The sequence below is a fragment of the Tetrao urogallus genome, assembly GCF_951394365.1.
Source record: "Tetrao urogallus genome assembly, chromosome: 5".
NCBI classification, from domain to species: domain Eukaryota; kingdom Metazoa; phylum Chordata; class Aves; order Galliformes; family Phasianidae; genus Tetrao; species Tetrao urogallus.
In genome coordinates this window covers 50,568,655-50,683,965 of record NC_136818.1, presented here as the reverse complement: position 1 = coordinate 50,683,965, position 115,311 = coordinate 50,568,655, and the positions used below count along the sequence as shown (strand labels likewise).

General features: G+C 37.9%; 2 protein-coding genes across 2 annotated transcripts; one reads left to right on the top strand and one right to left on the bottom strand.

The window, feature by feature from the left end:
* Positions 1-4,964: 4,964 nt before the first annotated feature.
* Positions 4,965-97,471, top strand: BLNK (B cell linker; the record flags this gene model as incomplete). The annotated part of the gene is made up of 25 exons (XM_079536363.1): positions 4,965-5,060; positions 9,643-9,705; positions 34,640-34,686; positions 71,748-71,813; positions 75,794-75,850; positions 77,971-78,020; positions 78,508-78,548; positions 79,161-79,317; positions 80,488-80,651; positions 81,085-81,163; positions 81,906-81,989; positions 83,343-83,368; positions 83,920-83,948; positions 84,237-84,332; positions 85,095-85,137; positions 86,109-86,136; positions 86,444-86,516; positions 86,883-86,913; positions 88,296-88,338; positions 88,882-88,960; positions 89,406-89,437; positions 91,741-91,820; positions 94,988-95,071; positions 96,031-96,186; positions 97,352-97,471. Exons 1-25 carry the CDS (start codon positions 4,986-4,988, stop codon positions 97,469-97,471), a joined length of 1,803 nt encoding a protein of 600 aa, XP_079392489.1. The 5' UTR covers positions 4,965-4,985.
* Positions 97,472-103,761: 6,290 nt separating this feature from the next.
* On the bottom strand, positions 103,762-108,378 carry ZNF518A (zinc finger protein 518A; the record flags this gene model as incomplete). The annotated part of the gene is made up of 1 exon (XM_079535920.1): positions 103,762-108,378. One exon carries the CDS (start codon positions 108,376-108,378, stop codon positions 103,762-103,764), a length of 4,617 nt encoding a protein of 1,538 aa, XP_079392046.1.
* Between the last annotated feature and the right edge of the window lie 6,933 nt (positions 108,379-115,311).

The window sequence follows — 115,311 nt, the reverse complement described above, 5'->3', positions numbered from 1 at the left end:
GAAGAGTTTCACAACCAAACACTATGGCATCAATAGCAGCCTTCAGAAAAAATCAAGGGAATTTCTAGTGAACAATGTCACTTTTGTAGCAGGTTGTTTTTGTTTTTTTATTGAGCTAGTTAAAAACATGAATTTCCAAAAAGATTATAAACAAACAAACAAATAAAAAACCTAGGTGTAATATTCTGGTTACAAATAAATATTTACAGGAATAGGTGCAATTTGTCTGGAATAATGGCTGAATCTGTTGCTAAATTCAAAGAGAGGGTCAAACCAACAATCATGGTTTTAGAAGTATAAGCAATAATACAAAGTGCAACTGTCCTTAAGACAATGATTTTATGTTGTATATCCACATGAGCTACAAAGGAAGCAAACAAAAGAAAAATAAGCATTTGGCAATAATTATTATTCAGATGAAATGACAGGGAATACATACTAGGAACAGGTTGAAAAGGAAGTGAAATTTTAAAAATAATAAAATAAATTTAGAAGGTGTTTTTGTAGCAAACAGCATACAGCAGAAGTATTTTAAAGGTAGCAGGTTTCAAATCATTGCACAACCACAGCCTCCTTGATATTGAAGTGGCGTTAATCAGTCTTAGGAAAGTCTGGGGGATATGGCTTTCTTGGATGTCATCAAGCTTCAAGATAGGCTGCACCACTGTATCTGGAAACCTCTTCTAAACATGGTATTTCAAGCAGGATCCCACAGGAATTTGTTCCATCTTTAAACTGTATTTAGTATTTTGTCAATTACATGGACGTTTTAGTAATGAGGACACTTCTAAACTATGCTGAGACAGAAGCAGTTACAACATGATTAAGAACAGTATACTGGGAGCAGTAAATCCACCCTAATTTTCAATTGAGATGGAGCCAAACTGAAAAAATGCTGAGAATCAAAAGGCTGAACAAGTTTATAAACTAAATACTACTTAGGAAGAAATGTTGAAGAAATTGGGTTTGTTTCCTCAAGAAAGAGAGGAGGTCCAAGTACAGACCCATCTGATTCTTGGACAGAAAGTATTCCTACTGATGGGCTTTTTTCTTAAAGTTTCTAATCTAGCACAGAATATAAATACTTCTTCCTTCTCTGCCACCTAAAAATGTGATGAATCTGGTCCTGCCTTATGACCTCACAACTAGAAAAAAGGAGATTATCCAACTGATTTCTAAGACTGAGTCAATAAGCCCTAATTATAACACTTGATTCTGCCTCTCAGCTGAAGCCCTGCATGAATCTCCTAAGGTCTCTTCCAGACCCTGTGATTTCTGTTGATTCTATTATTTTATCAGACAAAACTGATTAGCAACATTTTATCAAACTTCTAGGCAGATAGCTGTCAGTAAACCTTTATATTCCAGCTGTGAACTTGCTCAGTCTATGATTCTTTTTTATTTTACGAATATATTCCTCCCACCCACCACAAATACCAAGCCTGTCCATCACATTAATAACAACAAAAAACATATGGGAGCATTTAAGGGAGAAGATCAGGCATGAGAAACTGCTTCTTCAACTTATTTGGAATCAACTCCAACATGTTCCTGACAGAAGAAAAATACAGAGTGTATTGTAAGTCATATTCTTTCCATTATTCTTGTATAAAATGTGTATAAAATATATCAGTTATAATGCTTTCTATTTTACATGAATTACTTTGCCACTGAGCTAAGACTTTTCTCAAGTATATATTTCTGAGAGTAGTTTTCCAGTAAAATAAGTTGCGTGCAGAAGCTACAAGCTGTTTCCAAAGCAGATATTCACTTTGAAAGTTCTAAACTAAATTTAATATGTTTAATGTTTATGTTCTTGAAAATACATAACTGTATTTAGCAAGAAGCGCTGGTGATATGATCTAAGAAACAGTTCCTATACTGCTTATTAACAATTTCTATAAAACTGCAAATTGAGAACTCATTTTATGAAACTCCAAGGAGCTGTAGCCTATAAAAACATGCCTCTTCTGTGGCTAGCACATTCCATACGAAAGGAAAAAGAAAGCTTTCAGCTTACAAAAAAATGTATACTGTAACATTGTATGAATTCTTCCTTTTTGTAGGAGTTATATATGAGAATGATTTCCTGTTGAATGGTCAAATTATGTGGTGTCTAAAATGTGTTCATTAACTAAGATTCCTCTAAAATGTTATGCTTCCCAAGGGATAGCAAGATAAAGATCTGAATCAGATGTCATTTTCACTGTGGGCTCCAGAAAAAGATAAAATTTCTTAATGTAGAAAAATCAAAGTATTGACAGAAAGTTTTAGTGTCTCCAATTAGATACAAGCAGACTATGCTCTGCACACATAACTAAACTCTTTTTTATGTCAGCTAGTGTCCATGCCATATCAAAGGAGTACTCAGCATTGAGTAAGTTTGCTCTGCCCATGGTTGGTCTTGGTTCTCAATCAAGTTTCTACAGTTTGCTTGGAAGCTGTGTGTAGGGCCCTGGCAATTTTGAAAGAAACACCATGGCCATCCTTTAGCTGGTGAAATCTGAAAGCTAAAATATCCCCATCACAGCCTTCACAGACAGTATGTGTTCATATGCATACATTTACTTAGATGGCTATGAAAATTGGTTTGCTGCATAAGGTAACATGAGAGCACTAAAGAAAATGAGTAAAAAGATATAGAGTCCTCCAAATTCTTGAAATAATCCCCTTGGAGCTAATGGAAAGTAAGTGGAAGCAAGTGATAACATTCTCCATCTCCATTGTATACACTTGAGGAAAGAAAACTACTGATCAAACTAACGCTAAGTGTCATCATCAGAGATTAGCTACAGATTCTCAGATGAGCATCTCCTTATCCCTGCTTCTTTTAAGTTTGTATTGTTGACATTGTTTTTAATTCAACTGAAACACAAATGGCAAAATATTTCTGACAAACTGTAGTCTTAGTGTTCCATCCAGTTCTGCTGCAGCTCCTATGGGAGCCCAAAGCTGTACATGACTCTCCCAAATAGACGTCCCTCTCACCCAGAGAGAGGAGAACTGCAGAAATACTGGCCTCAGGCGAGTACTATCCCGAAAGCCCAGAATATGTAGTCCTGGCAGTATCAATAAAAGCAATGGCAGGAGAATTAGCCAAATGTCACTGTTTCAGGGATCCGAGCAATAAGCAAGAAGCAGGATGGGAGAAGAGCTGGATGTGGCAGGGTGAGTGAGCTGACAGGACAGGGCTTCAGCTCACACTGCAGACTGGGATATAGCATATGAACACAGCATTGGATGATCACAGGAGGTAATTAACATCTACTCACATGCCACGACTTCTGAAAATGCTACTGGCATACTGGGCCATAATAAAGATAAGAGCAGGTACTGTTAGCAGCATGAATTGAATTGCAACATCCTCTTTACTCTCAAAATCCATGTTTAGCCTGCCTCTAATATATTCTCAACTAGAACTGCATACACTTACTCAGTAACCAAACTGTAATGTGGAAATAACAGCATTGCTGCACTTCACTTTATTCATGTTTTGTACCTGATACCATCTTATTTTGTAGTTTCTTCCAAACAATAATTAAACTTTTAATTCACAAGACTCCCACCCAGCTGCCCCCCCCCCCCCTCCACTGAACATGAAGGTCCTTCTACTGACACAGTCACCCCTGCACTGAAATTCAGCAGACAAAATCTCTGAAGGGGAGATTTTCTCTTTCTCCTGGGCCTGCACACAGTGGAAGAAAGCATCACTATCTCCCATCCGCCAGGGCAATGTCACCACCTTGGAAGAACTCACAAGCAAAACACTATAAAATTCAATTTAACTTTTCTTACAGTGTGCACACTTAGGCACTTATATTTTCTATTCTCTGGAAGCAAAATTTAAGATGCAATGGTGATCTATCTTAATTCTGCATTTCTGAAATTCCAGCTGCTGAGTTTTTGCCAAATTCAATGTTCTGCAAAGGAACAAGACAGAAAAGTGTTTAGAGCATTCAGTGGTAACTAATGACCCACTGAAATCCATTTTAACCTTTGAACACGTGCCCAAAATCCATTTTGCAGAGGGAAATAAAACAGTAATAATAACTGGAAAGAAGAAAATAATATTCCTTGGTGTCCAGTCTTTTATGAAAACTTTATTATTTCTCCTCTTGAGGTGACTCATATCTGCTGAGAAAAATCATCTGAGTTTGTTTCAGCAGCTGCATCTTTGCAATTGTATTGCCCAACCTATAAAGCAATGTCTCTCAAATTTTCCCATCGTTCCCATTTTAGATTATGAACCCTGCCCCTCCTCTTTGAGAGCTGCTTGTGCTGCTGCTCTGCAACTGGAAGTGCAGCTGGTGTCAGAGGTAAGGAGGCAGAGGATTGTTGCCAGTTGGGCAGGAATTCAGCTCCTGTAGGTGGCTGGGCTGGGACAGTTTCAGACCACTATTGCATATTGATACAAATTAATGGTGCCCAGGCTCGAGACAAAGAATCAAATTACATAATGTAGCAGCATGGATGTAAACTTTGAGTAACTAAGATCTATTTTTTCCCATGTAAACAATGCAGCACAATATGTCAAAATACACAAGTAAGCCTAATGCAATCTGAAGGCACATTCAGGCTATTGTACTAAGGAGTCCAAGGTAGGCAAGGCATAGCTATCATTAATACTTTCTGCAACAGATACGAAAAACCGTTTCCACATTTAGATCTACAAACATGCAGATGACTCAGAAGTATTTTACATGCTGAATCTCAGCAGAATTTGCTTACCCAATTTCAGTAATAACTGATATTTGCATATGTTGATACTATGCAACAAAGCTTTCTTATACTGAGAAGTCACTCTTTTTTTTTAGGAAGTTGATACTTCCTAAACTGCTCTTTAAAGGCGTTCACTTTAAGCGAGCAAACAGGAAAAAAAAAAATACAGAAAGGACTTCCTCTTAGGATTTCTACAGCAGCTCAGAGACCAGTGAAGCAACTCAGTGTTATTCACACAGATCAAGTCTCCCTCTCTGGATAGCAACATGGCCACAAAACTGCCATCTCAAGAGGAATGTGAGAGCTGGACAGCTTTTCAAGTCGCAGACCTCCTAAGACAGGTACAGAATGTCAATGTAACACTTTAGACAGTTCAGTCTATATTCAGCTAGCAGAAAGTCTTAACAGATACTGTGTACAGACGTCTTACCATAAAAGTAAACTTGTCAGCAATTGCCACCCATGAGAACATACTGCGATTTTCTTGGTGTTCTCCTTTTTTTAATAGAAACCAAATTTGTGGCAGAAGTTGCTAATTACGATCTCCTACATGGCCAGTCATAATAATATGCTTGATCACAGCAATATCTCTCAGGGTACAAGAGGTATTTCATGCCCTCGATTATACATATACATTATATATATATGTATATATATATATAAATTTGCAATTGTATTGCCCAACCTATAAAGCAATGTCTCTCAAATTTTCCCATCGTTCCCATTTTAGATTATATATATATATATTATATTATATATATATTATATATATATTATATATATATGAGAATAAATATCCATTTTAGCGAATATGAGCATAGATCTTAGATTTCAATTTTGCTTTAAAATTTGCAGCCTGTGAGTAAGAGTCCAACTCTTTGACTTTTCTTCTCAGTGCATACATACCCACTGTAGCTGCTAGATGTTTCCTTAAGGTAGTTTGACCTTTTTTTCAGTCTTTCCTTTGTCTGCTTGGAACTTTTCTACCTATACAGTGTCCGTTCCAATGTGTGCAAAACAACCTGAGTTGCACTAAGTATTTCAAGATTGTCTCTTTCTATTTAATACTATGACTCAGCTTTTAGATTTCTACATATAATTGTACAATCAGTCCACTCACTGCATTTTGATAAATTTTTTTTTTTTTTTTTTTTTTAAGAAAATTTCTCTATATAGCTGGAGTTTATCCTACTTCTAACTGCAAAAGTACCAATCTTTGCAATGCTTGCTTCATTCAGTTAGGATGTAACATTACTAGGCTCTCATCCTTCTCAATTGAAGGAGCATGCAACATCTTAACATCTTTTGAGAGGAAAACTGTGCGTTATCAGGTTTCTATACTTGGTTCCACTTGTAACCACAACAGAAAATTGGCCAAAGTTTAAAACATTCATGTATTTATTTACCTTTCCTTGTTTGCCTTGGGCATAAATACATACTTTTATGCATTTAAAAACTTAAAAAATAAAAAGTTGCCTGATGCTGACAGACCACAAGTGGGTCGCAGTCTGAGAAAGCTGACTTGTTAGGAGGAATTAATTCATACCATACGATAGTGTGACAACTAAACTCTTGAGCTTATTACTGCAAACAGTTAGTTGGAGAATTAGCTCAAGGCTTTGTAGCTTAAAGGAAATCAGACTAATTAATAGATGATACAGTGATTCTAATTACCAAGACAGAAAATTAATAACAATTGTTTTATAGCTCAGAGCCTTACAAGGAAATATCAGCATGCACAGTATAACTGCTGACTTGCTAGGTGGAAGACTTAAAACCTCTCTCTTCTACCCTTGTAAAAAGCTATTAATGCTTATATTCACATCACAAATTAAGGCAGACAAGTGATCCTATCACTGCAGCATAGCCAACAGCAGGTTCTTGGCTGTTCTGTGTAGCAAGGACCAGTGCTAGGAGCCTCCAGTACCTGTCCTGAAGAGAAGCAGTACCACTGCCCCCACAGCCAGTGCCACAGGGCTGCCAGAGACTTCCCCAGAGACCAGCTATACGTGCACATGAGCCCTAAAATCTTGCTGCTCAGATTGCAGGACCAAACATTCAGAATTGAAAAATACCATAAATGGGATTACCTCTACAACCTGAGCTTGCTCCATTTTATGTATTCTTGATAACCTGCAACTGCTTCTATGTGTGCTATCTTTTCCATTGAGGAAAAAATCTGCTTCTTTCAGTGCAGAAAAACCTGTATGTTTTGTGCACTACCCTGGGCTGTAATTCATGTGTAAAGCGTGCAAGGCCAGGGCTTGCTGAAAAAGAGGGAACAAAGTCATGGTAACGTGAAGTTACCTTGAAATATCAGATTCTGCCAGGACTCCAGCACAGTATTTTTACCTGAATCCATGCATGTCACTTGTGGAGGGAATGAAACACATTTCCTGAGTGTTTGAGTTGAAATTTCAGGCTCTAATTTGCAGCAGTGGTGAGAGCTGAACTGCAACAGTGGGAGCTCTGCTCAGAAGCTAAAAATTCCAAGTTATTGAATACATACATATATACCTTACATCCTGCCTAGCTTTAATTAGGTGTCCTAAACCAATGGATTCTATGAGGGCTGCTCCAAAATTAATGCCTCCTATTTCATTTGGTTCACCCATAACAGATGCTAGCAGGTGTTGGTGGTATAGCAGCACATTTTGACCTTTCCTTCCAATATTCTATTACATTTTATTGCTGTAGGACAGATGGCAGCAGAGGGACTGTCTGACAAAATGGCATCAGACGTGGAAGAGTGTCTGAAGCAAATTCCTCCATGTAGAAAAAATATCACTCATTGACACTCATTGACCATTATGAACGTTTATGGAGACCAAACAGTGGATGTGAGAACAGTGAGGCTGTGGGCTGTGCATTTCAGCAGTGCATAGCAATAGTGGACCTCCTTTTTTGTGTAAATTTTTATGAATGTGTCACTCAGGTTCATCACTGGTGAAAATGCAGAGTTTATGGTGATGGATATGGCGATTGTCTTGCATCTACTCTGTATCTGCAACTACACAGATATTCGATGTTATGCACAGACTATTTGGTGACCATTTGCTATGTGGCCTAATCCTTCTCCTCTGTACTGACGAATTACTTTAGAAAATCGACATAAGTATTTCTATGAGTATAACCTATTTTCATTAATGTTCTCTGTTAGTGTCCGAGTTGGCCATTACTGCCACGAAATTTAATTATAATATAGGAAACAGTCACCAAGAACTAATACATATGTGACAATTATGACAGTTTTTCCCCATGATTTATAATCCACAATGAACAGATTTCCAGTTTAAATACCATGTTTACCCAATTACAACAAACAAGTGTTTAAAACATTACAGGCCAAATCCTCCAAAAACCTGGATACTGTCTTTGAGCTTCTCCAAAAAATTGCAGGGTAGCCAACACCTGTTTTCCTTTTGATCATCATGATCAGATATTTAACAGCTTTCTGGAACTCAGTTGTTCAAATCAGGTTGGATACTAGAAAAAACACTTTCTCAGAGTGGCTATGCATGACAAGAGAGTAGGCTGCTCAGAGAGATGGTGGAATCACTGTCTCTGGAGGTGTTCAAGAACTGTGGAGATATGGTACAGAGGGACATGGCTAGTGGGCTTGGTGGTGATGGATTGGTAGTTAAACTGTCTGATCTTAGTGGTCCTTTCCAACCTTAATCTCTCTATTAAAAAAATCAGAACTAATTAAAGAATGTATAGAATTTGTCTTGAAATTCATCATTAATGGAACTAAAATACAGATTGAATTATTTGACTAAGCATTGCAAACACAAACTCATTTCAAGAATGGCACTTCCTTAACAAAAAAATTTTTACCCACTTTCCACATACACCTGCCATTTCTTTGCAAAACCAACCTAAAACACAACATAGCAACAAGTGAAAATTTTAAGACATTTCAGTGAAGTATAATCAATCTGTCCAATTTATTTATTTTTCCCAAATTACTATTTAGGCATTGTCATAAAGAAATACTACTATTGACTATCCCTGTTTCATCTGTATTATAAACAACATCAGTTTTCCTTGGGGGGTAGGGGAAGAAAAAATGACCACATTACAGAAGAAAGATCCTGTTTCTGAGCCTAAATTTTTTCCTGGCAGTGCTCATCTGTCATGGGAACTGCAAGACACATCTTGCCCAGTCTCATTCTCCTGGTGCATACACAGTTGGTTTACAGGCATGTAACAGGAGAGCTCCCTTTCTTGAACAGCCTCAGTTTCCAGCAGTCAGGGTATAACCATTTCCTGAAATTACAATTACTTTTGTGCTAAATCATAACCAATCTTTTTCACCTGTGTCTAATTTTGGCCTTTTCTCATTCTACAGCAATTAAATCTCTATTGTTTATTTTTGTTGGGCTCTTTGTTCTATTTGTTACATTTTCTGCTCCTTAATTTCGTCTCCTCTTGTACATTCATTATTTCATCAGTCCTTATCCCTTCTTTGCAAAGACAGAGAGAATAGAATGGTCAGGTTTGGAAGGGACCTCAAGGATCATGAATTTCCAACCCCTCTGTCACATGCAGGGCCACCAACCTCCACATTTAATACAAGACCAGGCTGTCCAGGGTCCCATCCAACCCGGCCTTGAACACCTTCAGGGACAGGGCATCCACAAGCAATCTGGGCAGCCTGTTCCAGCACCTCACCACTCTCTCTGTAAAGAATTTCCCCCTGACATCCAACCTAAATCTTCCCTCCCTAATAATACAATGCCTTATCTCTTCTTATGTGAAAGTCACTACCTATTCCTAAGCATTGCTATTATTCTTCCCAGTATTCTTAATTATCCATACTAAATATTTCTACAGCCATAAGTATTTGAGCATGGAAATATTAATCAGCTTCTTCATAAATTTCAAGTTCCACACTCAATTCTACTTTTTCTTACACCTCAGTTTGGAATGCCTGAATCTGCTGTGCTCGTAGAAAAACTGGGTATGGATGGATCTCATTTTTTGGTAAGCAAACCTTTTACAAGAGGTACCAGTCAAATGAATTTCATGTAAGTCTTGTATTCCTTACAGTGTCAGGAATTACTGACATTTTCATTCTACATATGCACTTCTTTGTCAATTGCTCTAGCTTCCCATTTTGGTGTGTTGATTTACTTCCCTGACTGAAGCACTGTAAATCCCAGCCACCCCTTCCTTCCCTTCAGACAGAGCACAGATATGTAGCACATTTTCTCTCTGTATTTACCCATGTTCTACTGTAGCCAGGAATGTCTCTTATGAAATATAACTTCCACGATTGCTGGGTTTTGTTGTTTGGTTATTTCTTGGTATTTTTAAGAAAAATATATTTTAAAGCCATTGCTTATGTACAAGCTTTTCCTAAAACCTGCATGATTACTAGTACACAATTCCACAAATTTTGCATGAAAAGTATAGAGAATTCTGGGAATATCTGAAAAATTCTGACAGCCTCTTCTGTTGTTCTCTGTTATCGTGTGGGGTTCTCTCTTTGTTTATTTTTGTATGATTGTGGTTTTATTGATTTCAACTAATACATAGAGAGAGGAATAGAGCAAATCCTTGACCTTGGGCAATTCCTTTGCACTAACTGGATTTGTGTAGCTTTCGAAGTAAAATAACCTTAAGACATATTTTAAGGAAAAAATAATTGTTACAATAATAAGAGAAATAATTGTTACTTGGCACTTTGTTTCTTAACAAAGCTGTTTGCTGGAAGCACCAGAAGGTTTTAAATTGCTTTTGTTAACAGAGGATCCTGTCCTGTAAATCCTGTCCTGACCACAGATACTCAGGTACATGCAGGTATACTTTAATACTTCATGGCCACAGTGTAAAATAGAGTTTTCTAACAATTCATGCTAGGCTGACAAAGCTGTCCAATATAGGCTGAATTGTGTGCCTTTCACATGTTATAAATCAAACTACGAAAGATGCCGTAGTCACAGAAATTCTATTGCTGGAGAAGGACTGAGGTTAAAACTGAATGGATTGTCTCTTCTTACCTGCTCCAAGAAGCAACGTGCAGCAGCAGTGAAAAAGGATGTGAGAAGTATTTTCAGACATTAGTGGTAAACTAATAAAGCACAAGTGAAAAAAGCAAGAGGAACCATAGGTGGTCTGTGGTGATGATGAGTGAAAGAGAACTTTTTAAAAAGCAATATGACTAAAATGAAAGTATTTTCTAGTATGCTTTTCTAACCGTGTATTCTCTAACACATTTTTAAGCACTATTTTGCATTGCAGAAACCGTATCAATGTGTGTGATACAATGAGAACATCCGTTTTCAAAGGCATTGTGCAAAAAATGAGACAGGACGCACCTGTAGTAACACTCCTACAGCTTTCATATTCTTTCATTGAATTATTCAGTAGCTTTGTCAACATGATAAATCTGTAATAAGTTAAGCTTGAAATAATTAAATACAACAATACTAAAAAAAAGATTCAAGAACCTATGTTTTGGTATTAATTATAGCAATATATGAGTAATTGCAAGGTGTAGTTCACCCATGCACAAGCTAATATGTAAATTAACTGTTAAATAATTTTTAAAATGTCCCACTTTCATTTCAAGCTCCTAGCATAATTTACAGAAAATTAAAATATTCCAGGAATGAGAAGTTCCTCCTCTATTGCATGGTGTCTGATTTAGAATGTACCCCCTTGGCAAATTGCCTTTGATAACTTCCTCTGTGATGGAAAAAGCTATTAATATTTAAGATTTGAGAGATCTGGTTAAGGAGCTGTTCCTAAGAAAAGGAACATTCCTTTAGACCAAAAGCAACAATCTAATTGTATCCAGCCCCTGCTTTTGTGCTAAAATAATCTTGGATGTGCCATTCTAGAGACATCACAGCATTAACTGTGGCAATTGGCAAGATACTCCAGTCCATCCCTCCAAGGCATGGACACTGGGTCTTACTAACATATAAATGAGCGTCTGGAGTAGAGCTTCCCAAGAATTCACACTCCGCTTTGTTAACATTAGAATGATGTTCCTAACACTTTCAGAGAAATGAAAGAGGTTTGTTAGTGGGGGCAGATGCTGCCCACATGTTCTTTCATTATGATCACAGTTCAGTTTCTCTCTGACCTGGCTTAAATTGTGCTTGTGTTATAATCCAAGTACACATAATTCCGATATTCTCTGACAAAACATGGAATACCACGACCAGATTGGTATGGTACATACTATAATTACATATATTAAAAATCTGTGTTTCTACTCTGTACCACTTAAAATGTGATTCCTCAACTTTATCTACTGGTTTGTCAACAGAAGGATGGAAATCCAAAATACTGAAGTCCTGCATATGTTATTTTATCCATATTTTCTTTTACCTTTGGCAAGTGCCTTAGGTTTTGCATCTCACTTTATCATTCAGTTCCAAGTGCCATATAATTTACTTCACTACACTCCACAGAGTCTTAATAGATGTCCAATATTACCTTTGGACACTGAGTTTAAAGTCAGTGGCGGAGACTAGATAGAAATGTACACACACAAAAAAGAAGAAAAAACTTCAACAAGCCTGATACCGTCTGCAGGAGGCAGGAGTTACAGGTTTACCTACACAAACTCATAATTTATAATAAACAAATACAAGCTTGCCACTGTATATGTGCATAGAAACTCTGTGAAGATAGGTGGATCTCTTATAATGCACGTACAACACTGCTGCATCTATATAACTTCAGATGGATGTTTAGATGTAGCCTGGTTTTATTATAAGCTCTATTAGATATTACTGAAAATTCCTTCTGGACTAGCAGATGAAGAAAGAAACTCTGTAGTACTTCCCATGTGAGCTGAGTGACCTTTTTCCCACTTTAGAGACGGACAATTTTCTGCTTTACCTTTGCATGGTCTGAGAAAGACCTTCTGCCTCGTTTTCTGCTGCAGAAAGCAAATTAGAGAGCCTTGCACAGGCTGGAGACAGTTTGACAGGAGCCAATCAAATGCCTACCAGCAGCTCTTCACAAGCCTTAGACAAGTCCTTATTCCCTCACCTGCCCTCCTGCTATGGCACCAATAATTGAAGCCTGTGCAGATGAAGTTTTTGCACTCATGAGGGATGCTCAAATCAAAGCTGCAATGCTCCCCTCCAGTGAAAGCCCCTTGGTAGCCGTTGTTGAAACCACCAGCACATCAGATGTGCCTGTTTCCTGTGTGGTTTCAGCATGGACATCTATCATTTAAAATTTTGTCCAAAGAAAGGATATTATCAAAAGTTTAAGAAATGCTGCAGGAAGTAATTACCATAGAATCAGAATGGTTTGTGTTGGAAAGGACCTTCAAGATCATCTCATTCCAAGCCCCCTGCTATATCCAGGGACACTTCCCTCTAGACCAGGTAGCTCAAAGCCCCATCCAGCCTGGCCTTGCACGCTTCTGAAGAGGGACCATTCACAGTCTCACTGGGCAACCTGTTTGTGTCTTGCCACCCTTTTAAGTTTACCATACAACCGTATAACTAACATAAAATCTCTGAGGGGGGAGGGTTCTTGCACAACACATACTTCATGTCAAATACAAATAGCAGTTCATTCAATGGTGAATTAAATGGGTTTATCAACACTAATGTCTTTTTGAAGTTGAAGGCATTCAAAGCCAAGACATGCAGGCACTGTAGCTACACAGAATTTAGCAAGTTGGCCACAATACCTTAAATCCATTTTTTCTGGTTTCAGAACGGAAATAACCTACACTCATATGATCAAGGTTGTGGGGAGGGAGTGTTTTGGAGTATTCCTTTGAGTGGTTAAAACAATTGCTCCATAGCAATATTACATTCTGTTTTATAAACATATTGGGTATCAGGAAGATCTTCTACATGAAAAAAACTGCACATGCTTTATAAAAATTTAGAAGTAGTAACTCATCCTTTTCTCATCTGTAAAATCTAAAAATGCGGAACAATAGTATACTAGCTCTGAAGCATACTGTACAGTTTCATTTTCCTTTTTTATCTACAGGACTCTGCTTGTGATGGCTATTCAATATGCAAGTCACATCTGAATGATGCTAATCTTGTCCCAAAGTGCAAATCAGCATTTAGCCACAGCTGCATTGCACAGAGCATATTATATTCTCTCTTGCTTTTTTAATATCTGAATTTGCTACACTGTACTCTGATTTTCTTTTCTAAGAGTAGGTTTGTTTCAAGTTTTTTAATTCAGGTCTGAATTTCCAGTGACAGACTGAGAAGGATATAAAAAACAGTGAATTTTGAGTTGGACTTCAGGACACAAACAGGTCAGTTTTATTACATTGATTGCATACAGAAATCTGCTAGGAATTCTCATAGAATCAATCTGACCATTTTTCTAAACAATTTCCATGTATTTCTCCTCTATTTTTTTTCAAAATTCAGATCACATGATTGGAACAAGTACCTTGGAGGAAACCAGTCCTATTTCCATCACCAATACACTAGCAGTTTTATTGAGTAATACTTGAAGAAGGAAACTTGCATTTTCCTGTGGGAGATTTCTGCCTCTCTGCCAGTGCAAAACACTGCCAGATCTTGCCAGGTTCAGCTCACTGAGGCTGTACTTTGACATTCATTTATGTCAGATATTACTGAGAAAAGGCAAGGATTGTCTCACTCGGATGCTCTCCCATCCCCACAGTGCAGCAGCAGCAGACAGGAAAGGGCAGGTCTGCAGCTCCTCCGTTGGTGCATGAACCCTGCATGTCCCTTAAGACCTGAACTAATCCAGATACATCTAAGAGGGCGTTTCCCAGTACTGGGAGTGGTATTTCAGCAGCATAAGGTGGGGGCAACTGAAAGCTGAGGTTTGGTTTATTAGCTGTCAGGAAAGGTGCAAGTTGCATCCAGTTTTGTTCAACTGGATCTGACACACAGTCCTGTATACTCAGTTTTAGAAATAAAGGTTGGACCACAAATATCCTGAGGAAAACAGTGTCTTCTCAGGTCCTACTGTAAACAAGAAACTTGCTAATTTATTACTAAGGCTGCTGCAAAAGACCAAGAAACACTTTATGTGTTTTCCCCACGTGTCAGTCAAGAATAGAAAGTCTCCTGTGGGTGAGGTCCAGAGAAACATGATGACAGAAGTTGCAGCTACTGGTCAGAAGTGCTCTCATGACAGCTAAATGCTGCAATTCTATTGCCAGCATAACATAATATAATGGTAAACTGCTCATCTCAGAAAGCCAGAAAAAGCTTTCACATAGTCACACAAAACTTCAGTACTGATATTTTGGGGGTCCCAATTTTTGTGCATGCGCACACACAAAAGTAGAAGCAATCTTAGCAATCTTGTCCTGCCTCAGCAAGTGTACAAGCTTCCCCCTGACAAAAGTCAGCAATCGTTCTTAATACGGAAGTGATAGTACAAAAATGAGTATTTCCAGCTGCAAAACATACATAGGCCATACAATTGCGTTAAATTCCTTGTCACTGTGCACAATTTCTAGCCTGCTAACGTTTATTTCTCCTATTCACATTCACTTACGTTTGACACTGTTTTCTTCTCCTTCCCCCAACACATTTTGCTAGGGTGAGTTCCTATATCCTCCGCTTATCACAGACTTCTTTTGGATGCTTTCTACCCATCCAATGTTTTCCTTCCTGTCAGCTTCAAGTCAGCCTCTTCCTTTCATTTTCTCCACACTTCCTGTTTATGAAAGGACATTGCTCTTGGCTGACGGATTTGCAGTCCTCAGAGCTTTCCTCATTGCCATCCCCCTAGCTGTAGAGGTTCCCCATCAGATGCAGTGAGCCAGCTTGAATATGAAAAGTATACTTTCAGAAGCAACTTCATTTCAATTATTCCTGCAGGCTCTAGACTCATGGAGACAATGAAGAGCCTAGAAGCTGGTCAGAGCCAGGCACCTTCAGAGCTTGAACTCTTCTGCACTAAGACAAGCAATCTTGGCATCTCTCCCTATATCAAGTGCCTTGTAGATTTGGAAAACACTTAAAGCTGTTTGAAATTAAAGTTTCTCAGGGTAGATGGAAACGGAAAATAGTTTCTCCTCCAGGGAGATGGATGGAAAGCATTAAAACTGAGGGCAAAGAGCGTAACAGAGAGCAGAGGAGCATTGTCTTTGCCCCTCAGCCATTCTTGCAGACAGCTGCAGTGGGGCTACCTATAAGAGCAGGATGCATAGCAGCAGCTTTCTGGGTCACTCTGAGCATCCTCTACTCCAAGCAAGGGGAGAGGTATGGGGTCAGCTTTTAGCTGCTTCTAACCAAATAGGAAACTGTCTAAAAGCAGAGTCACAAGTTCTTACATCATTTCAAGCTGAGGAAAATAATAGGAGCAAAGCACAGACAGGGGCTAAATGTAAAAATAAAATAAATAAATAAATAAATAAATAGAGACTAAGAGTGACCTTAAAGAGATCTTAAGATAAGGGCCAAAAAGGGAGATATTTTACAGTCCATCACTTCTGCTGCCTATCAGTCATCCCATTAGGTAATAATGTACAAGGACAATATTTATTCATATTCCTTCATGTCAAAAAAGACATAAGAACACACAAGTTCATTTAAGTTAATAAGAATACGAGCTATCAATTCTTTAATTTCAGAGTACACTAAGGGAGCGTTAGTAAAGAAAACAAGTGAATAAAACTGTCTAATGCCATGACCTATCAATGCAATCCTGTAGTAAAAATCCTGAGTCAGTGTGAACATATTCAATTCAGGGCAGGCTCCCTACAGAACCTCTGTCCTTTGACAGAACCATATTTCTATTCATATTCCAAATGCTGCTGCCAAAAGTGATTTGAGCATAAATTTGTTTGTTTTATGCAATGGCTGCAAATGATGAGAAGTGCTTCTCTGCTTTCTAGTTTTTATGCTCTGGCACACAACAACCCAATCAAATTCTAAATGTCAGATTATTCATAATTATATTAAATATGGATTAAAGGAATATCTTTTGATATAGAACTCTTTGTTCTTAAGGTTAACTGATAATTTTAAACATTATTAAAAATATCCTTCAAGTCTTGCAGACCTTTCAAATTCAAGGAACATAAAGAATGTGAGAAGTTATGGAAATTTTAAGCTATTGTGTCACAATGTTTCCAATACTGACTTCATAAGCTCTGAACTAGACAACTGAAAAACTCCAAACAGTCTCAATATTTCCAGTTTTGAACTTCCCATTTCTAGTTTATTCAAATATCCCAGTTATACAAATGCACCTCTTCAGACAATAGAACATCTTAGGAAATTGCCTTTAGAGATCATTCGTGATTTGAAGAACCTTCATTTTGGGTGTTTTTGTGCTGCTTCCTTCCTGCAAATTGGGAGGGTTTGTTTTTGTTTGTTTTTACAATCCTTGCATGTTGGAACTTAATACTAATGCCTGAAATCATTAGCCATTTTTAAAAATCTGTCCAGAAACTATAATCACTCATCTTGTCAAATACCAGCTGCTAATCATTTCAGTACTTCTGCTTTCTATTAGCAGTTCCCTGTAGAGGGCTATAAATTCCTAATTCTCTTCTCTCTATTTTATGCTTGAAGAAACAGATGAATGTGGGAAACAGACACTAAAATGACAGGTTCCATTTTTCTTTACTTCTGTTCGAGACTCTGATCTTGCAAAACATACATCAGTTGGCAGAGGCACATTGCAAGTTACAGAAAGATTATTAAACGAATTAATTATAGGTTTCAGTGAGTAAGTCCCACAAGAGGTCAGCAAAGTCACTTAAGCAGAGAAGACAGCAGATCTCAATACTTTTCTTATTGACAGCATTTAAACCTTTATACAGACTTGTCATTACCTACTGATAGATGAGCCCTTAGCACTACTCAACTACTGAACAATTTTATATAGTTTCATGTCCGCTTGACTGAATGTCACTCAGGTCACACAGCAGCTGGAAAGTATTGGCTGACTGCAGCTTGCTAGAATGCTAGAGGAAGTAGAATTTTGTTTCTCTAACAAGGAACTAAGGTGAAACAGTTGGTAAGAATTTCCCAAAGATACAGATTTAGATAAGGCCAAGGTTATAAAATGGTTACTCCACATTTCTTGCCAAGAGTGGAAGAAAAAGCTCAACAACTGAAGTTTTGCAGGAGAACTTGGCATTTAAAAGGTAAAAAGATGGGTTTTACAAAAGAGTGAGAGACCTGAACTAATTGAAGGGAAGAGTATCCATCAACTTGCAGTAGCGTTTCCTTCAGTAAATAGTGCTTCCTATCAACCCCAAATGACAGAAAGATTACAGATTTTCAGAAAATTCTCTTTTGCTCATATCTACAGCAATTTTATCAACACTGCCTATGCCAGCTCTATGAAAGGGTGTTATATCAAAAACTGTAGGAGAAAGAGCACTGAAGAAAAAGCTGAAAATAAACCCATGGGTCACTGAGGTATCTGCAGAAAGGGAAAGCTTTAGACCAGATGATTTTACTGTTCTTACATCTATATTAAAGATATATGTGAGATTTCATACAGTTAGAGAAACTGCAAGGAACTTGTGTTCATTTCTGGGTCCACTTTCTTTTTCAAAGATTTTTTATTAGACATCATAATAAACTGGAAAAATTAAACTTTCAACTGGACAGTTTCCCTAGAAAGAACTTTAAGAATAAAAAATGCTGAGTATTTAGTAATCCTGTAATGGAAGAGCCGCAGAGAGAACAGTGGATCTCACAGAGGCGGCTAAACTTGTAACCCTAGTTTCTTGGCATCATGAAAATGAAAAGAAATTGAGCAGCAATCAAAGTAGAAGCGACATCAACCCAGCTGAACCAGGAGTTCATTAGGTATTACTGGGATTGTGGGTCTGTAGTACTCAGCCTGGAAGATATTTCTGGAGGTTTCTGCAGCTAGGACTAATCCTAACCGAGTTTTTTTTTTTTTTTTTTTTTTTTTCTTTTTTTTTACTCCTTTGAGGAAGCATTAATACGGTTTAAAATAATAATAATAATGTTGTGAAGGAGTTTTTCTAAGACTGGGCCACTCTTATGGCTCTTTTCTGGTTTGAAAAGCCCTATATATATGATTCAACCAGAAACCAAGATATCCCGAAGAAGCAGAGAGAATGGGAATCCTTGGGATCAGAGTAGGAAGACTCTGAAGATGTAAATTATTAATTTCCATTGGGTTCAGAAAGAGGACTTTTCTGCATGCATCACATATAGCAATCAGTATAGAAAGATTTCTATGCTACACTATTTAGTTTACACAGAAGCTTTAACATGAGTTGCTGTTCCAAACAGGGCAGATGCAAAGGCCCCAAACACTGCCGTGCAACTTGGGCTGGTAAGTGATACTAGCCCCAAAACAACAAAGTTTTTCCAGGGAGTTACATTGAGCTCATATTCCTATGGAATCAAAGGAGAAAAAATTGGAGTCTCAGCTGCAGAAATATGTCAATGAAGAAATAATAATAATAATAAAAGACACAAATTTAATTTCCCAGAAGAGCAAAGAAATGCATTTTTGTTGAAGCACCATCCAAACCTGTCTGGATGCTATCTACTGCTACAAAGTTACAAACTCAACATAAGCACAGTTGTTACCAACAAGATATCCAGAGGATGTGATAGAAGGATAGTTACACCAGCATCATTCTGCAGGTAGTTTTCACACAGATATGCTCATAGCCTAGGAGGAGGATGTAACCCACAATAATCTGAACATATTTCACTAATGCCATCTGAAATTTTATGGCTCTTTTAAAAGGGCATAACACAGCTAAAATGAAATCCATACAGTCTTCAGTGCAAGTTTAGAAACAAGAAAAATAAAGACCAATTTGCAAAGCTTTGTAAAAGTTCTCATTTGTAAAATGGAACTACCCCATTTTCTTGTGCATTATGCCCTTTGCTCTGAATAAGAATGATGCTAGGAAAAAGAGAGAAAATACAGTAACTGATAATTTTCAATGTAATGCTGTCTTTATTTAAAATCATCAGGAAGAAATGGCTTGCATAGCCTGTCAGTTACTGACATACTATTCCAAGCAACAAAAGCTTGCAACCATTCCTAGGATGGTTCATTGGACACTTAAGATATTAATCTCTCTTCCCATATCTAAGAACTCGCAGAATTTTCCCACTTTATAAAAAGCATACAAATACAATTGCAGAGATCTCTTTCACTAGTGACTATTCCCAGTGTCAACTCAGGGTCAAATCACAGACTTCAATAGTAGGGAATCTGGCTCTAAGTTCTGGCTGCACTGCTGAAAAGCCTCATCACACACTGGTGCTCAGGAAGAGCTGTGCTGGAAATAAATTAGAACTCCCTGAGTACCCACAGATCTGGTACTTAGAAGAATTCCAGTTGTTTTATGCATTTTAGGCATCCAGAATACTGAAGAGTAAAATCTTTGCAAAATTCACATTACTGTGGCAAATGCATAATTTCTGACAAGGTAGGGTATCTTGATTTCCTGTAGGTACTACTGAATTCAGTATTTCAATTTGCATTCAAAGAAACTTTTAAAATTGGCACAGAAATTCTCACCATTTAGGGAGATACTGTTAGTAACCATGAGGCATACTGCAGAACACTCATTTTGTTTCTGTGCTTTCCTTTTAACTTTCTTCCCAGTTCCTGTGTGACTAGGCTTTTTGGCTTAACATTTTGCCCCTTGCTACTTGGATACAATCTACATTTTTTAAAACATGTCATTGCCTGCTTCCCTTGTGACATTGTTATTGAAATGCATAAGATTAATTGCTATTAAAAGTACTAACAGCCTTCATATGCCCTGAGTTTGTCATAGCATGGCTCTGAATAATGCATATACTCTTGATTTTGCATTAAATTTACTTAAAAGTCTTGATGTACTAAAACATCCACTGTGTTTAACCACTTGAATATGATTGTATTTTTTGAAACTAATAAAAAACAGATAGTAGTTTACAAGTGTGTATTTGATATTCTTAGCTGACAAACTCTGCTACCCTTTCAGTGCTATGCAAGGAATAGTGCTTGCCCCAAGCCCCTAGTCTCCTACGAAGAAGGAAAAAGCAACACTTCATTTAAGCATTACTTTTTCTGGCTAGCATATAAAAAGCAGATTAGAGAACATCTGTATGTACCAGCACTATGTTGCAAGAGAGCGAGGCTCTTCACTGCTCTTAAAAAATAAAAAATAAAATAAATCAAAAACCTAGCTGCTTATTTCAGCCTGGGTGGTACACAGAGTATCTGAAAAATATTTGTGGAAACATAACACTGAATTCCAAGGAGGCAACAGGAAGAAAAGTAAATAAAGATCTGTTAGCATAAAGGTATAACTCAAAAACCATCAGTTATAAATGGTCACAACACATGCATTTCCTAAATGAAAGCCCTCTGCCAACAAACTTTCAATCTTTGTTAAACCTGTGCCACGCATTATTTATGGTGTTATCACTCCTTTTTCCCTGTCCAGTTAGGTGTTCTTAAACATTATAGCATGGAGTTACATTTTCTGTTCGGTCTTCAAGTACATTCATGATCATACTCTGAAGATGTTCAGAAATGCAAGGAATTGGAAACCTCAATCAGGTCATTGAAGGCCCTTGTTAATAGCACAGATAAAATGGATATAGACTGGCATTTACAGACAATAGCTGTATTTTCACAAATCAGTACAGAATATAGTTCTGAGGGTAAGAATTTCTCGAACATGGTTTTGTATCTGTTGAGTTTTTTATATAACACTTTAATTTTTTTTTTTTAGTAGAAAAATAATACTGCTGTTCAGCTTTAGGTGGAAGGGTCACCACTGTTGATTTTAATACTTTATAAGGAGTCATTTGTAAATGGATTTTGATTAAGCCTACCTGCCTGAAGTTTAAAACAAGTTTGTTCCCCTCAACAATACTGAGAAAAAAAAGCGAATGTAAAATACAGATGTAACAACAGTCATTCTGTGATCGGTTTATTTTCCTATTAAAAAAAAAAAAAACAACAGCTTTTCAACAGCATCATCACTAGTATTTATAGATACCAAATTTAATGTGAAAAGTCATGCTGATCGTTGGTGTTTGTAATATTTATTGAAGCATGAAGAAAACTCATGTAATCAAGATCAACCATTTTTATCCAATTAGGTGGTATTTTGTTTTTTTGTTTTTGTTTTTTTTTTTTTCCTTGTGTACCTTGGATTCACATTGCTACAAGACTTAATAGCAAGTCTTTTAATACTACACTGTATTATTTTCTAACATCTAATAACTAATACATAATACATAATCACTGTCCATTAGTGCCTCTGGAGATCATTCAGTACACGACATGATTTTTTTGTGCTAGAGCCCAATGTTCATACAATTTCTAGTTTGCTGTTGCATGTTGACAATAGCATATGACAGTGACTCTGCACTATAAGTTGTTCTAAAATTCCAATTAAAATTTTTAAGTGGAGCACAAGTAAAAATTCTCTCTAAGTTAAATTTCAATATTAGTCAGCAGTAGAGGGGTGAGAAAGGGATAGCAGTGTCAACCAGTGACAACTTTTTCCTACAAAGCAGTCGCTCACATATAGAATACCCCTGGGAGACTAATTTAAGATGTGCTTATAACCAGTCTATTTTGTCCCAGCATAAAAACCACCACTTGTTTTCAAATACTGTCATAATGACAGAATTATAGAATGGGTTACAAATATGTGCATCTTACTCCTGGAATGAGTTTATTTTTGAAGCCATGTGAATCTTAGAAACTGCTCAGATGTGAAAATGCATTTGCATGCACAGCTTTGACCTCTACTCTTGTTCTTTGTCCATTAATGCGTCTCAGCTGGTTTGTCTTTTAACATTCCAAAACTTGCAGTAGTTTTCAAAACTCAACTTTTCACAAAGAAAACATGCTTCTTTTCCTTTCTACTCCCACATCCAATTCTGCACAAAATTGACTTAAACATATACTGCTTCAAAAGGTCAGATGGTAATCTGACTAAAATTTAAATGTTGGGTCACTGCCCTGTAAAGAATATATTTTTATATATTTTACATAAGTATCCCATTTCTTTCACTGCAAAAACCACAGTTCCTAATCACTGTAACTTGGCCAGTTAGTCAATAGAATAATTGTTTTAAATGGGTAGAAATAAGTTGTTGGATTACTTTTGTCTCTAAAGGACATTCATTAGAACAGTAGTTTCAGTATTTGGCATCATTTTTATAACTTGTTAAATCATTCTGTCCACGAATAGGTCACTTCAAGAAAGAAACAAAAGTATGTTTTCTATTCATTCCCAAACAGCATCTAATGTCATATAATCAGTGCGGAACAGAGTAGAATCACATATTTCAAATACTTATTAACTTTGAAAACTACAGGCATAGATATGACCCTCATTGTCTGACATGAAGTGTCAAAGAGAAAAGATTGGTATTCACATCTTTGAAGATTCACAGTGTTGTGAGGGAGAAGGAAGAGGCATATTCTGGGCAGCCCAGGATTTCAATAAGTAAATAAAGTTTGTGTATTAAGATCAAGCAGCAGTGTGGAAGTAGAGAAGACACAGATAGTATGTTTATTCTGTCAAGAAAAATCTATACACAAACATATGTGGAACTTTGTTTATCCTAACATGTCCTGAACCCAAAACCAGATCTCATTTTTTTTTCTTCTGAAATGCAATAGTTTAACACATACCAAATAGGTATACTTATCCATTTGCCTGTGATGTAGGATGTTAAATTTCCGCATAACAACAAAAGAAATGAGAAACTTTCAAAGTACTTTCTCCCTTGCTTCTAACTGGCATTATTTGTCCAGTTCATAATATCAAAAAAAAAAAAAAAAAAAAAAAAATCAAACTCTCAAATTCAGTTACTCTTCACCTTTGTAGCTGTCCCCACAGCAATTCATCATCCAGAAGTATCATTAGCATCAGACATGGTACACTGACATAAGACACTGTTTATTGCATTGGACCAGAAAAGATTTTAATTAAACCACTGAAGTACACTAACACATCTAATGACATTACAGAAAGTCAGCAGGGATGCAACATGTAGGGGAGTGTTATATTTACAAGCTGTCTTTCAGATTTCCACACTAGGAAAAAATAAAGGTGACACTTGCATCAAAGTCCTTAACCCCCTTGTAGCCAAGTACTTCAAGAAAGTTTCCATAGCTCAGTGGTAAGCATGGGTTAATACTGCATTATTCAGCTTTAGCTTTGCCCTTTCAAGAGATGGCCATAGCAGGCTCCAACAGATGACAGCCATAATTCACTAAAAAGCACTCAGCACATCATCACAGATCAGGAAAGGGGTTGCTGCTCCACAATAGACATGTCTTCCAACAAGCACACTCCCCTTAGAAGTCCATATCTACATTTCCCATGCTGTCATCCAATACAGAGAAGATTCACACTTTGACTGAAGACACCTATACACATCTTTTTCCAGTGGCAGAAATAGCTTTTTCAGTTTGAACCAGTACCACACAACACAAGAAGTATTGCCAGCTGGTCTGTTCAAAATTGTCATGAAGGCTGAGTAATTTTAGCAGCCTAGGCCTGGTATGTAAATCTTACATACTATCAGTGGATCCTCATTATGAAAATTACAGTGTAATACTGCTGTTCACCTACATTATCACAATTGTATATGGTGTTCCTTCTCAAACTTGCAATGAGGTTCCACAACCTTAAAGTCTATCTTTTTACAAAGTTTTTCTACCTACTGCTGATACACAGCAGTCATGATCTTGCTAACAGACACAGTAATTATGCACTATTTGTAAAGCTCCCTACAGTGACTGAGGCAACAAGACTGGAGAAAGTGAGCTGTTATTTTTCAAGATACCTATACATATACAACATTTTTATGAGTGTATGAATTGAAGACTATTTATACCACATATCTATGATCACTGTGATTATTAAAATGAAGCTAAACAGCTAAACACTTCATTCAGAATGTAAGATACCATCAAAGGAGATACAGCAAATCTATCCTACTACCTAGGGATGCATGCTCAAAGCTAAAAAGCTCACTAGATTTGCAAGTGAACACATGAAATTATTAGCTCAATTCAAAGAAGAGGGCACCAGCCAAGGGAGTATTTTCAGCTGCCAGATACATACAAAGTCACTGTTCAGTTTCCAATTGAGAAAGAGCATTTATTTTTAACGTTAAGATTAGCTACTTCTGGTTCTCTGGATCAAACTTACTGTGCTTACAACTATGCATATGGTCTTTCAAGGCTATTCTCATGCAAATGTTTTGCTTTCATGCTTGCTGTTGCAGTTTTAAGATTGCTGACTGCCTCTACTGCATTTACTCTGAGTGGTGAGATGAGTCCCACGTTTTCTGTAGAGTCTTTTCAGGCTCAGCTATTTCCCAGCACTTCTTGCAATAATTATTACTTGTGTCCAGATGTAGGAAAGCAGAAGGAAGCTGCTCTTGCAGACAGTGTCAGCTGGGAGCACTTCTGCTCAGTTCCCAGGCCCTTGGCCAGGAGGGGCAAACTGAAAGATCAAAGCTCCCCCCACTTTCTGGATTCTCCAGGATTGATCTTATTGCCTCTAACTGGCCAAGAGAGCTGTGCAGTCTCCACAATCAGTTATTTGTCCCATACAGCAGCCTTTAAGTAGGATTATGACTTAACTTTCCCTAGTAACTAGGGTCCTTGCCAATCTCACTTATCAGTGACCTGAGAATTGATTTCTGCTGTGCTATTTCCTGTTGTCATTTTCAGTCTCCCTCATGAGAGCATGATGGAAGCTCTTAATCCCAGAGAGAGATCTCGTTTCATAGTGCAGTGCACAGAGCACTTTCCACTGAGCTTCTGCAATCTTTTCAGAATAGCACATTTCCTTTTTTTAAGATGAATATTGAGATACTGAAAAGTGTCACCACCACACCCAGTTCAACTCATCTTCCTTCATTTCCTCAGTAAGCAAAATTAGATTAATTGAAGCAACAGCTCTGCAATTGGTTACAGAGCAATGCTTCCTGTTCCACCTTTCCTATGTTTCCCCACACCCAAGAGGACAACTTTTCCTGTAGGATTAGTTTTCAGCCACATTACTTCCCCAATTCAGTTTATCACACAACTGCTGGTGACAGCATGGGGGAAATAGAGGAAGCAGCATCCAGAACTTCTCCAAGAGGTTCATAGTGACTGAGAACACAGCTTCAGTGCCTGATTTCAAAGAAACCAAGATAGCTGAAGGTACTGTGCCAGTAGTCACAGTATTGGTCTTCCCAATGACAGTTTCTTATTTCCCTTCTCACCTCTTTCCAGCCAGATGCTTTCAGGCCAATTCCTTTGTTTAACTTGCAGCTGACTAAAGACCCAAAATGGTCAGAAAAACACCAGAGTCAGCACAGGGTGGAAGATGTACCACTGAGCCAGAAGTTGAGACAGAAGGAAAGAAGCAGGACTGGGCCTTCTGGTAGCCACAATCAATGGGATGTACTGCTGTCTCTTGTGGCTTCCCCTCCCAGCAGCAGCTTGCTGATGTCAGGAATGAAGCATCAAAAGGACTGCATATCAGACATGTTTTGGGATATGAAACAATTAAGAGACTTGTGCAGGTTATCTAGGGGAGAGTGACTGCTGGAGATGAGGAGTCTCCTGGAAAAACTGCCATCGTCTCAGCTGCAGACTGGCAGACCAGTAATGGGAGAAGAGCTTGCTAACTTCAGGAAATACCAGGTAGAAAAGCAGATCATTTAAACAGGAAAAGATAGGCTAAAAAGAAATAGCACAAGGCAGGCCAGATTTCACAACAGTGCAAAAGGGCAACATGTAACACAAGTCATATTTATATGCAGATATTGGAAAGGAGCTCAGCAGCCACAGGCAGCAACTGGCCTCGTATGTTGCCTGATCTTGATGAAAGGAAGATTATTAAGAGAAGTTAACAGCTCCCTGCAAGATGCAATTTTTTCCCTACATTCTTAATCATTGATGAAATTGAGTCCTGCAAAACAGTTTATTTTAATTGATATAGTATCTTCAGAGTTAAATGATTTTGCTAGAAGTCTGGCTCATCTGAATTCTCTGAATATACATATATAAAAATCAGATTTCCTAATCTTACAGTCCACATTAGCACCAGACTCTGCAGGCTTTTTCTGAGCCTGAAATTCTTGAAGTGATAGCAGTATTCTCCATTTGTGGGATTTCGTTTCTCTTTTCAAACACTAAAACCTCACTTAATTTTCTTAAGCATTTAGCAGTGCATGACTGTAAAAATATGAGAACTGGTTTTACTTTCTGTGTTCCGGTAAGTATCCTTTCAATAAAGGCTTACAAATAAAGAACTCAGCCTACAGAGCATCACTGTTAGGCAGTATAATTTTTTAATTTTTGTTGAAGAACTTCAGAAACTCATCTCTCCGTCAAGTCAGCCTAAGACTAATCAGAACTTCTATGTTTTTGGAAAAATAACATGAACTTTCCTATGTCACACACTAAAAAGATTTACATTGCAGATGAGGTGTTACTGTCACAGTCCATGGCAGTTCTCTGCAGGCAGCTCTCAGGGAGGACACTATTCATTCAGCATGCAAGATTTGATATGACAGGTTTAAAAAGTTTTGGATAGCCAAATGTGAGTTGCAGGTTCTGAGTGCAGAATGGGCTGAAAATGCTAGATCATAGCTAAATAAAAAAATCACAGAAACAGCCACCCGCAGTGTGTAAAAGAATAAAGGATCCACTAGTTTTATCTTCACTGGGGATTCTTCAGCACAAAAACAAACCAAATATGTATGCTTCAGGTACTCTTGCGGAGCATATTTCCCTCAAAATAATATAAACCATAAGGATTCACTGAGGTACTACCACAGGAAACTCTCTCTTGAAGGAAAAACATATTTATGATATCTCAGCAGTCAAATAAATGGGGCAAGGTAGGCAGTGCAGCCTTGGAGTTCTGGCAAAACAATACATATTATACATATATGTATTACATATTAAATGCATAAGTTTAATATGCATTGAATATTACTCAGACCATCCATGGGGGGAAGCAGGAGAGGGAACTTGATTTTCACTAAAAAAAGTTAAAATAGCACTGCTACGAAAGAGATCCCCAATGGTGCTAAAGTAATACTGTTAGTTTATCCTAAAAACATCAAGTACTCTCCTGTTCCTTCCAGCATGATAGAAAACCAGACCTCAATGTCTTACAATGCTTTTAGCACAACCCTTAAAGAGTGGTAGAACAATAGTGGCAGCAGTTCCTAATGGCTGACAAATCCACAGAGCCTATCCCCATCAGTCCTATTTACACCAAGGTTTTCCTGAGCATATACCCTACCAGTACAACTTTATTTGAACTCTGAGAGGTTTTCTTCAAGCCAAATACAGAGGCAGCTACCATGAAATCATAGAAGTAGCACATGTATCAACTCTGGTATCATTTGCGTGACTTATGATTTTAATGCTGGAGAACCACCAGCACACAAGCAGCAAGGAAACCTCTACACTCCCAGTGAGTGCAGACTAAGCCTCCACACATTGCAGGCAGCCTCATTTTATTGCAACCTCTTCCACATGCAGACTTGAAAGGTCAGAAGCACATCAGCACTGTTAAGTGCCTGTACAGGATTAGCTGCTGGGATAGATAAGCACATCACCCAGCTCTGGCTGGCATGACTTAACTAACCTTGTCCTTACTGAGCAGCTCTCTTACTAACAGGACTGCTGATCATCAAAGCATATCAAGAAACATGGGAAAGACAAGTCGCGCTGCCTGGCATCTCACAGCTACAAGTCCTTTTTTATGAAAGTGGGACAAAGCCAAAAGCATTACCAGGGTGGCATTGCACAGTCTACGAAGAGGGACAAAAGAATAATAATGGAATAACTTACATTAGAAGGGACCTCCTCACACCTCCAGAGCACAACTGGTGTTCTATCTCCCAAGCACTTTGGTGGTGCTCCACAGGGCTCATTCCATTATATCAACATCTGTTTTGCACTAGGGATCCTGCAGTTGCACAAGTGGTTTTGCAGAGGCATAGGATTTGGGGCTTATGAGGGCAACCTGGTCTAGTATTAAATGTGGAGGTTGGTGGCCCTGCATGTGGCCACTGCAGGGTCCCTTCCAACCCTGGCTATTCTGTGATCATCTCTGCTTTATGTTCAAGCAGTAGGCTCACCTCTCCTAAATCACAGCAGCTGTTTCTTACACCACATCTGTGACTTCAGTTTCATTGCAGAATATCAACATTAGTTGTCAACAAACATGATTCATTTTGTTTTGAAAGTAAAAGAGGCAAAATGATGTAGGCAGCCTGTCATGATTCACTTGAAACTGCACAGATCTGTTTCATTGGAATTATGCTGTTATGTATACATACACATACACTCTCACCCCCACCTCTACACCCCCACCCACCTCTCAGGTATTTACGAAAATTATGGATTGAAAATAACATAAAATACAGATTTACAGCAAAAAACACTGAACAGTTCTTGCCATAAGCTGTCAACCCTGGAAAAATAAATTATTATTTCTCACTTATTTCCGCCCTCTTCTAAATATGCTTCCACTGAAAAACGTTTCCTTTCCTTCAGATTTGTGCTTGACTTCACTGAGCATACTCCTGATATCTTGTTTTAGACAGACTTGAATAGCAAATGCTCAATTTAAATTGCATCCCTTAGTCCTAGAGATGGCATCTGAAGCACAGATTTAAAGTATTTAATATTTCATTTTTGCATCATTTTGTTCTTTTTTTTTTTTAATGTTTATTAGTCCTTTATCTATTGTACATACAATAGCAAAGGAGGCAAAAATAAATTAAAGCTCCATTGGGATGGGAACCATACAGAGTTTTACCAAGAAATGCACAAAATACAAATGCTGTTTGAGTAATATGTATGACAAATAAGGTTATCAGCTATGGTTCAGAAAAAAAAAGAAAAAAATCACTTAAGCACATACTTCAGCATATGAACATTTTTATCTTCAGTGGGAATGACAGAAGCAAGTGCCCACGTGCTCTCTTGATTCAGACCCCTTGCATCTTGCCTGAACTCATGTGAGACTTGACATTTCACCATGACATCCTGATTCTCCTCCCAGAAAAGCCTATGCCTCTAACACCACAGCTCTGAGGACTGACTTCTGTTCATAAGTAGTCTAAAATTGGGAACTGCCAAACAGTGTCCATCAGTGACCCTGCTAAGGTTCTTTAACTCTCCTCCTCAGCTTTTTGGATGGGAATATTAATCCTAACATCCCTTCCAACCCTCTTCTCTTAATAAAACCATTTACCAGGATGACAACACTTCTCTTTTAGTTATATTTCACTTAAAACAACGAGACAACAGGTATCACCTATAAGTAGGCCAAAGAAGTGCCTACTGAAATTGCAGTTCCTTACAAAAGTCTCAACTTGTTAGGATGCTACACAAACTGGTGTGTTTATAAAGTCACTTTGCACACAAAGTGCTTCTGCTACCACTAGATGTCAGCTTTACATACTTTAAAATGGACAAATACATTTGGAATAGTAATTCTACAATTGTCTACTATTGTCACAGTAGAAACATTTCATTACACAGCATTCTCTCTGGATGGAGCTTTAATTTTCAGTATTCCACCTCTTATGTGCTACCCTCCCTTCTGCTCTTTTCCCTGTGTTTCATGGTTTAATTTAAGGAGTGTATATATATATATATATATATATATATATATATATATATATATATATATGTTGAATATATATGTTTTTACATTATACATTTGTCCCATGATTTACTCAGTTTGAGGAACCCTGACAGATTCTGCCAGAACTCTCTGGTAGAATTCTATAGCTTTAGATTGTGTTTCTAGAGGACAGGACTGAGGTCTTATGCTATAAAACGTCTCTACTAAGAAAAGCTGCATCTCCTCTGGTCACTTACAGATCATCTTTTATGCCAGTTAATAGGGGATATCATTAGCATTCCTTATTGCAGTTCTATGGCTGTTCAGATTTTTACTTTCATTGACTGCCTGAATGTGGATCACTTACATTTTACTCCAAATTTGAGCAGCTACAATTTCTCACTTCTGAGAGACAGTGACCAAATCCCTCCTAATCCTGGCTTCTGTCAGGTCTTCATTATACCAAACGGTAGTATAAACAAGCTTTGACATAAAGAAGTTCTTCATATTGAACATAGAGCCTTTATAAAATACTGTGCTTTTATTTTTACTGTAACAGCATGAAATTGAATTACAGCAAATAAATCTGGGCCTGTATTCTTCCCACCCCAAAAATGAAGAAAATTAGAAGGAATTCACATTTATTATATCATATTCAAATATGATATACACACAGTGAAGCCACCTCATTTTATGCCAAGGTTCTCTGGAAGGATCAATGCCCAGAACTAGCAATGTTACAGAATGTAACTCAGCCCTTTTGGAATTTAATGACAAGTCTGGCACCTTCCATACAGCTTTATTGCACAGATATTGGCAGCTCATTTGTCCACATAGATGGGGATTTTTTTTGTTCATTTCACAAAGCCAATAGAATCCCCTTCATCCTAATTCATATAAGAAATGACCTTTTCGGAGTCCTACTAACCTATAGGGTTTTCCTGGATTGTTTAAGGCATTATTTGCAAATGCATCCATATTCATCTTACACGGGCACATATCTACAAGGAGGGGCTGAGAAGTAAGGAAGGGAAAAGAAATGCATGTCAGTGAAGTTCAAAAATATAGTGGAAACGACTGTATCACACAGACAACTTCATCAACAACCTTCCAAAAGCCTTTCTGAAGCAATGCCTCTATTTAAAATACCCCTTGCACGATCTCATTTAAGAACTGTGAAAGCACGAAAAAAAAAAAAAAAAAATCACCAAGGAAATAGTCAAGTCTTCATCAAGTTCTACGACCCAACAGCCGCTTTCATGCTTTACAGAAGCCTTCCTCAGAGAACAGAAGGTTTTTCTACTTCCAACAACTAGAGGGAGCACGCGCTCCTTAGGTTGTGCGCTGCTTGGGCAGGCAAGGCTCCCAAATGATGTTCGGTTTTATTATGCACAAGTCTACTTAAAATTTTCCAAACAAAAAAAAAGCATTGAACCTTCTTACAGCTCCGCAGCTCTGGATTGTGTGGAAGTTTTCATTCTCTTCTTTGACTCAAAGCTTCTGCTTGCTGCGCACCGACACTGGCAAATAGTTGCAGCAGCACAGGCTTACATCCAAGACATGCCTCTACAAGTAGAGGAGAGGCACACCTGAAACATCCGCATCACGGCAGCATTTCTCCTCTTCCACGATATTATCTAGTGAACAAAGCTGGCTGGCTTGATTTGCAAGCTAAGAGTTTTGGTTACTCCTATCTACTGAGATAACTAAGTGACCTGCTATGCAAGTTGATGTCAGATGAAAGAGAGCCAATAGAAAATGGGAAATCAGTACTTCATTTGAAAAGAACTACTTTTATATGCTTTCTAAATTGCTCTCTAACATGAATTTAAAAAGAAAACACAATGAGGAACTAAAGGAGTTAAGTACCACAAATCAAGTCCCTCCAGGAAAGAAACTACTTCAACTCCTTCTGTATCATATATATCCATTTGCAGCATATTTCATCCATATTAATATTAATCACTGGCAACGCGTATTATAAGCAACTACAACAGGAGCAGTGAACAGTTAAAACCTTGAAGTATTAGTCATTTCCTACAGGCTATCATGTAGTTTCCATGAATATTGATTACACAAGATATTTTTGTACTAAGGTCAGAATTTTGTTGGGAAAAAAAGTAAATTTTCTGAAATAAATAAATAGATGATCCTACTAAATAAGAAAAGACAGCTTTCAGTTAGGCCCAGAGATGCCAATTTCCTCAGACTTGAGAGGAATTAGTAGTTTAATCCTCTTACCATAGCATGTCTTTAGTGGGGAGAAGAGGAAAGAACCAAGCTAAAACCTTCTGTAGAAAATACCACTGTAAGAAAGTTCAGGTCTACAGTTTCATCAGCTAACATGCTCAACTGATATTTAAACATTCTTCATCTGGACACGAAGATAACCTGTGCCTATGCAGGAAGCAACACCTACAGCAGAACACCACCTAAAAATTCTCTGGATTTTAAAGAATAACAGCCTGGAATAATAGCAAGCAATAGTGCTGAAATCGCCAAGCACTAATGGCTTTTTATATATACATATATAAAAATATATTTAAAATATTTAAAATATTTTATATATATAAAAAATTATATATATATATAATTTTTTTTTTTCCTCAAAGAAAAGAACAAAAATTCAGTCTCTACCATAAAAAGGATAGTTTCCTCCTCTTATTTACAAGATGAAATAATAGGTGTGGAAATGGCCTTACAATTGCTGGTCATTGATCTGTGGAGGCAATTTTGTGATTCATTATCAGCTGACGAAGTCTGAATGAGCCCAGATGGGCCTGTATGACAATCAGTCTGCTTGATATAGCTTGACATTTCCTCAGGAATTCGGTGATTTCTAGACCTGCTAGATCATCTGCTAATTATCATATATTCTTCATGTAGATATGCAGCTGCTTTTTGTTATAATTACAAGCTAAGTATTAAAAGCAAGAGGTTCTCTAGAGTCTGAAATGCTGTATTTTTCACAACAAATATATTAAAGAACTTTTTTTCCCCATTCAAGAGTTTCTTGAATTCAAGTAAAGGCTGAGAAGATGCATTTTTATTAAAATCCTGCATGTTTCCCACTTCATATGCCCTGTGCAAACTCATCTATCATGCTGATGAGAAGATGAGAGAACAGGAATAAGAGTTCAGAATGGAACTGATAATTCAGGATTATTCAGAAAAAAAGAGAGAGCTGGATTAACAAATTACCATGAATTCAGGATCACTGAAGTTGATCAGTTTTCAGGGCCTCCCATTCTCTCTAGCTGTGCCTAGGAAGTTCCAGGAAACAAAATAAAATATAATCTCTATTTCCTCTTTCTGTCACAAAAAGAGAAGGAGGTTTACAATTCCACATACTAAATGGTCATATTTTCCATTGAAACCTATGTTGAAAAAGAGAGTATGTGAGTGCTAGCACAAGATTTCTAGACTGAAATCACACAATAGCATGTTTGGTCTAAGTGCAATCCTGAAAATTCACTACAAACTGCACAGCAAATGAAAACCCACAGAATATCAGCAGCATAAAATAGCTTTAATTAATCTAGCTTTGAGGTATAACATAAGAATTTCAGCAGCAAGGTCTGCACTAGCCAGAAGTACTTCCTCTGCCTTAAAGATGTGAAGACAGGGGGTGTTTGGAGCTGCAGACTACTGAAATGCTTTAGCTGATCTGCTTCCAGCAGCAGAGTTTATTTGCTCAGCACTAGAACGGCTGTTGACTCAGCACTTTGTTTGGCAAGGTGACACACTAAAACTGCTCTCATTTTTCATCCCTATTTATTGTTGGGTTTTTTGTTTGTTTGTTTGGTTGTTTTTTTGTTTGTTTGTTTTTTGTTCTGTTTTTGGGTGGGGCTTTTTCTGTTTTTTGTTGTTGTTGTTGTTGTTGTCGAGGAGTCATGCAGAAATCCAGCACAAGAACAGAGCGAATGGTGGCTGCATAGTCTCCAAGCTCTGCTGAAGCCACTTCCCACTCAACCACTGCTACGCTGATCTGCTGATTTCATTAACAGCCTCCAAAGAAACTCTGTGGTGGAGTTGGAAGGAGTCCACAGTGGCCTGCTTATCACTTTCTGCATGATTCATTAACCAGCATTATTTGGCCTGCCACATACACAGTTAAATTCCAGTTTAACTATATACTGTGTGCTACCTCTTTCCAGAAATGTTAGAGCAGGTAAGTAATAAATCGTTAAGCATTAACCAAGATGAGACAAACATGTAGCTACAGAACAGAAAACTTTTTTTTTTAATGTCTTTGCTTATTTCTCTTTTTAAAACATTATGCAGTTCACTTAATGGAATAGTCTCAAATGAATTTAACTTTAAAATACAAAAACTTTTCTCTCTTTTCAGAATTTATCAGACTATGAGCTGAGCCGATTCAAAATCATGCATCAGCCGTAAGTTCCCCATTCTTTTCTGCTTCCCCCATTAAGTGACTAATGCTCTGTTGCCCTTTGATAGTTTCTCTTCTAATAAATAGGGGAAAATTAGAATAGAAACTTAGTGAAGGCCTTTAATTGATTGAAGTGGAATTTGCTTGGTACAAAGTTCCTGGAAAGTTTACAAGAACTGTGGTTCAGATCAGCTGACAAAGTGTCTTCTGCACCAGCTGCAGGGTGATAGCCATCCTCAAAACAGTCAGAGATAACATTAAGATTAGGAAAGAAGTACAAGTTCAACCTTTCCTTGAATACATAAGCTCTTCTCTTGCACAGTGCGTGGAGCAAATATTTCATCTGCTGCTTAGATACCAATTGAAGTGATCAGATTGTCAATTCAGAGTACTGAAGACTGAAGCTTTCTAAAGGTAAAAATCTGCCCAGCAAAATGAATGACGTATAACAGGAGGGCATTGTGTATTGCCACATATTACAAAACAGAAGCAAAGCAATAGCCGCTTACCCAACTACCTTTGTGCACCAGGGTTAAAGTTGAGAAAAATCAGGGTCTGATTCCAAAACACTGAATCTCTGCTGTTCATTCAGGATAGCTTTTCTAATATTAGCTGGCCCAAAAACCGCTGTAATGTTCTAGAAGTTTGAGTAACTCAATAATACTGGGTGCAGATGCCAATAACAACAAGCCATTGCTACTCATTGATTACATCAATTGAGTAAAAAGATCTTTATATACACGGATGATGCATTCCATCTACTGGCAGTTTCGTGCCTGTAATTTTACAGTGAACACAGATACAACAGATAGAAAAATCATTCCAATAGCATGTGGCAAATCAGATTAATTCCAAAGGATATCTTTAAGGTTCAAGTATGTTACTTCTCTTGTATTACTGCATAGAAAATAATAGGGTGTTTTCTGAACTCAGGAAGAGTTCAGTCTCATATGGAATGAACTGCTCTCTCTCACCTAGTGGCTGTTATTACTCCACATAGCAACCTTTTCCTTGCTGGGAAAACACTAAATCTACTTACAAAATAAGATTTTTTTTCAAGTCCCACTCTATTAGTAAGAAGCAAGAGGAACTTGGAGGCTTTTTTACTCATTAAAATCATATTCCTATTGATAAGAATTTGATGAGAGTATAAGTTAATATTCTTCTGGGTTTGTTTTAATAATTAAATAGATGAATAAAGAAAATGTCAGAGGAGCTTCTGGTGAGGTAATTAAGTCTAATGGGACATCATTTTGACAGGAAATGCAGAGAATATGAATATAAAGTTAACTAAGAATGTGACCTCTGTTTCTGTGAGACACATGACTACTACAATATTGGAGCCCACAGAAATCTACTGAACTGAGACCAAGAGCTGTGCTTGTACTAATTTTTGCATTCAAGCTTTGAATTACAAAACTGTAAACAGGAATCACAAAGATGTTTTGTAATAGGAATTCTGCTATCAAACATAAGACAAAAGGCTAGCACAGATCAGTCCAGCATAACAAAACGTGTCATGTGGGCCCCCAGCACCAACTGTTTCCCACTAAGATCAGTTGCTATTACATCTTACAAACTGCTAATGCAAAATTTGCTAGTTTTCAGCAAGCAAAGAGTACACGTTTTAGCTTAAGGTCCACATCGATCCATCTGAGTCAGATCAACAGATCTGTTCACATAGCAGGTTCTCTACAGCCAAACAAAACAGTATGGAAGATAAACAGGAAAACTGCAGTTGCTAGATAAGGTAAGACCAAAATCCTGTATTTTCTTCTGTTGATGACCAGGTCTCCACCTGTTATGAAAGTTTATTTACAGGGTTTCAATAGAGAGAAGCTGGTTTTTCTGAAGCGCTCCCATTCCCCAGTCTAGTTCTTACTAATGCAACATTTGATGTTTTTCTTCAGGTGCTCTTGATGTTCTTAAGATCTTTATGTTCTTCATAAAAACGATTTTGAGTTTACAAGGCTATACTTTGTGAACCAAGACTTTCAGGATTGCTACATTCTGTCAAGAGAACCCACAGCTGGAGCAATCTGCATCCATACACAAACATAATTCCCTGAATACTTCACTACATATAGTTGCCATCTCCATAATACCTCTTTTTCATTTAGTCAGTATAAAACCAATTTTCCAAAGGGAGGAAATAGTGGAGAAAATAAAGACAAAATGTTTACTCTGGGAAGAGTGTATTCATAGTAATTCAGTTTTGATACTCTGAAGTAAACCATTGCACATCAGACTTTTTATAAAGCATTTAATTACATCCTATTATTTCTATTAACCTCAGCTTCGACAGCCTAACAAGAGCATAACAAACTGATTCTCTTCAGTACTGAAAGCCACAGCTTCTCAACAGCTGCTCAGTACAGCAGTAAGATTGCAAATCTCCACTAGTGTCCTATCAGTGAAAGGCAACAGTGGAAGTTTTCATTTCACACTTCACAAGGTTCTGCTTTGGAATGAGACACTGGTCCAAGTATGCTCTGGATCTGACTGCTAAAATTGCATAAGAAACTGCTCTCACATGTTCACATGTTTTCATCAGCCCTGAATTCATGTTGAGTCTTGCTCAAAGTCCTTCCTCCCACTTCTAGCCCTCTTCTAGTTTTCACTCTATCTAAATCAGCTTCATACCACTGATACCTTAGAACACTGGAACTTCAGTACTTTCCAGACATGCTGTCTTGCCATCTTTACTTAGCATTTTAATAAGCAGTGCAAATAAGGCCAGGGCTTATAACCATATACAGGAAAATTGATACAGAAGATGTAACTTAATGAAATGCATCCATAAATTGCAAGTACGTCTTGAGAAAGCAACATAATTACAGCTCAGTCACATCAATGTAGATAGTCCAAGTGCATCAGATAATTCTGCAGAAGTTATTTTGCAACACCCTCAGATCACTGAAGCTTCACCTTCCCAGGAAAATAAAAGGCCTCCTTTACAGCTGTGATGAGAATTACAACCCAAACCAAGCTCAAAATCAATTTTACTCTCAGACTATGAGCTCTAGGAAAAGTTTTCTAAAGTCAGGATGAATTCTTTCATCACAAGATCAGCTCTATCACACGTGCAAATTCAGAAGCTTATACTGGTTGCGTCAGATTGTGAGATAGGAAGAAATCTTCACCAAACCTGATGCATGATATCAAGACTTGAGTTTATCATTTGTATATATCAACACGCAGTTGTGGAAGATCTTGGGTTAATTGTGATAAGGAGCATATAATGATAAGCTTTGCTTAATTATTGTGTGGGAAGTATTTGAGTTCTTTTTCTTCAAATAAATATCTACAAATTTTCATTGCTGACAAAAAAAAATTTTATCAGGAATTTATAGTATATGCAGAAAAAATTGCTATTCATGAATCCAGTAGATGTCATGTAGTTAAGACTGATTTCTAGATTACTTTCTAACATCTATTTTTCATGTGTTTTTAATTTTTTAAATTAGATAGCTCCACACTGAAATTTTTCATACTTGCCTTCCAAGCCAAGGAAATCATTTTCTGACACATGAATAAATTCTGAAGTGTAAGAGATGTTATGAATCAAAAATGTGCTTTCATAATACTGAGATATTCCACTTGAACTGGATGCACTTGCATAATTCAAACTGCAAGAGCTAGAAACATTCTACATAAACCTCACCTTCTCTCCTCCACCTGCATTCTTCTATTTCTTTAGAAGGCAAGCAAATAACCTGATGCTGAAAACTCACTTTTCAGGTTTGGTTTTTTTTTTTTTTTAAAACAGCCATCAACATTTAAGCTCCAGGACCAAGTTACTCTACCCATGCTCCAGGTCAATGCATTAGATAAAAAAGCCTGGATCCACTTTGGAGCTAACTCAGGAGTTTGTATGGCAAAATCTCCAGCAGCAAGGGAGTCTGATAATAATGACTAAACCTGAATTTAAAAAAAAAAAAAAAAAAAAAAAAAAAGGATTTGAGAGCTTGCTTTGTCACAGGCTTCCTAAACAAAGCCAGGTGAACTGTTCAGCATTCCTCGCTTTCTTTCCCACCTGCAGAGTGGAAATTACAGTATTTCCCTATTTCACTGATGTGTTATAGAAGAGAAATAGCTATTGTTGAGATGACCATACTTAAAATAGTAGGGAGAACTATATAGCTACACTGCAGGCAAAAGCCATAAATTGCTTTCTATAGGCCCTATTTCCAAGCAGTGTTGCCACAGAGCCACAAGAGATGCACGCATTGAAAACATCGGTGTGTGCTGTGCATATGGCAAGATGACAGTGGCCAGTATTCCCACAGCTGCAACTGCCAACAGATCTCCATACTACCAGGACCACTGCAGGCTGGCAGCCCAGAGAGGTACAAGCAGTCCAAAAAGGCTCCACTAGCGGCACTGGTTCAAGTTTTCATGTAACAGAACTTCCCATCTCTTTGTTCTACTACTTTGTCAGATGCCTGTGCGCATTTTTTAATTTGGCCATGCTTTCCTAGAATCATTGCTTCAAATGCTTGCATGCACAATGCATTTTCTTCTGTTACATTTTTACTTCTCTACAAAAACACAAGAAAATGGAAGTCAAATGTTAAGGCAATAGTTAAGTTTAAGAACAAAACAAAAGTCAGAATATGAAATAGGCTTCAGACAGAGTGCAAGGTGAAGTTAGAATGACATAAAGAATTTTCTAATGGGAAGGAGATAAACCTATGTATTTAGATGTAAAACATTCAGCCTGAGTCAGCACTGGTAAACAGAGGTTTATCTTCTTTCCTAATGGCATTACTGTTAAAGGCATTCTTTGTTAATAAATGTAGGGTGTGCAATATTTCAATTTGAAGTATTTTTATTTCTTGTTTTACCTCTATGAATTAGTTTGAGTAACTAAAGAATTTCATATTGAGGGACTATTACCAACAAAACCAATGAGATTTCTGTGAGAACCGGGCTGTTTCCTTAGCAAATAATGAAGACAAAGAGCTGTTACCCTCTCTTTAAGTGAGATGCTGCAGTATAAAAATCTCCTAATTTTGTACATTCAGATTTCCCCCACCCCAGAGAGAGCTTCAAGCTGAAAAACCATTGGTGGTAGATGACTTCTGTTCCAATACTGAATAACAAGAGGAGGTTCATCCCTCTCTGTGGGATATACTGTAAAGGATTTTTAATTGTTCTGTTGCCCTTAAATACCAATGCTGAATCAGGCTGAATGTTTTAGATCTAAATACATAGGTTTATCTCCTTGCTTTCAGTAGTTCTTGGTGTAGATTTTATGCCACTTCAAAAATCTCCAATTATTCTCAAACGGGAAGAGCCCTGGGCTGCAAAGTCAGAAAAGTGATCTCTCCACAAAAATGGTATTTAAGAGAGAGACCAAAAGAGGCTCCTAGTGTCTAACCGTTCTAGTGTTACATTCATTGTAGCCACATATACTCCAGAGCAGGGGAAAAAATACTATATACTTATATATACTACACACGTTGACTTTAAACCACATTTTTGTCTATTATTTACAGAAAAGCTATACACTGAATGCATGACAAAGGTCTACTCAGGCATTATATATTTAGAGACAAAGTATAACACTCCTCTTGTAGCAGAAAGGGAGCAATAGACACTTGCATTATAGCAATTCCTCTTCCATTCTGCCATGAGGCTTCTGTATAACACAGTTGTCTGAGAAGGAAGATGCCTGTTATCATCTGGTAAAAGGATCACTTTCACTCTTCTAGCAAAACTGTTTAACATGCCATCTTGAATCCAAAGCCAGACAAAACTCTTAAATCATTTTTGAAGTGTTTTGCCAGAATTTAACAGTGGAAGAATTGAAAGATTAAGATCATGGTATTAAAAACCTTGTGGCACCGTCACAGGCAGCATGGTTTTGAACCTGAGATTACAGCCTTACCCATCTCAGGTGCCCAGTTCACATCAGTAATCAGAACACAGTGATCAGAATCAGAACAGCAGGAAAACAGACACATTTCAGTTCTGTGAATCTATAACTGGGTGTTTTCCTTCATTCCAAGGAAATCCAACCCAGCCAAACTTTACTGTATTTCTGAGAATTGACAGAAGCTCATGTTAGTTTCCCTTGACAAAATACACTGCCCAACATTCAAGTACAAGAGCATCAGATATTTTTAGATGAATAGCGAGTTCATATTTTGTGCAACTGTTTTTGAAGACGATGTATCAATAAAATTATACATGGGAGAAAATAATTCTGTATATAACATCCTCCTAATTCTGCAACCACACAAAACTTTTATACAAGTTTTCTTTCTAATAAAGACAGAAAGACAAGGTGGAAGTATATTAAAGGTGTTCTAGGCAGGACAAAAACTAAACCCAGTAAAGAAGCCATTTTGGCTAGTAATGAGTCCAACTGGAGAGCAATATGTATCACTTTGCATTCAGTCCTGTGTTGTATGGCTTTTAGATATTGACCAACTTCCTTCCTGCCAGTCCGGTATTGCTTGTAGTTTACAATCAGAACAGACTCAAAGCAGAGTATTTAGGCAGCAGTTCACCTGTCTTGCAGCATCCCTTTAAGTTTTAAATGAAGAATATTTTAAGCAAATATGGTGTCTAAAAGCCCTTACCACAGTGGCCTTTCTCACAACACAATTTCACCTGCTCTGGTTGCATTAGGGATACTAAAAGCTCATGGGAAGTAACCATCATTACAGACGAGTCTTTGTCACCAAAAATAAAGAGGTAGCTTGAATCTACATTTGACAGAGCTTATAGAGGAAAAAAAAAAAGTGACAGCTGTATACAAGAACCTGTGATTCAGAGCCTGCAAATGAAATAGCAATTCAATATATATTTCAAAAACAGGTACACATAGTAGCAATTGTTTCACTCACAAGTTGAAAATATAAAAGATCATATTGCTTGCGTTCCATATATCTGTATCCATATATCTGCTGGAGTCTTAGTTTTCCAAATAGCAATAAAAGTAATTGCCACGCGGCAGTGTCACAGCTTTGGTTAGAGTAAAAATAACCTGTGAATGTTTTTTCTGGTTTTGTGAATCATATTCCTGCCCCTAGACGCTATGGAAAGAAAATACAATGAAGGGCTTTCCTTATGTATAGTCTGCCATTAGACAGAAATATTCATGTTGCAATGATGAGTATCTCAGGGTTACAGATCTGTTGTACCACAGAGAAGACACATTAATTTAAAATATATGTCAAGTTCCTCCTCTGTAATGAAAGATGCATCCAAAAAGCTCAGTGAAATAAAATAATTGAGAAAGGATGGGAAATCAACAATAAAAAAAAAAATCACATTTCCAATCAAATAATAAATGTAGTCTAATTGATATCAGTTGATTTCATCTGGAGTTCAGAGATCTACCTAATGGGATAAGAATGTCACAGGAAACTCAATTTTTTTTTTTTTTCCTCCTGACACCTGCTATAGAAATCAATCTGAAGCTGTATGATTATCTTGTATGGCACATTTTTTCCTCCCGGTGCCAGTTAGGAAAATCTAGAGAGGTGCACAGGATGCAGACTCAGTTGGCACCATACAAATAATGCATAAACCAGCACAAGCCTAGAATAGTCTCCAGATTCTCCTCCTCTTCTTTACCCCATGATTGTCCACTGCTTTCTTTTCAAGAGCCTGTCCAGGACAACTTCTGAATTAAAATTAGTAAGCCTTGGACAGTACCCTTCTAGAGTGACCTACTATGATGTCCAGCCATCTATGGGATGCTGTTTCTGATGGAGTTACAGCAACACAATAGCAGTGTTTCTTTGGTATTGGAAATACTAAATTTTTAGGTAATTTTGGTAATTTTTAGCAAAGTTAAGCAAATCAAGTCATAGGTTTTTTGATAAATGTGTGGCATGCGGGTGCTAAATAAAACTATATGTCTGTTAACTCACTTTCAAGAGCAAGAGCTGATGAGCCTATCAGGAACAAACCAAAAAGTGGTCCAGTTGAAGGGAGAGCCTGGCTCAGTATCAGTGAGCTCATTCTCATCAGGCTAATGGCAAAAGTCAAGACATTTATCTTTTCATACTCTGAACCAGAAAAAAGTATCAGTTACAGAGCAACTGAAGTTGGATATCAGAAAAAACAAGAAAGCAAAACACAATCAAAAACAAGAAACCAATGAGAGGTCACCTTCTGAATGCAGAGAGCTTCCCACATTTGTTCACAAAGGCAGAAACAGAACCAGCAGTGGAAGCTGTTGCCTGACTCACAAACAAGCTCTTCATTGTCATTGTGTGCCTGGACAGGATCTTCTGCCTCCACCCTGACTGTTAATTTGTTTTGCTCTTCTCTATTACAAGGCTGTACTCAGACCACACAGAACAGGTTGTTGTAGTTTCAATTCACTGCTCTTTCTTCCCTTTTAGAAAATCATATTTGGTAGTCAGAAGGCACTGCACCTGGGACTCAGAACTCAGAATAACTCCTGGCTCATTCAAGCAATGAAGTGTGAAGAACTGCTTATATATAATCTCATTTTAGTAGAATTCCATATCTTCCCAAGCTCAAATGCTGCACAGAAATCAGAGTAGATGCCTTGTCTCACTTTTCTCCAAGTCTCCAAACAGGAGTCTTCATTTTTTTTTGAAAAAAGAAATATATACAGGTTTTAATCTATAGTGCTATTAATATATACCTATGCTGACTATAGGAGAGACGTTCTGTTCTACTTACTTCAGACTAGCCTCTATGAAAACAAGGGAAAACTTTTTCTTGCTTCTATGCAAGCATGCAGAGCTTCATTCCCAGTTTTCCTGCTTGTGCTGTGATGGCAGGGGTCTGTGCAGTGCTTTCAAGGTGAAGGCATGTATTAAACCCAGTCACTGGGATTTCGATGAACTCAGAAATGAGAAGAAGATGGCTGAGGAGTTGATATAAGATACTAGGCCATGAAAACCGCACTATAGCAAAATGGTGGGGGCTAGACAAGCAGTGTATAGAAGTAAAAAGATAAGCAGCAAGAAGTTACAGACAGGAGGACCTATTGCAGCTGCAAGCTAGACAGTTGGTGCCTGCAGCAACCAGTCACTTGGAACAGTCTCAGTAAGGTCAGTGCAACACAGCTGGGCTGGCGAAAGATGAAGTGCAAGTGGTAGGAATCACACCACAGTCCTTTATGCAATATAAATACAAGACCTGAAACTCAACAGGCAGCACAGCAACTGGTGGAGGCTCAATAGAATTACTAAATTCACCAAAAACATATTTCAATTTACTCCAGGCAAACTTACAGATCATGTAAACAAACACCTCTCTACTAGCACCTTCCTTATAAAAATCTTTCCATGATCGAAGCAGATGTGAAGAATAAAGAAACACCATAGAAACAATGTGGACACTCACACGAGGGTACTGATGCACGTAATGGATGGCATTAACTGTCCTTCAACACTTGATTCAGAGCAACAGGGATCTCTGGTGATAGATCCCATGTGGCCACCTATATACAGACAGTACCACACTGCACATACGGAGGAAATTTGGATTGATTCCCAGACCACCTCCATGCTAGCTTTCTCTAACTTCCAGTGCTTCAGAGAAGCTGCACACTCACTGCATAGGTGCTGAAGATCCAGCACAAAGCCAAGAAGCTGCTCAGCTGCCAAAGCAGGAAAGCAGCATTGCTAGACACAGCACATGACCTGAAGCGCCTTGGCTATTCTTGTTCCAGAGAGTGCTCAGTTGCTACCAGCTCTGGCACCATCCTCCAGCACACAGCGTAAACACACTTTGATGTTATGCTCTTGGTGTTTGTTTATAATTCTTAGAAGTAAAATTTAGTTATGCTGTGATTTCTTGAAGAGATGAAGTGCTTTAAGGCCAGAGTACAGTAGTCACTGCACAATGGCACAACCTTCTTTGTAAAGTGCTGCAGTTTAGGACTATTCAGACCAACTCTCTCAAGTTATTTCACTTATCTTTTGGAGGGCAAATGGAAAGGACATTCCCCTGAGCTGAGATGGACTCCAGCCTCCTGTCCAAAGCTATGTTGGTCTGGGCTAAGACTGATATTAAAAATAATGATGGAACAGTACTATTCTCCTGCACCTGATATCACTGCACATTTTAAATGACCTCCCTTGATGAGGCATTAAGTCTTGGTTTCTTCTTCATGATTCTGGTACTTAACTTCTCCAGGCGCCTGCTACTACAGCTCTGTCATTTCTCCTATTTAGTTCCTTACTGAGCAGTTTCACAGCTTTTTATTATTTTATGAAGCTCACAGAGTACTGACAGTAACCTAAAAATACTTCACCATTTCAGTTAATTTGCCTTACCAGGCATTCCATGAAAGTCATCAGATCCTCTTATAAATCCCTGATCTAACTGATATAATTAAGTAAATTTAGCAGTAAATACCTTATCACATTCCTTTGGCTTCAAGCAATAATCTTCTGAAGAAACATGAGAAAATACAAGGCACACTCTTGTTTTTGCAAGAATTTATTAATAGATAGGATCACAGAAGTAACAGGATTGTTTGTATTGCTTGAAATACTACTATATTCCTTTTGCATTACAGGTACAAATAACATTTAAGAAATAATTCATTATTAGATGCTTATCTAGCAAATCTCTCTTTTCTTAACCAACATATAGCCCACAGGTAGGTAGGCTTAAATATAATCTGGAAAAAAATAGCAAAGAAATCACTACCTATATGTATAACTGCAATACACTTCACAGAGTCCACAGACCAGAACACTGGTGTTTGGGAAAGCTGCACTTTACATACAAACTTGGAGCTGTTCATTCACAACAAATGTACCAAAGCCATCTTGAAGTAAATACCCATGGCATAGCTCCAATAGATACCTGGGCAATCTTAGAATCTTTTCTACACTATCAAAATTCTAATCCTCCTGTGCAGTACCCCTTTTCATTCTATTATTCTTGTGTATTGGCTACTTCCATTGAAAGCAAAACAACCTTAAAGCAGATTGAAGGTCTAACTCTCACAACTACAGTGGTATTAGACAACACCATTTGCCTAAGGAAGAAGAAAATATAGAGCAAACGAATGAAGGGGGGCTTAATCTGCAAACATATATGACTGGTACATCAATAGCAGGATTGCTGTAACAACCCAATGGATAATACTGAAACAAATAGAAAAACACTCCAATCTTTAATTCAGGGAAGTGCTGATAAAAATAGTTTTACCAGGAAAAAAATGATTATTGCATACATATATCCTGTAGTTCCTTTAGAAGTTCATGATACTTTGAGGAGGTTTTTTTTCATCAAAGAGGAAATTCTCAGATGAGTAACTAAAGCTTAAACTTAAAAGAAATCAAAATCCTTAATGAAGTTATACCTTAAAAATGTATATTTACCCCCAGAATACACTATCATAATAGTGTTGCATTCTTATCTCATAACTAACAGGAAAATTTTTCAGCATAAATGATATAAATAACACACACCTTGATAGCTTATCATTATAATGCAAATAGTGCATTGGAAATCTAGTTTTCACTCACCAGCCTACTTATTAACAATAATTTGTTGATAAATACATTGCTCTCTCAAAATTACTGCAGCAATAGCAAACAGGACAATTTCAGCGGTGTAACACCCCTATACCCTTGTTCAGTGCCATAACATAATGGAAATTACAGAGGTAATGACAGGGTAACAAAGGTCTGGGCTACAGCAAACAAGGAGAAGCCCAAATGCAACAGCCATATGCACAGAAACAAAAAAAGAAAATCTACCTACCTTTAGAAGGCCTCAAGTAAACAGAAACCTCCAGCAACATATCCTCACCTCCACTGCCAATCTTTAAATGAAGTCTGGGAAGGGGTGGATCCTGGCTCCACTCCTTCCGGTCACTCATATACATCGCATGCACCTGAGGTCCCCTGGGTTGGCTCCACTTTCCCACCAGGTGCTCAATCACTGCTTCAAGCCATGATTCAGCATTTCTGCTACATCTGCGACAGAGCTCTACTACGTAGAGAGGGTTGAGGTACCCAAGTCCATACTGCAGGCATTGTAAAATCCACTAGTGTTCAGAAATGAAAAACTTCATAAAATTATCACCTGTATGTATTATTTCTAAAATACCCAGCTAGAAACTATCTTTAATCCTCCCAAAATGTTTATACTGAAATTTCCTCAGTGTAGTAACCTTCTTGTTCATTATTAGAACAAGATGGGTTGATAGTTGGATTGAATGACCTTAGAGGTTCTTTTCCAGCCTTAATGATTCCATGATACTATTCTATGAACATCAAATAATGAAAAATGATAAGTGTTTATAAATAAGACTATTATGTGCAGTATAATTAATAATCAAATTTACATACATGTCTTTTTAGATGTAGATTTCTATTTCATTTTTATTCTTCTCTAACTTCTTCTCCCGTTCTGTCTCCAGATTTCAAATCCAAACAGATGACCAACAAAAGTAGTTTGTGAGATTTTTTTCTGTTTCTGAGATTTTTCTGAGTAATTTAGAGATACACCAACTATTTTCCCTGGCTGTATGCACTACAGACCAGTGCAGGAGAGAAGCCGTTTAAAAACTATTGTTCCTTCAGCACCTTCCAGGTACCAATGACATTATGATACGTATGAGCAGTATCAGCACTATTCAAAGTAACCTCATTTTCAAGCACTCCTTTAGGGCAAGCTTTTGCCTGTGCAATTATATAGAGTGATTTTTTTGTCAGCAGAGAGGCAAGCATATTTAGGCCATTAACAGCGTATATGTGAACTCTGACTGGTGCTTAAGGAGACCGGAAGGAAGGACTGCTGGGCTGCTAAGGAGCCCATGCCACTGTGGCTTCAGTTCCACAGTGACACTTAGAGCCAAGGGAAAGCTGTCCAGCTGTGAACATCTCCATTGCAGTCACTTGTTAGTTGAGGTTGGAGAAGGTTAAGATTTGCAGACCAAGCGGCAGCACTGCTCTTCAGAGGCACTTTTCTTCCCCAAGCTTTCAGATGGCTTGAGCACGGGTCACTACCTCCAAGGCAATCAGGCTTCCAGCACTTTCAGTTTAACATGAAATAATTTGTCTGAAGGAGCAAGTTTTGTTTCTGTGCATATGGAACAGATGATGGTAAAACGGAAAAGCAGAAGTGCAGCTTTTCACATAGTGAGTTTGTCCCCAGGGAAATAATACACATGTTCTCCACAGGTGCTAAAATAAGTTTGCTCAGAAGCCTCTTCATGAGAAAATCCTACTGAATTTACTGATTTCATAATTTTGCCTACCCCGTAGTACATGTCTGTTTCCTCCATTGAGCTTAAAGACAAATCCAAATCCAATCAATTAAACTTGTAGTTTTGTTTTCAAATGCATGCTCTGCTATTGTAATTATTTGATCAACTTCAGTATTTACTAGCTAAAGCAATAACAAACTTAAGCTTTAATTCTGGGGCTGTTGCTAAGAATCTTTCAAAATAAACACTATGGCATTGAGCCATTTGACCCACAGCAATGAAATTACAACTTATTAAAATGAATATTACTTAAAAATTATTGGAGCAGAAGTGTGCTTTCCTCTCATCTGCTAAGACAGAACTGTCTGTTAGTATTTTTCCTGCATAAGAAGTAGCATTCTCTAATTTAAAACATTTATCTGCGGTCTGAAAGTAGAACAAGAAATCATTCAAATTGTCTAGATAGCAAGAGCCTGAGAGCAATGCTTGGAAAAAAAGAGAGATGTATTATTTTAAGCATGAAGCAGCAGTGTGTTCAACTGATTATAGCAATCAGAACGTAATAAATACATAGAAAGTCATGAGAAATCATGTTCCATAAACTCATGGTTTCCAAACACCAGCCATAGGACGCTAAGCAGTAAGTTAAGTAGGCAGTGCATCAACTGAAATAGAAATCAAGGGGAAACAAAACTATGTCTAAAGTAGCACCGTTTTAGACAAAAGGGTTTGAGTAGTTTTGGCACAGAATCAAGTACCACAAATTTGCATTCAGACCCAGATGATCAAGCACAAAACCCACCCAGGCAGCACGTGACAGTCTAGTGCTAAAGGCATTATTTCCCCTTCTCTCTCCATCCCCACTGCTTGCTGCTGGCAAAACTTGCTAAGGATATTCTGAAAGCAGAAGAGACCAAATATGTAAAGAATTCTTTAAAATAGCAAGCCCAAAGCACTGCTACAGATTTCAGCTCAGGATCAGGTTTTGTGAACTTGGATTATTTTCCAATTCAGACAGAAGTGGGAGCAACCTGGGCTATTTTCACTAACTTCCACAGCCTTTAAAAAAAGACCTGTAGTAGTTATTTTCCGACTTTCACATGAGCACAAACTGATTGAGATGACTGAGCCAAATTCCTTCCTCTGACTGTCCACGTTTACATTCACGTTACACTGTTTCAATGATTGGCTCTTTAACGCTGCATATTTAATCCATCTGAAGAATTCTTTCCTACAAAGAGCAGTTGCCATCTTGACTTCTGTGTATCTTTGAGAATACTGTTTGGCACAATCTTCTTTATTAATGTTGGAGACAAGATTTTACTAATTGAGAAGGGGTTAAGAGATGGGTTTTCAAACAAGACTGAGAGAAAAAGTGAGTCTCAAATGGCCATGTTACAAATAAAATTGAAACTCAGTTATCAAACTGATTTCTTACTTCAAACTGGGTTTCTCAGCTATTTAATATACACAGAAAGCACTAGACTGTATCTGTGAGCATTAATACAATTTGTAAAAAATATTATCCTCTTGAAATAGTCATGCATATCTTTTTGAGATTCTCTGATGCATCACTGTCTTCTTAAAGCATTAAAAACAAACATTAAGAAGATTTTCTTCAAATTTATATCTAAAATCAATCTATTTGCAGTTATTTTTATTCACATTCCAATTGCTATTTTTTATGCTACATGCAACAGTTTACAGTACTCAGCTTGCTCTTTTAACAATGTGAAATCATAGATGAACAGAAATGGCAGCTTACAGCTAAGGGCTTTTATCTATATACTGGCTTGGATTTCTTGTGCTATCTCTGCAGCCTGATTGCCCACCTGTCCTGTGTGCCACAGCTCCTGCAGGGGACACATTCCTAGGGTTTCTCATCACACAGACAAAGCTATGGGTAGATGCTGTTGCATCACTGAGCTTCATCCCATTATGTGCAGGCAGGATGTGGCTTCAGCGGTGGACCAATATCAGGAACTCAAACAGGCTCCTGGGTTCCCTAGGATAAACATAGTCATAATCTGTAATCCGCACAAAGACAATGGTTAGAATGGTCTCCCTAAAAAGATGTTATCATCAAAATTTGAAAGTTTAAAAGGAAGAAATGTACAGCTAATATTTTATATACTGTTTATTAATATATCAGCAGCTTCAGCAGGAATCCCTGAGAAAACCAAAGTCATCATAAAAATCATATACTGCCAAGAAAACTATCAGCATTGTCAGTGATAACAATCACACTCTGGCTTTTGCGTAATGGTTTCCCTGTAATGATTAGCTATGGATGAATGTATTTGTTCTGATCTAGGAACACCACTTCCCAAAGACTTGAATGCTTCAGACAAGTCTTTCGATCTCTTGTCTCTGCTATAGGAGTCTTCTGTCTACTCAGGGAAGCAAATTCAAGCCACAGATAATCTTAACATTCACAGAATCATAGACTACCCCAGGTAAGAAAGGGCCCGAAAGAATCAAACTGGTTTCAGCTCCTAGCTCCACATAGGACCACCCAAAATTCAAACCTTGCATCTGAGAGCATTTTCCAAGTGAATCTTGAGCTCCAGCAGCTCAGGACTATGTCCATTGCCCTGGGGAGGCTAATCCAGTGGCCGACTGCTCACTTAGTGAAAAACATCCTAATTTCCAGCCTGGCCCTTCCCTGACACAGCTCCATGCCATTCCCTTCCTATCACTTGGCAGAGAGCAGAGCTCAGTGCTGCCCCTTCACTCCCCGTGAGGAGCTGTAGGTTACCGTGGGACCTCCCCTCAGCCTCTCCTGCTCTGGGCTGAACAAACCAAGGGGACTCAGCTGCTCCTCATACACCTTGCCCTCCAGACCCTTCACCATCTTTGTAGCCCTCCTTTGGATGCTATCTAACAGTGCTATGTCTGTTTTATTGTGGTGCCTAAAACTGTACACACCACTGGAGGTACTCAAATACAATAGGGCACATAAAGCTGGAGTCCAGTGTAAACAGGAAATATCAGACCATTTACAAATTTTGACCAAATGAAGATACAGTACTCATAGTTCCAAAGTCCATTGCACCAACTCTGCATTTGACTATATTTCATTATCTCATGGGTCTTAAAAAGAAAGCAGAGTATTCCACCAGTGAGGCAGCATGTACAAGGAAGGAGCAGGGGGAAACAAACAGCAGAAAATAGCACAAAAACTGTAAAAGATAAAGAAGTTGGTCTTTGAAATCTTCTCATTTTAGAGCATAAGAGGAGAAGTACACAGTCATATTGTGAGAGGATGAAAGAGACAAACCCAGACTAAGCCACAACATTTGCAGTGATGAGGAAATGATGTTGCAACAGGCAGTAGCATTTAGATAATCTGCCCCAGCATTAGGAAGGTTTTCCCCAAAGTTTCAATGGCATTTTGAGCATCAAAAATAAAAAATTATGCATGTTCTCTGAGCCATCTCACAGTGGGAATATACTAGCAAATCTTACATTACCTGTGCTGAGAAATGGAGCTAAGAATTCACCCTGTACATTTGCAGTCACACACAGGAAAATGAAGATACTTCTAACTACCTAACCACAGAAAAATGGCAGATCCATGTGAATGCAGGATCTTAAAATATTAAAACACCATTGAGCTGAAGAGCCTGAGGTGGCTGTGCCACCCTACTGTCCCCATTGGCCCCATATATGCCAAGAAGCATGGAAGTGGCACAGGCATCCCCCAAAACAAATTGCCCTCTGCCACAACCAGCAATCATGGCTGGTGAGGAGAGTTTCATGTTAACCACCATTATGGCCAAGATGCCACTCACGTGGTAAAAGAAATTCCAGTTCCTCTTTGGCATTCTCCAAATGAGCATTTTGGCTCAGAGAGGTACAGTTGCTGGGGTTACAATTACAAAAATAGCATGACTTCAGGCCTTGCAGGTTCATGGAGCCAAGGTGACACTGATCCTTCCTGCCTGTTTCAAGGTGACAAGCAGCATTGAAGGAGGGAAGAGCTGTCCTGTCCCCGTGGTCTGTAGAGAAGATTGGTTCTGTAAGGACTATATAGAAACCTTCACAACCAAAAAAAAAAAGCACAGTCAGTCCCAGTATGAGCCAGAAGTCTGGACTTTGAAACCATCAGCTGAGCAAAAAAAAGAAGCCTATGGCTGTTTGGAGGAGCTTGGGTGTGTTCTTTATTTAGGATTTTTCTCCAGTGGTTGTCATATCTTGTTCCACCCTGTGAATCCTTCCAGCACTGGGGAAGATAGCCAGGTAGGCTGATCAGGAGGCAGACCAGAAATTTTCTAGTTTCCTAGTGAGGTTACAGAGTTTAAATCCAAAGGTTTTTGACACATACATATATATAAATTGGGGAAGATGAGGAATTTCACTGTAGCTAGAAAGGCTTCCTTTGACATTTAGGGGTGGGTGACTTCCTTCTCTTAGTTTCAGGACTTAACTTGCACGTAGCTCTTGCTTAGTTTCCCAGGAAAAGCATATTCCAAGATTGCCAGGAGAAACTGCTTTCTCTCAGTTGCCATGGGTTTGAAATAACTATGTGGTAACATATGTGCTTTCTCAGGAGAAAGAGGGTTATTTACTCTTTGTCTATGTTCTGCATGAGCAAAGAGGCAGCCTGGACCACATGGCCTGGTACTACAGGCTTCTGCTAAATGTAGGGCAGGACTCTTCTACCCAAGAATGCGTCAGTACATCTTGGTGGGAGTGGATATAAAAGGAAATAAGATGTGCCCTGAGTGAGTTATTCAGAGGGACATGCCCTAGGAGACTAGTAGGAAATAATAAGTAGTTATCTGTTTTGTTTTTCATTGCTGTTAGGCTTTGCTATGAGCTCTTTGCAGATATCAAAGTGAAGCAGGGCTGTGTGTTGGGCCAGGTGGGCATGAAATACACAAGCCAGCTGAGGTACTGACCCTTGGACAGGCCTCATGACAGATGCCACAAAATCTCATGAATAAAAATTGTGCAACAGGGACTTCCTCGGGAGTAACTTCTTGGCAGCAGTACCATTTTGAACAGCCACACACCCTCCTTCTCCTGTCCTGTGCTGCATCGTGGCAAACATCTGTGCACTGAACCATATCAAAGCACAGAATGCAGCTAAAACCACCCTTTTTGTTACATTTTGCTAGATGATTTGCAGAGGACGTCTTCCCTGCTCCATTTCACTGTGCAACTACACAGATGCTTGTGCCAGCAGAAGATAGGGATGAGAGATAAGGGATGAGGGTTGCCCTGGGAGCAATGCTGCCAAGACAGAAAGGAAAGCACTGAGCACTGTAGAGCATTAAAACTAAACCCATGAACTGATGAGTCATAGAAGACTCATAGAAAACGTAGTCAGGAAGAGATGAGGTGAAACCAGTGAACTGAGTGACTGAATGGCAGGGATCCATCAGGAGAAGGACTCCAGTTTGGGATCTCTATGATAGTCAATTGCTTCATAGGTCCTGCTGAGCAAGCTTATATTTCCATACATGTTTAGATATAGCAGGAAGATTACATAAGCAAAAAGTAATGTGACACTGCAACTGATTTACATCTATTTTTTCACATTACCAGAGTGCAACCTTGATTTCCAAAACAACATTTAGAGAGTAAAAAGATATCCAGTAAAAGCATCCAGTTTGTAACCAGACATAATGTGGGGTGGAATTCCACAGACGTGTAATAAACAATGTTCAATACTATTATGTTACTACTGAAAGCCTATTGAGTTTATAAGATACCCCAAAGAGTAATTTGTTCATTAAGGGCCTAGAGAAGTACCATATGCAAATTTCCAGAGAAACTGTGTTGAGGGCTTGAAGAACAAAGACATCAGCTATGCCAAGATCAAAACAGTACTGCTAGAAAAGACTTACAGCTCATGGCAACAGTCACAGTCACCTGCGCCAACCAGGAAAGCACATTTTGTCACTATATCATTCACAAGAAAAAAAAATCAGTTCAATCTAGAGAGGAGAGGAAACACATCCAAGTGAACATCTGGCTCAAGTGTAAGGAGAATCTCCCCAAGAAATACCTCCCAGTGTCACCAAAACATACTGTAGTAACCAGAATATATTAAGGTATTTCAGTGTACATTTAAGAAATACCAAGAATCGTAGATAAACGGATAAATAAATAAGTAGGTTTCCTAAGCCTAGACCAGCCTGAGCTTCTAAACAGAGCCATAGAGAGGCCAAAGATATGGAAAGAAATGACTGGCAACAGTACATAAAGTACAGAATTCAAGAAGTCCATCCATCACAACTTCAGAACAAAGCCTGAACATGACTGCCTGCTTACAATGACCCTCAAAAATAAATCAGCTGCCTATAACATCACCTTTAAAGAGGAAAAAATCTCTGAACCAAATCCTGACTAAATCCAGGCTGAGGTATACCAGAGCCTTTAACCACAGATGACCTGCTTACATTTTGGGTGGGAATGGCTTCACTCTGTGCTGCTGGAAGGATCAGGTTTTAATTTAGAATGAGAGAGAAGAAAAATCTCTATTTTCCTGCCAGCGATATACAAAAGGATGGGAGCCACACGGTGATCTCTAGTTTTGTCCTTTACGGAAGGGACAAGTTCCCACAGCAGCAAGCAGGGTGCATCTCCACTGGAAAGAGCGGTGAGGAGCAGAGGGAAACCAGGTTCCCGCAGCCCCAGTCCCCCGCCGGCCGGCCCATCTCCGGAGGAATTCCCACCTGTGCGCGCCGCAAGCCGGGCGGGGGCGGGCCGGGAGGGGCCGGGCCAGGCGCCCCAGCACCGGGTCCGTCCTCTGCGCGCGCCTGCGGCTGGGGCAGGGAGAGGCTTCAATACCCGAAAGCGGCCGCAGCTCGGCCCTGCGTAGGCTCTGCGGGTAGGGAAGTTCTCGCTGTGCTTATTGCGGGACACCGGGAGGAGCGTGGCCAGCGCCCTGAGGGAGCAGTACGGAGCATGGACAAGCTGAATAAGCTCGCTGTGCCGGCCGGGGAAAAATTCAGGTAGGGGTCAGTCTCGGCTCGCTCCCCTCCGAGCGCGGAGGGGCGGTGCGGGGGATCGTGCGGGCACGGGGCGCGGGTTGCCGCGGCCGTCGGGGCTCTGGCGGAGGTCCCGAAGCGGCCCGGGGCGCTGACGACTGCCAGGTGGTATGGGGAAGTGTGGGGGGTAAATACGGCTCCGCGGCGGTTGGTCGGCCGCAGGTTTCAGAGCAACGACGCGTTGTGTCTGCTCCGTCTGTAAGGAGCAAGGAAACGTTTTAAAAGTTTCTGTTTTCAGCGCTTTAAAAAAAATAGTTTGTGACTCGTTAAGGTGTAGGAACCCGATGGGAATTAGGAAAGTTGGATTCATTGCTTAATGGTTTAGTAAGTGTTGTGTGAATTTGACTCTGACAGCTGAGTTCTGTGATGTTTCCTGGTCTTCGAAAGATCCGATAGAATAGGAGGAACTGAAAAACAGGGAAACATCCCAAATGAAGAAGGATGACTTTAAATACTGGATTTGAGAGGGGAAAAAATGCAGAAGCCAATCGTTACTGGAGTATTTTTAGTGTGCTTGCTTTGATGTGCTGGTGGAGCTGGTACATCAAGGCTCTTTCATCATGACTGTTTTCCCGTGTAGTTAAAGAAGTCCTGTTTCAGATTAAGGTCACAGGATTTTTTTTTCTTTTTTTCCAAAGGAAGAAATACTAAGAATCTGTTTGTTTGTTTTCTGAAAACAATTCCTATTTAAACACTGAATATTATTTCATAAACCATTTGCAAGTGTCTCTCCTGGAATACTTCATGCAAGCTCAAATATTCCCTTGTAAAGCTACACTTGATGCATTTCTTGCTTTTACCCTCTCCATACTATTGAAATATTGGGCACTGTGCTTGTAGAGCCAGGCGTACTGAAGAAGCAAGAGAGTTACCTTTCTCAATGTTCACAATTTATCACTGATCTAAAATGGTCTAAATGGTGCCAGGGCCCAATACTGGTCTCATTTAGGTATCTCAAAATAATGAGCCATGTGATGGAAAACCTGATGCCATCAAGACAGTTACTGGTATCTAAAGAAATTGAACACCCACTTTCCTCTGTGATAAAACCTTAGGCAGGCTGTATCTTCTGCAACTTTTGCACAAGCTTAAAATAAGATTAACAATAGAGTTGCTCCCAAGTACATGGGGGAGGTCCTACATATGAAGGTTACAACAATTCAATTTCCTGGTATGCTAATTTGAAAGCCTTAAACCAGAAAGGTACCACTGTGTCCCTTTGGTATCATCTCCCAGGCCAACGTTTTTGTCCTGACTAAAATTTAAAGCTGTAAAATAAGCAAGACAAGGAGGTAGCTCTGCTTTCCTGTATTTTAAGTATTTAAGGCTATTTTTCTATGCTCCTTATGGACAATCAACTGTACTTGTCCAAGGAGCACCAAGTTTCTCCAGCCTGTCAATGTTCTCACTGCACACAGCAGAACTGCACATGTGCTTTAGTTTGAGCATGTTTAAGAGTGTGTCTCTCATTAGGGAAAGACCTGGATATATGGTTACATGACCTTACTACAACATGATGATTTTAATAACTAATGGCAGAAATTTCCTTGAGTACTTATTTGTAGTACAAGTGTAGATGTGTGAATAGAGAAAGAGAGTGGTGTAACACGCCATTGCTTCCTACTGCAAAGCAGCCAAATGCCCCTGCACTACGTGACTTGCAGTTAGCTTCCTATTACAGCCTCCTACCTGCACAGAAGAGGCATAGTGGCTCAGAGTTTGCACTAGATATTACACAAATGAAAGAGTTATGCTAAAAGTCAGCCTTCCCCCACATGCCAAGAAGCAATCATGGAGAACTATTCCTACAAAGCATAGTTTCAATTGATGTAATTATAGTCCACATCTTTTTCTAAGGACAGCTTTCTTAAAATTTCTACTTTGTAGAAGCAAAAACTGAAGCAGTGCTGCTGATGAGTCAGTGTCTGAGCTTTTGATGTTTTTTAAGTGTAGACCTGAAAAGCTAGATGTTCTGCTGCTTTGATAATCTCATCTGCTCTCCATGGGTATATCTGATCCTAACAGACAAGGCCTTTTGTTGAATTAGCAAGTATTGTATCAGATCTGAATTCTTAACATACTCAACTCGTGTATCGCAACACCAAAAGTTCTTATGTGTCTCTAACTATCGTGTTGTGGTATGAGTGTTGTTTGCATTTGCAGTGAAGTCACTCAATTAACTTAAATATCAGTTGGACAGGAATGCTGGAACTTCATGGAATTCCAATATTATTTTAATATAGTGTTTGTTGTAAGAGACGCACGGTACTGTACAAGTATTCCCCCATAGTACACTGTATTCTAATGTTTCCAAATAGTCAGACTTGAAGTCTTAGGGCTTGGTTGTTTATCATGAGACAAATTTATGTGGTGCATACAAAGACTTTGTGACTTTGAATGGCTTTCTACTGTGTGGAGTGAAATACACAAGCAATAGCTGTGCTGACGTGGCAGGCTTTAGTGTGCCTTGATTTCAGAAAATAATTTTATGCTTCAGACAAAGCTATACATAAGATACTCACAACTGAGGATGGTAGCTGGCAAAAGTAACATGAAGTTAGCAGTTCAAAGAGTATAGCACTGAACTTGTACTCCTTTGTGGTTCAGGATCCTTAGACAACGTACCTCTAATTCCTCCTCTTTAAATGATTCCTAGCTGCTACATGCCACTGCTATAACATCTCTTCAGAATTGCTGCATTTTTTTATTATGACCACAAACCTTAATAATGCCCCTTTGCTCTCAACTGCCTTCATTTTCAAAGTTATTTTCAAAGGCATCATTACCATTCCCACTGCAGTGACAGACAAACCATGGCATGAACTGGAAGTGTACCACATGCTTTCACTTGCCCAAGGTTGTACAGCCAACATGGTCTCAATTACAAACAGAAGATTACTTTTCCAAGAGTACAATTTCATTTCAGATTCAGACTTCAGATGACTTCATGAACTTGCAGTGGATTTCTCCCTCTACAAAGCCCCCCAAAATCACTATTTGAAACCATAACTGACAAATGATTCCCCAAACCCCACTCCCCTGTCAGGCTGGACATACATCAATTTATCTGTAGTTCAAACACAATCCTTTTGTTTCAACAGCTCCTACTAAATAGAGAGTTTAAATCCTAATTCTATCAAAATCAAGAGGGGTTTCCTTAAGGCCCAAATGCTTACTTCAAATTTGAAGGGGTTTATGGTCTTCGCTAATTTTCTGCTGATATGGATAGCTTCACTCTAACTTTTTGGTCTTTCCTTTTCTAGGACATTTATTGGTGCAGTTTGCTCTCGAAAGCACATAGTCAGAAAATAAACCAATTTGGGGATGAAATGATATGAAACCTTAAACTGATACTTTCTATGTATAGCATATTTTATTATGGGGAGTATCTCCTTTTTGAGAAAATAAATTGGAGGTATCAGAATATTAGTTATGCACTGTTAGAAAATATTTTTATTAAATTGGTTCTACTAATTAATCCTTGTTCGTAGTGAAAAGGAGGAATTAGAAACTTCATCTCCTTTTTTCTTGAAGTCAAATTTTACAGTTTATTTCAGAATAAAAGCTCATCAAGCAAAGAAACTGGAGTTTCAAGGCAAGTTATGGGATTCTCCCATGATAGAACTGGGCACCTGAGTCCATACCCAGCTCTAATATCTTTTACCCCTTTTAGTTATATAGCCTCCAGAGGAAAGCCTATGCAATCGTACTCTGCATAGCACTCCAAGGACCACATCAGAAGAACTGTCCTGTGCTAAGAGGTTTCCAGACTGACCCCTCCTACTCATAGCTGTTTCTTCTCAAGTCACAATCCCTCACTTCTCTCCTACATGTTCTGTCTCTTTTAGCTCAAGCCCCAGCTGCCTTTAGCCTCAGGCACTCAGCCAGAAATGACCTTGAAACCTCCAGCTGCACTTGTTACCTCCAGCAGCCCTTTGTCTCAGCTCCCATTTTCTCCTAATAGTTTTCTACTGTGGGGTAACTGTCACAGCAGCAGTTCTTGTGGTGCACCTATGTTTTGGCTTAACTGAATGTGAAGTCACAGTGATGGCTGTACGCAGCCCCTGAAGTTGAAATTTCCCAGAATGGAGAAAAAGGAGGACACATTTACTCTGCTGATAAGTGCCAATAAGAGTTCTTTCTATGGGTTTATTAGACCCAGTTTGCCATTGAAAACACAGAGTTGTAATTAAACAAGGAAGCTATGTAATCTCTATTTCCTCTCGCTTTCAGTTAAACAGTTCATGAATCTGTCTCACCTCTGGACTTTGGAATGGAACTAGATATGAAATGCGCACTTCCCCAGATGCCTCTGTAAAATTCCTTTCTTTCAGCTCCTGTGTGACCTCCCCAGCCAAGTGCTCTTGTTGTTTCTTTCTCTCTGCCTTTGCTTCAGCCCTCACCCCATATGTATTGTCCTTACTTCTTAATTTCTTTCTGTACAAGCATTTCATAAGAACAGTTTCTTGAAAGCTTTGGCCTTTTTTTCTTCATCACTGTCAGTCTTTCTGACTGTCATTTTGCATGGACCAGTCTTTGTCAGTCTGCCAAACTACTGGCTTTGAAACCCAAACCATCAGGTAGTGCATTATTTTTATCCAGAACATCCTGCCTATGAAGCTATTCATAGAAGACTGAGTGTGATTGTGGTCTACATATGTTTTAAAAGATAATATAGCATTACAGACAAAAGCAATACTGAAACCATACAGAAGACTCCTTGTTTAATGCAGGCAGTAATGCAGCAGTAGAATCTAGGTTTGCACTAAGCCTGTTTATGAGATTGGCTGTGCTGATTACCTTTAGTACCATTCTACTATGCTGGCAAAATCACTGGCCTAGCTTATCCTAGCACTGCCTCACATGCATACTCGTCCAAATAAAATTAGTTCTTCTAGGGACATTTTAGTTCTATCAAAACAACTGTCAACAGTAGCAGAATTTGCTAAAACAACAGTAAGACTCAGATCACATCATCTATGGCCTCTGACTAAGAGTTATTTGGTAAAAGATAGTCATGAAGATTGGATCTAAATATTTGCTGTTCTTTATTTCAGAAAATGCATGGCCAATTGCCAGCAGAGTAATAAAAAAATTAATTTTCTAAGTCATGGAAAAAACTAAAATTTTAAAGTAAATTTTACATAACCTTTTTCATCATTAGTTTAAAACTATACCCCATGTAGCTGTGTAGAGGTGTGGATATTAAATGACAATGTGACATTGCATGTACTCAGTTGATATGTTGATATGATGATGTTTTGTGTTATAGAACCTTTCTAAACTTACATACTGCTCACTACATTAGAATGTGATAGTTGCTTATCTTTTGGAAGAATAATATCACAATCAAAAACTCACGAAAAAAAAAATCCATACTGTTAAGGCTTGAATCAGCATATGGAAAACAGCATCATCAAAATGGGGGAAAAGCAGCCCCACGTTGTTAAAAATTACTGGAAGTACTTCTTTATTTGAAAATAAGTATTGTTTTTAGTGGCTCTCCTTTTTTTTTCTCCTCGGAAGATTCCTCTTTGATCTATTCTGCTATCAGTGTTATCAAGTAGTTTTTGGAAGTAAAGCTTTTGTAAGTAAGTAGCTGAAAAGTTAATCAAGAGTAATGGAGTCAAGTTTTAGCTCTGCTTGGTGAACTTAATTTTGGAAGAAAACATTTAACCTGATCAAAAGTTCCAATTAACTATATTCAAGATTATAATGGACCATAAAAGGTATAACTGAAACATTTTTAAACATTGTAAGAATTCCAGTGCTTTTGTGCTTTGCTTAAAGGATGAGTATATTCTGGAGTTCCACTGTTGCAGGCAGTACCAACCTTTGCACTAAACTTAAAGGGGGGAAAAAATAAGGTTTCAATTACTCATGGAACTGTAACTGAAAAAAAGATGACACTTGGAGTTCAGATCATCTTACGTCAGCACGATGTAATATTAACTGCAGTGATATTTTTGACATCTAAAAAATTTGAATGTTTCCTATCAGTGTGTTGTATCAGTGTGATTCAGGATTATAGTGTAGCAGGTTACTCTGTATGGAAAGTTTGTGACCCACTCTATTACATGTATTTCATAGAAATGCTTCAAAACCACTTATTTCATAGGTAAGAATTTGACTACAAGAATCAAAAGTCACTTCTAGCTATCTTCTGCAGATGATTTATAGGTCCCTGATAGTTAGAAAAGTATGTATCTTCTCGCTACATCATTTTTTCTTACACACGTCTTACACATTTCTTAAAATGATCGTTGTATTAGTGGACTGGTTTTGGTGTTGTATAACAACTTTTACAGTCTAAATACAAGAAAGTACATTACAGTATGATAGATAAACAAACCTCTTCATCTCCTTTTTAAAGCAAACATCAGCAGATAAGAATTGGAGAACCGATGGAAAACAATGGCTGAAATTCATAGTAGTTCCTTATTTAGCTCTAGGAACCATCTTAAAATTTTGGTAGAATGCAAAAGGATCACGCGCACAATGTAAATTTGCTTTGTAGTAGCCATATTAAACAACTGAAGGGCAAATGAAGGCCAGAAATTGTGATAGTATCTTTATTCCTAATCTGTTAGTACATATATTTTTTTGACAAGTTCATTTTCCAATTATAAGTGAAGATGTGCTATGCTAGGTTATGATCTCAACAGAAACTATATGCTCCGCAGTAAATACTTGAGGAAGAATTAAAATAATGCCTTCTAGATCAATAATAGAAAAGCGTGAATGTGTCTTCATGACATTTAATGCAGGGGAACTGGGCAAAGTGCCCATGAATACAAGTAGGCAGACTAGATGGCTACATGATTCCTTTGTCCCAAAATACAGACACTGGCAAATGTGCAAGAAGTACAGATGCAGCTAAGTGCCACTGAAAGTGCAGTTATGCAGCCAATCGAATGTAGTCAGACTAACAGGTCCTTTTCTTCTACCTTCTTAATCCCTTGCTTACCCTGGGACTCATCACTCTCATGCTGGCACTGGGATACCCAAAGCCATATGATGAGCTGAATCTGATCCTGCTGATACCTAGCTTGGCAAAAGCAAAAAACAATTTAGTATCTGAGGCCAAAATGAGAGGAGAAGGTCTCTTTCAAATGGTAAGATAGTAAGATAGTGGGTATAACTATAGGGACCAGAATGCCTCTCAGAAATTCTAATAAAATGTGGTCACTTGCATAAAAATAAAATAGATAGATCCATGTGTAACTAATGCACCTGCAGTCATAACTTCTGTTAGTTCCATACCTGTGCCACCCATATCTGTGGATATAATTCTGTTGCTGGAGGAGGAACACTCATCCCGGGTACAGAAGGGTTGATGTTCAGCAGATGTGTCCAAATGTATCTATTTCCCCACAGCTTTCTTCTGATCCTAAACAGATGGCTAAATCACTTTGGCTAAAGTGAATTCCAATATTAAAGGCATTCAGTTTAAAAATTTATGATCATCTAACATTGCAGGCACAAAAAAAGTCTGATTTATCCTATTAAAAAAATTACATGACTTGACCAAAAGTACACAGAGGAAACTGGTTGCCACACTTCAGTTGCTAAGAAGTAAGTGAAAGACTGGAAGTCCAAAAAATGTTATGCTTTAGAGAAGAACAATGGAATTCCAGTCTCTTTCCAGCTCAAGCAGTTCTGGAGAGGAAACTGCTTGAGAGGGGACAAATCTTAGAGAACAGTAAAAAGTACAAGGCCATAATGAACAATTCAGAAACCATGCTGAAAGTCCAGCTACAGGCTTTTTCTTCATGCTGAGCAAGCATGAATACAATCAGTCTCAGTATAAGCAAGCATGAATGCAATCAGTCTCAGTATACATCTACCCAGCCTAACTAGCACTTATTTACTTAAAAGCTACTCTTGGAACAAGACTTGGTGATTTACAAATGCAGGGGAGCACTAAGATATCTGGGCATATTTTGACATTAGTATAGGTTAACAGGACACAGTTTAATCCCATATGTAGAAAATCTGCTCTGTTTTGTTTGGTTGTCAGAGCACTATTTGGTAGAGCAAATGCAGTCCTTTATGCTTATAAATGCATTCTACTTTAAGAAGAGTTAAGAGGCTGTTTAGAAAAGCTTCCCTTTCCTCAAGTGCACACCAAGTGCCTTGCCTTCAAACTATTGAGACCATAAAGTTTCCAGTCCGTAGGAAAAACAGCATGTTTTATTCTTTTGCAATCTCTGTACTTTCCAGATTAAAATCAGTAAATTAGAAAATGTATTTCGTTATGATGCTGATGAAGACTGCACTCAGGATATGAAGTCAATTTATTCACGTCAGTGCTTATGTGCCCATGTTAGCAAGACGTCTATAAAAAATTTAAGTACATAACTAATATTATGAAAGTGGAATTAATGTACAGTCCATGCATACTCAGAACAACATTCAGCCTTGATCTGAAAGGAGGAAACAGCTCTTCCAAAGTCAGTGCCATTGAAAGGGCTTCCATTGTTTTTGCCCTGTAGATAAATCTGCATATGCCTATAGAGAATCAGGGCTCCTTGTCCATGTCCCAGCAAGGTCTTTTCATTTTGAAGAATTCTCTGTCACCTCAAATTGGTTATGCTGTTTAATTTCATGTTAGCACTAATTGTGTCAAATGTATTATCACAGAATCACCAAGGTTGGAAAAGACCTTCAGAATCATCCTGTCCAGCCATCCACCTTCCATCAGTATCTCCTCATTAAACTATGTCTCTTAGTACAATATGTAAACATTTCTAGTATGCCTCCAGGGACAGTGACCCCATCACCTCTCTAGGCAGCCTGTTCCAATGTCTGACCACTCTCTGACTGGAGAAGAAATTTTTCCTAATATTCAGCCTGAACCTCCCTGGTGCAACTTGAGGCTATTCCTTCTAGTCCTATTGTTGGTTACACAGGAGGAGAGACTGACCTCCGCTTTACCACAACCTCCCTTCAGGTAGTTGTGGAGAGTAATAACGTCTCCCCTGAGACTCCTCTTCTCCAGACTGTACAATCCCAGTTTCCTCAGCTGCTCCTCAGAAGACTTGTGCTCCAGACCCCCTTAATATGCCTTTACATGCTTTGAATTTTCATTTATCCTGTGTTGTTAGTTACTACTGAAAGAGAGATAGACAGCTTCTTTGTGAAGATTACCTAGAGGGCATGTGAAGATGAAAAGTGTAATCAATATTTAGCCTTTCTGTACCTCTGTGTGTACTGTGTAAACACACACCTGCTCTAATTATTGTTTTTGCCTTTAGTCAAAATAGTGGATAACTGAAAAGTGAGCAGAATAGGATGTTCAGATGTTTTGTCAAGTGGCTTTTTTAAAAAACTGAAGTATTTTTTGTCATTTCCTCATGTGCAATTTATGAACACAGTAGCAGACAATTGTAGTTTGTGCTTCCTCTCAGATAAATGTCTGTAATTGACCTCTTGCTATAAGCAAGCCTCTCTCAAATTTTCCTTGTAGCTTTGAGATAGCATTAGAGATAAAGATCAAAGTGCCTTCTCTTGATAGCTTGCTGTTGCAGGTTGCCTCCTCTGCCATCATGAAAGGCATTGCAGGGGGTGGGCAATGACAGATGCAGATATGGGGCAATAACACACTGTCCCAGACCAGCAGCAACTGGAGCAGCCTTGTGGTGCCTCATACAGCTATGGCTGTATGCACTGTACACACATCACAGCCATAAAAAACACCAGCTGCTGCCTATCCAGCTGCTGCCAATCTGCATTTCTTTGCAAGGAAATTGAACTCTCACTGGTCTAGGTGGCATGTGACATTGTGGTGTGTGCATGAGAAACCTGGAGGAGGCCTAAAGAACAGAATTAGATGATTTCTGTAGTTGGGAATTTTCTTTTGCTTTCTACTGAATAACTAAAAGGAAAGTGAAAGGGAAGAACCACTTTGTGTAATTAATTGAGTTGGTTTAGATGCATAAAATTTGAAAGTAATAAAAAAACTGCATCTTATGAAGCTCTTCACCCAGCTCACTGAGGTCTGTGTTCTTCCACAAAGAACATGCTAGTGGTAATGTGTTGATGGAAGCTTCTGTATTTAGTTTGGGAAGACAGTCCAAGAGAAGAGCTTCAAGCTTACCAAGATCTCAAGAGATGTTTCTACAAATTCCCCACTACGTAAGCAAGTTTTCCCCCAAGCAAACAGGATTCTTTCCCTTTATCCAGCAACACCGTCTTTCTTAATTTTATCAGCTGCATACCTATTTATAAAACTAAAAGGTAATAGAAAAATAAAATAAAGATCAGATGAGGAGACCACAGTGGAATAAATGAACTTCAGGGAGCAGCAAAGGTGGGGGCTGGGCATTCTGTTTTTTATCTAGCTTCACGCTTTTTTTTTTTTTTAAGTAACAAGAGTAACTGTAGTTGTTTCCAATTTTTTGTTCTTTCATTTTTTGCTTTTCTTCTTGTAATAACTTAGCTTTTATTCTCCAAATTCCATTATACTTTTCCATGTTTTGTTGTTGCTTTTTTTTTTTTTTTTTTTTTTAATGGATCTTTGCTTTAAAGCTTTGAGCTAAAGCAGGTACGATTCTTTTGGGAGTGTTATCTTGTTGTGTTTTGTTTTTTGTTTTTTTTAATTTAGGTCTAAGACTGCACTTACTAAATCCTGTTCATTCAAGTTCCCAGTGCTAAGTATTTGAGTTTGCTTGGGAAAGAAATAACTACTTTGTTTTACTTGATCTGTTATGCTGCATTTCTCAAGGCAGATGAGATGAACACCCAAAGTGAACTTTTCTTACCTGAAATGACTGGAGGTAGTAACTATCTTCAGAAAATTAGACTTTCTAGACACAGAACAACAGAGTGGCCTGCCAGTGAGAAATAGCTCAATCCAAAATATCAAAATCCAAAGGGTAATAAGAACTTAACCCAGACACTTAACTGTCTGATTTACAGTGCGACTTCTCAATCAATTAATATTCTGAAGCCAGTTCAACTTTATCAGTTAAAAATCTAACTGAAGTTAGGAGAAGAAAGAATATGCAGGTCAATTAACATTTGAATGTATCGATATTGCTTAAAGCTTTCCTTATGTAGCCTCTATCCAACACATCCATTCACAGTGCTGCCCTTTCTTTAACTAAAGTAATTTCTCCCAGAGTGCAGATAAGGATTTTTCAAGAGGCACAACAGATAAGTCAGACAATCCTGTAAGTGCTAGAAGTCTAAAAAGGGGTAATTCTCACCCTCCAGGTAACAAAAGTGTGCATGCTTGTTATATTGAAGACTTCCTGTGAGCCATTTAAAACTTGTTTTTGTTTTTCTTCTGCTCTCTACTGATGCTGCAATCAGCCCTGTTTGCAAAAACATCAACCATACCACACCCAATAGCAAGTTCACACATTTGTGCTTGCAGATGCACAAAAGCAATGTTTGTCTGCCCACTGCCCCCATCCAGGACTCCACATAGTGTATTCTTGCAGTACAGCAATGTCATTTGCCACTGGCCTTCCCTTGCCATGTGACAGAGCCAGCAGTACAGATAAAATGCTGACACCCAGAGTCTGTGCTGGAGATCCAGTGTAATGGATTCACGGCCTACAAAGAGGGGGAGCTTACTGCTCCTCACATATCAGGGCCCTCTCTGCTCCTAGCAGCACGTGGTGGCCATGGTCACCCCCAGGGCCACACTCTTTCCTCAGGCTTTTGAAATCTTCATGGCTTTAATTTTTCCTGACAGCACGTCATGGCAAGGTTTCCCCTTTGTGAGCTCCTTGAAGCCCAACTTGTACCTCCAAGGTACAAGGGTGACACAAATCTTGCTTAGAATTACCAAAACCTAATGCACAAACAAGGGGTTTCCTAGGCTGGATATTAGGAAAGGCTTATCTGAAGGAGTGGTTGGGTACTGGAACCAGGCTGCCCGTGGAGATGGTGGAGTGACTGGAGGTATTCAAGAAACACGTAGATATGGTATGTAGGGAAATGGTTTAGTGGGCAATGTTGGTATCTGGATGGTGGTTGGATGGCTGGATTGGATGATCTTAGAAGCTTTTTTCCAACCTTGGTGATTCTATGATTCTAAAGATAAGTTCCCAGAAGGTGTAGATTATCCCCAGTCTTTCTAAATATGTATATTTGCAGATGCATGAAGACACTTAAAATGCGAATACAATTTCTCAAAAATTACTCATTAGAGAGGACTGTCTGAAAATAAGATACTCCTAAGGTCTGTGGGCTCTGTAGCTTGTTGCACATCTGAGTCAAAAGTTCATTGCATGCTCTATTCTTCAGATCATTTATATCTTCTTTCATATTATTTTAAATTTAGAAAGCTTTTATGGTATGGCTAACACGCAAGAACATCAAAAGCTTCCATCTGATTTCCAAGTAGGTGGATGTGTCACAGGCTGGGCCTATCCACTACCTTTCACTTCATTCCTCATACTCTGAGCTGTGACCAGATCAAAGAGAGGGTGGTTTTGTTCCATTTTGCTTTTATCTCAAGGCAGCTCTGCCAGTCCTTAAGTACAGCTAGGTATTTTGTGACAAGGCAAGTCCTCTTTTCAGGTTATATTGTATTGGCAATGATAAACCATTTTGGCTTCCTTTATATGTGTGTCACAGGTAGTAACCTTTTTTCAGTACATTAGATAATCCTTAATTGCAAATAATAAATAAATAAATAAATAAAATAAAAAGCAACACAGGACTGTAAAAGCATCCCCTTTGGAAAGGTTTACTCCTAAACTTAAAAAGGGAATGCCCTTCTTTCTCCTCTCAGACATACTTTCTAGTAAACTATAATCTTATCTCCAAGATGGATTAATGTACAGTAAAATAATCTTTTTTTCTCAGTACTTTAGTTGCTTTAGGTAGATAAAATAAAGCCTCGTGTTTAGTAGTTTGATATGTTTTAATATGTAGGGAGTTCAGAAATAAGAAACCTGGGCTCAATCTCCCATGGGCTTTCATTTAAATCTTATACTAATCAGTGACTATACTAATCCTTACTAGGATATGGAAATTTCTCTATGTCAAAAGTGTAGAGCAAGAATAAAGTAATATGTTGGTGAAATTCTCTGAAGCCAGAAAGCCAGAGGAGAGCATGAAGACATTGTGAACAGACCCAGACTAGAGTAACTTCTCTTCAGCAAGTAATACTTCAGTTATATTCACAGAGTCCCAAACAAAATTCCCTTTCCAGAACAAATAGCTAACCATTTATTGGGAAATGTTGTCTGCTAACTACATAAATATATGTTGTTTCACTTTACACTTTGCTATCAATTACAAGCACTTCTTGTTAGGCTCCAACAAAGAGGATAAAAGATCTCTACCTTCAGCATCCTAACAGTCCAAGTCATTCCAGAACTATTTAGAGTCTCTCAGATTTTAGTTTCTTTATCTAGTAACTAGAATAGTTGGAATTCTAGCTGTCAGGGAGTTATTACCTGGAACAGGCCCAACCTGTGGGCTTGACTGCCCACTGTTATGAAGCTGTAAAATACAAATGAAAGTGAAGAAAAAACAGCTTACAGCTGAAAGATTTATTGAATAGTCTTATTTGTTGTTCCCTCCAATATTCCTAATACATTTTCCAGAAACAAAGTTTTTAGATGCACTTAGAGCCAAGACTCTTTAACTTCTCATTTGCATGCCAACAATAACCAGCAGAAGTTTGAAAACCTGTTTTATGTGAGACTGAGTTCCTGATCAAAGGGTTCCATCTAACCATAATTGAATTGAATCTCAGAATATCTATTGCTGAAAAGTATTCTCAGAGATTAACAGACACAGAATACAGCTTTATCTGCAAGCCTAATTTTACATAAGAAGGTCTCAGCCAAAGTTGAATGAAGAGTTGGTGATTGTAGTTAAGAAATAATTCTTAAGCTTTGACCTCTTAAATATCTTAACTGCCGTGCAAGATAAAACTAGCATTGTTTATCTTAATTTTTAATATTAGCTGACTGAGGTTCTTAAATGTTTCCAGTACCTGTTAATCCAGGAGAACAACTGGAGAATAAGCAGTAGTTGTTAACAAGGTCCTGACTCAGAAGTGCTGTGAATTATGTTATAGCTCTGTATTTGAAGCAAACAAAGGCTGTCTACATTGGGCCATGGTGGACTGCATGTCCTAGATAGTCCAAAGGCTGTCCTGTCCAATTCCTCCTTCAAGGAACCTCTTGAGCTATTTTTCCTAGGTAAAGTATTTGAGAGACAGACAAAAAGTGTAAGAGCCAATCAGATGCATAGATCCATGCAAAATACTCAGTGTATTTTCCATACTTTGTTTTCTTCATTGTTCTGGAATGACTTTCAGACCCCTAAGATCAGGAGATTCCAACTTTGCGACCTGATTGTCATCTTTTCTACTGTCCTTCTAAAATCACCAGTCAGACAGATTGTTGGAAAACTTACAATCTGTAAGTTCATATCAGCTTCCATATCAAGAAAACTCAGCTTTTGTTCACTAACTGAACTGGTTTTTGCAATTTGTTCAACTTAATGATTCAAATGGTGTCCCACTTGAACTGAAGATAATCCATATGTGATGACTTACTACAGTCGTCACTGTAACAGCACATTGGTTACCTGCTTGTGCTCACAGGCTCAGTTTGAGTCAAGCTGTCCGGGGCAACAAACTAAGTGTTGCAGCAACTCATGTGAGAGCGATGCAACTTTAAGAAATGAGGAAATAACAAGCATGTGTTAGATATCCCCTAATTTATCACAATTTTTACTTACAAAATTAAACGACTTCAGGAATTTGAATAAGCAAATCTAGATAAGCTTTTGTTTCAGTTCAGCTACATGGGAAAACACCTTTTCTCCTTTTTTGTTCTTTTCAGAATAATGCCATAACTTTATTTTACTTTATAACTTTACATAATAAAGTTATGAATGTCAGAGATTAACAATAAGCAACATTCAGATTTAAATCTACAGAATGGGCCAAACCAAAAATCTATCTTTATCAAGCCATACATACCAGAAGAAAAACAACAGATTCTTGCATGCATTTCTCCTGAAGGACTGCCAAGACTGTTCAAAAAGGACACAAACACCTGCAAGCAACTATTCTTCCCAAACTAGAACTAAACCATTTAAATATCCTCTCATTCTTTTCATTCCTCATTACTTTTCATTTATAGGCGCTGCCAGGTGCCAGCTGGGGCACAAAACAGAAACAGTCAACTGTAGAAGATGGTTATTTGTGATATTTCAAGCATGACCAGAAACTGAATTTATTAGGGAGGAAAGGGAAAAACAAATAACAGAAAAAAGCAGAGGATCTGAGATCTTCAGTCAACATTTGCAGATTTAATGAATTTCATTATATCACCCAGGTTTCCTCATAGATGTAGTGCCTTATTGCATTAAATTGCTTTAAGTATTTTTGCTGGGCACTGTTTTTCAACATCTATAAACAATTTAATATTATTATTTTTAATATCAGTACTTAGCGTTATATCTTTTTGCTGTAAATTAATAGTGTGAGCTTTGAATTAAAATTACACGTGTTAGTAAATTACTTTTCAGTTCTCATTTCTTTTTATTAGTTGAGAATCTAAAAGAAGTAGGTTGAATTGCTCTTCAAGGAAAGTCATGCAAATATTTAGGTTCTAGGAATACCCTTTGTGTATCAGAGCCATGACATTATCTTTTAAATCCAATTTTCTTTGAAAAAGTTATTTTAATATTTAAGAGCTCCAATTGCCAAAAACAGAGATGGAATGTAGCTTTTCTTCTTTTTATTTTTAACCAAAGCTTGACTTGTTACTCAACCTTCTGCATATTATGGTTTCAAGTTTAAAGAAAGCTTTAAATAATGGCAAGAAAACTTTGTTTTTATTTGTCTTTGTAAGCAGAGACTCCAACATTTGTCTGGTAGTCTAACTTTCTATCAGAGATGAGAGAGGCAAGACGATGAGATTGGCATAGACAATTCATGATGAAAAGAGTAGAAAGCAGAATTTTTAAAAGTTCTTTTTGCTTCTTTATTGGCTGAGATGAAACTTTCATCTTGGCTGTAATGCAGGATACCTTAATTTAGGTAACAAGACAAACATAAACTGTATGAAGAAACTAAAAAAAAAATAATAGGAACTTTTTAAAGATGCTCAGCCTTCTATTAGGTTTCACTATAAAAATCAGGCTTTGCAATAAATTGTATCAGTGCTCCTTGAAATTGCCTTCATTTCAGTAACGGTTTTCCCTAAATGAAAAGGGTAAGAGTCATTAGAAACTGATACCTGCTGAATAAAAAACAAAAATGGGATATTAACTTTAAATTGACCTGATTACAAATTTTCAATGAAGTCAGTGCAGCTGATGAGTAAAAACTATATTTGATTCCAGATATCAGTTCATGTAAGTACTGGAGTACTGAGGTCACGAGCTTTCACAGCTGAGAGTTGGAGCTACTCCAATGGCTTTTCAGATTCTGAGGCTGAATTTGAATTTTGAATTTGTTCCTCCCCCCATTACATATTCAGCATTGTATTAGGTAAATTAGGTAAATGTCCATCGATTAAAAATGACTCTTTTAAATGGGAAAAGCAATCGGTTCCCCGTATTGCTGTGGAATATTGTAAAGTCAGCTCTGAACAATGAGCTAATATTGAAATATTCTAACCTATCAGCTTAGGCAATTGTGTCCTTTCTTGATGCATTTACTTAGACTGATGATTTAAACCACACTGAACTGTATAAAGGAGAAGGATAACACATCATGACAAAAAGCTCAGTTAAAAAGGAAGGAAACCTTCATACACAAACAATTTTAGCAACTGAACTACTTACTGTGTATACATAAAGCATTTTTGATGCATGAAAAATTATTGCTTACATTTCCTGTATTTTTCTTAATTTGTATTATTCAACTACATGGTAATCTTAATGCTGGTTTTTAACATTTTACAGGAAGCTTCAAAAGATGGTACACGATATCAAGAAAAATGAAAGTGGGATAATAAACAAATTCAAAAAGTAAGTTTGAAATGTTACTCCTAGTTTTCTCTGTTTGCAAAAGTCAGATTAATGTGCTATAACACTGTACTAGTGGTGATGGGACCACATTATGCTAGAAGGATATATTTCAGTGTATGTAAAGAAATTCATTCCATACTGTGACATGCAGTATGTCATCATTATTAAAAGCTTCCCACAGTAACTGTAGAACTGGCCTCCAAAGGAAGGTTGTGTTGTAGCACTGAAAAACAGTATTTAGATAAAATGCATTTTTGTTGTCTGTGTTTTGAGAATTATTGTAGCTTTTCCTTAGGCCACTGTTTAAGTTACCTGCTGCAGTTAAGCTTTAATTGGAGTTCTGCCTTGAACCAACTGATCAGGCATCATAGAATTCCCATAAAAATGTTATGTTCTCCTGTATATCAGTCACCTAGAACAACAATCACCTAAATTACCTAACATCCTTATCTCAGTAGAAAGTGCTAAACGGCATAAATACTGATGTCATGTAAACAGAAGTATCATAAAATATACTTGTCTTATATGTAGAAATTCCAGTAATTCTGCATCCTTGTCAGATGAATACCCCATTCACTGTTTCCAGTCAAACATCTATTTAAGCTGTTTAGCACACTTAATGCAAAACTCATTTGCACTGAACTTCCACTTCAATGTGATTTCCTCATTCAGATGTCTTTATTCACATGAGCCATTGAGTACTAAGGACTTCTAAAAGTTTATTAGTACATAGTATCTACAGTGCTCCAGGATGACCACGTTAAATTCTAGACATGCAGTTCTCATACATAAAAGACAGGTATAAATATTTCTTAAAACTGTTCTTAGAGTGATCATGATAGTTCAGTTTGAGGAGGAGAACAAACATGATTTTAACAATTTTAGATATATATGAGGCAGTTGGGATTAGCCCAGTTTGGCCGTGCAAGACCTCTGGAAAGCTGTTGGTGTCTATGGGGCATCTGCTCTCCTAAGCAGAGGAGGTGGGATGTGCTTCCAGGAGCAGCACGCAGTCCCCCAACAGAAACCTTAGGTTGCAAGCCTCCTTAAGGCCTCTACCTCAGCTCTGCCTCTGTCCATAGGCATGCTCTGATTGTTACACTAGATATATTAGTAAGATTCTTGAGACATCTTTCCCTCTAATTACTTATCCTCTTTTGTTCATTTCAATCACTGTCATGCGGTGTGAATTCTTGATTGTCTTTAGCTGCCTGGACACGAATTCTGCTGTTCATCAGTACTTCTGACTACACGTTCTTCCCCTTTTACTCTCAGGGAAGGACAAGGGAAAAATAACAAGAACTAAATGTAACTGAAGCTGGGAAGGTCAGAGGTGCCATTGTTAAATGCCAGATACAAGGTAGCTGGCATAATGCTACAATTCTTTGACTCTCTCAAGATTAAAAAAAAGAAAAAAATCCATGAAAAGAACAGACTTAAAAACTCTTAATGTATGACTGCAGCACAAAGCTCAGATTCCACGTCTTCCAGCTGTGAGAATACAAATTGAGACTTATAAATATATATTTATATATATGTGTGTATATATATGTATATATATATATATATATAAAATAATCTTCTTGAATCCTCTACACTGCATCTGAGTCCTATTAATCCCGTCTGCAATTATGAAATTCAAAACTTACTATAAAAAAGAATCTCACATTTGCACGTGACTTAAGAACTCAAATCTTTAACCCAGTGCATAATGAGACTTAGAATAAAGCTATGATTTGATAACACCGATAAGGGTATGTATAAAGAGACACCAAGCTTTGCAGAACAAGAATTGGCTGTATTCCTCCTGTGTGCCCTTTGGGGGATATTTTAGTTTTAATAGATGATTTTTCTATTAAAAATAAATAAATAAAAGCTGTGGCCATCCAGTTTATCACTTCCTCTATGTCAATTATATGATTTCTTTCATTACATGTCAAAGACACAAATGTGACTGAAGCAGGAAAAATAGTATTAAAAACTGCTTTAAAAATGCAGATTTGGACTTTGTCTATGAACTGGAAAAACATAAATTGCTTTGGCTCAAGTTCAAACCTTAGTAGTGGAGAAAACTTGGAAGAAGTCAAGCACTGTACTTAGTTATTGCAAACCCAAAGCTGCCATTGGCAACACATACACTGTAAGTCTTTGCTTTTGAATTGGGAAGAACAAGTAGTCTTGAAAGCTGACTAATTTATTAACGACATTTGTTGAGACACTTCTGAAATCTCAGTTGACTCTTGATGGTGGAGAGAGGTAATAGAAGTCCTGAGTCAAAATTCTCACGCTGCAACCTAGTTTGGCTCTAAGATGCAGGGGAACAGGAGTCCACCTGTCTACCATGGATGTCTACCATCCACACTGCTTAAAGTTTTGTGGGAAGCTGCCTGAACAGATGTGGTAACAAGGAAAAAAAACCTGCAGATAATTCCTTCATTGCTTAGAAGGTCCTGTTGTTTATTCCCCAGTCAAACTTGAAGTGTTCTGACAGCAGCAATACAAATATTGCTCACAGGCCGCCATTCACCTGCTTGCCCTGTTTACAATACTGGAGCCCCAGCTGCTGAGTAGATCATGATGTCAAAGAGGATTACTATGTTCAAGCTGAAGAAGAAGCAATAGGTTTTAGCCAAAGTTGAATAAAGAATGGGGCACATGGCAATACAATTTTTGTAAGTTCTAGCTGGAATAAAACATTCCCTATGAAGTGGGTAGGCTCTGTGCTAACAGCAGAAGTTAAGGGCTCTTGTAAATGAGCAGTCTGTAGTCACTTCTTATTAGCAGGGGAAGTGAGCAAATACACCAGTGAGTAATTAAGTCTGAAGGAGAATTTAGTCCTTTACATAAAGCACTACTGCTATGTATATTTTGTTGCTTTTCTGATTGTAGTTTGTAAGAAAGCGTTGTTAGAGCAAAAAAACCCCAAACTTTTACTACAGACAACTTTTAAATTCTTCATGTAATGCAGGGAAACACAAAATGTGTGATTAACTTGAAGCAGCCATTCCCAGAGGATTCCTTACATGAGTAAAATTAAGCATGTGCCTATATGCTTTGCTGGATCAATCTTGGCATGCTGCAAAGGGCAAATCTCAGAATACATTTTGCTCTCAAAATAATTTATTTGCTAAAAATCAGTGTGCAGTGCAATCTGCGTTTGTGTGAGTAGCATTCAGACCCAATTAAATGAAATGCCTCAAATGCTATCCAGTTATTTGTTGAAGTTAATGTAGTAATATAGTAAGATGTTACATTGGTTTTAAAACATCCATTAACATACTATCAAAAATGCAATTGGATTTTAAGGAGATCTTTGGAAATGAAATTTTTCATATGTATTTCAAATTCTGTCGATGATAATTTATTTCCCTAAAATTCAATAGAAAATACTGGCCCTATTATGCTCTATGGAAACTTGAATTAATTGTTTTCTATTAAAGCCTGCGCAGAGGTGGTCTACCATCTGTAACTGAAGTGCAGACCTAGGTACCACCAGAATATTTCATTTGGAAATTGCATTTACTATAACTTGTTATTACTGTTACAAGATACGTTAGGAAATCATCCTCTTTTCTACTTAAAAATGTATTTTCACGTGGATGGCATTTGGTTCTATCAGTCCTTTGTTAAATTCAGAGGAACAGGACAGAGTGAGTCAATTGCTGCTCTGCCAGCATTTGTGTACAAATGCATCAGTATCTGAAATAGGAAGGTGTCAGCTCCTTGGTGTAGGGATTCTCTTCTCAGCTTGCACTGTGGTTTGCTCACTGGGTGAAATGATGGCTCACATGAAGCAAAGCTCCAGTTGACTTCAAAGGAAATCTAGGTTTCAGTTCTGGCACTTAATAATCCGTTCTGGTTTGATGGGAATAATCAAAATGGATATGAGTTTGAAATGATTCTAACACGTACAGATGTGGCTGTGAACTACCTCAGTGTTGTGACAGAAACATGATTTCTTCTCTTCTATTGACATTCAGGTTCCAAAATGAACAAGTGGCCTTAATTTGCAAAACTGGGAAAGATACTTGGGATCGGTATGCTAATTCAGATCTGCACAATGGCATGTTAGGTTGCTGAGACACACAGCTCTGTTCTGTGCTTTGTATGCTTTTGTTGTAACATATTTACATTTTCTGTCAGGGTCATTGCCAGGATTTGCAGGGCCTGGGACACAGTGCTGAAGTTTTTGCTTAGCAGTTTGAAAATATGTAATGTGGCTTAGGCCACATGCTTCACGCTGTGGCCCAGAGAGCCTCTTACTTGCTTTAGTTCCATTATTTTTCAAGCATCCACTGTCTCTGAACAACTCAGGATAGACACATCACTAGTACTTGACTAGATTTTGATCTGCCCTCTTGAAGACTCAAGATCTGCCCTGGCAGTGGCCCTGGATTTTTCATTCTAACATGCCTGTGCTAACCTGGACAAACACAGCAGCAGTACTGTTGAGAATGCTTTCTCCTAGACTGTTTGTACACTAAGTTTATTTGTGCTATGGGAAGCTAAAGACTAGAAGGAAGAAGAGGTCTTTAAATAGTTTAGTAATGAGCAAAAATGGATAAATACTCTGAAATAATGTGCTGGGATCCTATATATATATATGTATGTATATGTATATATATATATATATACACACACACACACACACGTATATCCATTATATATATACATATATATATACATTTTTATTATATTTCTATTATATACATATATACACACTATATATAATAAATATATAACTATATTATATATATTATATAATATGAATATATATGAATATATATATATGAATATAACATATATATTAATTTTTTTTTAGCTTTAGTAGTGACTATACCATTCACTCATTGATTCATACACGAGCATTTTTTTGTGACCATCTGAGCATCCAAGTCTCACAAATTCAACACAACAGCCAAAACTCTTCTGATAAAAGATAGTAAGAGTTTTGTACATGGATGCATTAGTGCTGGTGTGCCACCACCCCAAGTTAATGTGGTCATCTGGTCATTGACAGCTAGGCACCATGCTTGAGACTTAAATATTGACTGTTAAATCTCTCAGTAAAGTAAAATTTATAGACATTGCATTGCTCAGAGGTCACAAGAAAACATTAAGTTCTTTATGGAGGTTGGTGATTTGTAAATTTGTCTGTTTTTGCACGTGTAACATCAAAGAAATTCCTTGTTGGGGTGTGATTAAAGAACAATTAAAGCCACTGAGGAAGTTGTAGTAATATGGTGAGGTCTCATCAGGGAAGCTGTCTGTGTTCAGAAATCTCTGTGAAGGGTTCTTTTAATGTAAATTGTATTGTTTTACTCTGCTACAAAAAACAGAGTTGTTTTTGCTTCAGATACATCAGTCTGACCTCTAACGTCATACCTGCATCATCTGTTTTGATTGTGAACAAAAACTCTTTTTTTATTTATTTATTTCTTTATTTTAGGGTAATGCTAGAACACTAATGAAATAATTGATATACAGACTATGTAATCTGGTTTCTTCTCTGGGTGGCTGCAATTGAGCAAACACAAATAGACATATATACATATGTATAGCCACAAAAATCCTTTCAGCACTTCTACAAACTATATTTTGAGTCCCTTGATACTGCAAATACCATTGTAATAGTATTTACCTAAACAGGAGCATAACACCATAATGTAATAGCAAGTGGAAACAGAATCGGATTCTGGCCCTGAGAGATCTGGTATACGTTTTAAAACCAGTCAGAAAATAAAGTTCATGCACAGTGGTATTTATAGAACATAGCTGAAGAGTAATCACCACTTTCTTATGCCTTAGTCTTAGGAAACTGTGAGCTTAAACAGATTTTGATCTCAAGATAGGCGTCGAATGCATGCACATCTTTGTTATCAGTTTCTGCCTGGAAATGGAGAGGATTGTGAGTGGTCAAGGAAGCTGTTCTTTTAAAACACGTTCTTAGGAAAAGAATCTCAGATTAGATTCTAATTTCTTATCTGTTTCTAGCTTCTCAAAGCATTCTCCTGTAGCTATTTGCTAAGCATCTCTGACAATAATCTGTATTTCTGCAGGTATCTTTTGTTACTGGCTTTCTTTGTGTGCCTGGCTAATATTTCTTTCTAGTGAATATTGCTTATTAGATCTTAACTTCAATTATTATCATTTACAGGCTAAAAAAAAAACCTCCTCCAAGACTACCACAAAGGGATTATGCTTCAGGTAAATCTGGATTACTGGGAATTTGAACTGCATGTCTGTGTATACTTGGTACCTATATACCTAACAGCATCTCAGTTATACATTTCCAGCATACTGTTACCAATAGCCCTGAAAGTAGCTCACACATAAAATGAGAGACAAGAAAGGCATGAGAAGTTTTCCCAATATGAGTTAAAAGTAACAAGTTCTTTGAAAATTGGCATTTATCAGGTTTCTACATGTAGGCTGCTCTATAGGTAGAAGAGAATTCAGAACCAGTTTGTCTCTAACAGAAACAGTAATGTAAAAGTAAATGGGGGGAAAACTAACTAACAGAATTTCTTGGTACTATTAATGTGATACATGAACCATTTAAGAAAATGTCACTTCTTTTTTTAATTGAATATGTAGGTTTGGGGTTGCTTTTTTTTTCTTTTTCTATCTATGCTTAAGATAAACATTTATGTTCACTATTCCACCTCCTTAAGTAACTCTATGCTTGGTTTAGAACATGCAGACAATGAAGAGGAACAATGGTCAGATGACTTTGTAAGTACATCTCTTGGGGTAGTGTAGGAGGTCACTGTAGCTACAAGTTCAGCACAAGCAATAATAAATATTTAGTTTTGAGTCATCTGATTCTTGTTTAACTTACACAAGATAACCTTTCAGTAGTGTTATTACATCTGCATTATTTATTCTCTTGGCTACCTTAGTTTTTTTCATGTTCAACTTAGTTACATGTGAGAAATGCTGTCAGGGATAGCTATGAACTAATGAACGAATATTGTTAATGCGACTGACTTCTCAAACTGAACAATTTTGAAACTAGGATCTTGTACTCTAAAGAGGACTTTTCTTTCTAAAAATGAGATTTTTATGATAAAATTTCAGAGAGTGTTAGAATGCAGCAAGTCATGGTCCTGTGCCACATAAAGTAATTGCCATACCATACAAGTGTCACCCTGAGGTGACCTATTTCCTTCCTGAGAGGGGGAACGGGCTGAAATGCCTACTTGTTTAGAGAGGATAACTTGACCTTTCAGGGATGTGTTCTCGTAATTTAGTTAATTGCACTCCTGCAAGGATATTTGTGTCATATTCCGCTATGAAGTGGTAAGTGTGTTACGAAGTGAGAAATAGGAAGTTCTGTCTTTCTAGGACAGTGATTATGAAAATCCAGATGGTCACTCTGACTCTGAGATGTATGTGGTCCCCAGTGAGGAGAATCCTGATGACAGCTACGAACCACCTCCAAGTGAACAGGAAAAAAAGAAGATTCCCTCCTCATTCCCTATTTCTAGAGGTGAATATGCAGGTAGGTATGGAAAAGTTGGCTACATCAGCTTGATAATTGCTTATTTACTAGTACAAAGAGAGAAGTAGCTTCAAGTGGGCCACCGTATACTTTCAGTTGAAGTTTGCTTTTAATTCTGACAATCAGATCTTGAGCTTTCAGATGATATGATTTCTTATTACAGCATGAAACAGGTTAGTACTGCTGCTAGAAATGCTTAGAGTTGTAATATAACATCCTAGAGAATTCGGCAAGCATCTAATAACCACAGAACTCAAGCAAAAGTATGAGAAATGTCACCAAGTTAACTCCTTGCTCCTTTGCATTTGTAGTGTGAGAGTTCATTTTGAAGATTAAAAACATAAGACTTAACCTGAGACCATACTTAATCCTTATTGCAGTCATTCCAAAATCAGTTTAAGAAAAAAAAAGCAGCCCAAATATTCATTCTGTATTTTCCTTCAAGATTATTACTGAGGATAAATATCTTGAAAAAACAGGATGAAGCAAAGTTTAACTTAAACCAATCTATCATAAAAGCTTTCTTTCTTTGTACTTGGATTTTTTTCATAAGCAGGTGGCACAGACATGAATGAAAGTGACCTTTTGTTAGGCAAAGATTTGGACCATTAGGAAAAGAAGCATCAGCATGATGGCTGCTGTTCAGACTGCTATTGGATACAGAAAAATGACCAAAGTTCTGTAATGCCATATATGGACTTCCAGAAGCTCATAAACAGTCCACCTTCATATTCTTTGTGTAGGAGAGATTTCTAAAATGACACTGTAGAGGACCTGGCATAATTTGTTTCAGTCCTACCCTTTGCTCTCTTATTTCCTGTATGTCAGATAAGTTCTTTCACACTTTTTTTCACTAGCTGGCACAGGATATGCTAACTAATAAACCATAACGCCTGGCCACCACTTTTTCCCCAAGAGTTAAGCAGTTGTTTGTACAACAGTCAATGTCTGGGCAGACTGCAACCTGCTCTGGAGCACTGGATCGCTACCCAGAGGAATAAATGGGACCACTTGGTACATGGATCTCACTGTCAGGACCTGCAGACGCTCAGGTCTGCCTTTTTCCCTAGTTGCAACCACAGTACAGACTTATTTGCATAGGTAGCAAAATACTGTCTAGAGGCTAATGAGCAATTTTGACTAAAATTATTTTTCTTCCATATTTAAAAGACAATCGCAACAGCCACCATCAGCTTCCTCCCATCAACAAACCTCTTCCAAGCACACCCAGTTCAGCCTTGCCCAGACCAAAGAAACCATCCAAGCCATCCCTGCCATCTCCTGCTGCAAAACCAAAATTACCACCAAAGCCAAGGGAGTGCAGTGATGATGAGGTAACATTTATGTGTATGTGTGCACAAACATATTCTGACAGTTTAAATGACTGACCCTAGTAGACTACATTGCAATGCCAAAAGCTGGTGTCCTTATTAGCCTCTGTGGTACAAAATATTTGATACATCACAAACAGTGATCTGTAAGTGCCATGCAGGTTATTAGTGGATAACTGCCCACAAGTTGCAGGCAATGAGGGGAGAGGACAACCTCAAACACTACTCTGGGACCAAAGGGAAGTGAGGGCTTTATCAACCAGTCCAGAACTGGGATTGTTTGGTAAAGGGTTTTCAGTCTTGGGAATCCTATCCGTACATAATGATAAACGTCTGTAGCAGCAGTCGCTGTGTAATAGCAGATACTGTGAGCAACAGTTCACTGATGTAATGGAGGTTTAACTGGTAGACTTTTTTTGTCCTGTGTTTCTTGTAGGATAATTACATTGTGCCAGTCGACAATGATGATAACTATATTGAACCCACAGAAAGCAGCGCACCGCTACCTGTAAAACGTGAGTTTTAGACATTTAAGCTAATTGTTTATTACTTTGTTAGAAACAACGGTGGGGGGAAAAAAATGAATCACATTTATGGTTGTTTCTAGCATTCAGGGAGTGGAGGTGCAGCTGTTAAAGAACTTGCAAAGAGGCAGTTGGTTCCTTTGGCCTGTGATAAGGCGCAGAACTTGTATATAATTCTTGCTCTCTCACTCAGTGAGTTCAAAGTCCATCCCTGGTACAATCAGGAAGCTTTTCATGGTGTGTGATCTCCTTAACCAAGGGAGCCACAGCATTAAAATTCTGTCAGCTGAAGTGCCAAGGGAAACAAGAACAAGCCTTTTTAGATCTGCAGTAAATAAAGACACTTTGATTAATTTTCTACTTCTGTATTTTAAGTACATTTAGCTGGAGAGTTAAATTATCACAGTCCAAAGGTGAAAGTAAACAGAAGAGTGCTTAATTCTGCTCTCTGACATAAATGGCAGTATCAGACCTATTTATCAAGGCATGAATACTGAGCGATGTTTCCCTTTTAAAATGAGAACTGTATCCTGCCTCAGTTAATTTGTTCAGGGCCATCATTCGCACCTGCTTAGTGTCTGTTCTTATTGTAATAGTAATTTATTTCTAAATTACATATGCATATGTGTATCTTTACACATACACACAGGTATCTTTATATATATATATATATATATATATATATATATACACACACAAGTATGTGTATATATTATGTAAATTATATTTTCAGCTCCTGTGAACAGATTTATGAAGCCACCCACAAAATCAGCTCTCCCTACTCCTACAAAGCTCTCTCTTGCTTCTGACATGCAAGGTATGTGGAGTTTGTATTGGTGTTGAAACAAAATAACCAAAGGCTGAGAAATATTAAGTTATGATTGATGTATTCCCAACAGAAACCATGTAATACATATCAGAAATTAAAAAAAAAAAAAAATGCCCTTTCTATTTTTCAGTGCTCTACCATTTGTTTTGCCTGGTTTAGATGGTAAATCTGCTTTAAGCACGACTTGTTCTAGTTTTATTCATTTGCCCCAACCTAATTTATTCTTAGACTTCTGGTCTAAAGGAACACAAATTGATCAATACAGCAAAAACAGTTATAGGATTTGGAATGCTATTAATCTCATTTCACCAGAGGAAACAAGATTCAATATTTTAAAATCACATCAAGATTCAATATGAGAAAAATTCTGTGTAGGCTGATGTGTTGTGTGCCCTGTGATTACAATGTTCCTGTCTAAGTTCTGTAAAGAGCAATTTACTTGGAAAAAGGGGAAAAAAGAAGCAAATGTAAGAATCAGTTTGCTTTTGTAAGTATGTGCATACTTGCTTAGCTATGCTCACTGAAGTTGTTTTGTATCCTTGAATATGTCAGTAATTGCTTGGCATTGAACAGAATGCATTCAAGTCATAAACTATAAAAGTTTCTTACAAATGACCTGAGGATTTGTGGCATGCTTCTTAGACATTTTAAATGCTATTTTCTATGTTAGACTTTCTATAAATTAGTGTTAAGCAACAGCTAACTGCAGACAGATGTTTCTAAAAAAAAATAAAACATCTCCCCCTGGTGGGAACATGGATACTTTTCAGAGCAATAAAAGCAATGAGGATTGACATAAAATTGAATTTCCATTGAATAATGGGGCATAAGTAAGGACGATGATGATTTTCTTTTAGTACCTGTGAATTGCAGTACTTCTGTAGGATGGAGCTCAAGGATGGACATGTAACAGAAATGAATGTCTGGATTTCATGATTTACCTGATCTCTTCCTCCCTGAGTCAGGGAAAGGCTAAACACTATCACAGGTGTGATAACACATCTTTCCAAACTATCTCAGGCTTGCAAGAAATGGGATTTGTCTTGCTTTTTGAGAGGCTGGGGTGGGGGGGATTTAGTAAGGGTGGAGAAAAGGCTCTTTTATACAGTGACTGTTTATCCCACTTTCTGGGACTCTTCCTGTAGTTCTCTGTTATTTCAAGAGCAGCAGGGCTGTGGCTGCCTGAGGGTTTAGGAGACAGAACCAGGAGGCAGGGACAAGTTCCCCAAGTTACTTTTCCAGACACAAAATAGAGTTGATAAAAATTGTTCAGTTTTTTCTGGTAACATGTAGTGTACTTTTGCTAACCAAAGGACTTGATTTTTCTTCCCTGTCCTACAGAAGTGTACGAGGTTCCTGAAGAAGAGGTAAGATTTTCCTTTAGTTTGATTCTTGTACCCTGTGGGCAACATGTGGTTGTAGAGTGTACGTGCATATAAAATCAATCTTTGAAAGGGGGAAAATGAGCAAATCTGTTTTCACTTCGCACTTTGACACTTCCTTCACAGAAAAGTTGGCAAACCAATTCAAAATGTCTGCCAAACAGAATAATTGGGAAGGGGTTGAAATTTCTAGTCCTATGTGATAGCAATTGGATCTGGGAAGCAGCAGCTTAAGAGAACGCTCTCTATAGAAGCACAGTTGCAGGCGAAGGAGTAATGACAGTTCTGACACAGTAATTTTCTCCCTGCTTGCTGGTTCTGATATGACACATGGCCACACCAGCGTGTTCAGGGCTTGCCAGACTATTGGTGGTGGCTTCCTACCATCCTCAAGCACATCACCAGGCAGAGTTCTACCAGAAGCAACACTACAACATAAAAATAAGATATTGCTATGATAATATAAATATGATCATATAAATGCTTTTGATGAAATCAAAATACAACCAAACAATTCTGTGTTTTTTCTCTTAAAGGAAGAACTTTCACCACCACCTGTAACCAGGTAATCTCTTACTATGAGTGTCTGTATACTATTTAATGTTTGTCAGAAAATGTATTTTCTCATCTGGATATGATATGCTTAATAATTCTTTTTAAAATATCTACGCAAAAATTATCATCCATTTCTATGTTAATTTCAATTACCCTAACATAATAAGTAGTATTTCTTTTTATACGTAAGGGTAATTTATAGAATTTTTAAGGGACAGAGCAGGAGAAGGGTGGTCACCTTTTCTATTCACTATTGTTATATGTGATTTTCTTTCCTCAATTCACATTTTACTATTAGGTTCACTAAACCACTTCCTGCTACACGTGTTCAGAATGCAGAGAACTCGCACATGCACAGCATGACCAGAGAGTCACCTAAGCTGGACGCTTCCAGGTAAGTTGACAGCAGTTTATATTAATAACAAATAAGAGTGGAGATAAAATTTTCTGATCTCTACCTATTATGTAGCATTTGGACAATAAGCAGTAACCAGGATTTGCAAATAGCTAGGGATGTTGGGGCAAACTGAGAACAAAAGTTCCTCATCAACTTCTGTACTGAAGCCAGCTTGCCAAATAGGCACTATTTTCTTGAATATTCCCTTAGGAGTCAATGCAGGGGTAAAACATCTCTGCAAATCACTTTCAAGTCCTATTACCAGCTTCTGTGCCCTTGCAAACAAGACATTTTTGTAGTGGATACGGTGCAGGATTGCTTGTATAAAGTTGGTAAATCTGTGATTTATATTCCAAGTTTCTAGAAGAAAATTAGTAAGAAGGAAAAAAAGTTAAGCATGCAGTCTTTCATTCCTCTGTACCCAGAAATATAGGAAGCTGCTTGGAAAACAAGACATTGTCTCACTCCTAGGCCATCACTCTACCAAGTAGGCCATACGCCCAAGGAAGAGTAGATGTTATGCACAACACTGTTACAATGTTTGGGTCCCCTGAGCATAGCTGCAGGGGAACCAAATTCCAGGACTAGAAGCTCTTCTAGTAGGGTTCCTCTATAGGGCAGAGCATCACAGCTACCATGGTGGTGTATACTTGCAGCTATTTTCTTCAAGTCTCCTCTCTAGATCTTGAAATATATATTTAAGTTAAACAATCAAACAAAACAAATAAAAATCCTACTTAACTTACTGTATTTTTCCAGGAATATTTTGCCTCTCCCCAGAAATCGCCTTCATACAAAAACAGTGAGTAATGTGCCCATTTAAAGAGTGTGCTAAACTTAATTTTTTTTCTATTCTTTCAGTCTTATTATCTGAATTAAATAACAGAAACAAATAACTTTGGAACTTTGGATGTTAGATTGATCCAATATTGTAATTGTCGCTATTCTTCTTTTGGATAGAAGAGGTACATTGGACATCTGTGTTGGTCTAAGAAAAAACCCAAAATAGCTTAAAGTCCAAAAAAATAACTTCCTGTACTTAAAAAAAAAAAAAAAAAAAAAAAAAAAAAAAGCTATACTCCAAGAACTTTCAGTAGCAATGGGTTATTTTGCCCAATCTGAAGCAAATTCATTAGTAATAAACGCTATCACTTGAAAATGCCGTCCCCAACGGAATTGCATTCAGGAGGACTGGGAGGATCACATTTCTCCAACCAGAGAATGAATATGTTTGTAACCAACATTAGTGAAAAGCCATTAATCTGGTGGATGAAAATGGAAAAATGAACAACTCATGCCTCTTTGAATTGTACTTTTCATAGTACGCCTTTAAGGAGTCTCCCCTAAAGGACAGTACCTGGGTGCCAACAGAAAGCATCTAGAAAAGAAACTACAAAACGAGTTGGATTGCTTGAGTTCTAGGATGGTGAAAAGTGAGCCTGCTCACTACTGTCAGTTCAGTGCAAAATGTCTGCTGCGAAATTTTAGCTTTCAATTTCAGAAATGAAACATGAACCAAAAGATCTCACTGCAAAATTCGGGGCCAATTTTATCCATACTCTATGAAAGCCTAAGTTTATAACATTCAAAATTAATTGACTTGCTAATTTTTTCAAATACCCTAGAAGAAGCTATGAAAAATATCCTGGATGCTATATGCTCTCTATACAAATATGTAGTTAAAAATTACTACAGATTGCAATCACAGAACTTATGCACTTCCCACTTTATTTAATTGCTTCTTGTCATATCTAACATACTTTTCCATTACAGGACCATGAAGCAAACAATAATGATGAAAGTAAGTATTCTGTACTGTAAACATGGTGATAGGAGCAGGATTTGTTGTCAATATGTCACTGGTGACCTTAGCATACCATGCAGTGAAGTGTGTCACTGTAAATGTTATTTGTATCAGTCAGCAACAAGTAAGAAATACTCCTGAACTGTTTTCTAATACAATCAGAGTGAAAACATGTCAAGAAAATTAAACCATTGGCTATTTTTTTTTTCCACTTCTGATACGTTAACACTGAAATGTAGTGAGGAAAAGCTACTACTCAGACAGAGCTAATATTGCATACTAAATATTTCGTATCTTTTTCTAGATCATAGCTTCAATAATACACAAGAATCTAAGTTTCATACTGGAACAGCTCCATCTCCATTACCAAGGGCTCTGTGAGTAAAAATAATGAGAAAACTACTTCTTTGAGGGTAGGGCTAATTAATATTGGCTGTACTGGGAGTCAACTCCTAACCTGGTCTGTGGCAATCATAATTCAGGAACAACTTTTTATTGCAGTTCATGAAGAATACCCTGACTTTAGGGGAAGGGAAGCTATTCTTTCATTATTTCTGGAGGAATGCTGTTTGTATCCCAGTGCCATTGCCTTTCACTGCCTGCTGCTGATGGCAAATGCTGGTTGGCTTGGTTCATTTACCGAAATACAGAAGCAATAGCATGCACGTGCTTAGTTGCTAAATGAATTCCATGTATCAGCTAAATAACAATGTGTTTTTTTTTTTTCTCCCTCCAATTTACAGAAAGAAAACTTCTAATGCAGTAAATCCAGCAGTAAGTTGATTTATAATTGCATAATTAAGTGATAACCTTACATGTGATCAAACTTGATTTGATCATGAATTATGATACAACATAAAGGCACAGGAAAAAGTACAAGGGCACTATGAAAATAAACACATGGGTGCAGTTACATGAACTAAATAGTAGTGAGAAAGCTAAAGCAAAAAAATGTTTAGATTAAATTAATGTTTGGATTTGATACCCTACAATCATAGAATCATTGAGGTTGGAAAAATCAATAAGATCATCCAGCCCAACCACCAGTCAATGCCTGTGAGCAGTCTACATCATATCAGTCAGAGCAACACCTATACTTTTCTTGAACACCTCCAGAGGTGGTGATTCAACACTTCCCTGGACAGCCTGTATCAATGCACTACCATTCTCTTTCCAAGAAGAAACATTTCCTAATATCCAGCCTGAATCTCCACTAGCACAGCTTAAGTCCGTTACCTCTCATCCTATTACTATTATCTGGGAGAAGAGGCCGACCCCCACTATGCTACAGCATCCTTTCAGGAAGCTGTAGGAAGTGATAAGTCTCCCCTGAATGTAACAGTACACACATACTGCAAGGACTGAATTAAAATGAGAAATAAGAAGGAATGTGGGCCACTAAGAAACATCTCTGAAATATATAGGCCTACATACAAACCACATGGATTTATTTTAAGAATGATAGCTCAAGAAAGACATAGGATATTATCACAATTAGTCAGTTTTTTTCAAGAAGTATTTCATCTTTATAGAAACATCCCAAAACCTACAGTGGGAAAAAATGAGAGAAACTGTTGAAATTTCCAATTAAATTAAATTGGAAACATGTTTTGAAATTAAGAGTTTATTATCCTTGATTTAAAATAGGAAGGAGGGAAAAAAATGAATGAGAATGCTGAGAGGGATTTTACTGATGGCTGAACTGGCAGTCTGAGCTTTAGTAAAGAAAGAGAAAGGGGTTCAGACATCTGTATGTACAGATTAACAAAGATGAAAATATTCAAATTTTGATTCAAAAGTATTTGGGATGAACTCTTCATTTCTGGACTTGAGATTAGAAGGAACTATAAATTATTCAAGGGGATAATAATTTAAAAAGAAGCCTGAAAGCACTCATCTCTGAATTTTTATTCTGTCCATCTATTCATCCCCACAAACTGGGATTCTTTCTAAATCTACTTCACAAAACTCCAAGCTGCATTGCCATACAGCCTGAGGCTCTTCTCAGAATGGCCATGCCCCTCTATCTTGATCCCCACAGGACAACATCAGTTCTAAATGTAAACTAGTTAACAACAACTATAAAAAGATATTTGCTGTATAAGTGATGCAGTGACATGCTACATAATATTGGAATTCTTTGTGTTTTGTTGCAGAAACCATGCTTGCCTTGCAGAGACACCTTCACTGTAAATGAAGGTAAATTTTCTCTACTACTTTAGAAAAGTTGACATTATCAAAATTATTTATTTTGCTTTTTAGAAACAAACAACATCACATCCAATTTATCCTCGTTATTTTAGGAGAGGTTGGTTTTAGCAGTTTAGAACTGGATCTGGCCAGCCTTAGTTGCACTGAGTATCATTGTTCTCTAAAAGAAGCCACAATAAAACTTCTGAGGTTACTGGCAGCGTAAGGCACAACATAATGCAGCAGCAATGTGCCATATAGTCCTCAAAGTGGAGATGTGGGAAGGGAGGGGAAGCATGAGCACATCATTCTGAGCTCAGCAAGGAGCACCTCATGCAGAGATGACTCCTGGCAAGAGCCAGTCCCTCACACAGGCAGAAAATATCTGTGCCAGGCAGCAGCACCTCGAGGCGAAAGCTCAGCTGGGCCCATTGCCTGACACTGACAGGGTAACTGCAGCCCCACTGCTGCACCTCATCTACTGAGACTGCCTTACTTTGGACAATATTTCTAAAGAAATGCTGACTCTGATTTGTCTTTTTCAAATTACAGAGAAACCTACAGCAGCAGAACGACGACGAGGTTCCGGCCTTGAGTTCCCACTTCCACCTCTTCCGAGTGGTACCTCAAAGTAAAAGCCTTTTCCATCATCTTCTGAATATTTCAGTGCACCAACTCCTTTTCGTCAGTCTGAACACAGATGGGGAAAATTCAAAGGAGAGCCTTCTTTTTCTTTATAACCTTCTTGTTTTTTAAAACTCAAATTTCTTGAAAACTCCCAGCAGCAAAAAAAAAATCAAATGTGGCAAATGCATCAAAACACTGTAACTGCCACCAAAAATCAGGGAAAGCTATAACCTCTGATTAAGCAATAGAGGTTTAAATCAGATGTTAAATTACTGATAGTCAATACTAGTGGGAGATGAGTTCTAAAATACCTGAATTTGGGTCTTATCTCTCCATGGACAAAGGTGAGCTGGAACACATTCTACCATTGCTAGCTTCATATAGGCAATTTTAATACTTTCAGAGAAAGGTTTCCCTCAGACCTTTTGTAATTTCTGTGTTTATTTCAGGTCTTCGCTCCAAAAGCCCTTAGTTCTGCCAAGTAAGTATTGTTCAGATTGTGAATTAATATGTGATTGATATATAACTTCCAGTTAATCTTTGAATTATTTCAAGATACTATGTATATTCATTGGTTCAGAATTAACATTTGTCTCTGTAATGCATACAAAGTAGAGATCAGGTATAGTTCAGCTAGTAACATTGAGGGACTCTTTCAGTTGTTATGCAAATTACTGGAGATTGGGTGCCTTGCTCCCATTTGTTAGCACTGAAAATTTCTACTAAGGGCAGATGGGTCGGTTCCCACCATAAGATTCTATCCATCTTTCTTGCCATAATGGTTCATGTTTGTGCAATAGTCTGATGCCCTTGAGGATTGTCTGTTTCTGTCACACGACTGATATGCTTGAACATGTAGCATAAATTCTTAAAGAGTAACTCTATTTTTTTTTTAAAGTCATTTGGTACTAAATGATGCTCTAGTTAGCAACATGTCTTTAACATGCTCTTGGTGCTTATTTGGATCCTAACAACTTCATCACAGACAACTGGGCCCAACAGCCAATGCCCCTTCAGCATTCCCTGCCATATCTTCCTCATCATCATACCAGCCTTGTGCTAACTTTTATTCTCTTCATCAAAAGTACTGATTCCCCATATGGCACATCATCAAATGTTCTTCTTAAATCCAGAGTGAATAGAGTGAGATATTTTCCTTTCTGTAGAAGTCCATTATTTTATGAAAGAGCTTTAACACTTATCTTCTAGAGTAAATTTCAGATTTTTTCCTGCTAATTGGACCCTTACCTCCACAACTTCAAATACTCTTTGCTTCAAGTTCTCTTCCAGGGCTCTGTGCTCTTTTCAGTTAAGACAAAAAGGCTTATAGTTGCTCGGGCCACTTCCTCCACTTGAAGTATAGCAATTATGTTTGGTATTTGAATCTAAAGTACCACTCTGACTTGAAATTGATTTAAAGTTATTGTTACTAGCCCTGTAATTTCATGTGCCAGTTCTTCAGAGTTCAGGGATAAAGACTGTTATTCCCACCAGTTCAATTGTACTAATCTGTATGAGTTTTGCTTCCAATTTGGTTGTGGAATCCTCCATTTCTATACCAGAACTCCTATTGATTTAGGACCTACAGTATCTTTTAAAATCAGTAAAATTCTTACTGAAGGCAGCCTCATTTTCTTTCTTTCTTTCTTTTTTAAACAGCTAAGGAATTTCTAATTTTTTCTTGTAAAGTCTAATCAGCCTGACTCCTGACCACTCTTAATAATATTCATACAATGAATTTTTCAGTTACAGCTTTTGTAGTTGGTCAGTCAAAATTTAACAAAAAAAAAAAATTCTTGAGGAGCTTTTTTCAAGTGATTATTCATTTGCTGAGAGCTACTGCTGTTCCTCTCCACTTAGAGTGCAGCTTCCAGATGGTTGCACCTTTACTATAAAAAAAAATTCAAAAGCTATGTCATACACCTTTCAGCTTTCCAAACCAACTTTTTTTTTGAGTCACAGCACGACCATTACAATGAGGTCTGCCATAATGCTGCTTTCTGAAACCAAAATCTAGATCAGGATATTCTATGAGAACCATTACTGTCTTTGGCCAAGATTTATTTAATCAGAACAATTATCTATACTTACTTTCCATTTCTCTATCAAGTCATTAATATGCAACAGTACTCAACCACTTTCCTTGCAATTTCTTGAATTCTTTAATTCTTCAATGCCTGTATTTCAGCCATAACAACTATTTTCTACTCTGCTTTTCCACTGCAATTTTAATTGAGCTTCATAATCTTTCCTACCAGTTCTGCTTCTCTGTTTTGCTGTTTAGGTTTCTTGCGCACATGTACAAACATGTAACTTGGATTAAATCAGTGAAAAAATATCTGAGCTACATTAGTTTTGCTGATTCCTTCACCATGTGACTGCCTCTTACCTTGCACTGAGTGCTTTTTGTACTTTCTGCCTTTTCTTTGTCTTTTGCTATAGAATCATAGGGTAAAAACTATACTCCATACTTGTTTATTTTTTTTTTATTATTTTTATTTTTTTTTAGGCATTTTCCTTGCATGTTAAATCTAACTCTGGTTATTAACCAAGTCATTTCCAAACTATTTCTCTCTCTGGAAGGGAAGGAAGGGCTCCTCTTGTAAGCAGGCAGGTGTCCCAGGCACCAGCACTGAGCCCATGTATTTACAGTATGTAGTTTTCCTGAATAATACCAAAGGTCAAACTTTTCCAGATCTCTGATAGGCCTTGTGATATACCAGTTTCTTACAGGAAAATGAAACATACTTTGAAAAATTACCTATGTTGTTCTCTCTTTTGCAGAGGTGCCAGAAGTCCCAAGCCGTGCTCTGTGTACTTCCCCTCACAGCAGCATTTCATCCATTTCAATTACTGCAGACCAGGTATAACATCAGCTAAGTTCATGGTACAGAAATCTTATTGTTCACTTTAAAATAGCATTTCCACCCCTCTCTAAAAATCATGCTCCTCTGCTGGTAATATTCATGTTATTGTTTGCAATGAAGATTTTTATGTGGCACAAATCATCTAAATGTTTGCTTAAGGTAAAAAATGCTTAGAACATATAGCAAAGGAGAGCTTCAACAAACCATGAAAAAATGTATAAATGGCATTATACCAAACCTTGGTTTTGTACCACTCATTTTAAACAAATCCTGAAAAGCTAACAAGCTTTTCAGGTCATCCAGACTTTGCAGTCCATAATAATCTGACACCATTTGAAACAAGAAAATCTTTGACTAATGTACTTAGATCTAGATGGCTATGATGAGCTTCTATTTTCCTATTTTCTAATGTATAGCTGTATATACTGAGTTCTGAAATAATTATGCAACCAAGACATCTGCAGCTATTAGCTGCTTTTTGTTGCAACATTAAGCTTTGAGTGATCTAAGCAAACGCAAAGTTAGTTCCATGTCAGTGCTATTCCCTTCACTCACATTTTGGAGGAATGGAAACTACAAAATGCATGAAGCCATTCTCATTAGTCCAGTAGTCACAAGCAAGGTAAAAATAGTTCTGCTGATTGCAAAACAAAGGCTCTATTGTGCAGAGCCAATAACATTAAGTGTTCTAAAGTCTGACATGACAATGATAATACAACAGCGAGGAACACAAAGAACTTCTGGAACAATTTTAACAATGTCATACTGGAAATTTATTACAAAAATCACTTTCAAAAAAACAATCCAACAGACACTAAAACAGCTTGTAGCAATTATGCTTTCATATAACAGCCTTGGGCAAAACCACAGTTTAATAAAACGTTCATTTTATTTTTTTTTTAAATTAACTGTTGAAGTTAGTGGTGTTTTCCCACCAATTATGTATAATGGAGCTGTAGCATACCTTACAATATAGGTGCTTATGGACTTGACTTTTGCCCTAAAGGTTCATTATTTATTTGGTTCCCATCCAAACTTTGGTGGTGGGGCTCTGTGGACAGATTATAGCCCATAGAGAGGGCTGGGAAGGAAGGTTTTGGAGCAGCTGACTTTCTTGTTCTACTGAACAAAGATTGGTTTGCTGCAGCCATTCCTTAAGTGGCTGAGTACTTTACATACTTGCAATTCTTTTCTTTGTCTTTTTACAATTAATAGTATGACTGGAAAAATACATGGAAGAATCTTGGAGATAGAGTTACATGTTATGGCTCAAGCCAACCTACAAATTTCGTGCAGTGCCCACAACTGGGAGTCTCTGCTCTCTCCTCCATCTCCCCTCCCAGCCATGTGCTTCTCTGGTGTTTTGAACCTGCATGAAGCTGAGCCAAGTTAAACTCACAGAAAAACAACACACACACACACACACACACACACACACACACACAAAGGCAAAACACAAAAAGGTGGGTTTTTTTTCCCCTATGATATTACCAAAGCAAACTGTCTCCCTGAGAGATCAGAGAAGCAAGAAAATGAGCACAAGAGAGAGGCCAAGACATTCCATTATCAGCAGCAAGGAAACAGCCATAACATGCAAATTCATCTCTTTTTTTTTTTTTTTCTACTGATGTGACGGATTGCTTTCATAAAGCTTCCATGAAAATGAATTTTATTATTAACTTTGTTACTGTAAAGTTGGAGCAAAAGCATTCAAATGACTCTGAAGGTTAATACTCGGAAGTATTGATTATGAAATACTCTCAGCATTATTTCTATAGCCTTCCACACTCTTAAGTCAGTTTTGGCATCAAAATTCTTAGCACGAGCTCACTTTTTGTGATTGCTGGTTTGATAACCTGTTACTTCATCTTCTAGCCATTGGAACCTGATAATGCATAGGTCCTGTGCTGCTTCTAATTCCTTATTCCCGTCCTTCCCCAGGTCTTTCCACACCTCTCCAAAATCTCCATACCTTTTCTTAAACAGCACTTCTGTTCACAAACTTACATGCAATCCTGCATCTTTGAATTACCCCTGCTTCTCTTATTCAAATCATAATCTTGTTTCACACTCCCAACTGCCCTCCCCTCCTCACATTTCTTCATCTGTACATTTCCTTTGCAACAAAAGCTTTTATCTTCTAAACCAGAATCCACCTACCTATAGGGTGCCAATAATCCTACCTTGTATCTTAATGTCTGCACCCATGTTCCCATCCATGAAGTCCTTTGGCCTGTGTCTTTCCCTAGAAGAAAAGGTTCTGGTTAGGTTCTGTTGCTGTACAGAGCACTGCCAAGCATTGAACAGATTGGAGAGAAGAGTGATGTTGGTGAGGTGTTCACAGGGAACACTACATATAAATAGGGTTCCCAATAATTTAGTTAAAATACAAGCCACTCTTTATTCTGTCACGGATGTAATCCTTCCCTATGGGAAACAGATGGTGTTTTACGCCTTTTATTCAAGAGCTCTGTTTTAAATGCAAAGATATGTTCAGACTCAGTGAACAGGGAACCTGAACTGAGCCCACATCTCATGTCTCAGGTGCTGTATAAGTAGAGGAGATGCATTAATTTTATTTTTTTGTAGTACAGCATACATTTTTGTGCTCATTTAATAACATTAGAAAGCCAGAGATGCACTTCTCCTACCTCCATGTTATCCAGATGCAGGCAATGCTGACCATGTTCACAGACAGCCTTACATATATGGGAAGTTCATTCCCAAAGTTAGATGCCTACCTACTCTGGATATCGTATGGGCCAGGCCACAGCCAAGCAACATCTAAATTGTTCAGGGACAAGCTATTCAACCACAAGCACTGAATGCCATTTTAAATTCTACTAGAATATCTTAATGCTTTAAAAATGCCAAACCGCGCTCCAGCCAAACCTGAAGAATCTTCTCAGGGTTTATTGTGGTGCACGAGACTTCTATCAGATGTTACCACTGTTTAACACGCTAGTTTTCCTTTGTTCTTCCTCTGGTCAATAAAAACGGTCAGTTCCTGGTAAAGAATGTTCTAAATTCTGTGTTTCTTAAACAATTTTGCATCTGAATTCTTCTCAGCCATTACTACTGAATAGTAACACTCCCACAGGCCAAATTCTTTATTATTATTGTTATTATTTTGCAGGTGAGACTCACTCTCTCATTCTTTCTAGGATGCTGGTGTTCATAGTAAAGCATGGTATGCTGCAACCTGTGATCGGAAAACAGCAGAAGATGCACTGTATCGATCTAACAAGGTAGGTCCCTTTCAAGGAATGTCTGTTTTAGGAATAACTTCAGGTGTTTTAAAAAAAAATCAAGACAGGCAGAAGTATTCTAAGAACTTCAGTTGTATGACAAACAGATCAGAATACTCTGCCATGCAAATAGTGTCAACCAGAACATTCGTGTGGTGAAATTTTCACTTGTTATAGAAGCATAACTGAAGGTGCCTCAGTTCAGTTCAAAGACTGCTGCACTGCAAAGAATGCTATTATAAATTAAGAGATTTTCCTTGGTTCATGCGCATGCACTAAAACAAGGCAAAGCCCAGTTACTTCTAAATCATCTCTGTGACTATCCAATGGATCGTGTAAAAAGGTTAGTACTTGGAAAGACAGATGCTGCAATGTATTTTGATGTGATAACACTAAGCATTTTAGTTATTTGGAGAATGAGTCCTGCTCTCAACTAGTCTGTCTACAAGGAATTAGTAACATGTAGAGGTGCATCCCTAGCATCACTTGAGTTTTCTTCTCCCTCACTTCACAAAGCAGGATAGAGTACTGGGCTTGTCACCAGCATAGGTTGCTGCCAACTAGTGAGCACTGGGCTACACTGCCAGTAGCAATAGCTCTGGAGAAACACTTCTGCTGTTCCCTTTTCTACCTACTGCCACTGACAGTAACTTCATTTCCTCATAATGCATGAAATCCAACAGACTGCTGTCACTGCATATTTTTCTTCTCCCTTTCTCTTAACAGGAAGAGAAAGGAGGCAAAGAGCACTCTTAAACCTTTCAAAGCTATTGTTAGACACCAGGAATATATGCTATTTCCTGCTGTATGATTTTTTTCTAATGACAGAAAAGGATTTAATGCTATTACAATTATAAAAAAAAAAAAATTTTTTTTTAAAAAAAACCCAACCTATTAAGCTTAAACAAAAAAAAAAAAACCAACAATTTTTTTAAAAGTTATATATTCTCTTTCTTTAGGATGGATCTTTCCTAATAAGAAAGAGTTCTGGACAGGATTCAAGGCAACCGTACACACTGGTTGTGTTTTATAACAGAAGAGTATACAACATTCCTATACGTTTTATTGAATCAACAAGACAGTATGCATTAGGAAGAGAAAAATGTGGTGAAGAGGTGAGATTTTTTTTTTTCCTAACACTGTTCCGTTATCTATCTTTAATAAGCAAGGATTGAACTATGTTGCTGTATGATTTGACAGGATTCTTCATGCACTGTGACTGAAGTATACGAAACTAGAGAAAACATCGTTTACATCAGCTCCTGCATGTTAAAATTAATTAAAACCACAGATAAAGTTGAAAGCATACTCATAACTACTCTGAAAAGTTATCAGGATCAGAACTGCAGTTACTAGATAAATCCTCCAGCTATATCTAGTCACCTTCTAGCTAAGACTCTAGTTCTAAAGTTTCTTGGAAAATTATAAAGGGCCACTAACAAAAAGAAAAATAACTGTATTTTTAATTCTATTTTCAAATAAAGAATATTTAGATGCAAAAATCACAGAAAATTATTCTAACAGCAGCATAGAGAATTGGAGCTCAAATACCAATAAATCTGTGTGTCATCACCACACAGGAGGGGCTTCTCAGGCATGTGAGAGCACGCTTGCCTCAGCCTAATTATCTGCCTCACAGGCAACAGTTCTTAGGTTACAGAATAACTCAGAAGCCTGGAGTTTATCTGGCCTTTCACAAAGACTCAAAAATGACCTGAAGGTAAAAAGAAAGATAGTCCCGTTTGGATGGAAACCAAAAGGAATATCAACAGGCCTAGCAGATTCAGGGTGTTAATTCATCGTGGTTGACATTGAAATGGCATAACTAAAACAGCGCTCATCAACAGCCATCTGCACCGTATTACTTCCAGAGAGTCCACTGCTCTTACTGAGGCAGCCAAATAAAGCAAATCCCAAGCTGCTACACAGTGTGTAGCTTGACAGATTAAGGTTAGCTGTAAGCGGTGTCTGTTTAATATGCTATGTAATAAACTCTATGGTTCAGCTTGTGCAGGCAGCAATCTCCAATCAGTAGAGCATGAGGTGATGTCAGCCCTGGCTCTATCTTACATTGTCCAAATTTAATCTGTACACTATTGGAACTGGGACTGAGAGCAGGACTGGTGCTCTTACCAAAAGGCAAAACATCTCACTCAGTAACAGTCATAGTTCCACTCTCCTCCATGCTGCGAGAAGAGGGACAAAAAATGATTCTATAATTACTGTCAATGTTACAACATTAAAGGATACCACTAATTATTTCTTGTTTTCTCTATCCAGCGTTTTGACAGTGTTGCTGAAATAGTAGAGAATCACCAGCATACCTCCTTGGTTCTAATTGACAGCCAAAACAACACAAAAGACTCAACAAAACTGAAATATATTGTAAGAGTTTCTTAACTGAACTGAAACTGAGATGCTGAGATGAAGACTTTTTAATCATTTGCTTCAACACCCCAAACCGTGTGGATCAGGAGTTTAAAAGAAGAACATCCACAGTGATGGAAAATACTCTTTAACATCTACTGAGCAGTAAGATATGCAGTTCAAGTCCAACTCTGTCTCTTTACAAAAAAAAGCCTAATTAATACAAGAAACAAAGTGGATACATGGTCATCTGTGACTTCCACCTGTGACAACATGGGTATTGAAAGTCAGGTGAACAGTTGCGTACCACAACCTTGTCCTCTGACTGCTATTTAAAGATGTATTTCCCCTAGGACATTCTCACTTGAAAAGTGAGAATATCCACAGTGGTCTACTTGTTCCATTTGTTAAGATTACCACACATCACTGCTCTCAGTAATTTCTTTGTAAAGTGCACATCCCCAGAAATAAGAGCAGCTGAACTTAATGTACTGCCACGTACAAGCTGGAAATGGGACTGTACTTTACATGAATAAAGCTTTTCAGCAATAAAGCTGTCAATGGTTTAGATTAATGGACATGTTGTCCTTCCTTCAGCTTTACTCTCTCATTAATATTTTTGTTTGTTTTTTCAAATGTGCAAATAAAGTTAAATATTGTAAAGTCAACTGTGTACAGAAGCACTGCTAAATGAGTTTTCTTAGCATCCTTCTAGTGAAAAAGCATCAACTCACTGTCGTGGATGTCTCTTATATAAATTTTTTTGAGCTCCTTCACAAGCCTCCTGTTGTTACAACAACTGTTTTTACAGCTTTAACACAGATATCTGACTTAATAGCTCTCAATCTTTTGTCTTTAAATAAGCTATTCTTGGAGGCCCCAACACATTGCCAAACTAAATACCAACTCAATTCTTGCAGAATTAATTTAGAGATAACAACAAAAAAGCCTGATCTATCAGAGTGTTTTACTTCTTGCATTATTGACAGCAGTGTCATTTTCACAAAAGATCAAGTAATTAAAATCAAATTTATCAATACATAATTGCTCTAGTAAAAAAATTCCTAGCAGTAATGGTTAATTAGTTCCAAAGGTGTTTGATTTCCTTTGACCTGCAAGTTCATCTATCTTACAGATATTTTCCAAAATTGAAACACTGTTGTTGGTTGGTTTGTTTTCCAAATTAGGCAGTGTTCTTTAAGTTCACCCACAAGGCATTTGAGGCAAACTTCAGCATGGACTTGCAAGGTCTCAAAAAGTCACTTACACAGAGAGTATTATGCAGCTGGTTCTCTGAAGCTTTGAGCAACACCTTCACGTAATGCACCAATCATCTAGAAATAACTGCTTCCTAATATGGTGATGTTCAGCACCTGGCTGTTTATGCTCTTTTGCAACACAGATAATACTTATTCCATCTGTGATGCAAATGAGAGCCCAGCAGGTAAGAAACTATGCATACAGACTTTTCACAGGTCTGCTTGCTATAGGACACTTACTTTACAGTCTTACATACACATTGTGTTCAGTATATTGCTCAGGTGACAGTAATTAAACCAGTGTAACTAGTATAATGTTTAAAACATTTAAGACTGTGAAGTCTAGATCTCAGAATTAACAAAAGACAAACATTGGTCTCTGCAAGCTTAATGTACTCCTTGTAGGTGTTTACTCTGGGAGCATTTAATGACAATGGAAAATACTCTGTGGAAAAGCCCTCTTTCAGTATTTAGCTTTGTGTTCAGGGGGAGTCCTTGCCTTACTCATTCATCTACTGCACATTATTTACACTGTTCTTAACACACCAGCTTGTTTCTTGTTCCATCTATATAACGCTCCTCCAAAAGGAGGCTCCAAAAGTGCTTACATTCTTCCTGCACTTCTGATTATAAGGTGTAACATCACCATCATTCTAGAAAGGAGGAAAAAAAGGATTTTAAAAAAATGGAACGATAGGCTTCCTTTTGAGAGAGCAAATGCCAGATTTTTCAGGGTAATTGGTGATACTGAGTCCCTCCTATACTCAAAGCAATGCTCCTACTGCCAGTGAGCTCCAAGCACTACTTCATAATTTTGTGGATGATTAATAATAATAAATGTGCTATGGATAAACATTCAACTCTACATTCATCTGCAAACCCTTATTTATTCCTAGCCATTTTCTACGCTGTTATGGGGGTAACTTACACTTTCAGCAACAAGATGAGGCAGGGAGTAAGAAGGCAACATCGTCTTCCACAGAGTAACTGATGATGACGTTTGCTATGTTAAAAATTCTAGTGATATGGACTCAGCAGTCACTGCTGAATCTTGAAAGTGGCAGCTCAAGTGAAATCCTGCCCCAGAAAACTTCCCCTACAGCTGGTGAAGTACCCACAGCTGCCAATAGTTAGTGTTGGCAGGTGTTTCATCAGGTAGCAGGTGTTAGCCTGACTTCTGACAGATGCAGCAACAAACTTCTCTCCATCTTTGATATGACTACATAATTTTTCTTCCAAACAATTGACGTTATGTGACTAGCAAAGAAACAAAGGAAAAGTTAAAAGTGTTGTATGCCTACCTGATACAGAGAGCATACAGAATACTGCAAATTATTCCTATCAGTGTTGTTCCACGAAAGGAGCACTTGCATCCTCCAAATTCCAAATGTTCAGACATGCAACTTACAAAACTATATTCTTCCTTCAATTTAAAACACCAGCAGCAGGCACAGATTCTTAGGAAGTGTCGTTAAAATAATAAAAATAAGACATCTCACATGACAACAGCCCCAGAACAATACCGAACTTAAGTTTTTTGTTAAAACATTGAAATTTCTGAAGGAGAGTAGCCATGATCTGCTAATGAGCACACATCTTGCAAAGAATACACAAGCGACTAGACTTCAGGCCAAATATATATTTACAAAGCATTTCCTCAGAGGGAAAAACACTGACCTTGCACTTGGATTCATTTATATGTTTCAAAATTCTGTACCCAAGTTAAGGCTTTTTTATTTTGATACATGTTGCAATCAAAACATTTTAAGATAGCTTGTAAAGTCAAGCAGCAAAAAGCAGCACTCTTCAAATCAGGTTACTTGCAACCTTAATTGTGTAAAACAGACATACACAGTAAATATGCAATTGTTTACTACTTTACCATATGGATTTATGTATTTTATTTGGTTCTTGTTTGGCACTTCAGGATAAATCACAATTGTATAAGGAAGTAATGTTGCTTGTAGGACATTTGTAGGATACCTTTCCCATTTAATGAAGATAATGTGGAAACAAATACCACAGGAGTCAGCCAGCTGAAAGGTAGCTTCGTATTATTAAGGCAGTTAAACATGTTTTTGGAGAATCTACTGCTGCATCATCCAGTGCAATACTCAAATTGCTTAAGCCAACTTTCTGCTGATGATCTTTGTGATCATAATTTCATGGAAGCCTAACTTGAGATTCCTTGAAATCAGATCTGCAAAAGTACCAAACTTTTAGGACCTCAAATGAAGAATTATAGAAAAAGTCATAAGAGAGAAAGGGCTCTATATTCAGAACACTTGGGCAACATGCATTAAATTATGCAAAGACTTAACTAAGAGTAGGAAAACAAAATATTAATCACAATTCTCTGCAACAAATGAGATGGATGGCCATGGATAAAGTGACACATGACAATGAATTGCAAAAAGCAACCTTATTTCAGCATTTTTAACATCACAGTATTCTTTTTCATGATATTGTTTAAGGTTCTGCGGAAAAACAAAATCCAATCACAGTTGTCACTCTCGTGATTAATCAATATAAACAACCCTCTAATTGTAGAACAGAATTTCTATCTCAGTGTTATGCAACTATTAACAAAAACTGCTTACCCTTGGTGAAATTGCAGTGAATGCATTTTAGAAACAAACTTCACTGATAGTTCTCCCAGAAAGGCAATGGCAAAGCTCAGAATTCAGGGGTTCAGTGTGAAGGCTCTCCTACAGGAGAACAAACTGAAGCAGCTAGAAGGTCCTTCTTACCTTCTTTTTTGTGTTTTCCTACTGGTGTTCATTTCTAACACACTTTAACAACAGTAAAATAGATTTCTAAAAGCTCCTTGCCAAATTCACATCAGAACTCAAGCCCACCACTGTAAAACAAGACAAGTCCACTTTGATACAGGAAACACACCAACTGCACCCAACCCACGCTGTCTCATGTACTTCAGCTGACTCCCATATAAATCTCACTAGCTACAAAGCTAGAGTGGATCTTCCTGCCAACACACAGCAAGAATCTATCTACTGAAGTAATTCTTTCAAAAAATCTAACTCTGCTGCCAGTGACATCCCTATGACTTGTCATTGTTTCAGCGGTAGCACAATCAGTCTTGACTTTTACCTTAACACCCACTGAAAACTGCAATTGCACTTGCATATAACCTAAAGCCTCCGTGATCCAGGCCTCTCCAAGACCAATAACTGTAAATGTTGACAGTTTTTCCATCAATACTTTGGGAAGCTGGCTAACACATACAACATGTAACCTTGCAGTCCTTGGGCACAATTTTGTGACTATGCTATCACTGCTGTTCTGCACAGCACTCAGTTACACAGCCAGAACAACCACTGCCAATTCGATTTGCCTGCTGACAGCTATAAAGCTGGCTTTAATTAAACACTGCCTGTATTCTTCAAAAAGGGAAAATCTGGACCACATTGGATAAATAAAAGTACCTTCCGTAGCATGTTTAGTTCAACGTCAACGTTTAGTTCATCACTCTAAACAGCCTCAAAATCATCCATCTGACCTTGCAGATGTTACCTGTAAGAGTTATTCTAGCTTTTCCTTGGTCATGTCCTACGGGCTTCATGACGAGGCACACCATCACATATAAGGGAAGCTGGGAATTGTAAACTGCTCCATCTCTGAACTCAACTGCTTGAAAAGGCTAACAAAAACACCAGGTGCCATATGCTAAGGACACTCCCACATAAGTCTGAATTTCACCTCTAAATATAGTAAACACCATGAGTAATAAGAACCCTCATTTGTATACTCTCCATCACCATGGCCCAGAAGCATATTCTCCTTCCTTTATTTCTAAAACAATAAAGATGAAGCAATTGGGTTCCTGGGAACACTATTGCTCTACTGACCATTAAAATAAGGACAGAATAACTGAAGCCCTGGTTTTGCCAAATCTCTAGCAAAACAAAAGGCAGCTCATCTGAACAAGCAACAGCAGAAAAATACCACATAATCATTATGGGGAAAAATTATATATAAAATTACAATGGCTACAGGCCTGAAATAGTGCTTTGCACTATTAGCCTTCCTATAGGATCTGTGACAGACACAGAATAAAATAAAAGTATTTTCTATAAATGTTCACAGTCATACTTGTAAACACAAATTATAGCAAATTTAATAGTGACAGAGTCAATACAGATTAGGAATGTTCACCATTCTGAAACACCATATACATTAAGAATATATATATATATACTGTATATTTTCAACTGATTTCATTCTCACGCTCACTGTATTAACACAATTGTAACATTTTATTAATTTATATGAAAAATACTTCACTAAGAAAGTAGACAAACTGCAGAGAAATAGTACAAGTGTCATGTGCATAGCAATATAGCTTAAAGCATTCACATATGGCTTTGTTTAAATGAAATTATTGGGGAAATGGCCCTGTTTGGACCTATGGTTACACAGTTGACATAATGTTAACTGCTTCACATCTTCTAGGCACTTGCTAAAAATAGTGTTCAATCCCTGAAAAACAAAATCAGGAGTTAACAAGTGAAAATAACAACAAAAAATCCCTGGAGAACAGTTGTGTGTAGCTGAATTTTTTTTCTTTCAAATTGTTTTTAGTAGTGCATGCACAGATCTGAAAAAAAAAAAAAAAAGAAAAAAAGAAAAAAAAGGTGGTGGGGAAGGAATAATTTCTGTGCAAGAATTATACCAAATAGCTGAAAAGTATAAAAATATTTACAAGTTTAGATCTTTTAAAATATGTACAGAACAAAAGCCCTGAAAACTCATTTCATAGAATAAAAATATAGGACAGGATAGTAGTAACAAAAAATAATATATATTTGTATGGAATTGTATTTGCAGTTAGTTACAAGTTACCTAAACCACAAAGTTCCTCAATCTTTCTAAAAGCTTGATGGCAACAGAGAATCTGCTTTTCCTTTTAAAACACAAGCACTTTGCTTTACTTTTTAAACTTGTTACAATACTGAAATACAAAACAATCTGTGTATCATAATTCAATTTGAATCTCTTTCTAAAAAGGCCCAATGCATGATATTTTATTGGTATGGGTCATCATTACAATAACAAATTCCAGTCTCGAGTAGCCTCCATCAGATGCCTCTGTCCATGTCCTACCCAATTATCCTGATTGTCAAATATTCTACCACAAAACCAGCAGCTAAACTTAGCTTTCAAGGTATTATCAGAGGTAGTTTTCACAATCTGATAATTGTTTTTGCTAGTCTTTTTCAGTGTCAATTTTAATACAAACCTTTCTTTTACAGGGCTAATAGGTTTTATTGTCCTGTGCCTCTTTTGAAAAAGATTATCAGTAGTTACGTCCAAATGATTGCAGAAAGCTGGCTCCAAAGCTTCAATAGTTCTTTTTGACAATGAAACCTTAAGAACATGTCCCTTAAATTTAGCAACGGTTTTCATTACATTTACAACTTCTGGAACATCGGCGTCAGGATGGTTAAGAACAACAACTGGCTGATTTCTCCGAGGGCATTTTACAAGCTGTTTAGAATTAAAAGGAAGTAGTTTCAAAGTCCTCACAGTATCTTTTGATGCTCTTTGTCTGTAATGGCCACCTGATTCACTGACAACTTCACCTCGATTCTTTTCCTTACACTTTCTGTGCAACACTACTTTCTTTCTTGGAGGTTCTTTGCAGTTATCCTTATTTTTCCGTTTGAAATTCTTGCTTCTTTGCAAAACTACAGTTTCTGAATTCTTAGGCCCACTCTGTTTTAAACGAGGTTTTCCTTTAGCAATTCTGTTTTGGGTGCTCCATGAGGACTTCTGACTACAAAAGTTATTCCTGTTAGCAGTTATTATTTGTGTACTCTCAACAAAACCTTTTTGCAACCATGACCCTGCAGTTCTGGTAGAATACACAGGTTCTACAGAAGGAATACAACACACTGGATTAGAACTTGCCGGAGAGGCATTTGCTGGCATTAATCTACCCGGTAAGATTAAGGCATCATTAGAAGTAAGATCAGTCTGTTTCTGTGCTAGTGCAGGAGTAAGGGACTGTAAGCTGCCCAACTGTACTGAGGGCACTGAGTTGTTTACTGACCGGTTTGTTTCAGCCAGCATATCTGAAGTCTTAATTTTCAGCAAAAGCTTTTGTTGCATGACTCCAGTTTTCTTTGGTTGACAATTTTGATAATGAGCATTATCCCGAAAAACACTACGTTTATGTACTACAGGCTTGTTTGGTGTCATGCATTTCAGAAAAACTGCCTGCTGTCCATCAGGCAAAAATGCATAAACATGCTGTTTCTGTTTCATCTCCTGTTGTTCTGTTGACTCTTCTGAACCAAAGACAACATCCTGATGCTCTGATAATGCTTTCACAGAAGAAGTTCTTTTTACAGATGACTCCGATAAGTTTGTAATTACAAGTGGTTCTTTGGATGACATGCTATTCAATGAGTCATTTGCTGTACTATATGTTCTCCTATTACAGCAACTTCTTACACTTCCGAAACTGTCACGCTTCCCATCCGCTTTTGAAGCTGGTATGGTTATTTTACCATATTCTCTGGATGCAACTCTGCCTAAAACCTGAGAACTATCACTAGGGACATTTGCAACCGCTCCAATTGACCCACTAAAAGTCAGAATCATTCCAGGTCCTTTATTTAAAGCAAAAGACGTAGGTTTCGTTGCATGATCATCTGATGAACTGGTTGACAAAAGAGATTTTCCTGAAACAACCTGTAGTCCAGGCTGGTTAGCAAGGTGCAAAGGAAGAAAAAATCTTGATGGAGGTGGCTGAACTAAAACAGTTTTCTTCTGTTCCCGAAGGATTGGTGAAAAGCTGGTAGGATCTGAAGTTGGAGACTGCATTTTATCTTTTACCAGTCGCTCTGTTACAAATGCATTTGTATCATCTTTAAGCAAAGCACCATCTGCAGTTCTGCATAACACATCCATTCCCTGGGAATCAAGGTATGTTCTGGGTGTCTTTCTCTCTTCTCCACAATGCATACCTCCACGTGTGCTACATCTTGTATTCAATTCCTTCTTACATAAATGAAAGTCAGCGTTAGTAGAAGGCCTTGGAAAACTACATGTGGTTGCTGAGTTTTTTAAATGTGTAAAGGCTCTATTCCCTTTCTCTTGACTGGAAAGCAGCTTGTCAGAATGAAGTTCTACACAGTTATTCATCTTGCTGTGGGATTCTTGCTGAGGAGTTGCTTTCACTTTTAACACATCTTGTAGTAATTGGTTTATTTCAGGTGATAAATAATTAGCTGCCTGTTCACTCTGCAGTGAGAAAACAGACATGATTTTGGGCATTAGAACTGAATTAACACAATCAGATCCACTTTCTGGGAATTCCCCAGCTTTGCTTGTGAAGTCTTGATGCAAATTAGTATCCAAATATTGTTGACCATTATGCTGGTCTTCCACAAAATATTCCCTGTCAATAACAAATTTAGATTGTCTGTTAGGAGACATACCATTATTCTTAGTGTTTATGTGTCCATAAGTTTTAATATTTGATTGGGCTGATACAGTGTTCTCCAGTTTTAAGTCTTTGACTGAGTCTGAATATGAACTTGCAGACTCATCACTCTTCTGAAAATTAACTGTTTGGCTGGATATAAATTCTTTAGATTTGTCGTCTGTTGACATCCAAATGCTACACTGATTATCCAAAGTGTCCATTTTAGAATAATTATGAAAAGACAGCAATCCTTCATTAGAAGAATCAACGGAAGGTGAATAATACAGATTGTTAGTTCTGTGATTATTGTTCAGGCCACCATTTTGTATTTTCAGTTCAGGAAAGAAGGGTATTTTCCAAGGGTCATAGCATAGTGTATTCGTAACAGGAGGTGATAATACCTGAGGATGACTTGAAGGACCATAATTTCTCCATGAGATATTACTTTGAGTTCCAATTTTTGTCACCTCATCACATGGAGATACAGGAGAGTCCAACTTCATTGGCAAATTACACGAATTTTTTCCTACAGCTACATGAGAAGGTGCTACAGTTTGAGAAACACTCCTACCATACAATAAGGAGTTATTTTGTTTTTCCACTTTTGCTTTTCCTGAATGAGGAGCAGAAGAAAACACAGAAGTTAATGGGTGAATGGAATTGTTCTTAAAGGTTGACTGATCAGTTACACGGGGTATAGCACCTGAAGACAAACTACAAGGATCAGCAGTCTGTGGCAAAGGAGGTGTAGAGCAATCTTTAATAGGATCAGCTTTCTGACCCAACAAATGCAAGTTTTGCTTATTTGTAGGTAATAATTTTATAACAATATGTTGTTTCCCATCTACAATTTTAAATCCCATAAATTTAGCACTGTAATTTGCTGGAACAGATATTTTATTGTTTTTGATCATCAATACTGCAGGCCCATGAACAGTATTTTTCAATGATCCAAGGCTGAAACGTGTTCCATCCTCTGCTTTATTATACTGTGCAGTAGTAGCAGCATGCATTGCACCTGTGAAATTCTTTTCAGTATATGTAATTTGATCCTTTTCTTCATTTGCTTCCACAACTTTCATATACTGGTTGAACTCATCCAATTTTGGTTGAATTTTGTTCACAATTCTTAGCACTTGTGAATTTTTTTCTCCAGTTTTGTCACTTCCACCAATTATTTTTTTTCGCCTCCAAAGAGGCTTTTTCGATGTCCCCGTTTTATACCTTCTTAACACAAGCTTTAGTGCTGCTGGAGTCTTCAGTGTTCTTTTTTCACATTTATCCCTTTCCAGTTTTTCTTTTGTACATAAATGGTCTCTATGAACAGCTATAAGGTGTCTTAAAATATAATCTTTCCGTGGTGTGCTGTAATTGCAAAACTGACATCTAAAAGGAATCAGACCGCTATGGACAAGATGATGTCTCTGGAATTCCTCTTCTGTATAGCTTATATGATGACATTTTCCACATTCATATGTAATCCCATTATGTCTGTGAATGTGCTGAACAAATGTGCCCACATCTTGAGTGGAAAACCCACACTTTTCACATTGGAAGTGACCATTTACACAGTGCTTTGATGTAAAATGCTTTGTCAAATCCAACAAAGTGTACATCTGCTCATCAAGACAGAGCTCACACTTTACTAAAGTGCTGCGATGGGTGAGTCTATGCTGATTAAAAGCCTGAAAGTCATTAGCTGAGAAGTTACACATTTCACAAGGATACACAGGCAACTCTCCAGAGTGTAACAGCTGAAAATGTTTTTGTAGATCATTTGGGCTGTATCTAACATTGTCCTCACACTTTGTACAAGTGAAATGCAGTATCTTAGCCACAGTTTTCAGCCCTTTTCCAAATTGCACTTCTGTTTTATTCTGTACATGGCTTCCCCCTGAACAGTCAAGATTGCTTACGTTTACTTTCTCCAGAGTTAAGGACTTCCTTGCAGTTTGCTGTTTACACTGAAATAGTTTTCTGAATTTATCAATTTCATGTTTCATTAATACTTCATTTGGAATGTTCACCTTGGGTAAATCAATTTTTACATTTTTCAGTTCACAGGAGAAACTGACATCCAAAACTGCTGGTCGAGTAGTCATATTTAAAGGGTCATTCACTAGTGCATTTTCCAAATTAGGATCCATACAAAGATTATTTGCAGCATCATGTTTTAACAAATTAATTTGCTTTTTATCACAAGAAAACTGGTCCTGTTCAGATGGCATGATTTCATATGTATTATTCTTCTTCAAGTGAGTTCTTCAGATTAGACTTATTTCCTGTAGTAAACAAGTTTATTGTGCTGAGTTATCTTCAGTGTTCTACAACTTTCCCATTTTATTTTCCTGAAATTAGAAAACAAACACAGTGAATTACAGTTACTTTTAAAACCAATGTACTAATGGAGATATGACATCTACATACACACAAATAAAGAAATCACAATCATCCACAATTAATATTTCACATGTCTACTTACAGCATCACGAAGTCTGAAGCAATCAATGGATAAAGTCCGCTTTTGTTTCTCACTGTTTGTGGATATAAATTAATCATTCTGAAACAGGAGTATGACTGACAACAGTACCTCCCCATGGATTAAGAGGCTCAAACCAGTATGGTAAGCATCACTCTCTCTTTAGAGGCTATACTCACAGTTAATAAATGCACAAGTTTCTACTCAAACAACACTCCCACATAGCAACATAAAATCAGAAGAAACAGACTAGCACCAAAAAAATCAACTGGACTTTGTAAAGGAACAAGAACTGTTTCTTCCCTACTGATACAGTATTTTCTTACTAAATAGTTTTCCATAATAAAGAACTAATAGTGACACTTCTCTTTACTAGCAGAAGTTAGTGAAGTGTTGGCTGAAATCTGATCAGCAGCCTTCTCTCTGCTATTCCCTTGCCCACCATAAGCAACACAGACTTGGAACTCATTAGGTCACCCTGTTTATTCATTCAAACTGCAAGAATGATCACATCATCTCCCTTATTCACATTCAAACTGCAAGAATGATCACATCATCTCCCTCATTGTGATGGAGTGCAAGAGCTGCCTCAGAGTTCCAGGCCATTATAAACATCAGGGCTGAGGTCTTCCAAATATTTTCCCATATCCCTGCGAGAAGGAAGTATCTAACATTCAGCATGTAAGTACCCAACTGAAACAAATTGGACACTGAAAAATTTTCCAGGTCATGCTCACATATCACAGCAGCAATAAAAGTAAAACAAGTGTTCGGCTTTTTTTTTTTTTTAAAGCATATGCTTTATTACATGCCTTCAAAAAATATATTGGCATTTCTAAGTAATTCTTGAAAATGATAGCCAAAACATATCTACACTTTATGCAGAATTCAATATTAGTTAAAATTAAACTGTGTTCTTCAGTTACAAGACATGCAAGATTCTAACTACATTTTACATTTAAAAAACAAAAAACTGCAACCCACAGACATACACATACTTGCCATGAATATCTGCAAACTAAATTAAACTAAAGATCCAGGATATATTTATATATGCATTATATATATAAAACATATTTATTTGTGTGTGTGTATGTATGTGTATAAATAAATGACATTTCCAGTCTTCCACACAGGAGATTAAAACCTGGGATATGCTTGAACCATAAGAACAGAACAACTCATCCACGTTATACTCAATTTTCATGGAAAAAGTACTGTATAATAATGCCTTCCTCTTGCCAGCAGTAAATCTGTTATGCAAACAGGAGCAAGTTAAACTCTCACATAAATAACAAGTGACCAAAACACAACCTGGACTTCTTGGCTGAAGAACTTCTCAAATACAGATATGCAACACATGAAAATTACAGGCTGCATCAAACAATGTATCATCCTGATAGCAGCTATCTATCATTCTGTTGTACTGTCAAATACTGAAATATGAAATATTTATACAATTAACACTATAAGAAAATCACAAGTGAATGCAGTAGCTGCAGGAATACACTGCAGGCTTTTAACATGGAGCCGATGAGGTCTCTCCTAAGTGGGTAAAACATTTATGTTCAACAAAGAGGCTCAAGAGAACACATTCAAACCTGACTCAAAAATCATCTTTAGCCAAGCAACCACACAAATTAGAATCAAACTTTGTTGTTATTGGGAAGGACGCAGTTACTGACAAATACCTGCAATATAGCATATAAATTAATTCACCAGGGACATCTAATTAATAACTATCCATCAGTCATTCACAGGGATCTTTAAATTTACATTATGGAAGTAGAAGTCAGACTTACTCAATTAGAAAAACGACTTCAATTCTTCAACAGCCTTTTAGACATTTTTCCACACAAATAGTAGAGGTGAGACTCAGAAAAGGCCACAGTCAGGAGGAATACTGAAAAGTGGTCTGGAAACAAAAGGACAGATATTTTACACATCCTTCCCAATGGCACAGTGAGTGCATTTTTTAAAACACTGAAGAAAACTAAATATGTATACTACGTATATTCCCAGGAGAGAACACCATCGAATACAGAACAAATTCTAAAGCTGTAGTTAGAAATTCATGGCTAGCAAACTTCTAATCAGGTGTATTATAACATTGGCTTTAAAAATACTTCTAAAATGTTCCTAACTGTTCTAAGCATAAATGTACAGTCACTTAAAAAAAGCAAAAGGCAGCAACTGCTATTTCATTACTTCAAACTCAGAAAAAAATTGACTTCTTGTTAAGCCAAAAGTATTGTAAAAAACGTGGAGCGTTCCTACAGAACTTATTACAATTCTCTAAATAGTTTTGCAAAAGACATAAAGAAAAAACAAACATTACCTGCATAATATATGGAACATGTAGATAATAAAGCACATCTAGTAAATTCATTCGTAAGCATGAACCAAAGGTAACTGATATGGAAAGAAACCACTAGGCAGGGGCACAAGTAACCACGTGAGACCCAAGCCTCAACTTTCTTCCCCCAAAACTGCCCCAATACATCAGTGTTGGTCTGTTTTAAAAGGATAAGGAGGCAAGGCTTTAGCGGTACACTTCAACCTAGCAACAAATGAGAGTGAGAGCTCACCCAGGTCGAGGATTTTTTTACATCTACTTTTACTATAAAACCCCAGAAGTTCCAAACACGCTCCCAGCAGCCAGCACCGCTCGGAGCTCTGTAGGTGCGCAGCGTGAGCGTCACGGCGAAGCGTTACGCCTCCCAGCACTGAGCACAGACACCGCTCCTCACGCCCGTCCGGCCCCACCCGTGCCCGCCGCGCATCCACCTGCGGGGAGCGGGACCGCACTCGGACACGGCCCGCTACGGCTCTGCCCCGACGCCCCCGACCCGCTCCCAAAGCCCCAGCACCGCGCACCCACCCGCGGGCAGCCGCCGCCGGCTCCACCAGACCGCGTTCCCCCTTACGGGGAGCACCGGGCAACCCCGGGGCAGCCCCGCCCCCGTCCGCCGCGGGGGCGCACACGACCTCGGGGGCACGGCGCCGCCGCTCGGCGGAGGGACACGGCGCCGACGGCGGCGCTGCCACGCGTTATTCCGGTGCGCGAGCTACGCGCAGCCCCGCCGCCGGCCAGAGCCGCGCTGCACTGCCAACTTCCCACGGCTGCGGGGAGCGCGGGACTATTTAACAAGTCAGCCCCAGCGCAGCTTCCTGCTCTACGAGAGCTCCCGTCGCCCGCTTCTCTCCGCCTTTCGGCCGGCCCTCCTCCGCCCCGCGCACCCCGCGGAGTTACCTCGCCCTTCTCCATGGCCCGGCGGGTCGCCGTTGGCGGCCATAACAGTTTCCATCCGGGGACTGCGGAGCTGCGAGCCTGGCTCTGGGGGCGGCCGCCGCGGAGGGATACGCGTTCACCTGGTGCGGGAGGACGGCGGCCGACGAGGCCCACGGGAGGGAGAGCTGGGGGAGGAGGCGCCGCCCGTGGGCGGGAGCCCTGCCGGCCTCTCCTCCTCTTGGGCTGAGGAAGCTGGGCTTCCTGTATCGCCGCGTTGGGTCGCATCGGCCTGGTGCCGGCGCGAGGCCTGCAGGCCAGGTGGCACCGAGCAGCCCGGCGCCAAGGGCATCTCCTGACAGGGATGCGCGGGCTGCGAGTTCCCCCAGCGCCCACAGCCTCACTCGCAGGTCTCTGCCTAGCAGGTCTCCGCCTGGCATCCAGCGTGGGCAAAGGCTTGCTGACCTGTACCTGGAAATGGACAGCAATGAGAGTGTTCTGAGCATTATACGTGGTTTGCATTCATTAATCTGTTGTCACATGCTCAAAATTATGCAAAAAACAAACAAAACAAACAAACAAAAAAACAACAACAACAACAAAAAAAGAGCTGAAAGTCACGACAAAAGGAATGCTTACTTTATTGGACCCAATGGCACTGATATTCAGAAGAGCTGTTGTTCATAGCAGAGCACTATGACCACTTGGGCTAAGGTTTAAAAGGCTGTAGAAAGGTAATAACCACCACCAAAGTGCTAGGATATATATGAAATAGGGAATTCAGATGTACTATGGTGAAAAACAGGCAAACAGCTCTGGCAGAAAGGAACTGTAAAGGCAAATTGTGAGTTAAAACTATTTGTGCACGTGCATATAATAAGGATCCACTTAAAAATGAATATATTTTTAATACTACATTCAATGTGACATCACTTCTTTCCCTTGTGTCCTTTGACTAAAATAAAATGAATACAATCCATTTTGGGGTGGGGTTTTTTTGGCCCTAAAGAATATCTTCAGGAACAGAATTATATCACTGATGATTCTATTACACCCAAATGAAACAGTCTGTGCCAAATGCACAAAATGTACTCATTATTTTTATGCAAATCTTCAAATTGTTCTTCTGGATTTTAATTAATTATGGTTTTTGGTTTTTTTTCTAAATAGAAGTGATTAGTCAAAATACAAATATGTGCTCATACTGCTTTGGAGGAACTGAAAACTAACTGCAGCTGAAGAAAAGAATGAGAAAAAGAAAAAAAAAAAAAAAAAAGAGAAACAGACTAATTCTGTCTACAGCCATAAAGTTGCAAAATATAATAAGGAAGAATCACCATGATAATTGACAAGCAGCTACAGTTGAATTTGTGTTAAAATGTTAATTTTCCTTATTTGAGAGTGAAAATAAGCATTGTAGTGTCAGTTACATGACCCAACAAAATGTATGAAGATATACATAAATATTTAATCTGTGCTGTATCACTTTGTAATATAAATTCAGACCACATATGGATGTCAACCACAGGAGAGAAAAAAGACACCACCCATAAGATGACACAAACAAGTGAAAGGAAGCCTACTGCCTACAATAGGGGTGAAGGAGGAGTCAGAAGTCAAAACACGTTGCTATCGCAATAAATTTGTATAGTAACATCTGAAATAGTGAAAGGTGACAATCTGATGAAAAACAACAAAAAATGGCCAAACGCATCCAAAAAATTGACATTATGTAATTGTTTCTCCCAAAATTAATGAAAAAGTTTTTTAGTCATATGAGTTAGTATCCAAAAACTCCTCCAAAATTCCTAAGTATTAGTCAGCAAGCTTCCCATTTTGTGGAAGTGTTAAGAACCCCTTGTAAACCACAACACAAGCAACTGTTTAAAAGAAGGTTCTCATGCTGTGCCTTCATTCTAAATCCATATGCTCACTACTGAGGACATGACCAATGAATGAAACTGCCATCCTCAGAACAAAACTAAACCAAAAGCCACCAACAAATCCCAGTTCAACTGCAGTCTTCTCAAGTGTTTCAGAAGCACATGCCCAGTGCTGGGATAGCACACACATTTTCCAAATATCTTAATGCTTAATCAAACCTCATGTGGCATCAGGCATGAATTGTGATAGAATACATGAATGCAAAGTTAGGTATTTTTAGGACTTCAGTATCATTTTAAGATATTTTTTTTTTCCAAGTAGCATCGTGCACTGCCCTATTTCAAGGATCAAATGCTGCTTGAGAACTAGAATGTTTTTGTATTCTTTTTCTTGAAGACAAAGATCACACATAATGCATCAACATCTGGATGCACATGTATGCACCACTGGCAAATTCAGAAGTTCTTAAAAAACAAGGGCTGAATCCCCAGAAGCCTGTTTCACTCTTTCATTCTTTTTCAGAAGACAAATTTAATTCAGTCCACTTTTCTATGTGAGATCCTGCAAAACAGGTGTTCAGCTTCAGGAAAGTCTATGTTCTCTGAAACATTAAATTTCCCATAGCTGTTTTTTTTACGAGAATTTTTTTTTTTTTTTTTTCCCTCTGGCATCTGCAGTCAGTTTTTTTCTTCTGAGTACTGGCTGTTGTTCCCAGAAACGTGTAACTGTGCAGTATTTTGGAAACTTCAGCTGTATTTGTACATTACAATTACTCTGTGCATCTGAAAGAAGAAACAATTACCAACTTTCCCTTACATATGCCATTAGCTTTTGTTTAATCATTAGAGCAACTAAGCATAGATAGAAAATCTCTGTAGCCAAGGTTTCAAAAGTAATAGAAAAAGCAATCTCCCTAAGATTGCTAAGATGCTAAGGCATTGAAGTCTTCAAAACTTATTTAGAGCCACACCATCTCCCAGAGTCAATCCTATCCTTACTAGGACAAAACAGAATAAATGCATTTTCTTTGACCCCTTGATGTTGTCTGTCTGTAAGATCAGAATTTTTTATTTATAGGTCAATACAAGAATTTGAAACAACTACCTAGCAGTAAGATTACTTGGCTCACAACAGATCTTTGCTAATTCCTACAAACCAGATATTCTTAAAGGAAATACCAGAGGCATCTCAACTCTTTTTTTTTTTTTTTTTGCTTTTAATTCAAAGACCACACTCGAGGCAGTTGGCCAACCAACGCAGTCTGTCAATTCCCACCTATAAATTTCCTTCATCTGCGTTTAGTCCACGGTCTCTTTGTCCATAGATTTCCAACCTCTACCACTTGTGATACTGCCCAACCAATTGTATCACAAAGATAGATATCTTTTTGCTACATTTTTCATGAATATATTCAGAATTTGGTTCTTTTAAAAAAAAAAAAAAAAAACAATGTATCTCTCAAGCTGTTCTGGTGATACAAAGTAGTAGCTGCTATTGACAAACAATACATAACAATATAGTTTAACTCATTACAGATAAGCTAAGAAAAATATCAGTGCATTAAATTTG